General features: G+C 38.7%; 1 long non-coding RNA gene and 1 other non-coding gene across 2 annotated transcripts; one reads left to right on the forward strand and one right to left on the reverse strand.

The window, feature by feature from the left end:
• The first annotated feature begins 20,880 nt into the window (after positions 1 to 20,880).
• On the forward strand, positions 20,881 to 107,206 carry LOC132658469 (uncharacterized). The gene is made up of 3 exons (XR_009598149.1): positions 20,881 to 21,029; positions 21,805 to 21,890; positions 104,091 to 107,206. It is a non-coding gene; the product is annotated as an uncharacterized LOC132658469 (long non-coding RNA).
• On the reverse strand, positions 24,284 to 24,390 carry LOC114110500 (U6 spliceosomal RNA). Its single transcript, XR_003586752.1, has one exon. It is a non-coding gene; the product is annotated as a U6 spliceosomal RNA (small nuclear RNA).
• Positions 107,207 to 144,179: the final 36,973 nt, after the last annotated feature.

Genomic DNA, 144,179 nt, shown 5'->3' on the forward strand with positions numbered 1-144,179 from the left:
GAAAGGTAAAGCCAGAATCTTTATTTTTATGCATTCATGTTCTAGTAATCTATATCAAGGCAACATAAGATGAAAATTTTATAGACCAAACTGCTTCCAGTTATATTAACAAAATTGTGTCTGATTATCAGTTGTACAGATTTGTCTATTTTAGTAGAGTTTTGTTTATTGACTTTTTAATCAGCTATTAAAAACGCCTGGTTAAATATTATGAATTTTCTCATTATCACTAGCTATAAGTGATTTATGATGTGATTTCATGTGGTATTCTTTGTGTTTATCCTGCTTTAAGTTTGTTGAGATTCCTGGGTCTGTAGGTTTATATTTTCATTAGGTCTGAAAAAATTTTGTCAGATATGTCTTCAAATATTTTTCTGTGTCTTCCTTTTCCTGAAACTCCTTTTACACTTACAATATTTCTTAATTTTGTCCAAAAGGTTTCTGTGGCTGTTCCTTTTTTTCTGCCCTTTTTCTTTCTTTCAGTTTGGAAACATTCATTTGTCCTTTCTTCAAGCAGAGTCACTATATTTTCCTTTGTTGTTCTTATCTAATAATTTTATCATCTCAGTATTTCTAGGTCTGTTTCTCTTGGAAAACTGTTTCCATTTCTCCTCTGTGGGTTAATAATTTAGAAAGTGCTTTCAGGCAGAAAGCTGAGATGCTTGTCTGGCTTATCTATTTTTTTCCTCTCTAATCTAATTTCAAGGATTCTAGTTCTTTACTGCCTATTTCCCAATTCTGAAAACAGTGGTTTCAATATTTTGTCCCCTCTTCTAGCTATTTATGGTGGAGTAGTTAGTTCAGTCCTCTGTTACTGGATAGTGCAACTACTGGCAATTATCTTTTACTTTTGGTATTTTCAGAATATTTGCTTCTTTTTTGGGTTATGCAGAAAAGTAATGGAAGTAGAATATAAAGTTTAGTTGAGTTGAAGTTAAGCATTCACTTAAAGCAGACAAGCAGTTACATATGATCACCTAAAGATCTCCCTCTTTTGTTATCCATGTTTGAACTTTGCTAGAGTCCCACCATTTCCTTTGTACTTCTTTTTAGATTACCAGATTATCACAGTTCTTTCTCACTTGTCCTTCTCTGTACTGATTTTCTTGCCTAATTTCAGTAAAATAAAATTTCACATTCACTTCCCCAAATACCTGGCATTGTCTGTAATTGTCTTAGTGCTCAATCCCTTCTCTTCACTTTGATCATTGCTGCAGTAGTCACCTAAGAATATTGGATTTAGGATACACATTTCAGTCTTGTTAATCTAAGATCACCACAGCTCTCTGACTGTTTAGGAAACTCACTTAATGTCTCTGAACTCATTTGTTGAGTCAAAGTGAGAAAATACCCTCTTCTTATCCCACAGATTTGACAATGTTCATGCCCAAATATATTGTTCAAAGCATGTTGTTATCTTTGTACTTACACATATGACAAGGCCCTAGATAATTTTGTTTTTACCATCTGTTCTTTTTCATTAAAAATTATATTCTGATGTATCATATATGACTTAGGAATTGTCTCTTGCCCCTTAAAATTGGTTAAAAATTTTTTGGCTGGGAGACATTGAGAGAGATGTCAATCCTCTGTGACTCACTTGGAACTAAGGTGTGCTTTACTTTCTCTCCAGCAGATTCTCACACATGTCTTAGGCTTATTCAAATTGTGCACTTTTAGGAACCCAAAGGTTCTAAAATTCAGGGTCATTAATTTATATTGAGTCTGTATTATAAAGATTTTCTTTAAAATTAGTTGTTTGGGATTTAGAAATCATTTTCTGAGAAACATGTTATTCTAATAGATTGCAGCTAGACCAGCCTGCAAAATTTTCTTCTACATAATGTAGCTACACTATAGAGATTAACTGGAAGAAATCAACTACCATTCATGTAAGCAATGTTTGAGCTATGAAGAATAAAGGCAGTTTTAGCTTAAACACTTGTGACGATTGTTAGGTGTGATTTACTAGGTCTGATTTATTTGTAGGTAACTCACTTTTAGTGGTTCATGTTAGCTGATGAGTATTTTTCAGATCTTAGCTCCTGCACTCAGAGGAAATAAGTTTTCTGTTGAGTTCTTTCTGTGTGTATGCCAAAAGTTGAGGATCTTTTATTGGATAGTTAGTGAGGCCAAGGACTTGCCACTGGTATGATTTCATAGTGTATTCATTTCATTTCCTCATATGTAGAAATGTGTGACTATATATACTTCATATATGCTATGGACTGAATGAATGGTTGAATCCTCATTCATAAGTTAAAGCCATAAATTCCCAGTGCAATAGTATTTGGAGGTGGAGCCCTTGAGAAATGATTAGAGTTACATTAGGTCATGGAGGTGGGGCCCTCATGGTAGGATTAGTACCCTTATAAAAAGAGGAAGTGACATGAATTCTCTCTGTCACGTGAGGAAACAGCAAGAAGGTAGCCATCTGCAAACTAGGAAGAGGGGCCTCATCAGACACAAACTCTACTGGCATCTTGATCTTGGACTTTCCAGCCTCTAGAACCATTATGAATGTCTGTTGTTTAAGCCACACAGTCTATGGTGTTTTGTTATATCACCTGAGCTAAAATAATATAAATGTCATATTGCACATACTTTGCAATGTAAATATGCCACCTATTGGGGGCTTCCTGGATCACTCAGTGGGTAAAGAATCCACCTGCAATGCATGAACCAAGGAGACTTGGGTTCAATCCCTAGGTTAGGAAGACCCCCTGATGAGGGAAATGGCAACTCACTCCAGTATTCTTGCCTGAAAAACCCTGTGGATGGAGGAGCTACAGTCCATGGGGTCACAAAGAGTCAAACATGACTGAGGATGAGCACAAGACAAGACAAGGTGCCACCTGTTAAGTATGGGTTGAAGAATTTAGTGCAGTTGTGTAATACGCCCACCTCCCTCTACCACATCCCTTGTTTCTTTATATAACTTCATTCTTTCCTCCTCATTCATATCAATGTAAACCAAGAAAAGTGAAGCAAGACATATTTTGCTTTGTGCCACTGTTCTTTTTGAACTGTTCTTTATAGCAGGATATTTGCTTTTGAAAACTGGCACTTCACATCACTGCATTTTATTCTCAATAGCTACACTTTTGAAAAGGAAAAAAAAAATGCTTCCCTTGGCACACTGAGATTTTTCTTGGGTAGAGTAACATGGAGTGAGTCTATTTTGATGACGATGGGGAACTGGTTGGAAGGCTAACTGAAACACTGAGCTTAAGGTGTCACTCCATGGGACTTGATAGTGATGTAGGTCATCACCATAGTTTTAGCAGCATCAGCTAGGATGTTGCTGGTTATTGTGAATCACATTGATGCGTACAACAGTGCAAGAGTGTAGTAAAAAGAGCTTTACTGTAACACTGGTGGAGCGCCATAGCCTTTCTTTTGTAACATTTTGTATTCTTCCTCCTCCAGTAATGATTCCTCCTTAATTCCCAGAAAGTATAAAAGTCAATTTAAGTGGAATAGGCACAGTCATTTTACTAACGCCAAGCCATAAGTGAAGTAGAATTGTTTCAAGAGATATATTTTAAATCACTTCTTGAATGTCCCCTCCCATCTTATTTTTTGATGTTTTTGCTCTTCCTGGTATCCTTGCTTTGAGGAAGAAGGCTAGTGAGCAAATGACCTTCATAGTGTGGGGCTTCTCCTTTGGCATGTGAGATCATTCAAAATGGAAATAGCATGGAAACAAATGGGAGAAGGAATTTAAGAATGAGAATTTCAGATTAAAATGTGGAGATTCCTTGAGGTGTTCTTTTTCCCTTCGGTGGCCCACAAGGATGAGAATCAACCTGATAGCTCCTGAGAACAAAGTGCATCCATAAGCCAGAATAGCTGCTGCTGCTGCTGCTAAGTCACTTCAGTTGTGTCCGACTTTGCGCGACCCCATAGACGGCAGCCCACCAGGCTCCCCCAACCCTGGGATTCTCCAGGCAAGAACACTGGAGTGGGTTGCCATTTCCTTCTCCAATGCATGAAAGTGAAAAGTGAAAGTGAAGTCTCTCAGTCGTGTCTGACTCCTAGCCACCCCATGGACTGCAGCCCACCAGGCTCCTCTGTCCATGGGATTTTCCAGGCAAGAGTACTGGAGTGGGGTGCCATTACCTTCTCTGCCAGAATAGCTAGGTGTGTGTAACTCACTGTTTATTTTCTTTTTGTTAATATTCAATTCTTATTAAAAATTTATTTGACTAATTCTGCTTTATTACATTCATGATTAGGAAATTGAAAAAAAAAAAGCCCTAACATTCTTATATAATCATCTGGGCAGAACTTTGGAAAAAAAAATAACATCTTTCCTGGTGAAGCACTGCTGGCAAAGGGGATTGTTGGGAAATTTCCAGAGGAAGGTGAATCTGAGTACATGGAGATTCACAATGATTCTTCCTCCCATAGACATTCCTCCTCCGTTGCTACTTGGAGGGTTCATCTTAATTTTCTTAAGGGATATAACTTCTATTTATATGTATTCAACATGGAAAAAATAGTAACTTAAGAAATAAAGTGTGCTCTTCACCCCCTCCTAGTTTTTACAGTTTTATTTTTAAAAGTTTTTATTGGAATATAGTTGATTTATAATATTGCATTAATTTCTGCTATATAGCAAAGTGAATCAGTTATAGATATTATATATATGTGTGTGTGTGTATATATATATATATATATATATATCTACTTTTTAAAAGATTCTTTTCCCATATAGGCCATTACAGAGTATTGAGTAGAGTTCCCTGTGCTCTACAGTAGGTCCTTATTAGGGCACTAGTGTTTTTTAATACATTATAGAATTTGAGGAGTTTTCCCCCTAGTCAGTATCCTGACAAAACCCCTCAAGAATAGAACAAGAATAGAACAAAAATGAAAGATTAGAATCCTAGAGCCAGTAAAGATTGCTGTTGAGTTAAGGACTATTGAGTGTAAGAATAACTCAGTATCAAAATATGTAATACTATAAGTCACCAAATTAATAAATAAAAGGAGAAAACATGTGATCATCTCTTTATTGCTAAAGAAGCATTTGATATAATTCATCTTCCATTCTTGATAAGAAACTTTTTTTAAAAATATAAATTTATTTATTTTAATTGGAGGTTAATTACTTTACAATATTGTATTGGTTTTGCCATACATCAACATGAATCCACCACAGATATACACGTGTTCCCCATCCTAAATCCCCCTCCCTCCTCCCGCCCCATACTATCCCTCTGGCTCGTCTCAGTGCACCAGCATCCAGTATCATGCATTGAACCTGGACTGGCGATTCATTTCATTGATAATATGATGCAATATACTAACAAAATATTCTTAACATAATAAAAATATAATTTTGTTCCATATTTATAAAAGAACAGCATCTAGAACATCTAGAAACCATTCCTTTACATTCAGGAACAAAAGAAAATTTTCATTATGATATCATTCTTGACTGAAATATAGCTAATGCAATAAAATTAGAGAAAATAAATGAATGTAAAAGTTATAACAGAGAAGACAAAATATTGGCAGGTAATATGGTTGTATGGATTAAAAATCTAAGTGATTTACCTGAAAAACTTATTATAGCAATAAGAAATTTCAGTGACGTGGTTAGTATATTAAGAAAAAACTGTCTTCCTATATACAAACTAAAACATAATAGAAAAGTACAATTGAAGGGAAGCACCTATTAACCACATCCACAAAGAGACTGAATACCTAGCAATAAATTTAAGAAATGTAAAACATCAGAATACTATTGAGTTATCCAAGAACACTCAAATAAAAAAGTGTTGTCTCTTCTTAGATAAATATCATTATGATGCTTGTTATAATAAATATCATTATGATGTTTAGTCTCTCCAAATAAATGTGTTAAAATTCTCCTTAATAACTACACTAGGATTTTTATATGAACTATAAAAACTGTTCTAACTTTCTTATGTTAAAATAAACGTAAATTTTAGGGAATTTCTAAAGAAGCAAATAAAAATTATTGCTTTTTGAATGTACTCACAGGATAGTTAGTCCTGCAGGATATTGAATGTATTATAGCTATATAATAATTTAAGGCTGGTACTGGCACTTGTATAAATACTGTGTAGCTCAATAAAACAGTAAGATGTCCAGATACGGGCTCAATATATTTGTGAATTTGGTGTGTGTTAAAGGTGGTATTGAAAAATCAGGGGGAAAAGATGAATTATTCAACAAATGGTGCTGAGACAACAGCATGGCCATCTGGAAAAAAAAAAATTGGCTCCTATCCTAATTTCACATGGAGCAAAGATTTTAATGTAAAATATTTGTCATAAAAGTATTATGCTAAAACATAGCTAAAATTAAATATTTTTGAAATAATAAAGCATTTGTAAATGTCATATAAAACTAGAAGCCATTCATAAACTTTTCCATAAATTTGACTGAAAATAACACTTCCATGGGAAAAATAACTATAAGTACAATAAAAATTACAAATTTAGAAAAAATTAATTACATATCATAGGCAAAAAGTAATTTTCTTAATATGTAGAGACTTTTTATTCATTAATAAAGCAATAATAATCCAATAAAAATAAGAGCAAAAGTCATAAGAAGATAGTTCACAGAAAGAAATTACAGATGACTCAAACTTATGAAAGCATACTTAAGTACTTTACAAGATAGAAAATAAAGATAAATTAAAACCACAGTGATTTAGATGAAAATGCTATTAGATTAGCAAAGATGAAAAAAATTCTATAATGCAAACTTGTATGTGATAAGAGTTAATAATAGAACAATAATTGACTTCCCTAGTGGCTCAGATGGTAAAGAATCTGCCTGCAATATGGGAGACCCAGGTTCGATCCCTGGGTTGGGAAGATCTCCTGGAGAAGGAAATGGCAACCCACTCCAGTATTCCTGCTTGGAGAATCCCAGGGACGGAGGAGCCTGGTAGGCTACAGTCCATGGGGTTGCAAAGAGTCGGACACGACTGGAAGCATACTTAAGTACTTTACAAGATAAAAAATAAAGATAAATGAAAACCACAATGATTTAAATGAAAATGCTATTAGATTAGCAAAGATGAAGAAAATTCTATAATGCAAACTTATATGCGATGAGTTAATAATAGAACAATAATAAGAATTACCATTTTTTTGAGTACTTATCTTGTGTCAGGTACTGTGCTGAGTTTTATATATGTTAATTAACCAGTTCCTCACAATGATCCTGTAGAGCAGGTACAATTCTCATTTCTGTTTGCAGATGGTGAAACAGATCTAGAAAGAACTAGTTTGCTTAGTTGTGATGAAAGTAAGCGGCAGAAGTAGAAACTGAAACCAGAGATCTGGCTAAAAGATATGCAAGTATTAATAGCTATGCTCAGCTATTGGTTGCTCCAAATGATCTGTGACAAAAATTACAAGTATAGTCATTTTAACCCTGAAATTCTGTCCTACATATTTATTTACACAGTTATCAAATGATGAATCCACACAGATACCCACTGTAGCCTCGTCTACAGAGAGCTGTAGATTGGGAACAAAAGTTGGATAGGAGCTGGTTATTTAGGGCTTGCCTGCTGGCTCAGACAGTAAAGAATCTGGCTGTAATGCGGGAGACCCAGGTTCAATCCCTGAGTCAGGAATATCCCCTGGAGGAGGAAATGGCAACCCCCTCTAGCATTTTTGTCTGGGAAATCCCATGGACAGAGGAGCCAGGCAGGCTACAGTCCATCGGGTCACAAAGAGTCAGACGCTACTGAGTGACTAACACACTTAACTGATAAATACTATGGTAGAGCCACATGATCGAATCCTAGCCAGCTGAAAGCAAAATGAGAGATCTCTTCGATATATCTATACAAATGCTATTATTCGTTTAAAGAAAAGTATAGATCTATAATTTGTGATGTTATATTAGAATATCTCCAGATGGATGCTCATGAAATATGTAATTGCAGCAGTGCTGGGGAGGGAACTTGGGGATCGGCAATGGAGGAAGACTGACTTTTCATTGTATAGCCTTTGGTATTGTTTACTATCTGCACTATGTTGAATGTATTATTCACCCAAAGCTGAAATAGATACATTGAATAAATGTTTTACATGGTTTTTAGAAATGGCTGCTGCAATATTCTGCAAAATGTCTGTAAAGAGGGGCAGGAAACACACCCTCTTGGGAATGGATGCTTCTAATAACAGCAGGTGTAATGGGAATGAGTTGTGTTTGGGGACAGTGTTGAGGAGCATCAAAGGTTGGTATCCACTGGGCTTCTTCTCTGCCTGCAGAAACATTTCCCACATCCTTATAAGGGATGTTGAGATACTGCTGAGGATCACCCCTCTGTTTTTCCCTGTCCCGCTGCCCTTCCCTGTCCCCCTGCCCACATACATGGCAGATGCTGGAGGTGTCAGCATGTCTGGACTATTACATTTGAGCTTTCTGGAGACATGTTAAGTGCTGTCTCTCTGGCTGATTCTGCACTTGGTCATTCACTGGTTTAATAGCCTAGAATCTTTCCTTTCTTTTTTATACCATAGTCCCCAAGTTCTTAGAGATAACCTAAATCTGAGTGTTTATTCTAAAAGAATGGACATTCGAGATTTGCTTTCTCAAAGCTTCTTTCTCACCCAGTGATTGTGGCTTCCTGTCTATAAACCCACCTACTCCCAGACACTTTGTTCTCTTTCCTGTATGGCTTTGCTGCATTAGCTGGAATGGAGGGGCTCCCCATTATGCTAGGCAGAAACTTTATGGTCTAGAGATATGGTGAGTTGGTTTAGAATTAAGATATAGCTACTGATGATGTCAAGATATGTTTATGTTTTTCATTCACTCTAAATTTGGTTCCAGGCACTTTTCTGGTTCGTGTTCATGTTTGTTACTGCTAAATAATGAAGAGCAGAGGTATCCTGGAGAAACAGTTTCTCTCTGTCATTTTACCACAAATGTCTCCACTGGACTTATTTTCCTGTGTTCTTTACTGGGAGCACAGTCTTTTAGCTACTACACCACCAGGGAAGTCCCTATTTTCCCATGTTCTTGAACAAAAGATTCTGAGCCGTGAAAACATGGGATTGAACATCCGCATTGGTTAAATAATTTGCCAAGGTGTTCCTTTCCAGGTAAATGAGGAGACATTCTGAGTAGCATGTTTCTTCTTGGTATGTAGGGCAATAAAACTCACTTATTGCCCTTAAAAATTCACAGATGACTCATGAATCAATTAAAATTTTAAAGTAGCTCATTATCTTAAAAGTTAACTTTAGATGGTTGATCATGATTAATAGATTACAGAATTTTAAAAATTAATGAAAAATGACTGCATCTTGTTATTATAACACTGGGCTATGAATACTCTAGTGTAATTAATGATAGAAGTGATGCCTACAACATGAAAGCACATGGGCAAATTATTATAATCATTGGCTCTGACAAAATCTTATATCACCATTGAGGCCCGTTATGTGTAAGACACAGTAGAAACTGCTAAGTCTTCTTTGCTACACAGTCATAATCATAGCTGTCATATTTTATGACAGTCTAAAGTTAATTTCAGATGAATTAAAAGTGATATTTTAAAAAGTCAATGAAGAAGAAAATGTTTCTGAAAACAATATCTCCAAATGGGAAGCAAATTAAATTATGAAAATAAATACTCAGTAGTTTTAATCAAATTAAAAAACAAAGACTAAGCTCGAGAAAACAGTTGAAACAACTAGAAGATATTTCACCAGAAGTTTATATATAATAATAATTTTACTGCTATTATTAATAGTGCTACAATATATACTAACTTTTTCATATACAAAAGTTGTTTAATGCCATTTTACAAAACCACCACAATATTGTAAAGTAATTAGCCTCCAATTAAAATAAAAAAATCAAACTTGTACAATATATACTCTAAGAAAAAATTCCTGTTTAGTAGCAATTCCATTTTTAGAATCTAAGAAAGAAAAATCAGAGTAATTTTTAAAAATGGAATTATCTTCATGCATTTTTTGAAACATGAAACTCTTAAGTGAATTCAGGTTAAAGATCAAACTCCTTATTTTGGCTTATAAAGCCCTACAGATTCATATCTGTAAAAAAAACAGCCCTCTTAAAAAAAAACAACTTATTTAGTCTTATCTCTGGTCACTGCTACCTAGTACCTCTTCTCCAATAGTGTTAAGAAATCCAAATGTCTGTGTTCTTTCTTACCTCCTTCCTGTGTCTGAGAGGATGGGAGAGGTTGTGTTTGGTGCTTGTAGTGCTCATTTGGATTAAGATAACTCAGATTCCTCTTCCTGCCTTGGCCTGTTGTTGAAAGCCCCTGAATTCTTTAATATATCGCTTCTTTATTTCTGCCCATATATCCTTTAATATTCTCTTCCTTAAAGTTTCTTCAAATCCCAAGTTAGGTTGCCATGCTTCTTGCCAGGACCCTAAATGATACAGCACTCAAAATTCAGAATTAAGTATTGATATTTTTCATATTTTTCCTGGTGGCTCAGATGGTAAAGGATCCTCCTGCAATGCAGGAGTTGCAAGTTCGATCCCAGGGTTGGGAAGATCCCCTGGAGAAGGGAGTGGCAACCCCCTCCAGTATTCTGGCCTAGAGAATCCCATGGATAGAGGCTACAGTCCATGGGGTTGCAAAGAGTGGACATGGATGAATGACTTTCACTTTCAAATTAAAACACAACTTTATTGAGGTATGATTTATACATAATAAAATGCACCTACTCTGATCATCTAGTTTGATGAATTTTGGTAAAGGGATATATCTGTGTAACCACCACATAGTCGAGAAAAATTGCACGTCCATTACCTCCAAAACTTTCCTTTGCACTTTCTTGGTCAAATTCCCCACTCCAGTTTTCTAATCTGTTTATTTGTATTCTAGAATTTTAGCTAGATTAAATCATACATTATGACTTACTTGTATCTGACTTCCTTTCTTCAGCATGTTTTTGAGATTCATCCATATTGTTGCATTTATCAGTTAATCACATTTTTAAATTTTTAAAGTAGTGTTCAGTTGTATGGATATTTTAAAATTTATTTATCCATCCCTCTGTTCATGGGTATTTTTTTTTTTTCAGGTTTTGACTATTATCGGTAAGGCTATATGTGTATGGACATTCATTTACAAATATTTGTGTAGACATGTGTTTGTTTGTTTGTTTTGAGGGAGCCACATATTCCCTGGTGGCTCAGATGGTAAGGGAGAATTTCTGGGTTGTATGATAAGTCATCAACTTTAAAAGGAGCTGTCATGCATTTATACAAAGTGGTGGTACTCATTCACATTCTCACCAGCCATGTATTAGAGTTCCAGTTGCTCTATATGCTCATGTAGTACTTGCTATTTTCAACATTTTAAATTTTAGGTATTTCTCATGGTTGGAGCTGTTTTGTTGTGGCTTTAATTTCCATTTCCCTGATGATTAATGATGCTGAGCATTTTATCATGCAGTTTTTCATCATTCATTTGCCCATTAAAAACAGGATTGTTTGTCATAATTTTGAAGGCATACATTATGGATCCAAGTCTTTTGTTAGATACATGCATTGTAAATATTATTTTCCCCAATTTTCCTTTATCTTAGTAATGTTTTACAAACAGCAGATAGTTTAAACTTAGAAGTCCAATTTAACTCTTTATGGCCTGTAAGTTTTGTGTCCTGTCTGTGAAATTTTTGCCTATCTCAGCATCATGAAGATTTTATCCTATGTTTTTTTCTGGAAAGTTCTTTTACTTTTTAGGGGGAAAAAGAAATCTCTGTAGGTAAACTTAAATTGCCCCCTTACCCCTTCCTTCCTGTATGCCCCTCCTTTCATTTTAGTGCAAACCACGATCTTGAACTTCACATATACATCTTTATCTATGTTGTATAATTCTGCCATATAAGTTCTTTTATTTTCTTAATTTTAATTTTTACTTTATTTTACTTTACAATACTGTATTGGTTTTGCCATACATTGACATGAATCCACCACGGGTGCACATGTGTTCCCAAACATGAACCCTCCCTCCCACCTCCCTCCCATAACATCTCTCTGGGTCATCCCCATGCACCAGCCCCAAGTATGCTGTATCCTGCATCGGACATAGACTGGCGATTCAATTCTTACATGATAGTATACATGTTTCAGTGCCATTCTCCCAAATCATCCCACCCTCTCCCTCTCCCTCTGAGTCCAAAAGTCTGCTATACACATCTGTGTCTTTTTTGCTATCTTGCATACAGGGTCACCATTGCCCTCTTTCTAAATTCCATATATATGTGTTAGTATACTGTATTGGTGTTTTTCTTTCTGGCTTACTTCACTCTGTATAATTGGCTCCAGTTTCATCCATCTCATCAGAACTGATTCAAATGTATTCTTTTTAACAGCTGAGTAATACTCCATTGTGTATATGTACCACAGCTTTCTTATCCATTCATCTGCTGATGGACATCTAGGTTGTTTCCATGTCCTGGCTATTATAAACAGTGCTGCGATGAACATTGGAGTACATGTGTCTCTTTCAATTCTGGTTTCCTCGGTGTATATGCCCAGCGGTGGGATTGCTGGGTCATAAGGCAGTTCTATTTGCAATTTTTAAAGGAATCTCCACACTGTTCTCCATAGTGGCTGTACTAGTTTGCATTCCCACCAACAGTGTAGGAGGGTTTCCTTTTCTCCACACCCTCTCCAGCATTTATTGCTTGCAGATTTTGGATTGCAGCCATTCTGACTGGTGTGAAGTTTTCATGTGTTTGTTAGCCATCCGTATGTCTTCTTTGGAGAAATGTCTATTTAGTTCTTTGGCCCATTTTTGATTGGGTCGTTTATTTTCTGGAATTGAGCTGCATAAGTTGCTTGTATATTTTTGAGATTAGTTGTTTGTCAGTTGCTTCGTTTGCTATTATTTTCTCCCATTCCGAAGGCTGTCTTTTCACCTTGCTTATATTTTTCCTTTGTTGTGCAGAAGCTTTTAATTTTAATTAGATCCCATTTGTTTATTTTTGCTTTTATTTCCAGTATTCTGGGAGGTGGATCATAGAGGATCCTGCTGTGATTTATGTTGGAGAGTGTTTTGCCTATATTCTCCTCTAAGAGTTTTATAGTTTCTGGTCTTACATTTAGATCTTTAATCCATTTTGAGTTTATTTTTGTGTATGGTGTTAGAAAGTGTTCTAGTTTCATTCTTTTTACAAATGGTTGACCAGTTTTCCCAGCACCACTTGTTAAAGAGATTGTCTTTACTCCATTGTATATTCTTGCCTCCTTTGTCAAAGATAAGGTGTCCATAGGTGTGTGGATTTATCTCTGGGCTTTCTATGTTGTTCCATTGATCTATATGTCTGTCTTTGTGCCAGTACCATACTGTCTTGATGACTGTGGCTTTGTAGTAGAGCCTGAAGTCAGGCAAGTTGATTCCTCCAGTTCCATTCTTCTTTCTCAAGATTGCTTTGGCTATTCGAGGTTTTTGTATTTCCATATAAATCTTGAAATTATTTGTTCTAGTTCTGTGAAAATGTGGCTGGTAGCTTGATAGGGATTGCATTGAATCTGTAAATTGCTTTCGGTAGTATACTCATTTTCACTATATTGATTCTTCCGATCCATGAACATGGTATATTTCTCCATCTATTAGTGTCCTCTTTGATTTCTTTCATCAGTGTTTTATAGTTTTCTATATATAGGTCTTTAGTTTCTTTAGGTAGATATATTCCTAAGTATTTTATTCTTTTTGTTGTAATGGTGAATGGAATCATTTCCTTATTTCTTTTTCTACTTTCTCATTATTATATCCTGCAACTTTACTATATTCATTGATTAGCTCTAGTAATTTTCTGGTGAAGTCTTTAGGGTTTTCTATGTAGAGGATCATGTCATCATATAAGTTCTTATGCATCATAATATTTAGCATTATTTCATGATTTTGTAAAACTCACATAAAGATTTCATCTGTATGTGCATACAGATGAAAACAGCTCTCACTTAGTTTTTCCTGTATGTAGTAGCTTAAATTCATAACCAATTTTTTGCTATCTGCTCAGTTAACCTTTCAAACCAGAAATTTGATTTTTACTTATTCTTAATCCAAGACAGAGAAAGATTCCATCCGTCTATATAATCTATCTATCCATCCATCCATCTACAGAGAGACACACAGGGAGAGATAGGAGATAGATACATACACAGAGAATGTTTCATTTTATTTAAGAAGAATGAATGAAACCAAGTTTTAAGCAATTGTTTAATATGACAAGTAAAAATAAGTAAAGGAGTAAGTAAATTTGTGTTATCTCAACAAGTTCCTGTAAAGGTTCCCTTTGGCCATCAGAATCTATAACCTACCTCTGTGACTCTGGAATAAAGCCTTAAAAAAAAATCTCCAGTCCATGTCTATGCACATGTCCATAGCAGAGAACAATTAAACAATTGCTTAAATTGGTTATGAATTTAAGCTACTACATACAGGAAAAACTAAGTGAGAGCTGTTTTCATCTGTATGCACATACAGATGAAATCTTTATGTGAGTTTTACAAAATCATGAAATAATGCTAAATATTATGATGCATAAGAACTTATATGATGACATGATCCTCTACATAGAAAACCCTAAAGACTTCACCAGAAAATTACTAGAGCTAATCAATGAATATAGTAAAGTTGCAGGATATAAAATCAACACACAGAAATGCCTTGCATTCCTATACACTAATAATGAGAAAGTAGAAAAAGAAATAAGGAAATGATTCCATTCACCATTACAACAAAAAGAATAAAATACTTAGGAATATATCTACCTAAAGAAACTAAAGACCTATATATAGAAAACTATAAAACACTGATGAAAGAAATCAAAGAGGACACTAATAGATGGAGAAATATACCATGTTCATGGATCGGAAGAATCAATATAGTGAAAATGAGTATACTACCGAAAGCAATTTACAGATTCAATGCAATCCCTATCAAGCTACCAGCCACATTTTTCACAGAACTAGAACAAATAATTTCAAGATTTATATGGAAATACAAAAAACCTCGAATAGCCAAAGCAATCTTGAGAAAGAAGAATGGAACTGGAGGAATCAACTTGCCTGACTTCAGGCTCTACTACAAAGCCACAGTCATCAAGACAGTATGGTACTGGCACAAAGACAGACATATAGATCAATGGAACAACATAGAAAGCCCAGAGATAAATCCACACACCTATGGACACCTTATCTTTGACAAAGGAGGCAAGAATATACAATGGAGTAAAGACAATCTCTTTAACAAGTGGTGCTGGGAAAACTGGTCAACCATTTGTAAAAGAATGAAACTAGAACACTTTCTAACACCATACACAAAAATAAACTCAAAATGGATTAAAGATCTAAATGTAAGACCAGAAACTATAAAACTCTTAGAGGAGAATATAGGCAAAACACTCTCCAACATAAATCACAGCAGGATCCTCTATGATCCACCTCCCAGAATACTGGAAATAAAAGCAAAAATAAACAAATGGGATCTAATTAAAATTAAAAGCTTCTGCACAACAAAGGAAAATATAAGCAAGGTGAAAAGACAGCCTTCGGAATGGGAGAAAATAATAGCAAACGAAGCAACTGACAAACAACTAATCTCAAAAATATACAAGCAACTTATGCAGCTCAATTCCAGAAAAATAAACGACCCAATCAAAAAATGGGCCAAAGAACTAAATAGACATTTCTCCAAAGAAGACATACGGATGGCTAACAAACACATGAAAAGATGCTCAACATCACTCATTATCAGAGAAATGCAAATCAAAACCACAATGAGGTACCACTTCACACCAGTCAGAATGGCTGCAATCCAAAAATCTGCAAGCAATAAATGCTGGAGAGGGTGTGGAGAAAAGGAAACCCTCCTACACTGTTGGTGGGAATGCAAACTAGTACAGCCACTATGGAGAACAGTGTGGAGATTCCTTTAAAAATTGCAAATAGAACTGCCTTATGACCCAGCAATCCCACCGCTGGGCATATACACCGAGGAAACCAGAATTGAAAGAGACACATGTACCCCAATGTTCATCGCAGCACTGTTTATGATAGCCAGGACATGGAAACAACCTAGATGTCCATCAGCAGATGAATGGATAAGAAAGCTGTGGTACATATACACAATGGAGTATTACTCAGCCATTAAAAAGAATTCATTTGAATCAGTTCTGATGAGATGGATGAAACTGGAGCCAATTATACAGAGTGAAGTAAGCCAGAAAGAAAAACACCAATACAGTATACTAACACATATATATGGAATTTAGAAAGATGGCAATGACGACCCTGTATGCAAGACAGGAAAAAAGACACAGATGTGTATAATGGACTTTTTGACTCAGAGGGAGAGGGAGAGGGTGGGATGATTTGGGAGAATGGCATTCTAACATGTATACTATCATGTAAGAATTGAATCGCCAGTCTATGTCTGACGCAGGATACAGCATACTTGGGGCTGGTGCATGGGGATGACCCAGAGAGATGTTATGGGGAGGGAGGTGGGAGGGGGTTCATGTTTGGGAACAAATGTAAGAATTAAAGATTTTAAAATTTAAAAAATAAAAAACTTAAAAAAAAAGAAAAATTTTAAAGTAAGAACTGAAGTATTGTTTAACCACAAACTAAAGCTTTTAGAAGCACAATGCTTATATCATATTGCTAGACTGTGTAATGGGTGAAGTGGTGGCAGATAGCTAGCTTCAAACTCATCCACTTCTTTTTCCTTCTGAACACACATCTCGGCTACCTTCCCAATCTGAGTGCACATAGGTAGGACCATGCAACTAATTCTTTCAAACAGAATGTGTGTGGAAATGGTGATTGCCACTCGCAGGATTGTCTTTTCATCACATGTGATCCTTCACCTTCTCTCTCTTTGCCTCATTAGCTGACTGGAAGCAGAAGACTCAGCAGAGACTCTGAGGCCCCAGGGGAAATGCAGAGCCCCTAAACGAAAGGAACAGTTTGAAAACTACAGAGTTACATACATTGCAAAATCTTTGCAAATTTTTAATGCGGTTCACATATAAACACAAAAAGTCAGGGATACAGTATTAGTCAAGGAGTGTGAACTTCACTCCTCCACCCAAATTTCTGTCCACTTTTATCTCTTTCTGACCCTTGATGATGAATGATTATCTTGACTTTTAGATCTCTTTTGAGAAAGGCAAGCTCTTCTCTACTTCCTCATCTGGGGAAGGGTGCGTTAGGTAAAGTGTCTGGGCGTATGCCTGGAAACTGAAGCAAAAGACATGATGTTGTGAGGAAACTGAAGTGAATAGAAGACAGGTGAACAACCCTTGCTCAGAAAAGGCACAGAGCTAGGACAGCTGTTGTCAATTGCAGAAACTGTGGAATTTCTCTTTGGCTTCTAGCAATGAGTAATTTGGTGCCAATTGATTTTCTGCCCTTCAGAATCTCTGCTCTAGATTGATTTCAGGGAGGTAGAATCCAGTTAACTTATCATAGACCACTGGCCCTTACTAGGGTAAGGATGATGTGCTATGGTTAGCAGCCCTACCAAGAACGTATGAAAAAGAGCAAGGGAAATTTTCTGAAGTCAGTAGACATTTAACTGGTGTAAAAGGGAGAAGAGGTACATAGCAGACTTACAACAGAACACATCTGCTACAAAGACAGAACTTTTAAGTCATTGATATCTTGATGTAAATAAATTTATTAGACTTCATCTTATATGTATGTACATGGCAAAGCAAAGAGGAAAGTTATTGAGTGTTATAATCCAACCACATGCTAGGTATTCTTATGAAAATTATCCCATTTTATGGAAAATGATGGCCGGGGAGTCAGGAATAGAGGAGGTGACAAAGAAAACAAGAAAGGACCAAAGGCTACCTGAAACAAACTTTTCTATACCACCTTTGCCTACTTATAGAAATCATTTGACTATTGGCCTGTGAGTTTGCTATTCAATTGTTTCTCATCCCTACAATTCTTGCCTGTCTTTAGATGTTTTGTCTTACTTCTCAGTAGAAACCAATCAGAGATTTTAAAAATGACCAACTGTGGATAGAGTTCTCTTGGAATTCCATATGATTTATTTGGTGGTAGAAATAAACAAGAAGTACTAGTTGTGTGTCAAGGAAGGAGGGGAGAATCATAAATCAAAAGTTACACAACATTAAATTACCTTTCAGACTTTAACAAGTGGAATTTCAGGAGGGAAGAAAGTCGAGAAGCACAGATGAAGCACAAGTGCTTAGAAATTCATTTTTTAAGGGAATGGAGACTAAGATCTGTTTTGGTATGTTGGCATGACCCAACCTGGGAGGTCAGAAAACCATCACAGGCTTTTGCTTGTAGAGCAGGTGCACCTTGCTGTAAATAATATGTGTAGCTCTGACCCTGAAAGCTGATATCGGATGTGTTCAGCCAGGTGACTCCTGATTATAGTTCATTTTGTGTTCATTTCCTTCCCCTATACTCCTTAACAGGCATCCAGCTCATTTACTTGAAGATTCTGACTTTTGATAGCATTCCTAGAGTTGAATGATTTTGGCATTTTGGTATTTAAAGCGAGAATGGATGATGTATCATATGCTTGTACTCTTCCAAAATCTTGTGTCCCTAGATAACCCCTCTATATAAAGCTACATTTTGAGTAAAGAAATGTAGTTTTGTTTCTGTTATTAACAATACTTGAGAAAGATTCCATGTTGAAGTCCCTTAGGCTATGGGACATTTATTAACCAGGCCATTTTTCATAGGATTTTTTAAAAGTTCCAAAATAGAGTGCAATATCATCAATTCAGGTGTTTAAAAATTAAGAATTTGTGATCATTTGGGAGGGATTACTTACTTTTGTATCATGAAAAAGAACAATGTGAGTAATATTCTGGGGGCATGTTTAATCTGGATAAAGAAATTAAACCTTTCAGTCATATTCAAAGCACTTATCTGGTGGTTATGGGTTAATTACTCTTATCTGTTCAATGTGTTTCGTGGAATTTCAAGCATCTTCCCAACATAGTCATCACAGAGGTAGTGTTGGTCCTCTTTTCCCTTGTCAGTCAGTTCAGTCGCTGGTCATGTCCAGCTCTTTGTGACCCCATGGACTGCAGCATGCCAGGCTTCCCTGTCCATCACCAACTCCTGGAGCCTGCTCAAATTCATGTCCATTGAGTTGGTGATGCCATCTAGCCATCTCATCCTCTGTTGTCCCCTTCTTCTCTTGCCTTCAATCTTTCCCAGCATCAGGGTCTTTTAAAGTGAGTAGTTCTTATCAGCTAGCCAAAGTATTGGAGCTTCAGCTTCAGCATTAGTCCCTTCAGTTAATTTTCAGGACTGATTTTCTTTAGGTTTGACTGGTTTGATCTCCATGTAGTCCAAGGGACTCTCAAGAGTCTTCTCCAACACCACAGTTCACAAGCATAAATTTCCTTGTATCAGAGGGCAAATTATTTCTCAGAATAATTTTCAAGAAGCATGAGGCTTAAGTGCTTTGAAATCTTGCAATAAGAATGAAATGGTAACTGATGATGTTCCATTTTGAACATCCCCAGAGCTGTATTGAAGCCATGGGTATACCTTCGTTACTATTGTAAACAAATTACACCTATGGGATAAGAGTTGTTAGCTACATGACAGGGTTGACATGCTGAGTTAACAAAATAGTAGCTGCTTTCTTGGGTACAGAGGGACAGTGATAAACCTGAGTCTTTGTTGGGGATGTAAAGGAACAATAATTCCCCTATCGCTGTAGGTACAATTGATCAGAGGATGTAGTTTTCCCTCAGGAGAGAGAATAGCTAAGAAATTTCACAGGTAATAGAGACTAAAGTTATGCCTGATGAATCTGTAGAGTTCGTGTTTTTTCAGTTCAGTTCAGTTCAGTCATTCAGTTGTGTCTGACTCTTTGCGACCCCATGAATCGCAGCACGCCAGGCCTCCCTGTCCATCACCAACTCCCGGAGTTCACTCAGACTCACGTCCATCGAGTCCGTGATACCATCCAGCCATCTCATCCTCGGTCGTCCCCTTCTCCTCCTGCCCCCAGTCCCTCCCAGCATCACAGTCTTTTCCAGTGAGTCAACTCTTTGCATTAGGTGGCCAAAGTACTGGAGTTTCAGCTTTAGCATCATTCCTTCCAAAGAAATCCCAGGGCTGATCTCCTTCAGAATGGATTGGTTGGATCTCTTTGCAGTCCAAGGGACTCTCAAGAGTCTTCTCCAACACCACAGTTCAAAAGCATCAATTCTTCAGTGCTCAGCCTTCTTCACAGTCCAACCCTCACATCCATACATGACCACAGGAAAAACCATAGCCTTGACTAGACGGACCTTAGTCGGCAAAGTAATGTCTCTGCTTTTGAATATGCTATCTAGGTTGGTCATAACTTTTCTTCCAAGCAGTAAGTGTCTTTTAATTTCATGGCTGCAGTCACCATCTGCAGTGATTTTGGAGCCAAAAGAAATAAAGTCTGATACTGTTTCCACTGTTTCCCCATCTATTTCCCATGAAGTAATGGGACCAGATGCCATGATCTTTGTTTTCTGAATCTTGAGCTTTAAGCCAACTTTTTCTTTAGTTACAACTATATATTTAAGTGTGGTATCAGACCTAAAATTAATATTATGTGTTGCCTTGACATCTGGGGGAAGTTGGAAGAGACTTGTGTTGTCCAATCCAAGTTCCCTTCCCTACTTTGCTTCTGCAGATAAAACCTTCCAGCCAGCAACCCTCCGTATCAGAGAAACCAAGTGCAGTTCCTGCTTATCTCTGAGTAGTGGGTTTCATTTCCCTGGCAGCCCACAAGTTATTCAAACAAACAAATTACATCACTTTGTGGAAAACTTGGGATTTCCTTCCTTCTCCATATTACAAAATCTGCCTTCCACAGCCTGGGTTGTTCATTCTATCCTGTTCTTAAGTAAAACTGCCCTATGGCCCTGCATAGTGTCCTCCTCCTCTGGACTATGCCTTTACGTGACAAATAATTGTTGCTGATATCATCTGTCTAGAGTTGGATGTCTTATGGCCCTCTGTGTAACCCTAGGGTAAGTAACTTCCCTCACCAGTGATGCAAGGAGGAGGTGATTTAAACAGAAAATACCAACATAGAAAATTAAAAGATCTCAGTAGCTGTAATCTCAAGATTTTTTAAAATGATATCATTTATTTTGAGAGAAGAGAGGAGAGTGTGTCAAATATATAGTAAAAAGGAGGTATACTTGGAAATGTTCAGCAGTGAAATTCATGAATTGCTTGAATCGATAGAGCTGTTGTTATGACACAGCTTGTATTCTAATTATGTTTCAGCTCAGTGAGATTCAGTTTGAATTCAGAACCCAATCTTTAAGTTAGTATTTCTGCCACTGTACGCTATCTCTATTTTCCTACATATCAACTTTAATGAGAGTTTTTGTCACTAATGGATGTTGAAATTTGTCAAATGCCTTTTTTCGTGTCTATTGAGATGATTGTATGTTTATCCTTCTTTTATCACATTGTTTGGTTTGCAGATTTTGAACCATCCTTGCATCTCCTGAATAAATCCCACCTGATCACAGTGTATGATCCCTTCTACATGGTGTTGAATTTGGTTTGCCAATGTTGTGCTGAGAATGTTTGCATTTATATTCATCAGAAATATTAACTTGTTTCTTTCCCCCAGTTCAGTTAGCTTTCTTATTACCCTTGCTTTGAACTCTATCTGGTAAATTATTTATTTTGGTTTCATTAAGGCTTTTCTCAAGATTTTTTTTTCTTGTTCTTTGAAGTATACTCTCTTGTCTTCTCATTGTGTTTAACTTTCTCTCTCTTGTTATGAAGTTAGGTGAAACAGTTGCCTGTCCTGGCTTGAAGGTGTGGCCTTGTCAACTTTGCCTGTGTCCTGTGCCTTTGGAGTTGCATCGAAGGTAAGCATGAGCTGTGTCTTCCCCTGGTGTGTGCTGGTCATCGTTGCATCAGTGGAAAGTAGAGCTGGAGTTGGTGGGGCTAGAGCCAGAGTCTGGTGTAAATAGGGCTTCTCCTATGCTCAATGGTTGTCACTGCCTAGGGAGGGCAGGATTGGGGCTGGAGGGCCTGAGTAGGAGACCTCAGCTAGTTGGTTGTGTGATGGCATTCTCAGCCTTGGGTTGGGGTGTGAAAGCGAAAATCACTCAGTTGTGTCCATGGAATTCTCCAGGCCAGAATACTGGAGTGGGTAGCCTTTCCCTTCTCCAGGGGATCTTCCCAACCCAGGGATCAAACCCAGGCCTCCTACATTGCAGGCGGATTCTTTACCAGCTGAGCCTGCAGAGAAGCCATGGTTTGGGTGTGACTAGGGCATAAGGGTTTGGGGTTGCCCTTCCGTGCTGGTTTCACTTTCCCCTTGATGTGTGCACTGGTTAGAGGCTGCCTCGGGGATGGCGGGGTTGGTGTCACACTACAGCCACCTCTGCCTTAGTGATGAGCAGAGCTAGAGCAGGAGGGGCTGGAGTGGGAGTCTGGGACAGGCTGGGGGTTGCCCTAGGGTGTTCCTGGCAAGTCAGCAAGAACCCTGGGAGGTCTTCAGTCTGCTGTCTCTGTGACTGGGTGTAAACACGAATGTGTGTGTGCTGTGTAAGAGCAGAGTCTCGGGTTCTTCCTCTGGTAAGTCCCAGTGGTTTTCAAACCTGCTAAAGGGGCTTGTCTTTCCACTGATGTAATGTCTAACATGTGGCTTGAGCCCCTCGCTCTGCACGGGGAGAACCCTGAGCCTGTGCTATTCCCCTCCTCTTCTGTGTCGTGGTGTGGGTGTGGGGTGTGGGTCGTGACCACATCACTTCTCATCCCTTCCCACCAAACTCAATGGGTGCATCTTCCTTTATAGCCTTGGTTGTCCTGCTAGTCTCCAGGTGGGTTTTAGCGAGAGACATTCTATGTATAGTTCTTTTTTAAAAAAAAATAATTTATTTTTTAATTGAGGGATAATTGCTTTACATAATTTTGTTGTTTTCTGTCAAACCTCAACATGAATCAGCCATAGGTATACATATATCCCCTCCTTTTTGAACCTCCCTCCCATCTCCCACCCTATCCCACTCCTCGAGGTTGACATGGAGCCCCTATTTGAGTTTCCTGAGCCATACAGCAAATTCCCAATGGCTATCTATTTTACTTATGGTAATGTAAGTTTCCATGTTACTCTCTCCATATATTTCACCCTCTCCTCCTCTCTCCTCATGTCCATAAATCTGTTCTCTATGTCTATTTCTCCATTGCTGCCCTGCAAACAAATTCTTCAGTACCATTTTTCTAGATTCCATATATATGTGTTCAAATACGATATTTATCTTTCTCTTTCTGACTTACTTCACTCTGTATAATAGGCTCTAGTAGGTTCATCCACCTCATTAGAACTGACTCAAGTGTGTTCCTTTTTATGGCTGAGTAATATTCCGTTATGTATATGGACCACAACTTCTTTATCCATTCATCTGTCAATTGACATCCAGGTTGCTTCTATGTTCTAGCTATTGTAAACAGTGCTGCAATGGACAATGGGATACATGTGTCTTTTTCAATTTTGGTTTTCTCAGGGTATGTGCCTAGGAGTGGGATTGCTGGGTCATATGGTGATTTTATTCCTAGTTTTTCAAGGAATCTCCATACCATCTTCCGTAGTGGCTGTATCAGTTTACATTCCCACCAGCGCAGGAGCATTCCCTTTTCTCCACACCCACTCCAGCATTTATTGTTTGTAGGCTTTTTGATGACGGCCATTCTGACAGGTGTGAGGTGATATCTCATTGCAGTTTTGATTTGCATTTCTCTAATAATGAGTGATGTTGAGCATCTTTTCATGTGTTTGTTAGCCATCTGTATGTCTTCTTTGGAGAAATGTCTTTTTAGGTCTTTTTCCCACTTTTTGATTGGTTGTTTTTCTGGTACTGAGTTGTACGAGCTACTTGTACATTTTGGAAATTAATCATTTGTCAGTTGTTTCATTTGCTATTATCTTCTCCTATTCTGAGGGTTTTCTTTTGCCTTGCTTTTAGTTTCCTTTGCTGTGCAAAAGCTTTTAAGTTTAATCCGGTCCCACTTGTTTACTTTTGTTTTTATTTCTATTACTTTAGGAGGTGGGTCATAGAGGATCTTGCTTTGATTTATGTCATCAAGTGTTCTGCCTTTGTTTTCCTCAAAGAGTTTTCTAGTTTCTGGTCTTACATTTAGGTCTTTAATCCATTTTGCATTTATCTTTGTGTATGGTGTTAGGAAGTGTTCTAGTTTCATTCTCTTACGTGTAGCTGTCCAGTTTCCCCAGCATCATCTATTGAAGAGGCTGTCTAGAAAAATGGAATGCTTCAGGAATTTGCATGTCATCCTTGCACAGGGGCCATGCTAATCTTCTCTGTGTCATTCCAATTTTACTATATGTGCTGTTAAAGCAAGCACTGGTTGTAGTTTTGATGTGTTCATGAGCAGATGGGAGCCTAGCATCATTTTGATCCATCTCCCACTTGTAAACTGTTTCTGATGGCAGTTTCTGTGGGCTCATAGAGCATGCTGTCATCAGTCTTTTGTTGCTGTTCAGTTTCTCAGTCGTTTCTCCAATTCTTTGCAACCCCATGGACTGCAGACCACCAGCTTCCCTGTCCTTCATACGTCCCGGAGTTTGCTCAAACTCATGTCCATTGCATTGGTAATACCATCCAACCATATCATCCTCTGCTGTCTCCTGCTCCTGCCTTCAATCTTTCCCAACATCAGGGTCTTTTCCAGTGAATTGGCTCTTTGCATCAGTTGGCTAAAGTATTGGGGCTTCAGGGTTGATTTTCTTTAAGGATTGGCTGGTTTGATTTCCTGGCTATCCAAGGGACTCTCAAGAATCTTCTCCAGTACCACAGTTTGAAAGCATCAGTTCTTCAGTGCTCAGTTTAGTCATCAGTCTATTTACTTGCATTAAAAAAAAACGACCAATTAACTTCTATTGAGTCATTGAAAAGAATGGATGGGAACTCACATCATTTCCCTGGAGGTACCCCTCACTTTCATTTCTGTGTTCAGAATGTATATTTGGGTCCTATTGGGTTTTCTCTTTTTTTGTATTGGTTTTCAAAAACTCTCTGCTCGAAGCACTCAAGCTGGCAAATTTCTATGATAGATTTCTTTCTATGATCACATTATATTTGCTTTACATGGAAATCTCCACCTGGGGTTGGAGTGAAACACTTAGGAACTCTGTTTGTTGCAAGGAAAGACTTGAAGTCAGTGGTAGCATATGAGAGGGAGTGTGTTATGAGGACCAGGTGAATCCAAATTTGCTACACAACTGCTCATTTCAGAAAATGATTTCCAAGTTGCAGAGATCTATTTACAAATGATCCCTAGCAGCTACCAAGATTAATTCTTAATCCCTTGCACTTCAAAGCCTTTTCTTAGTCACTGAACCTCAATCCTATTCCTTTGTACAAAGTTTTGTGCAAAGAGCATATTACCATAGAATGGTAGATTGGCTCATGTGGGTGGGCACTGTGCTCCACCTATGGGGTTTGGTATGCAGAATCCAGCTGCACGAGGTGAGGACAGGACCGGTGCTCTTTGAAAAGATGGGAGGACAGCAACACCTGTTTATTACCTCTAGAGCCTCTGGGACTTTGACAAGCTAGGGTAGTAAACAGCAATACAGTTAAAAAAAGTTATCATTTAGCTCTCAGCTAGTGAATTTTCCCCTGTTTGAATTTTATTTGGTAAAGAAATTCACTTCAAAGACCACTGCTTTGTAAAATCTCCTGGGTTCTTGATTTTCTGTCTCTAATTTAGGGAAGGAAGATGCAGGCTTATACTTCATTTTCTTTTAAATCTTGACTCAAACAATGAAGTACATTGTCTCTCACAGTCTAATGTAGATGCAGTTTTTTTTTTTTAACTTTTTATTTTTAGTTTATTTTACTTTATAATACTGTATTGGTCTTGCCATGCATTGACATGAATCCACCACAGGTGTACATGCGTTCCCGAGCATGAACCCCCCTCCCACCTCCCTCCCCACAACATCCCTCTGGGTCATCCCCGTGCACCAGCCCGAAGCATGGGAACTTGGGATGCAGTTGTAGTGGGACACAGGAAAAGCAGCTTCTAGATCTGTGTTGGGGTTTATTTGCTGTTGTTCAGTTCCTAAGTTGTGTCCAACTCTTTGCAACTCCACAGACTGCAGCACGCCAGACTTCCCTGTCCTTCACTATCTCACAGAGTTTGCTCTGATTCATGTCCATCGAGTTGGTGATGCCATCCAACCATCTCATCCACTGTCATCCCCTTCTCCTCCTGCCTTCAGTCTTTCCCAGCCCCAGGGTCTTCTCCAATGAATCTGCTCTTCGTATCAGGAGGCCAAATTATCAGAGCTTCAGCTGCAGCACCAGTCCTTCCCATGAGTATTCAGGGTTGATTTCCTTTAGGATTGACTGGTTTGATATCCTTGTTTTCCATGGGACTCCCAAAAGTCTTCTCCAGCACCATAGTTGGGGTTTATAGAGAAGGTAATATTTCAAAAGATGCTTTAAGGAAGAGTAGAAATTTGTAAGCAAAGAGAGAGAATGTAGAAGGACATCCAGGCAGAGAGATGACATTTTAGGCAGGTAAAAATCCAGGTGAAAGGAGCAGTGTGTGTTTCAGTGATGTGAGAGGCCACATTGGATACATGGCTGGGGAGACACCAAGTCACAGTGGGAATCTTATGTCATTCAGAGATGCACTTATTTTCTCCAGTGGCCATGGAATCTGACTGAAGGGTTTTGAGGAAAAGTTTGGGTATTATCAGATTCATATTCAATAAAGAGCTCTGTAACAGTTGTGTAAAATTTGTTCTAGAAAGAAAAGTTAGACCAGAGGCAGGGAAGTTGTAATATTTTTGATGAAATATATAACAAGGCAAGGTAGTGGTCATGGAAATGAAGAGAGAAGAAAAATCAGCAAATTCAATGACAGAATCTATATATTTTGATACTGAATGTATGTGGTGGTGGATGTGTAAGCAACCATATTCAGCTCCTGAAGTGGGGCCATGAAGAGGGTTAGTGCCAAAGTTAGTGGAGGATTATTGGCCCCTCATCGCTTCTGCTTCTGTATTTTTGGCCTGGGCTTGCTATTAGTCTGCATGGCTGGTAGTCAGGAAAAGCTAGACTTGAACTGGAAAAGCAAGACAGACTGGAACTCACTGATACTCCTGTGTCCATCCTTTGCTGCTTCTAACTATACTCAGGGAATATTGTTCTTATGAGCTTTTGTAGAAGAGATTATGAGGGGATGAACTTCAGTTTTCTAAGTGATGAGAAAATTTTGGTAGAAGGGCTAACAGTGAGAATTGGGTTTATTGAAATATAACTTAAGGCAAAAAAGAAACACACTAAAAAAGGTACCAATACTACTAATGGACACAGTTTCTAGTAAATAGGTAATAGTTAACAAACTGTTGTTGTTGTAGTTTAGTCACTCAGTTGTGTCCAACTCTTTTGCGACCCCATGGACTGTAGCCCACCAGGCGCCTCTGTCCATGGAGTTCTCCAGGCGAGAATGCTGGGGTGGGTTGCCATTTCCTCCCCCTGGGGATCTTCCCAACCCAGGGATTAAACTTGCATCTCTTGCATTGGCAGGTGGATTCTTTACCATTGAGTGACATGGGAAGCCAGTTATGAATAATAGACACTAGATAATATAGACAGCATTCATAAAGGAAATGTTAGGGAAATGATAAGGAGAAATAGAAACACAGTAGTCATAAAAGATTTTAACTCACCTTTTTTCAGTTCATAACAAAGTCAAGGGGACAACAAATAAAGTAGGCAAAAATAACCAAGGATATGAAAAATATAAGGACAAGATATACTTGTTAGATTTATTTGATATATATTAAAATTTGTACCTTAAAAAAGACAATATGTCTTCTTTTTAACTACCAACGGGATAGTCACAAGAAATGACCATATCATACACCACACAGGAAGCTTCAATAATTATAGTAAAATAAAATCGCATAGACAAAATTGTGTGATATAGATCCTATAACATAAAACAGTAAAATTAGATAATTGAAGTCCCAGTATATAGAAATTTAGATATTTTCTCTTAAATAATTAATAAATATGAATTAGCAAAGTATATTGCTAATGAAAACACTCCATAATAGCACAGAGGGTTATGCTTTCACATGAGTGAAAGCAAGGTCAGAGGATAAATCATTATGTACTTATATTAATGCATAGGAAAGCACAATAATAAATGAATTGAACAGGTAACTAAAGGAGTTAGAAAAAGACAGAAAAGAAAATAGAAATACAAAATTAATAAGGTAAAGTAGAAACCAATAAACAATTAAAAAGTGGCAAAGCTGTATATATATTGAGAAGCTGGGTTTTGAACAAGAAATGATATGAAATAAATGTCAGTTAACTAGGCAAGAAAAAAGGAAGAAAGGACAAATATACTAAGTAAGAAATGAGAGAGAAAATACTCTCAGTGGCAGATGAAATGAATCATAGAAGGCTAATTTTCTAAACCCCATGGAAATACATTTGAAAAATCTTGAAATGGATAGTTTTCTAGGAGGATTAAATTTACCAAAAAAGATTCCCGAAAAGGGAGAAAATTCAAAAGGATGATTAACATAGGAGGAATAATTTGTCAAAGAGTTGATGCTCTATAAAGGACTCTGTCTAGACAATTACACACGGGAAAAATCTAATGCTATTTAAATTGCTCCAGAGCCAAATGACAAAGAAATGCTTCTAAATCCTCCTATGAAACACTAGGCATAATATCATTACAAAAGTCCAACAAGACTAGCACAAAAGACAATATACAACTCAATATTGGCATAAAAGTTCTAAACATATTACTAACAGAGAGAAACCAGTAGTCAGTACACAGAGGTCATTCCTAGAATGTGAGGATGGTTCTAATGAAAAAAACTATATCAGTATACTTCATCATAGTAAGAGACCTAAGATGAATCTTATAATCAGTCTCCAAGTGTTTTGAAAAAGCAATAGAAAAATTAAAACTAAGTCATTTACCAAAGACCAGGTATTGCATGATTCTGTTTATAGGAAATATCCAGAACAGGCAAATAAATGAAAGTAGATTATAGTGATTGCCTAGGATGGGGGAGTAGCCTGGGATAGAGAGTGATACCAAATGTGTCTGGAGGTTCTTTTTGGGGGTGATGAATGTTAGATTCTAAAATGAGATTGTAGTAATGGTGTACAGTTCTGTGAATATACTAAAAGCCGTTGAATTGAATGGTATATGAATTGTATCTTAATAAAACTGTTAAGGAAGTCAATGTACATGCTTAAAAGTCTAAATAAAATATTCTTAACTTAATAAAAATGTCTTTGGCTCACCCCCAAAGTTAACATGAATCTTGTTGGAGAAGTGAGAATTGTTTTTCCCATAGACTCTTGAAACAAGCAAAAATTTCCCTAACTAGCACTGCCCACTCTCTTCAGAGACACCAGCCAGTGCAATTTAAAAAAAGAGACAGAAATTGGAGTCATAACATTTGAAAACATTATCACTATTTACAGCTGCTATTATAGTACACATTGTAAATAGGAAACAAACCAAGAGAAAATGTAAACACAACAATAAAATTCAGGACAATGGCTTTCCTACTTGCAAATTGGAACCACTTAGAGTATTTAGTTGAGCAGTCACCAGTTCTGGGACTTAAGACAAATTCCTTAACCTCTGTGCACTTCATTTTGCTCTCAAATGCAAAAGAAATGATGTTTAGTTCAAAAGAGTTTTTCTGCTTTCTAAATGTCATAACCACTCAATGAGCACTGGTGCTGGGCCCTGCCCTTCCTCTAAGAATAGGATGTTTTGCAGTGTCTCTCTGAATTGATTCACATGTGGTGGCAGAGGGAGTACAAACCAATAAACCGAATTACCTGGGGATTTCTTCTCCATTTCTTCTCTAGAGTCAGTGATGACCACGTACCATCTCCTGCAATAGGAAACGAGCTTGGTTTTAGTGCCAACTTTAAGCTGGTAATGGTGAAGTTGAGGTGGTTGAGAATAATTGTGAAGTTATCTGTGGACTAGGTAGGAAAAAAATCTATGATCAGTTGTGAATGAATTTCGAAAATTTCTGGTAATCAACAAGTAAAGAAAAACAGACAAAATTACTTTTAATATATCCCTTAATCAACATATTGGAAATAATATAACTTCAACACAGAATTAATAAAAAATTACTCAGGTAAAAAGATTAGGTGTAAAAGCACATGTTTCAGAGGCAAAATTCAGGATAGTACTTGTTATACTGAAGATTAACTCTTGGCTCTCTTTCTTTCTCTTTTTCTCCACCTTCCCCCTATCATCTTTATAATTGTGCAGTCACTCAGTTGTGTCCAGCTCTTTCTGACCCTAAGCACTGCAGCTTGCCAGGATTCCCTGTCCTTCACTAACTCCTGGACCTTGCTCAAACTCATGTCCATCACGTCAGTGATGCTATCCAACCAGCTCATCCTCTGTCATCCCCTTCTCCCCCTGCTTTCAATCTTTCCCAGCATCAGGGTCTTTTCCAATGAGTCAGTTCTTCGAATCAGGTGGCCAAAGTATTGGAGTTTCAGCTTCAGCATCAGTCCTTCCAATGAATATTCGGGACTGATTTCCTTTACGATTGACTGGTTTAATCTCCAAGCAGTCCAAGAGACTCTCAAGAGTCTTCTCCAACACCACAGTTCAAAAGCATCAATTCCCTGGTGCTTTCTTTATGGTCCAGCTCTCACATCCATACATGACTACTGGAAAAACCATAGCTTTGACTAGACAGACTTTAGTAATGTCTCTGTTTTTTAATATGTTGTCTAGGTTGGCCGTAGCTTTTCTTCCAAGGAGCAAGCGTCTTTTAATTTCATGGCTGCAGTCACCATCTGCAGTGATTTTGGAGCCCAAGAAAATAAAGTCTGTCATTGTTTCCATTGTTTCCCCATCTCTTTGTCATGAAGTGATGGGACCAGATTCCATGATCTTAGTTTTTGAATGTTGAGTTTTAAACCAGCTTTTTCACTCTCCTTTTTCACTTTCATCAAGAGGTTTTTTAGTTCCTCTTGACTTTCTGCCATAAGGGTAGTGTCATCTGCATATCTGGAATTATTGATATTTCTCTCTTCAATCTTAATTCCAGCTTGTGCTTCATTCACCTGGCATTTCAAATGATGTACTCTGCATATGAATTAAATAAGCAGGGACAATATACAGCCTTGACATACTCCTTTCCCAATTGGAACCAGTCCGTTGTTCCATGTCTCATTCTAACCATTGCTTCTTGACCTGCATACAAATTTCTCAGGAGGCAGGTCAGGTGGTCTGGTATTCCCATCTCTTGAAGAATTTCCCACAGTTTGTTGTGATTCACGCAGTCAAAGGCTTTAGCATAGTCAATGAAGCAGAAGTAGATGTTCTTCTGGAATTCTCTTGCTTATTCTATGATCCAACGGATATCGGCAATTTTATCTCTGGTTCCTCTGTCTTTTCTAAACTCAGCTTGAACATCTGGAAGTTCTCAGTTCACATACTGTTGAAGCCTAGCTTGGAGAATTTGGGCATTACTTTGCTAGCATGTGAGATGAGTGCAGTTGTGCGGTAGTTTGAGCATTCTTTGGCATTGCCTTTCTTTGGGATTGGAATGAAAACTGACCTTTTCCAGTCCTGTGGCCACTGCTGAGTTTTTCAAATGTGCTGGAATATTGAGTGCAGCACTTTCACAGCATCATCTCTTAAGATCTGAAATAGCTCAACTGGAATTCCATCACCTCCACTAGCTTTGTTTGTAGTGATGCTTCCTAAGGGCCACTTGACTTCACACTCCAGGATGTCTGGCTCTACACCATGGTTATCTGGGTCATTAAGATCTTTTTTGTATGGTTCTGTGTATTCTTGCCACCTTTTCTTAGTATCTTCTGCTTCTGTTATGTCCATACCGTTTCTGTTCTTTATTGTGCCCATCTTTTCATGAAATGTTCCCTCATCAGATTTTGGAGATAGTGTTTTTAAAATGAATTTAACTTTCTACCAAAGTCATGAAATCACTAAAAAGTATTAATACTTGGCACAGTCTAAACATATTTTCTAAATGTTTGCTTCTAACATGCTTGCTATGCTTCTAACATTGATGCAGAAAACATATTTTAAAAAAGCAAGATATACCAGAACTTTTACCTCTAAATAAATATCTTCCTTTAAATCAGTCATCTTAGAATGCTAAGTTATTTCATTAATACTGTTATTGTTTGAGTTATTTTCTGAGCTCTTGTACTTACCAGGCCTGCACCTTTTTCTTTTGAGTATACTGAATATTGATGATTTTTTGTCCCCTCATTGTGGATTATGTATGTGGAAATAGCTATAAATAATTTAGAGAGAAGTATCAGGGAAAAATTGTATGTTCAGTTTGAATTATATTACTTTAAATTTATTTATATTGCATTTAAACAGGGGAAAATTAAGCTTGTGAAAGAGTAAAACTGGCTTTTCAGTGTGTGTCTTACTTACCATTTTGTTTGTATACAAAAGAAAAAAAAATCCAAAATGCTTTGAATGATTATACTTTTATCAGAATAGGGTTCCCTAGACAGAGTAGATTTATGATGAGTCATTTTGGTCTCTTAGTTTTCTTTCAAAACCTGAGTCAGCTTCATTTCAGCAGAAATAAATTCATCCAAGTTTCTCATGAAGAGTTTCTTCATATTCTGAGCACATTGGGGTGTAATGGACTGAAGTCTAACAAATGTGACTTTCAATCCTGCTACTGCTTCTGTGTAATATTTAATGTAATCTCAGTCAGCTTTGATGTTAGCATCTGTGTAATGGGAATTATAAAATATAGCAAGTTGTTAGGATATGACATACAATTGCTTACCCAGTGTTGATTCCTGGCTGCTTTTAAATCAGGTTTGGAGTGTAATGGGATATGATAACATAACAATGATGAATTTTCTAGTTCTTTTTGTATTCTACCATAGAATCTAGTAGAATACCCCCCAATATGTAGCATATATGGAAATATACTACCATTAAGTTGCTGGTAATAACATATTTAGGAAAAATGTATTCTACTGGTGATTATTTTGTGTCCTGTAAGTTCATTAAATTCTTCATCTAGACTTCAGGAAGATATATGTGCTGCATTAATGGCCGATTGCCTAGTATCAAGAGTTATTTTGAAGTGGAGGATGAAATGACCCAGAAGCAATCTGTATGAATGATGGGCAAAGTGAGATAATGAAAGCACAGTGTAGGGGGCCTTCTTGATACCATTTATCAGTTGAGGATGTGCAAATTAATTTAACTATTAAATATTTGGAACCCAAATCTTTCATAAAGTATTTCTTTTCCAGTTAACACTGGACAATAAAAGTATCCTAGTATTTTTAAAGAGACATTATGTTAGAATGATCATATTTTTGATGTAGATATGAGCTGCACAGATGGGAAATTCTTTAGAGACTCTAGAGGCGGCCTCCAGGCCAAATCTGGCCCACTACCTGTTTTTGTAACTATAATTTATTGAAGCACAGTCACTTTCTTCATTTATGTATCATCTTTGGCTAACTTTATTCTTTAAAAGCATTGTTGGATAGTTGCAACAGAGACTTTATTGTCCACAAAGCCAAAAATATTTACCATTTACCATGTGGCCTTTGGCCCTTGCTTAAGAAGAAAAAGTTTGCTGTGAAAAGAAAAAAATTGCAATATTAGGGGAGCACAGAGGAAGTCATTCTGTTCCTCCACTGCCCTTTAAGTTCTGGTTTTGGTTCTCTGTGTTCCTAGATAGGAAATTATACATATTCTTCTGTAGCATCCTTTCTACCCTTAGGCATTAGGAGCGGGCCAGTTGTTGGCAGATTAACTCCCTGACATCAGCTCCATTCCTACCACTTTTGCTTTGTACTCTGAGCCACATGGGCCTCCTCGATGTTCCCCAAGAACACCATGTATGTCTGAGAAAACCACAATTCAAAAAGTCACATGTACTCCAGTGTTCACAGCAGCACTGTTTACAATAGCCAGGACAAGGAAGCAACGTAGATGTCCATCAACAGATGAATGGATAAAGAAGTTGTGGTACGTATGCATACAATGCAATAGGACTCAGCCATAAAAAGAAATGAATCTGAATCGTTGTAGGGAGGTGGATGAACCTAGATCCTCTCATACGGAGCGAAATAAGTCAGACAGAGAAAAACAAATATTGCATATTAATACATCTATAAGGAATCTAGAAAAATAGTACCGATAAACCTATTTTCAGGGAAGTAATGGAGATGCAGATGTAGAGAAAATTTATGGACACAGTGATGGAAGGACAGAGTGGGACGAATTGAGAGAGTAGCATTGACATACATACACTACCCTGTGTGAAATAGATGGCTAGTGGGAAGCTGTTATACAACAGCCGGTACTCTGCGATGACATAGAGGGGTGGGTTGGTGGGGGGGTGGAAGGGAGGCTCACTGAGGAGGGGATATATATATATATATATATATAGTTATAACTGATTCGTGTTGCTGTACAGCAGAAACCAACACAACATTGTAAAGCAATTATCCTCCAATTAAAAAAAAAGGGAACACCGTATTTGTATTCACTTCAGGGCTTTTCAACAGCTTAGAAATACCCTTGATTATGTCTTCACCTGAATGATTCCTTCCCCTTCAGTTTACCCCTTAAGTGTCATGTTCGGAGAGGGCATTCCTGACCACCCTATTTATAGTATGGTCCTTATTCCCCATCACTCTTGAACTCATTATTCTCCTTGATTCTTTCATTGAATAAAATCACCATCTGGAATTTAGTCTTCCTTTTCACTTATTTATCATCTGTTCCTCCAGGCTGTCAGCTGCAACAGCCAGAGCAGTGTTTGGCACATAAAAGGCCACAGTATTTGTTGACAGTGGCTGGTGAAATGATCTGCTAGGAAGTAAAGCTGGCACTGCATTTCAGAGACAGCAAAAGAACCTAGATTTAGATTTAGGAATTTATTTATCCTCCTGCAAATTAATGTGTGAAAAGGTTCATGATTTCATAGACACTTGAGGCCTTATTTTACTTATAGAATACTCCAGGGAAGCTCAATAAGCCTCCAGCTGAAAAATAACTTGGCTTAGTATAGCTTTGTGAAAGTCTTAATATTCGATCTTAATAAGCAAAATACTCTATACCTTCCTTAGCTCCAAGTTCTTATCTGAAGCCTGGGTTATTTTAGTAGCCATCTTTAGATATGCCGGTTTTCAGCTATAACATTAACTTGGATGTAAGAGTGGAATTAAACAACAAGTAAACAGTCTCGATTATGACTAACTCTATATATTGGTCTCATTGTTTATGCACGTAAGAACACACATGCCGGAAGTGTTAGTGAAAACTAAACTATCTCCTTTTCAATCAGTGGTGTCCGAAGTGTGTTTCAGAGAAACCCTCTCAGGAAAGAGAGCTCAGTTATATTTGCTGCTTTTATTTTCAGATAAATTCCATCTACTGTGACATACTGTTCTCATTAACTAAGCAAATTAGGTCACAGACTTTACGTGGGCAACTCTTAGTGTTGAAGAAACAGCTATTTGACTTCAGTTAAAAGAGATAAGGCTTGCAAAGGTCTAGTGATCTCATAAATTTGATGAGATAGTTTTGGATATTGTTAGAGTTACTAGTATGGTTGAACAGTTAGGTTATACCACAGAATCAACAAAGGAAAAAGAGTTTCCAGCTAGCATCGCTTGCTGAAGATACTCAAAGTGAAGCACAGGTTATAAAGCATGTATTCTAGCAATTTGAACTTTGTCAATGTTCCACCTACCTAATTCAGGACAAGAACAGTGTTGTTTATGTGATATGTTGACTTATGAGACATCTAGGAGTTCTGTGAATGTAAATGCATGGCCTGAGTCACTCTTTAGTTAGTAAGATACTGGAGTGCTATTTAGTAAATTATTCTTACAGACCCTCTTATCTCCGAAGAAAAGGAAAAAGTAAAAATCTACATCCTTATGTACTTAATTTTGGACCTACTTTATAATCAGACTTCATTTTAGCAGTAAAAATAGAACATATTCTTTTGTTTAAAGCTGAAATTTTGATGTGTTTTGTTTAGACTGGCATCAACTAGGTTTACAATTCTGTCCATATAGTCCAGTCCTGAATATTCATTGGAAGGACAGATGCTGAAGGTGAAACTCCAATACTTTGGCCAACTGTTATGAAGAACTGACTCATTGGAAAGACCCTGATGCTGGGAAAGATTGAAGGCAGAAAGAGAAGGGGATGACAGGATGAGCTGGTTGGATGGCATTACCGACTGGATGGACATGACTTTGAGCAAGTTTTGGGAGTCGGTGATGGACAGGGAAGCCTGGTATGCTGCAGTCCACGGGGTTGCAAAAAGTTGGACATGATTGAGTGACTGAACTGAACTGAGTTCAGCTCAGTTTCCATGACCCCCACATTTGTGACACCATTTTTAGTTTATAGTTCAGCTGTGTTGGATTATTTGGGATTAACTAGACATTTCTGTTAAGACACCTCTCTTAATACTGCTAATATCTTTTTTTAAGGACTAAATTGTCCCCCCCCCTTCTAATTCATGTGTCAACATATGTGTACCCAGTGTAAGTAATTAAGTTTAAATGAGATAATATGAGTGGGGCCCCTAACTCACTAGGACTAGGGTTCTTATAAGAGGAAGAGAATCAGAGATTATATCTATCTGGAGGTGCACAGAGGATGGGCCACTGAGGATACAGAGAGAAGATACTGTTTGCAAAGCAGAAAGAGACAGTTATTGTTCAATTGCTAAGTTGTGTCCAACTCTTTGTGACCCCATGAACTGCAGCATGCCAGACATCCCTGTCCTTCACTATCACCTGGAGTCTGTTCAAATTCATGTCCATTGAGTTGGTGCTACAAGCTAACCATCTCATGCTCTGCTGCCCCCTCCTCCTTTTGCCTTCAACCTTTCCCAGCATCAGGGTCTTTTCCAGTGAGTCAGATCTCTGCATCAGGTGGCCAAAGTATTGGAGCTTTCAGTTCAGTTCAGTCGTTCAGTCACGTCTGATTCTTTGCGCCCCCATGAATTGCAGCACGCCAGGCCTCCTTGTCTATCACCAATTCCCGGAGTTCACACAAACTCATGTCCATAGAGTCAGTGATGCCATCCAGCCATCTCATCCTCTGTCATCCCCTTTTCCTCCTGCCCCCAAACCCTCCCAGCATCAGAGTCTTTTCCAATGAGTCAACTCTTCGCATGAGGTGGCCAAAGTACTGGAGTTTCAGCTTTAGCATCATTCCTTCCAAAGAAATCCCAGGGCTGATCTTCAGAATGGACTGGTTGGATCTCTTTGCAGTCCAAGGGACTCTCAAGAGTCTTCTCCAACACCACAGTTCAAAAGCATCAATTTTTCTGCCATAAGGGTGGTGTCATCTGCATATCTGAGGTTATTGTTATTTCTCCCAGCAATCTTGATTCCAGCTTGTGTTTCTTCCAGTCCAGCGTTTCTCATGATGTACTCTGCATAGATGTTAAATAAGCAGGGTGACAATATACAGCCTTGACGTACTCCTTTTCCTATTTGGAACCAATCTGTTGTTCCATGTTTAGTTCTAACTGTTGCTTCCTGACCTGCATGTAGGTTTCTCAAGAGGCAGGTCAGGTGGTCTTGTATTCCAACTCTTCAGAATTCTTCCAACTCTCTTTCAGAATTTTCCACAGTTTCTTGTGATCCACACAGTCAAAGGCTTTAGCATAGTCAATAAAGCAGAAATAGATGTTTTCTGGAACTCTCTTGCTTTTTCCATGATCCAGTGGATTTTGGCAATTTGATCTCTGATTCCTCTGCCTTTTCTAAAACCAGCTTGATCATCTGGAAGTTCACAGTTCACGTATTGCTGAAGCCTGGCTTGGAGAATTTTGAGCATTACTTTACTAGTGTGTGAGATGAGTGCAATCGTGTGGTAGTTTGAGCATTCTTTGGCATTGCCTTCCTTTGGGATTGGAATGAAAACTAACCTTTTCCAGTCCTGTGACCACTGCTGAGTTTTCTAAATTTGCTGATGTATTGAGTGCAGCACTTTCACAGCATCATCTTCCAAGATTTGAAATAGCTCAACTGGAATTCCATCACCTCCACTAGCTTTGTTCATAGTGATGCTTTCTAAGGCCCACTTGACTTCACATTCCAGGATGTCTGGCTCTATGTGAGTGATCACACTATCATGATTATCTTGGTCGTGAAGATCTTTTTTTTTTTTTTAATTAATTCTTTTTTTTTTTTTTTTTTAGTTTACAATACTGTATTGATTTTGCCATACATCGACATGAATCCACCATAGGTGTACATGAGTTCCTAATCCTGAACCCCCTTCTCACCTCCCTCCCCATATCATCTCTCTGGGTCATCCCAGTGCACCAGCCCCAACCATCCTGTATCCTGTATTGAACCTAGACTGGCAATTCATTTTTTACATGCTAGTATACATTTCAATGCCATTCTCCCAAATCATCCCACCTTCTCCCTCTCCCACAGAGTCCAAATGTCTGTTCTATACATCTTTGTCTCTTTTGCTGTCTCGCATACAGGGTTATCATTACCATCTTTCTAAATTCCATATATATGTATCAGTTTACTGTATTGGTGTTTTTCTTTCTGGCTTACTTCACTCTGTATAATCGGCTCCAGTTTCATCCACCTCATTAGAACTGATTCAAATGTATTATTTTTAATGGCTACATAATACTCCATTGTCTATATGTACCACAGCTTTCTTATCCATTTGTCTGCTGATGGACATCTCGGTTGCTTCCATGTCCTGGCTATTATAAACAGTGCTGCGATAAACATTGGGGTACACGTGTCTCTTCACTTCTGGTTTCCTCAGTGTGTATGCCCAGCAGTGGGATTGCTTTGTACAGTTCTTCTGTGTATTCTTGCCACCTCTTCTTAATATCGTCTGCTTCTCTTAGGTCTAGACCATATCTGTCTTTTATTGACCCCATCTTTACATGAAATGTTCCCTTGGTAGCTCTAATTTTCTTGAAGAGATCTCCAGTCTCTCTCATTCTGTTGTTTTCCTCTATTTCTTTGCTTTGATCGCTGAGGAAGGCTTTCTTGTCTCTCCTTGCCATTCTTTGGAACTCTGCATTCAGATGCTTATATCTTTCCTTTTCTCCTTTTCTTTTTGCTTCTCTTCTTTTCACAGCTATTTGTAAGGCCTCCCCAGACAGCCATTTTACTTTTTTGCATTTCTTTTCCATGGGGATGGTCTTGATCCCTGACAGCTTCAGCAAAAGTCCTTCCAACAAATACTCATAAAGAGATGCCATTCCAAAAAACAATCTGGCTAACACCTGGCCTCAGACTTCTAGCTTTCAGAACTGTGAGAAAAGAGATTTCTGTTGTTTAAGTCATGCAGTCTGTGGAATTTTGTTATAGAGCCCTGGTGGACTAATATATTCTTTAAGAATGATGGTTGCTGTGACTTATACTCTTGCAAGTTACTCATTAGTGATGTTTCAGATTACTTCAGAGGAGAGAGTATTGCAACCCTTGAGAAACTCACACCACCATTGAAACTTCTCAGAAGCAGCACTGTAACAGCTATGAATGAATGCACATCACAGCCATATTCTAAAATTTTCCACTATTGGTCTGGGTTTGGTTAAAAACTTGAATGTTTTAGGCTACATGCAGTATATAGTTCAGGCAATAAAGCATCTGAGAATTTGATTAAGAGCAGGAGGATTTACAGCTAATATTAGTAAGAGCTCCCTGGATGATGCCTTGGCAAACTTTCAGCAAAATACAAACTGATTTATGGTGGTGATGGGGACACTACAGAGAAATGAAATGCTAAGGCAGATCTTCTCACAAATTCTTTGTAGGAAGGCAGTTTTAGGATAAAGTGGTCACAAGTCAGAGGTAACATTCTGAAATGAAGGAAGGTGGGGGTTTATGCTGTTGGGTTGCAGGATAGTTCCAGGTAGATCCCCATCATGACCCTATGCTCAGAGCCAGAGAAGAATTACAATTCAGCTGCTTAGATTTTTTGCATTAAGTTAGAATTAATTTAAGAATTTCTTTCCTCTCAAGTTGATTGTACTATAAATGAAAAATCTCCTATCCTTATAAAAGTATCTGGGAATGAGTTACACACCGCCTTTCCCTCAGCACATTCCCTCTCACTGAAGGTCTGTAAACAGTTTTAAAAGCTAGGTTGGCTTCCCCACCACAGATCGTGCTGTCAGTCCCACCTGGTGGTCTCACTTCCTGAGAATTGGTCCAGGCTAGATTAGGTAAGGGTTTCTAGATGAGGGTGATGAGGTTTTTTTTTTTTTCCTGTTTGTAATGACAAAGAAGTGCAGTAATATTATTCAGTTTACTCTTTAAGTCAATGTTTGAAACAGTTTTTGGCAGGTCAAAAGTGAAAGTGGGGGACCAGTTATGCTGCTGCAGTGGAAGAGGCGAGTCATGATGGCTGGGTGCAGGTGGTGGTAATGGATGTGGGGAACAGTGGGTGGGCCAGAGTACTATTTGTAGATCCAGCCAGCAGAATTTGCTGATGAACTGAATGAGTGGACGATGATACAAGAGAGAAGGCCGAATGAGGCTGACATCTGTATCTGGGGTTTCAGTAAATTGGGTGCTGGTTTATGTACAGGAGGGGAAGGAAATGGCAACCCACTTCAGTATTCTTGTCTGGAGAATCCCATGGATGGAGGAGCCTGGCAGGCTACAGTCCATGGGTCACAAAGAGCACGACTGAATAACTTTACTTTTCACTTTATGTACAGGAATGGAAATTGCTGTGTGGAGCAGGTTTTCAGGGGGGGAAATCAAGGATTGTGTTTTGAACATGTTAGTTTTGAGAGTCCTAGTAAATATGCTGATCAGCCACTTAGACACACTAGCATGGAACTCAGCAAAGTGGGTAGCCTACATATGCAGATTTGGAAATAAAGCATTTAAATGTCAATATACAGCCCTTGGGGCTTCCCAGGTGGCTCAGTAGTAAAGAATCAGCCTTCTAAGCAGACGATGCAACAGATGTGGGTTCGATCCTTGGGTTGTGAATATCCCCTGGAGAAGAAAATGGCAACCAACTCCAGTATTCCTGCCTGGAAAATCCCATGGACAGAGGCACGTGGTGGGGTACAGTCCATGGGGTCACAAAGAGTTGGACATTAGTTAGCAACTAAAGCACAGTCACCATACATTCCTTGGCAGAATATACACTGGCATTTAAAATCATGGGAATGGATAAAATCGCCTGGGGGGAGGCATTAAAGCAGGTGCAAAAATGATTTATCTATGATTCTGTTCTCAAAGAATGTAGGTGAGAATTTATATCATCTATAGTTCAGTATTCATGTCCTGATTAGAACTCCAGAATTTTACCTGTCTCATTCACCCTCTGCTACCAGGCTCCATTTTTGGTCTTTCAACAGCAGATAACTCCTCCCCTGATAAAGCAGTTGAATCCATAGCCAAACTTTGGTTTCTTTTCTTGTGTGAATTGTATTAACCTTAAATTAGCAGAAATGGTTATTAAGTGGGAAGGAAGCATTCCCCCATGAAGCTGCTTTCTGCACATCTCTTGAATATGGTGCTCCAGAACCTGCTTGTAGTTAGTCATATTTTGTGATTGCAAAAAACATATTTTACACTCTAAAGGAAAGAAATCTAGAATCAGCACAATATATAGGTACTTCTTCCCACCAACCCAGTGATGCTTACCAGGCCTATGCTTAAATAATAAGCATTCTCATCTTGTCTGATTTCCGTTCAGTTCAGTTTAGTCACTCAGTCGTGTCCGACTCTGTGACCTCATGGCCTGCAGCATGCCAGGCTTCCCTGTCCATCACCAACTCCCAAAGCTTGCTCAAACTCATGTCCATTGAGTTGGTGGTGCCATCCAACCATTTCATCCTCTGTCACCCCCTTCTCCTCCTGCCTTCACTCTTTCCCAGTATCAAGCTCTTTTCAAATGAGTCAGTTCTTCGAATTAGGTGGCCGAAGTATTGGAGTTTCAGGTCCAGCATCAGTCCTTCCAATGAATATTCAGGACTGATTTCCTTTAGGATAGACTGTTTGAATCTCCTTGCTGTCCAAGGGACTCTCAAGAGTCTTCTCCAACACCACAGTTCAAAAGCATCAATTTTTCAGCACTCAGCTTTCTTTATAGTCCAGCTCTCACACCCATACATGACCACTGGAAAAACCATAGCTTTGCCTGATTTACAAGTTCACCTGACAATAAAAATGTAAGCAATAGGAGGAGAAATGGCATGGCGAATGGCATTCTATAACTCTCAAGAGGTGAGAAAAAAGCATCCCATTTAAAAAAAAATAAAATGTGCTGTTTCGAATAAGATTTCCGATTTCACCTCTAAGATTTTATGTCCCCATCTTTCTAAATTCCATATATATGTGTTAGTATACTGTATTGGTTGGTTTCTTTCTAACTTACTTCACTCTGTATAATAGGCTCCAGTTTCATCCACCTCATTAGAACTGTTTCAAATGCATTCTTTTTAATAGCTGAGTAATATTCCATTGTGTATATGTACCACAGCTTTCTTATTCATTCATCTGCTGATGGACATCTAGGTTGCTTCCATGTCCTGGCTATTGTAAACAGTGCTGTGAAGAACATTGGGGTACACGTGTCTCTTTCAATTCTGGTTTCCTCGGTGTGTATGCCCAGCAGTGGGATTGCTGGACCCTATATGTGAGACAGCAAAAGAGACACAGATGTAAAAAAACAGACTTTTGGACTCTGTGGGAGAAGGCAAGAGTGGGATGATTTGAGAGAATAGCATTGGGACATGTATATTATCACATGTGAAATAGACCGCCAGTCTAGGTTTGATGCATGAGACAGGGTGCTCAGGGCTGGTGTACTGGATGACCCTGAGGTATGGGATAGGGAGGGAGGTGGGAGGGGGGTTCAGGATGGGGAACAGAAGTAAACCCATGGCTGATTCATGTGAATGTATGGCAAAAACCACCACAATATTGTAAAGTAATTAGCCTCCAATTAAAATTAAAAAAAAGAAAGATTTGATGTCCCTTTACAAAGACTATCTTTCCCCATATATATATATATACATATATATATACATATATATATATATAGCTAAGTTTTATAGTCTGACTACCTAATGTTTGAACTTGAGCTAGATGTGGAAAAAGTAAATTTGAACAAAAGTAAGGCTCATTTATTTCAGGGAAAAGCAACAGAAAATATTGTGACTGTGAGACTTACTCATTCTGTCACTCCTTCTTGTCACCCTCTCTACCCCCAGGCATCAAGGAAGCACCAAGTATACACTTGAAGCCTAAAGGGCTATGGCAGGTCATAGTCTATCTAAAGAAGGTAAAGAAATAGCTTAAGGTAACAGCACCAGAGGGAACTCTTTTGGAGCAACATCCATCCTTTCCCATTCTGGTGGATAAAGAAGAAAAATACATCTTTCAAATAATAGAGAAGATTTACATCTGATATTGGCTTTTATTGTCACAGGAGGTATGACCCTCAGAAAAACAAGCCAGTTCTAGCTAACATATTCTTCTTAACATCTCACTTCTACCCCATCACCTAGTTTGTAAAACAGTGAAAACATTGCTGGTAAAAATAGGCTTGGCTAATAATAAAACATCCTCTTCTTGAAATTAAGGCTGGCTATTGAACCACATTGGTAAATATACTCTCATCCCAGTTTTGTTTTTGGAATTTACATAGGGACTTCCTGACGTAAAAACACTTTACCCCCTCTTTAAACTTTGATTTCTGCTAGTGAGGCCTCTTTGAGAAGATTGTCAGAGTGGCTTCAAGGCCATTTGAGAGCTGGACTCCACTTGAATGGACGACTAGAGCAATCCCATAGTCGTGATTTATGACCTCCAATGGCCTTGTCTAGACAAGAACACTGGACTCTTGATCCTACTGCTATCTTCTTGAAGTCATATGCTGTCTAAAAGTGAGTGAATTCAAAAGCGTAACTGAATGCCCTATTTCTCTTCGTTAGTTCAAGAAAACTAGTCAGAAAGGGCTCTAGAATGCAAATGTGTGCACCTTAGAAAAAACTGCCTGCCCTTTATTCTATATGGTATGTCAGGTATTGAAATTCTCTTTATCCATTAGAGAAAAACTAATTTGTCTTCCATGACTTAAGAAGTGTTTTATTTCCCATCTGCACAGAGTAACAGCAGAACCATTAGCAAAGGGACAAAATATTTAAGTTTCAAGCTCTATGATAGTCTATGAATTGATAGAGTAGAATATTAAAGGGAAACACTAGGGCCTACCCACTCCTCAACCAAATATCAGGACATCCAATTACATGTTGCAGTGACCCCGAAAGGCCTGCTTGAAATCTTAGTGTCTTAATGCTGTGCCCTTTATTACAGAGAAAACGATGAAAAAATTACCTTTAAAATATATGCCTCTCTAATTGTCTGCTGATAGTCTTCCATTGCCAGCTACCCTGTTCATATCAGTAAAACCTGATGATCAAAACAAAAACCAAAAAAAAAAAAACCCCAAACCTAGAAAAACAAAAACAACAAAATCCCTTGAAGTTCAATTTCCCTGGAACTCTATGAAATAGCTGGCAAAAGTTGCTTTGACATTCTTAAGTCTTGAAAGTTTATATCTTGTACCAAAAGATTTCTTGAGATTTACTGGACTCAAATAAGACTTTGTCAGAAGTCACAGAACTAAAATGGCATAACCGTGGTACGCCCTGGGAGCAGTAGCCGTTTTAGGTGAATTGACAGCTAGATAAAATCTTTTGGTAATGCACAGATATCAAGGTTAGGCCATTTTGGACTGTTATTAAGCCATGGTTTTCAAAGGTGGCCTTTTTGGCTAATGAGCAATGCTTTAAGTCACATTGATTTCATTTCCCAACATGAATTCCCTTCAGGACACATTTAATTGGTACTTTTATGCCAAGTGCTATCACATTTTTATTTTGTTTCTCTGGTTAATAAATATAATAAATGTGTGTAGAGCTCTTAGTTAAAAAGTTTCTTCAAATAGATTATTTTGTTTTGGAAACTCACATATATTATATTTAACAAATCTATACCCTTAATGGTTTATTTTAACACTTTTCTGCACAGGAAAATTTAGTAAGCTTCAGATGACTTTACTAATACAGTTAACAAGTTGGCTCCTGTGCTCAATAAAAAGGCAAGTCATGGTCTTTTCAAGAACATATGGAAAATTTATCAAATTTGGTCATGGATTAGGTAAAAAGGAAGTTTCAACAAATTCCCCCTAAACAGGTAACATATGGAGCAACATAGCTAGTTACGATAACTGAAATCTCTTTACATTCCCCAAAACATATGAACCTAGGAGAACAAATAAAATTGTATGTAACCTGTAAAATAATAGATAGCAAATTCTGTAACCTCAATTTTCATGAGAGTTTGGACTTGAATAAACAGCAAAGGATTAGTCTCAGAGCTTCTCTGGAGTGGGGTCTTGTGAAGTTGCATACAGGATGGAGAGAACTGTTCCCAGCACTGCAGAACTTTTAAACTGAGAGCTCTACACACATTTATTATATCAACCAGAGAAACAAAATGAAATATGTGACCACATTTGGCATAAAAGTACCAATTAAATGTATCCTGAAGGGAATTCACATTGGAAAATGAAGTAGGTGTGTTTCAGAGCATTACTTATTTCTGAGAAGAAGGAAAAATGCCCAGTACAGGAGTTCTGAAGCTTGTTCCCATTTTTTGAGCAACCTGTTGAGAAGTGCTATGTTTGACTGGGGCTGGTCCTGCTTCCGCTTATCACTGGAGAGTGAAGGCATCTTACTGAGGGAGTCTGTGATAAAAGCCAGTGTCTTCAGCACTGTGTGCAGTGTGATGACTAGAAGCAGGACTGGCCTCACCCCCAGAGAACAGCTGCAGACTAGGGCCAGAGCCTCAGGATAAAGGACAGCTGTGTGTGCTCGGTTGCTTCAGTTGCTTCTAACTCTTTGCAACCCCTTGGACTGTAGCCTGCCAAGCTCCTCTGTCCATGGGATTTTCCAGGCAAGAATATCGAAGTGAGTTACCATTTCCTCCTCCAGGGGATCTTCCCAACCCAGGGATCGAACCCCTGCATCTCCTGCATTGGGCAGATTCTTTGCCACTGTGACACCTGGGAAGCCCCCCTAGAGGATAGAATGACATGGACCAAAGCCCCTTCTTGGCTGACATCCTTTCCCTGCCCACAGAGGATGAGGAGATGAGGGTGAACTTTTCCCTGAGAGAAATTTTAACTTGGACTAGAACAAATTTAACTGAAAGGGACATGTTAACTTGGAGGAGACTGAATTACTTTTATGTGGCAATTTATAAATTCGTCTCCGTACTCCATCCCTTGCCTGCTGCTGTCATGGGCACAGGAGCACAAAAGCAAGATGAGCTACAGAAATATAAATTTACAGTTTTTACAAATGGATCTGTGACCTTAAAATGTGACTCCTTGTTATATGATAATTCTTTTAAAAAAACTGTTGTTTCAAGGGGAAAGACTATAAAAATATTCATTGTATTTACATCGCTAACTCTCTTCTAGGCAACAAGCTGCACTTGCTTCAAGCTGGTAATATTCATAGTATTTTCTTTAAAACCCATGCTGAGGGTATAGTCAATATAACCTAGTACATTTCTTTCCTCATATGATTTTTAGTCTATAATTTTGTGAACAGCATTTTCACATTCTTAAATGTGAAAATTCATCTGTGATATTTAAACCCATAAGTATCAGGATGCATTTCTAAATCATATAGTTTTCCTACTAATAAATTTGATGTTAATGTAATTTTTTCTATGAATAATAAGAAATCTTAGTTTTAAAAAATGTCTGATGTCTTATCTACATCATTGTGTTAGATGCATTCAAAGCATCTAACATGCTTTGAATGAAAATACTCATTTTTCATTCCAATGGTAACATATGGTAATATTACCACACTTTTCAAAGCTCTATGGAGTGTAGCAGAGGACCACAGTGCCCCTAATCTCTGGGTTCCAGTTACTGAGGAGCAATGTGATAGCATATGGTGAATGGTGCCATTGGATTCATGGTCTCTGAAGAAGAACATTTAACTTCAGAACCAAAGATGGGTCTCAGTCACTCAGAACTTTGTGTGCAAAATTTTAGTTAAAGTGACAGGACAGAGAAAACTTCTGACATAGACATCAGAATGGGGTAGAAAGTGTACCCACCTCACTAGTTTAAGCAGGACCTCGTATCTGTTTCAACTAGCTGCTGAGAATAGATAAAAAGAATACCTCATGGTTGTAAGAGTTCCAACGGACCCTTTCCCAAGACATACATCCTGAGATAAGTTTGGTACAAGATTAGCCAGGGAGAATAGGTTCTGGGTACTGTCTCTGGACGAGATATACTATTGCTGTATAATCAGTGGTACAAGTCTTGAGAAACAGGTTCCCAGGCAAAATTTGTTACAATTATAATAATTAACATAGACCCTAAGAAAAGCATTTCCATGAGTAAGATGTTATGCTGTGTGATCGTTAGTTCTAGACCTAAAGAAAGGCCAGTTCTTAGGCAAGATAAATTGTTGTACAAGGCTTAAGTAAAGCATGAGTGAGAGTGTTCACCTCCTCCTTAAAGGGCCTTGGACTGCCTGCCTAAGCTTTAACTGTTTCACTTCCCCCTTTTACTTTTAGGAGAATATGGTTGCCAGGGAAAGGGGTGGAAAAATCATTTCGTAACTTCTTCCTGCTGGTAAGGGGCACAGACCTTAAATTGTTGAAGCAACATATTCCCCTTATCCTCATATTGAGGGTCTCTGATCCAGGAGCCCTGAGTAATAGCTAGAGGAGGCAGTAGAAACTGTGGGAGCATGAACAATCATTGTAACTTAAATGCCTCAAGCCACTTAGATACAAAGTTCATTATACAGTTACACATATAAGGAGCAAACAGCAAGAATAAGATGATTACAATGATTACAGTCAAGATAGTTTTCCACCAAGGAGGGCTTGTAAGCTAAGATTATATCTGTGACCAAAACAGATATCTGCATCTAGAATATCAGGGGAGTCCATTTTGAAGAGTGATCAGAATCTCTGCATCCCTGCTACTTTGTCTGGGAAGCCATATACAGTGGCTTCCTTTAGAAAGAACAAGCTAGACAAGCAGATTAAAAGACAGAGACCAAAAATCAGTAAAAGAATTATTGCAATCAGCAATCAACCAAGAGTAAGAATCTGGTTACATTTGGTAGTAACTTTGATCCTGTTCTAGATAGAGTCAACACTTGGGTTGTCTTGTTTATAAGAATGGAGCCATTTGGAGTGTTCTTATGCATTTTGAATGTAGGTATAACAAACCCAATTAGAAGTAGTTGAAAGAGTGACAACCTGAGCCATAACAGAAAAAATAAATCTTACCATTTATTTTTAGAAGATTGAGTCTGAAACCCTATGTAGGCAGATGTTTTAGGGACACTTATAGCCAGATAGCCAGTTGTCTAAGTTAGTACAAGTAGGCTTTAGCCTCTTATTGTAATATTTACATATAAGCCAAAGTAGTTGTCACCATTGACAATTTAAGTATTTTTTCTAGGTATAAGAAGAAGCAAGAATTTTGGCTCAAGAAAATCTGTACCTGAAAATATCTATCTGGAGGCCTGTTTTGATCATTTTTCTAGAGCACAGAGTGAGTGCCTAATGTCTGATTTCCGCCCTGAATTCCATTCAGGGGATGTTGAAAATCAGCGACTGTAGTGTCCATGATTTAATCTTTGGAGAGGCAGACGGCAAGTGCCAGTTTCCAATCGCAGGGCTCCTTTATGGCCTTGAGGTTGACCATGGTTTGAGGGGGATTTTATGACCATCTTGTCCCATGTGCTGAGAAGGCTCATTCCCAGGTCTGTTGATTTCATTTCCACTCAATGTGCTGTTACTGGACTAGGCCCTGTGAGTAGCGAAAGTCTCTGGACTGCACCTGTCTCACTAGTCTCTTGGTCCAGGAAAACGTTCCCTCTTGTTACTTCTTCTCGTATACAGAGTCACACCATTATAATTATGGATTTCAAATGGAACTGTACACCATCATTATTGTGTGTCTCAGTCACACACTTGATAGTGTAAGGGACAACACTTTTTGAAGCAGGCAATAAAGGAAACAATATAGTTAGCAATAATAGTAAAATCATAACTTAAGTCAAGGACTTCCATTAGGTGTAGCCCAGTGACATCTCCAGATCATCTGACTTAGCTTGTTAAATGACTATAGCCTGCTGTTAGTCTCCTGGTTGTAGACTCTGGAGCATCTGATCTTTATTCAAAGACTGGTTACTGAGATAATCTTTAGAGACAAACCCAGAGTGTCCTTTTTAATAACTTAATTAAACCTCTTAGCAATGTAACATAACCACAAGAAACTATCTAAAAAGTGAGTCTTAATAAATACAGACCTTAATTAAGAAAACTAGAACTTAATATTCAGTGAAACATAATAGATGTCATAGGTGTGACATCAGTTGTGTGGGTTTTTCTTTTAGAGCTCCTCAGTATGCTTTGAGATTTCTGTATATGTCAGGAGACAATCTTTTTTACCTTGATAAAGCTGTTCAGAACCCAAGTATCTCCAATTTCTGGAGGGGCAAGGAAGAGAGAAAAGAAAAATGTTTTAATATTACCCACCGGTATAAACCACTAAATTGTTTTAAACCATCAGTAACTTGAGGAGAAGAGCCTCTTTATATCTGCAAACAAAGATTAGAAGCCAGTAATATGTCAGACAAAAAGTCATGAGAACTGTAAGCATATTTAGCAGTCTGTTCAATCCCATGCAACCGATCCCTTTGTTCTGTCTTCCCTGCCTGACGACCAAGGATGTCAGTGAAAGTGATAGTCTCCAAGAAGTTGCTGAAGTGTTTTGCCAATGTCTGTATGACCTGTCCAGCAAAATGGTTGCCCCAATCACTGGAGATTGTATAAAACACATTTTAACCATTTTTTTTTCCCCGTTGTGAGATATTAGCCCAGAAGCCAGAAAAAGCTTTATCTTATCAAGTAAAAGTGAGATTTATCAGGGATCCAGGAAAAGCCAAGTAGCTATCTTGGATTTCTCATAGCCCCAGCTATTTGGTTTATAGCCATTGTTTATCCATTTTAAATTCCCTGATGAGGGGTTAATTTTGTAGAGTCAGAATGAACTTTGTCTATGTGTGTGCCATAGTCTGTTATCAAAAGCCACATTTTAAGAAAACTTCATTCTTTTAACAGGGAGAGAAAACCAAATTCCAGTTTTGTACCAGCTTATATTCACTGTGAAACAATAGTTATTAAATTAGTCAAAGTAACAATAAGACTTCAAAGGCAGTTTAATGTCTTAAGAAACTTGTACCATGCACAAACCTCTTTTTTCACTTACCACAAACCTTTTTTATACTTTCTGTATTTATCACTTTATTTGCCCATTCAGAGAACAGCCACCTGTAAGTTCAAATTTACTTCCTTTTTCCTTAACAGAATGTAATTCCATTCTTTATACCTTTTTGTTGAAAACACACGTCTTACTTTCTTTCAGCAACCATGAACTGTACTTCATATCATTTCATAGACTGGTTTATATAAATCACCCAAAGCTATATCATTAGTAAAAGTATCTTCATAATGTCTATGTTAGGATTGGGAACACGTGTACACCCATGGTGGATTCATGTTGATGTATGGCAAAACCAATACAATATTGTAAAGTAACTAGCCTCCAATTAAAATAAATAAATTTAAATTTAAAAAAATCAATAAACAAATGTTCGATACCAGGGATCAATTCAATAGCGAATATTTCCCAATTCACACAAACCTGAAATTCATTTTAGTTTAATTTTCTTTAATTTAGAATTATTTGATTTTTAAGTGCTTACTTCTCTTTAGGACAATTAAATTGAGCTCCTTGACAATTAGCCTTTAGCAATGTTGTCCAAGGATGGAGACAGACATAAATCTGGACAGAGACCTCGCAGCTTTCTGCTTGAAATTTAAAATGTCTCTTTGCCCTTTTTTTCCCCCTTTGGCTTGAAGTTCTACCAATTTGCCCATGGCTGGAGTCCCAGACAGAGTGGCTGTGTATCTCAAGGACATGATAAGAGTTAACTTCAGGCTTTTCCTCAGGCATGCTTTTGTTTCTCAGGCAGGGTTGGACCTCCCCCCCCAAAAAAAAATGTTTTAATAAGCCAGCTTTTTCCTAATCGCATGTGCAAAAAGAACCTGTTTTGCAATTTCAAAAAGATTTAATTTTAACCAGTTTTCTCAGGAGTCTAAAGAATATCATGGCCATTCAGTGTCAAAAATGTCATCTCTCCTTTTTATAGTCATAGTTTCGTAGCTAAAATTTAAACTGAGAGTGTTCAAATTAGCTCTAATGACAAGGATAGACTTAATTGATAAGATGTTGTCCCAGTAGGGATTGTCTCTCTGGGCAGGTGAGGTTTTCTCTTAAAGCAAAGAAAACCTGCATATAAGGGACTTTTTAGACTCTGGGGATCAAACTTATAGCAGTTTTTCCATGATACAATTCAAAGGGGTGGTTCTGGAACTGTTAGCTACCATCTGTAAGAGAGAAAAAAGCGGCACCCAGTGCCATGGCTTTTTTCTACCAGAGGTGTCCCTCTCTGCTCTAGATGGGGATGGAGACAGGTCTTCCACTAAGCTTCCTTCCCTGGCTGGAGTTAACCTGTCCTTTACTGACACGGGTGTCTCACTATCGTCCCTCTGGGTTCTACCACCGAGGCAGGGTGGAGGTGCACCAAGGGTAGACCTGATGGCATCCCAAATTGATGTCCAATTTCTCACTATTAAAATCTTTGTCTGCTTTCTGCTCCTCTGATGCCACCCGGGCTGATATATGCTAGCAAAAGAGGTGGTAAAAGGCTGGCCAGCAAGGAAAAAGGGATTTTTGTCTTTGAGCTATTAGGGCCAATCCTTCCAGTTCATTTCCACAGATTCCACAGAAAGAATATCTAAGGAGTTGAGACAGAAGCCACCGGAGAGCCTCCTGTGGTTTGCTAAGAGCCAGCATCACCAAAAGAAGAAGCCCATTGCCTTTCCGATCTGACCAGATCCTAGGATTCCCAACCTGTGTCCTCAGAAATCTCACAGTCGTCAGCAGGGTCTCCATCCATATAGACCGGAGGTATGGCCACGACAAGGACTCACTTTCAGATCATTGCTGCCTGAGGCAGGCAGCTAAGAGAGGGACCTTCAGTCTGAGAGATGTTCCTGGAGCCAGAGTTCCATCCAGCTCCCAAATGTTCTCCTGTCTGCAGCGCATGTAAAGACAACCCACGTGTAAATTTTGGCTTTTAGCAAGACTAGGTACTTGATAACTGTCAATCCAAATTTGGGGTTAAGTAATAGTACACAGTAACAGCATCTATTGCAAGTTCCTTGAAAGTCTATGATTCCACAGATTAGGTTAGCAGTTTCAATTCTCCAGACAGTTATGAAATAGTCGAAGAGACTGGGAAAAGGTGACTGAGAAAGGAAAATTCGGTCCACACGCTTGGCCCATTTGTGGTTGCTCCCCTTGCAGGGACATTGGGTACCTCTCGGCACTGGCAGGTTTCTATAAACCCCTGAAAGTCTCCCCTTTTGGGGCATTATGAGGCGCCACGGAACTGCAAAAGCCAGGCTCTACTCTCGCTTTGCACTTGTTGTTTTGTGTGTCTCTATCTTCCAATCGGGCTTCCCTGGTGGCTCAGAGGTTAAAGCGTCTACCTGCAGTGCGGGAGACCTGGGTTTGATCCCTGGCTTGGGAAGATCCCCTGGAGAAGGAAATGGCAACCCACTCCAGTATTCTTGCCTGGAGAATCCCATGGACGGAGGAGCCTGGTGGGCTACAGTCCACGGGGTTGCAAAGAGTTAGACACGACTTCTAGAGTTAGTAAAGTGGAAAACGTTTTTACTAGGAGAACAAAAGAACTAGAGCTCTAAGTGTCCTTACCTTGTCTTGAAGATCACGGACAAGCCCCTAAGATGATAGCTTATGGTGAACAGTGCCGTTGGATTTGTGGTCTCCAAAGGAGAAGATTTAACTCTGGGACCAAAGACAGGTCTCAGTCACTCAGAGCTTTGTATGCAAAATTTTATTTAAAGTGACAGGACAGAGAAAGCTTCTGACATAGACATCAGAAAGGGGTTGAAAGTGTACCCACCTCACTAGTTTAAGTAGGACCTTATATACTTCTCAATTAGCTGCTGAGAACAGATGAAAAGAATATCTCAAGGTTGTAAGAGTTCCAACAGACCCTTTCCCAAGGCATACATCCTGAGACAAGTTTGGCACAAGATTAGCCAGGGAGAACTGGTTCTGGGCACCTTCTCTGGGCGAGATATACTGTTGCTGTGTAATCAGGGGTACAAGTCTTGAAGAACAGGTTCCTAGGCAAGGTTTGTCACAATTATAGTTATTAACATAGAGCCTAAGAAAAGCATTTCCATGAGTAAGATGTTGTGCTGTGTGATCCTTAGTTTGGGACCTAAAGAAAGGCCATTTCTCGGGCAAGATAACATTGTTGTATAAGGCTTAAGTAAAGCATGAGTGGGAATGTTCAGTTCAGTTCAGTTCAGTTGCTCAGTTGTGTATGACTCTTTGTGACTCCATGAATCGCAGCACGCCAGGCCTCCCTGTCCATCACCAACTCCCGGAGTTCACTCAGACCCACGTCCATCGAGTCAGTGATGCCATTCTCCTTAAAGGGCCTTGGACTGCCTGCCTAAGCTTTAACTCTTTCAAAGGTAGATACACATCCCACTCCCACTTAATGTCTGTTTCTAGAGGTCTATACACATGCTTTGTGACAACAGTGGTTGTGCTGGGACCATGCTTATTCAGACAAATATTGACATGCAATATTGACATTTAAATATATTAACATTTCCATTCTTGGCTGACTCATTTACTGGGAACAAGTTCACATGCCAATCCATAGTAGGTAGTTAATAAATATTTGTTGGATGAATAAATGAACATATGGGCTGATATGCATGAGATCTTAAAAAATGAAGTGTGGCATATTTTTTGCAATGAAACAGATCTCTGTTCTTTTGTGATGTTCATGGTATTTTTTCACTTATAACTGATATTCAATATGAAAGTAAAAGTGTCAGTTGCCCAGTCATGTCTGACTCTTTGTGACCCCATGGACTGCAGCTCGTCAGTCTCCTCTGTCCATGGGATTCTCCAGGCAAGGATACTGGAATGGGTTGCCATTTCCTTTCTCCAGGGGATCTTCTCAACCCAGGGAGCAAACCCTGGTCTCTTGCATTGCTTGAAGATTCTTTACTGTCTAAACCACCAGAAAGCCCCCCTTTTCACTTATAACTGATGTTTGGTATAACACATAGTAACACAAATAATAATAGATCTGCTACTACTACTACTACTAAGTCGCTTCAGTCGTGTCCAACTCTGTGCGACCCCATAGACAGCAGCCCACCAGGCTCCCCCATCTCTGGGATTCTCAAGGCAAGAATACTGGAGTGGGTTGCCACTTCCTTCTCCAATGCATGAAAGTGAAGAGTGACAGTGAAGTCGCTCAGTCGTGTCTGACTCTTAGTGACCCCATGGACTGCAGCCCACCAGGCTCCTGCATCCATGGGATTTTCCAGGCAAGAGTACTGGAGTGGGGGGCCATTGCCTTCTCCGAATAGATCTAATACATAATAGCAATTGATGGAAATCGTAGTAGAGAAGGAGAAAGAAAATAATGGAACTGAAAACAATGAATGGGAATAGTAGGAGTAGCACTCTGTGACTTACTTCATAGATGTATGACATGCTGAGGCCTCCCAGGTGGTGCAGTGGTAAAGAATCCACCAAGTCCCAATGCAGGAGACACAGAAGATGTAGGTTTGATCCCCGAGTTCTGAAGATTCTTTGGAGGAGGAAATGGCAATCCATTCAAGTATTGTTGGCTGGGAAATCCCATGAACAGAAGACACTAGTGGAATATAGTCCACGGGGTCACAAAAGAGTCAGACATGACTGAGCATGCACACATAACATGCTACTCATAAGATATCACTTTTATGCAGTTTAGAATAACTCAATGAACTTGGTGTTGACTAGTTTGAATTTCTTTAGAGGAGCAATTGCCCACCAGAGATGGAGGGACCTCTTGCTTTTTCAGATTTGTGATCTAGGAAAGGCAGCCCCCATGACATTTTGGAATCTGACCCAGTGCTGGGATCAGTAGGAAGTAGGATCCACCCGTAGGTCAGCGTTGAAGTAAAGTGAGGAAGAGCTGTGGGCAGAAGACTGTGACTTCAAGAACCTCATAGTCTTAATTGGCGTATGCTCCATTTTCCTTACTTCTATTATTAGATGGGGTAGCTTTTGTTGTGATCTTTTAAAGTTCTCACTGGTATCAGTGTGTGTCTGTGATGTGTGTGTGTGAGAGAGTATGTGTTCCTTCTTGCCTTATTTAGGACCAGACTTATCCTTCAACACTTGCAGGTGGAGAGTGCTTTTTTCTCCATCAGGATACTGGCCTTCTTCTCAGATAGACCCTACCCCGATGGGCAGGAGTCTGAGTGAACTCTGGGAGTTGGTGATGGACAGGGAGGCCTGGTGTGCTGCAATTCATGGGGTTGCAAAGAGTCGGACATGACTGAGTGACTGAATTGAACTGAACTGAACTTGCTACTAACTTTCTTCTTTCTTGGCTTCCAAAATTATTACTTACTGATCCACTGCTGATGCATAAGATTCTTTCTTCCAATCACTGTAGATTGGCTTTATTAAAACAGCCCTGCTACCAAAGGCTTTGTTTGCTACTAGGGCAATCAACTATAGTAACAAAATAATGATAGTATCTGTAATAAAGACTCTGATTCCATTTTTGATCTTAACTTCTGATAGCGTTCAAGCCCCACACCTCCTTCCTTCCCTCTTGTCCCATATCTAACCAAGAGAGGTTGTGCTTACTCACTTTTGTTGTGGGTGGGAAATTCAAACCCAAGGCCTTTACACCTATGAGAACGCTTATGGTTAGCCCCACCTTTAACTACTATAAAACCCAAAGTCACTTACCTGTCTTTGCTATCTCAATTCATTTTGAGACCTGCTTGCCCCAACTCTCCCTGGAAAGTCTCATTGTGTAAGTAATAAATATCTTAATACTTTCATGTTATGTGAATGATCTTATTAGTCTTGACATTGGAACCAAAGCTTGGCCACAACAATATCCTTATCTTTGCAGTATGGATGACACTGTAATTAGATATTAGGTAAATTCATGAAGAATTTACCATGAGTTCCCTTCAGAATATTTTTAGTTCAGAGGAAACAGTGGCAGAAGATACTAAAGGGTTTTCTTATCCTCAATAGGTGGCGATTCTAGACATCATGTTGGCAGCTCCACGAGGCCAAAGACTATGATTGTCTTATTCATTGCGTATCTTTAGCATTTAACTCAGTACCTGACACACAAAAGATGCCCAGCAAGCTTTGTTGAACGAATGAATGAGTTAAGTCCTTCTTATATAGAGCTCTGGTCTCAGGGGAGCAGAAGAAAACCCCTGGGCAGTGTTCTGGTTTTAATGCGTCCAGAGATGTTCTTCAGAGCTGTGGACAAGATTGATAATCAGCATGGAAAAGACAGATGCAAAACCCGTGAATGTTTAATACTTTTGATGGAAAGGCATTGTGAATTGCCTGACTGAGAAGACACACACTTCTGAGGCTGCATAAATCAGAGTTAAAAATGGTTAGGAACTGTTTAAAAAATAAAGCATGTAGGTCTGAAATGCCATCCTTAATAGGAAAAAGCAGGACTTAACCGGATGAGAGTGTGCATATTTACACAGTACTAAGTGACTGTGTGAAGAGATTGATTGGGTGTTTGAACATAGGGCTGTGTAATTAAGTAATGACTGACAGAAAAATGCCAGCTGGAAATCTCTGCTTTTTAGCTTTGGTTTCAGTCTTCCTCTGGCTTTGGATAATTTCCCTCTTCTTGAAAAATTATTCGTGTCTCTAATGTATTCCAGGAATAAGTGTGCATGCGTGCTCAGTTGTGTCTGCCTCTTTGCAACTGCATGGACTGTAGCCTGTCCGGCTCCTCTATCCATGGGATTTCCCAGGCAAATGGAGTGGGTTGCTCATGGAGTGGTTCTTCCTGAATCAGGGATCGAACCCAGGTCACCTATATTGCAGGCAGTTTCTTTACCATCAGAACCACCAGAAAACGGCAGAGTAAGGTACTTAATAATTGAGACTGCATAGTTTTCAAAGCCCTAAGTATTTAATATTTGTCCCCTAACAGAGACAAATTTGCCTACATTGCCCTAGAAAATGGTGCAAACATGTGATGGAAGGATCAGGATAAAGACCCATCCTAAAGAGCCTCTTGACTGAAAACAGATGTATTTTTTCATATCAAACTTGACTCAAACACCCCTTATATTGTGCTAAGCTGCTGATTATATATTTATCAATTTAGAGAAGGAAATGTTCATGATATCTTAGTTTGGTTGGTGTACTAGATTCCTATTTGATGGTGTAACAAAACTTTGTGGCCTAAAATAGCACAAATTTATGATCTCACAGTGCTGGAGGTCAGGAGTCTGACATGGGTCTCACTGGATAATATTAAGATATAAACAGGACTGTCTTTCCTTATGGAGGCTCTAGGGAGGGTATCCATTTCCTCTTCCAAGGCAGAGACATCTTGTAGAGATTGTTTATATTCTTTGACCTGGCACCTCCTTCCTCCATCTTCAAATTCAACAATGTCAGAAATAATCCTCACACCACTGACCAACTCTTGGGCTTCACTCCTCACTTTTAAGGATTCTTTTGATTATATTGAGTCCACTTGGACAATCCATGTTAATCCTTGTACTTTAAGATCAGCTGATTAGCAAATTTAATACCATCTTCAGCCTTAATTCCATATAAGGTAACATATTCCTAGGTTTCCATGCATTGAGACGTAGGCATCTTTGGGAGGTCAATATTGTAGCTGTCATTTTAAAATCATTTGGAAATAACTCAGAGGGCTCTATATACAGGCATGACCCAGAAAAGAAAATGCCAGTACTCTTTTGGTATGGATTAGACAGTTTTCTATTTGTGTCTGTCTGTTTCCTTTTTAGAATATTGTTTATTTTCTTAATAAAGGAAAGTGAAGTTTCCTATTCCTTTAGATTTGTTGAGTTTTGGCTGGTTGGTTTGAGCGAGACCTTTGGAGAGAACCTGATGTTGTAAGGTGGTAGATTCAGATTGTTCTAATCTCATAGTCAGTAGGCTTGAATACAAATCCATTTCTATTTGGAAAAAATAAAGCTTTATTGCATGGGGGTTATGTTCTTTCTGAAGTAGAAGAATATCATCACTGTAGCAGTAGAAAAATTAGCCAGAATAATGTATTGTTATTGTATAATCTATAATATATATTAGGTGGAGATTAATGCTCTTGTTAAATAGATAATAGAAACATTAATTTTATTCTCTCAACAGAGAGTAAGATAAAATTTGAGGAAGCCTTCAAGTTTTGTGTATGCATCTTCTGAAACACTTTGCAAAGTGTGTGAATCTTGTGCTGTATCAGATTACTCAGCTATGATTTAGCTCCTAGGCTAGGGGAAACTTTGGTAATTAAGTCGATAATTGCTCTAATCTGGGTCTAGCCTTAAATGCCTATTTCTGGCATCCACTGAAGACACTAGGTAATAATCATAGTACTTAGTAGATATTGTGTTGGGAAAAACAATTATTTTCTTTCTCTTTAGCAAAATGTTTTAAAGTCAATGTTTCTTTGGAAATTGTATTTCTTTTATGGTCTCCTTGGTGATGGAATGCTCACAGCATGAATTTCATTGGTGCTTTTTCACCTCATGCAGTCCATCCGTGTTGCTTTTGCCCAGCCTTCATTGCTTTATTTCATTATCATAACTTTAAAAAAATAGGGCTCACTTTTGTGTGCATGAAGGATGAGATTATTGCAGCCTGGAACATGGCTTGGATTCTTCAATTCCTGCACAACACGTCTGTGGGCAGGTGACTTAGGAATCCAAAGCATGAACAGAACCTGTGCTGAGACCTCCTGTGTAACCTCTCCAGATCTGAAGCAGCCCTTGCCAAATGTTGATTGCTTCCAAATGCAACTGCCTAGGTTACGTGCAAAATGAACATAATCAGTTTTTATTTCCCATGGTGATATACCAACAGCTACATTCGTTTCTGATAGTTTGCAATTCAGTAATAATAGCTTGGTTCAGTTTAGTTTATTGAAGACATAAAAATACTTGGCAGCCAAGGCTGAAATTCGTGGTTCAAGAGAACAAGATTCCAAGAGGACCTGTACATTGAACATGGGCATGTCCAGCACTTAGAAACCATGATTTATTCATTTAGTGAGAAGTAGCTTTCCATAAACACTATGTATGTAATTACTGAGGGGGGAATTCTGTCTCTAGTTACAGAGAATGTTACCTCAGAATTTAGTTGTGTATATCCCATCTTTTTAATAGCATTCCTTTTGTCTGAAAATATTTCGGCTTCTTGCTTTTTTTTCTTTTCTATTTTAAAAAATTTATTTATTTTAAATGGAGGCTAATTACAATATTGTAGTGGTTTTTGCCATACATTGACATGAATCAGCCATGGGTTTACTTCTCACTTTTCTTGGGAGAAAACTCTTCATTTTTATCCTTTGGGAAAAAAAGAAAGAGAAGAACACCAAGTTCCTCTACTCAGTAACTAGTTGAGATCTTTACAGATGTCTGCAGTGAAAATTTGGGCTCCCCAGGTGATGCTAGAGGTAAAGAATCCACCTACCAATGTAGGAGACGTAAGAGACACGGGGTTCCATCCCCTGGTTGGGAAGATTCCCTGGAGGAAGCAATGGCGACCTACTCCAATGTGGGAGATCCCATGGACACAGGAGCCTGGTGGGCTATCGTCCATGGGGCCACAAAGAGACACAACTGAAGCGACTTAGCACACATGCAGTGAGAATGAAGGATTTTCTGAATTCAGCTGAGCATCTTCAAACAAGAACTATTTGGGAGTAATATTTATCAAAAAATATTTGCTAGAAGTAAAAATTGAAAATTTCAGATTGGAAAATATTCGTTCAATGTGGGAGCTCATCATTAGTCCACAGAAATATTAGATAATGTTGGTAATAAAATCCACTCTGTTTTTGTTCATCTTCCATATCAATGAAGTAAAATAACTTAGGATTTGGGCCTAGAAAACCCAGGCACCACAAACACTATATCCCAGCTCAGCCACACCACTTTTTTTTTTCTTTTTTTTTTTAATTTTAAAATCTTTAATTCGTACAGGCGTTCCCAAACATGAACCCCTCTCCCACCTCCCTCCCCATAACATCTCTGTGGGTTATCCCCATGCACCAGCCCCAAGCATGCTATATCCTGCGTCAGACATAGACTGGCAATTCAATTCTTACATGATAGTATACATGTTAGAATGCCATTCTCCCAAATCATCCCACCCTCTCCCTCTCCCTCTGAGTCCAAAAGTCCGTTATACACATCTGTGTCTTTTTTCCTGTCTTGCATACAGGGTCGTCATTGCCATCTTCCTAAATTCCATATATATGTGTTAGTATACTGTATTGGTGTTTTTCTTTCTGGCTTACTTCACTCTGTATAATCGGCTCCAGTTTCATCCATCTCATCAGAACTGATTCAAATGAATTCTTTTTAATGGCTGAGTAATACTCCATTGTGTATATGTACCACAGCTTTCTTATCCATTCATCTGCTGATGGACATCTAGGTTGTTTCCATGTCCTGGCTATTATGCTGTTGGGGTATTTTCAATTGTGTATGCCCAGAAGTGGGATTGCTGGGTCATACGGTAGTTCTGTTGCAATTTTTAAGGAATCTACACTGTTCTCCATAGTGGCTGTACTAGTTTGCATGTGCATCAGACATAGACTGGCGATTCAATTCACATGATAGTATACATCTTGCATACAGGGTCGTCATTGCCATCTTCCTAAATTCCATATATATGTGTTAGTATACTGTATTGGTGTGTGTCTCTTTCAATTCTGGTTTCCTCGGTGTGTATGCCCAGAAGTGGGATTGCTGGGTCATAAGGTAGTTCTATTTGCAATTTTTTAAGGAATCTCCACACTGTTCTCCATAGTGGCTGTACTAGTTTGCATTCCCACCAACAGTGTAGGAGGGTTCCCTTTTCTCCACACCCTCTCCAGCATTTATTGCTTGCAGATTTTTGGATTGCAGCCATTCTGACTGGTGTGAAGTGGTACCTCATTGTGGTTTTGATTTGCATTTCTCTAATAATGAGTGATGTTGAGCATCTTTTCATGTGTTTGTTAGCCATCCGTATGTCTTCTTTGGAGAAATGTCTATTTAGTTCTTTGGCCAATTTATTGATTGGGTCATTTATTTTTCTGGAATTGAGCTGCAGGAGTTGCTTGTATATTTTTGAGATTAGTTGTTTGTCAGTTGCTTCATTTGCTATTATTTTCTCCCATTCCGAAGGCTGTCTTTTCACCTTGCTTATATTTTCCTTTGTTGTGCAGAAGCTTTTAATTTTAATTAGATCCCATTTGTTTATTTTTGCTTCTATTTCCAGAATTCTGGGAGGAGCCACACCACTTTTGAATTGATTGTTTGAGTTTTGGTTTCTTTGTCTACCAAATAAGCAGTCATGTTAACCTCTTTCTTACCTGCTACCTCACAGGTATGCTATAAAGACCAAATAGGATGACGTCTGTAAAAATGATAGGTCTCCTTTTGTGGGTCCTCTCTTTTTTCTGGACTTTTTATTTATTTTTATGTAAAAAGTGTCCATGATCACCATAAAATATGTTCTTCGAGATGTTCCTATTCCATACACTTTTCCTGCCAGCCTTCTTTATTGCTAATGAAACAGGTTGTAAGTAGCGGTGAACTGGGAATAAAGGTTTTCTGTCATCATAGCTATAAGAACTAGTGTGAAGGTGGTGAACAGAAATGTGATTTAAGATGGAGGTCTTTTATTGTGAAGTCCCGGATAACCAACTGGAAGTCATTAAACCTCAGCTATGTGTAAAATAGATGAATAAAACCTACCAACATTGTGTCACAAGACAGTCTTCATCAAAAGAAGCAAGTATATGGAAACTCTTTGAAAACTTAAACCTACAAATGGAAATTATCATTATTCTTTTATTTGGACATTGTAAACTTCAGCATTGATAAATGAAACTACATGAAACAAATTATTTCTTGAGAAAAACTTAATGCTATACTAGTAAAGGAGATAATAACTTCTGCTTCTGTGAGAAATAGCTCTCATATAATTGCAGCAAATAAAATCCATAATGTGTTTGTAAATCTTTATTTAGTCAGAATGATGACTATTTCATATACTGACCTTTTGTTTTAAAATTGGTGAGTCTTTTTTTGTGAATAAGGACTTTAGCAATTTGCAAGTCAACAATTGAATCACCACTTTTAAGAAAGCTGAAATAAAATCTGTTTACAACACAGGTGTTTATTTAAGAAACTCCATGTGTGAAAATCCTTAATTTCAAAATAGACTAGTTGGGGTAGGGGATGGTGGGATAATGACTTTATAAAGTTATTTATTGAGACCCTTAAAGGATGTTTAACAACAGTATTGGTATCAGAATCATATTCTGCTACCCAAGTTTCTTTTTTCAATAGCTACCTTCTCTGTTGTAAGAACTTTAACCCATTTACATATAATTATTTTCCCTTCTAAAATGGTTTAAAATGCCCATTTGATTTCTAAGACACAGTGCGTATTGGGGGCACAGACTAACTTTTTAAATGGGCTGGTTTCTTTCAAAACAGGAAGCAGTACCAGCCAAGTTCATTAAAAATCAGCATCGGAGAATACTTACTAAGTACTTAATTATGTAATCAGATTTTGGCTTGGGGGCTGGGTACAAAGTTAGAAAGAAAGAGAGAGAGAGAGAGAGACTGGTTGTACCTGGCTGGGTGAAAAGAGAGCAAGGGACTGAGACAACATCCTTCTCCAGGCATGCTGGCCTCTGGTGGCCCACGTCTCTGAGCCTGCAGGCCGAAGCCCCAGACCCGAGATGTCCTTCTTCTCCAAGTCCAGTGAGTAGGGACCCTTCTCCGTGGGGAGGATCCACCCCCTTATGGGAATGATTGTCATAGGTACATGGATATAATATGAAGTTAAAACTAAGGACTGCAGGAAAAACGAAGGGAAAAGAAATGACTTTTTAATTTTGGTTAAATAAAAAGTTTTACATGATGTGAACTCATTTAAATTTATTAGATATATTGAAATATTAAGTATAGAATCAATGCACATTATATATTTTTCTGTATTTTTATTGTGAAAAAATATGTATAACCTTGTCAGTAACAGAATAAATCAAAATCGGGTGCTATGTGAGGGTGCAATGAGAGGAACACCTCACTTCTATGATATTCTTGGCAAAGGTATATTTTTGGTATCAAATCATAAGGACAAACCAGGCAAATTCAAATTAAAGAACAGCAACAAAAAAATAAGCCTGGGCTCTTCTAAAATGTCATTGTCATAAAAATTAAAGAAAGATGGGGAAACTGTTTCAGATTGATAAACTCTGAAGAGACACTACAAATAGATCAAGTTTGAGATAGATGCTTTTGTTATAAGGGATACAACTGACACAGTTGGTGAAACTTGAATGGCTTATGAAGATTAGATGTTAGCATCAGATCAATCAAATCCTTGATTTTGGGTAGCTGTATGGTACCCTCGGGCTTCCCTGGTGGCTCAGTAGTAAAGAATCCACCAGCAGTGCAGGAGACAGAGATTCAATCCTTGGGTTGGACAAATCCCATGGAGAAGCAAAGGACTGCCCACTCCAGTGTTCTTGCCTGGGAAATCTCTCCTCTGGGAACAGAGGAGCCTGGCAAAAGGAATCCATCAAGTTGCAAGAGTTGGACATGATTTGATGACTGAACCATCACCACCATGGTAGTTCTCATTTTTAGCAAGTACATATACACCGTCTTGGGGCCAATGTAGAGTCAGGCTTGCACCTTCCACTCAATTACTCAAAGGAAATAGGTTCTTCGTACTGTACTGGAAAATACCCTGTTAATTTGAAATAGAAACAATAAAAATATTAGAATAAAATCTTATTTAGTGGTTATGAAAAAACATGTGATGTTTCGAATCAGTTGGCACAGTTCTTGGTATAAGGTTGTTGTTGTTCATTTGCTAAGTTGAATCTGACTCTTTGTGACCCCATGGACTACGGCACACCAGGCTTCCCTGTCCTTTATTATCTCCCAGTGCCTCAAATGCACTGTGTGTTTCTTCTAAAGGACATTTGCTAAGTTTTGGAGCTGTGCCAGAGGCTGAGGAGTGAGAAAGAAAGCCTATGAAAGCAAAGCATGTCTCCTACAGTCTCACATCATGGGCTTCCCTGGTAACTCAGCTGTAAGGAATCCTCCTACAATGCAGAAGACCCTGGCTAAATTCCTGGGTCAGGAAAATCCCCTGGAGAAGGTATAGGCTACCCACTGCAGTATTTGTGGGCTTCCCTGGTGGTTCAGGTGGTAAAGAATCTGCCCTCAATGTGGGAGACCTGGTTTGATCCCTGGGTTGGGAAGATCCCTTGGAGGAGGGCATGGCAACCCACTCAAGTATTCTTGCCTGGAGAATCCCCATGGACAGTGGAGCCTGGCAGGCTACAGTCCATAGGGTCGCAGAGAGTCTGACACGACTGAGTGGCTAAGCACTGGGTGATTGTAGGGCTTTCCAGGCGGTGCAAGTGGCAAAGAATCTGCCTGCCAGTGAAGGAGGTGCAAGAAGCGGTGTTTCGATCCCTTTTTCAGGAAGATCCCTTGGAGAAGGGAATGGCTACTCATTCCAGTACTCTTGCCTAGAGAATTCCATGGGCAGAGGAGCCTGGTGGGGTGACAGTCCATGGGGTCGCAAAGAGCCAGATTTGACTGAACTTGCACACACTGGGTGATTGTAAGCTAATTTAAGAAAATGTTCTATCTTCCCCAGAACTTCGGTTTATTCGATTTTTCTAGTTGTCCTTGTAGGGGCATTAGCATGCTCTGACCTAAGATGTGGAAATATGTAAACTCCAGCATTGGATTGTGGGACATATGGACCAAGATAAAACATATTCTTACTGAACAACAGTATTTTCTTTCTAGCTTCTGATTTTAGGAATTGTAGTCTCTGAGTCATGCTGGTAAGGGGTGCTGATGAGGCAAATAAATGATTCTCCTACTAAAATTCCATACAGTAGGGAGATGGTTGTTAAGCTTCATAATGGATACATATTTTGTGTTTATAAACAAGGCAATAGAAAATGCAGTATAAAGGAAAAATATTATTTTAAACTGACCAGAGTACATTGTTTCCAACTTCATAACATTGATTACCCATTCATTGTATTTTCAAGCAAATCTCATAGACCTAGAAGCTAAAAGGAATTAATACTACTACACTGGAAAAAATGTAGTCACTGGCAGTTTTTTTTTCAGGGGTGGGGCAGATGGGGTGGATTTTGCATTTAAGAGTGTGTCAAGATCTGCTAGCCAGGAGGAACAGGAACATCATGATTTTCTTGTTCTTTTTTCCACTGTATTTTCATTTTCTCGCACGGTTCTTGGTATAAGGTTGTTGTTCAGTTGTTAAGTTGTGTCCAGCTCTTTGTGACTCCATGGACTGCAACACACCAGGCTTCCCTATCCTTTATTATCTCAGAGTTTCCTCAAATTCATGTCCACTGAGTCAGCAATGCTATCTAACTATCTTATCCTCTGCTGCCCCCTCTCCCATTGCCTTCAATCTTTCCCAGCATCGGTATTTTCCAATGAGTTGGCTCTTCGCATCAGGTGGCCAAAATATTGGAGCTTCAGCAGCAGTCCTTGCAATGAATATTCAGGACTGATTTCCTTTAGGATTGACTGATTTGATCTCCTTGCAGCCCAAGGGACTTTCAAGAGTGTTCTCCAGCACTACAATTTGAAAGCATCAATTCTTAGGCACTCAGCCTTCTTAATAGTTCAGCTCTCACGTCCGTACATGACTACTGGTATCTCAGGCAGGAAAGTATCCGCCTGTAATACAGGAGACCTGGGTTTGATCCCTGGATAGGCAAAATCCCCTGGAGAAGGGCATGGCAACCCACTCCAATATTCTTGCCTGGAGAATCCCATGGACAGAGGAATCTGGAGGGATTCAATCCATGGGATCACAAAGAGTTGGGACACGACTGAGTGACTAAACGTGTACTGGAAAAACCATATTGGACCTTTGTTGGCAAAATGATGTCTGCCTTTTAATACACTAAGTATAAATTTAGGTGCTTAATAAATATTGATTGGATGAATAAATGGAATAACTTACAGTGTTAGTGATAGAAATAAGAAAAATTGAATGTAGTAAAAAAGTAGTTTCGGGGAATAGGATGAACCATTTTACTGGTTAGATGAGAACCAATACTTGCTGGTGTTTGGAGGTTATCACCTTTTCATTGAGTTTACATCTTTCAACTCCTTATCTTAAGGGATAAGAATAAGATTTTTTTTTCTCCTCTGTGTAAGTGGTAGGGGCTTTCCTGGTGGCTCAGACAATAAAGAATCTGCCTGCAATGCAGGAAACCTGGGTTCGATCCCTGGGTTGGGAAGATTCCCTGAAGGAGGGCATGGCAACCTACTCCAGTTTTCTTGCCTGGAAAATCCCCATGGACAGAGGAGCCTGGCAGGCTACAATTCATGGGGTGGCAAAGTCAGACACGACTCAACAACCAAGCACAATATTTGTTATTCCACATGGCTTTACCACATAATGCAAATTTTGATATTCTGTCTTCTGAGATTAGAGGTATCCTAATACGGTTTAGTTTAATGTCGACTCTTTGCTACCCCATAGACTGTAGCCTACCAGGGTCCTCAGTCCATGGAATTCTCCAGGCAACAATACTGGAGTGGGTTGTCATTTCCTTCTCCAGGGGATCTTCCCAACCCAGGGATCAAACCCGGGTCTCCAGCACTGCAGGCAGATGCTTTACCATCTGAGCCACCAGGGAAGCCAGTTTAATGTAAGTCATTGTTAAATTTGCAGTTGTTCTCCTGTATATCTTGATTCTACAACTCTTAAAATAATGGCAGAGATTGAATGCAGATATATGGGATTTATATTCTACTAAATATAGTTTCAGCTAGGAACATATATGTATCTTACAGATGAGTGGGTACTGTCATCTATTGAGAAAAAAGTTTCCCCAAGTGTATGAAGGTACAACAAGGAATGACCCATAGCTGTTTCCATGCTGGCTCTTTAAATGGGATATTTTTAAGGTAAAGACAGTAGCTGATAGTTGGTAAGAGATTTATTCTGCTCCTTTTGCCTCTTAGTTTTCCAAAGAGCATGGTTGTTTGGTTCTCACTGTTATTATTTTTCTCACTGCTTTCACTGGGGACTATCTATCTGACCCTGATGTGCATTCTGGGTTTTTTTATGGGAACACTTGCTAAATATTCTTGCTGACATTTTCTACTTGGGGTTATGGCACACAGCCTCATACTCGGCTCTAACGTGTTCTTGACCTACGTGTCCATTCCCTTCTGGTGTGCATTGTATATGACTGCAGCTTATTTGATTATATTCAGCAAAATACTTTGCATTTGTAGTGTGTTTTGAGAAATGTATGAACCTTCTCGTGCTGGAGTTACCATGAATTTGAAATGTTCATGATATGTTGGTACTAACATTAAACATTAGTATGAACTTCAAAATTATGCCTGTACAATTGTCTGCTACAAAAAGAGGTTTACAGGTATTATTACTCAAGTTCAACTTTAGTTTGGTAGAACTGTGAGGTAACCTTAAAAGCCAGGGTCTCCAAAAATGTATTTTTGATGAAGGCAAATCATCAGAAACGGGGTAGGAAGGGCATTTTAATCAGTTTCATCACTGAAATCCTTGAGGAGGGAAGTGTAGTTACTAATAGATAATAGCAGCTGACTTGCTGTTGCAATCAAGGTTTAGCACATAAAGTGTAGATCACTCCTATTTCACATAGAAAGAGATTCAGTAGTGGGATTTACGTGTGTAAAACAGCTTAGAAGAACAGGTCATCATACTGTGTGCAGTGTGCTCAGTTATGTTTGACTTTTTACGACCCCATGGACTGCAGCTCACCAGGCTACCCTGTCCATGGAATTTTCCAGGCAAGAATACTGGGGTGGGTTACCATTTCCTCCTGGGAATCTTCCTGACCCAGGGATCAAACTCACATCTCCTGCATTGGCAGGTGGATTTTTTTTTTTTTTAACCACTGAGCCACCTGGAAAACCCACGGATCTTCATAGTTGTGAGCAAGATACACAAAATTCTGTCAGCCACTGTTGCTTCCACAGTTATTACTCTCACAATGCCTTCACAATCAGCAAACTGGGCCCTTATTCCAGTCACCAGAACTCTCTTAAGCATCATGTCATTATTGCCAGTAAACAATAATTTTTATTTTTCAAATCTGAGTGTATCCAAGTAGTGAAACCTAGTTTGTGTCTAGAGTTTAGGCTGCAAGAAAGTCTGGGTATTGTAGTTTATAGGTTTCTAAGCTTTTCCTAAGAGAAGATATGAGGAACTAGTTTAAGAGAACAGTTCACAGTATTTACAAGACTATTATGTTTGAGTAATCTGAGTCTACAGATATTTAGATACTTAAATTGACTACAACCAGATACAACTTATAGCTCAGTTGGTAAAGAATCTGCCTTCAGTGCAGGAGACCCAGGTTCGATTCCTGGGTTGGGAAGATCCCCTGGAGAAGGAAATGGCAACCTACTCCAGTATTCATGCCTGGAGAATTCCACGGACAGAGGAGCCTGCTGGGCTACAGTCCATGGGTTTGCAAAGAGTCGGACATGACTTAAGGACTAAACCACCACCACAACCAGATTCAGCCTGAGAGATGACAGGTGTCTAATACCTAGGTTATTTTCAAGCACACAAAATATGCACTGTAACTCCTTGAAGCAAAATCCAAGCCCATGCTCCTTGCGTTCCTATTCTTTGTATATCACACACACCTCTCCTCCACCTCTCTGCAGCTGTCCTTCAGGGTACAGTGACATAGTCTAGGGGTCTGCAGTCTCTTTTTGCAAGGGAACAGAAAGTATTTTAGCCCTCATGGTCCACATGTGGGCTCTTCATCCTCTTCTTCTGTGCTTTGTTTTTAGAAACCTTTACAAATGTAACAGACATTTTTAGCCTGAGGTCTACACAAAAAGAGGCCATAGTTGGTAATTTGCTAACCCTTATCCAGACCATGTATTGCTGTCCTGTTAGTCTGTAGTTACTTCACTTGCTTAAGTCTTTTCTCATCATCAAATCCTTGTTATGAGGAGGTGGCACTGTTACCAGGACAACCAAGAATCTGGCCTGCATGGTTTACTGCAAGCTGAATTCTCTGTTCCATTGTCAATTTCCTGCTTCATTCCTTGCTTACCTCACAGAGTCACAGAGAAGTAAATATTTTTACAGACTTCCTGTCCTTAACCATTTGCTCCTCCAGAGTGACATGGAGAATTTTAAATATTCACTGGCTTAATAGATTCCATTTCTACAGACTAATCTGTCTCTTTTAATAGAATTGAAATACAGAAACATCTATCTTTTTAATACATTTTTTTTCTGATTGATATTACACAGCTACCTATCCCCAAAACCAGTGATAAAAGGCATCATGATTTGAAGTGAGATTATTACTATAGATTAAAAAAATCTGAATACTGTTACTTAATTTGAAGGTGGATATATTTACAAAAGAGAAAAAATACATTTATTTCTCCTGAAAATTTGCAAAGTAAAATATACTATAATGCAACAAACTACCTGAATTGTGACTTATCTCCTCTGTTGAAGCACTATTGTCCATGTTAAGACAGGGAACACAATATATAGTTATTGGAAAAAGAGAATGATGTCCATACAGTTTAGTCATAAATCTGTTTTTGAGGCATGAAAGACTAAAGGCATCATCCGAATTTTTACTCTTAAACTCTTGTTTCTTAGAAAACAACATGCTTGCATGTTTAAACTGACATTTTGAGGAGTTTTATAAAGATCAATTTAAACTCACCGTGTGATGAATAATCTTTAGGTTTAATGAGGCCTCAAGACACAGACCAGCACAAAGCATGTCATATTACCTGTTCTTTCTTCTTCTAACATAATCAGAAAAATTACAATATTTATTCTCAGGCAACCTACAAACTCTGCTCTCCCATCAGATTTGTCAAAATTGCAGGAAAATGGCAGGTATTCTATTTATGCCTATACATCCTATGAAAGGGAAGTTCATTGACTATAAACACTTCAGTAAGGCACATATCTCTACTCTGTACCTGAGGCATAATTTTTCCTCTTAAAAATAACACACTAACCCAATTAGCTTTCCTAAATTGAATTAACCTAATAGCATTCAAAAACTGACAAACATAATCTGCTTGTTTTAAGGCAGAAGTGGATTAGTCAACAGAATCATATATCTAGTCAGGTCCAAATCAAGTTATAAATTCTAACCAAATAGTGAGTGCTGGAATAAGCCATATTATTAGTATGCATAGTCATACTGATCTCAACTGTAAGCAACAAAGGCCTTTCCAGCAGGGAAATATAAACATTTATAGTTGAAGAATGTCTTTTTATATTGTGGTAAAGAGATTATTTCCCTTTAATGTCCATGGCTCCCTCAAGTCTTTGTGGCCCATTTTTTTACATTTCTAGTAGTCACAGGAAGAAATAGCTCTCTTCATTTTTCTGTGCAACTTTTAGTTATGTTATTGTTTAATACTATTTTTTTTTTTTTTGCCTGCCCACTACTGCTTGTTAGAACATGTACTGAAGCAAAAGAGGGAAAACTCAAATGTATCAGGTGCTTTTTTTTTTTTTTTTGTGACCAACCTTTTAACTGATTTATAAAATTATATTTTAAAGAAATAGTGACTGATAATACTGACATAAATGAAGATTTAAGAATTATCTATAGATTTTATTTATTTGAATTATAAATACAGAAACAGGCTTTCCACATGGCTCAGTAGTAAAGAATCCGCCTGCCAACCAGAAGACTCAGGATCGATCCCTGAGTCTGGAAGATCCCCTGGCGAAGGAAATGTTAACCCACTCCAGTATTCTTGCCTGGGAAAGCTGCTGGACAGAGGATCCTGGTGGGCTACAGTCCATGGGGGCACAAAAGAGTCAGACTAAACGACAACAACATGAATACAGAAAAGTAGCATCAAATACATGTTCATTTGTTACTACTCTCATTGTGAGACATTATCTTATATAATCCACTGAGTTACCTATTTTTTTGTATTCTTTGAGCAACACCAATTTGATACATATAATTTAAAATTCAGTGTTAAATATCGTTAGAGATTGACGTACCTGGTCTCCATAGGTGGCCCATCCTTGAGCCATGACTCCCAGTATGTATGTTCTTGATTGGTCCCCTCTCCTTGAATCTGGGATGGATCTGTGACTCCTTTTTAGCCAGTGGAATGTGGTGGAACTACCTCATCTCTGAGGCAATGTCTTTTTTTTTAATTTAAATTTATTTATTTTAATTGGAGGCTAATTACTTTACAATATTGTATTGGTTCTGCCACACATCAACATGAATGAGGCAAGGTCTTAAGATGCCTTGCAACTTTCCACCTAGGTCTCTTGGAAACAAGAGCTCTGGGAGAAGCCAGCTGCCACCATGCTGTGAGAAAATGCCCAAGACAGCCAAGCAGTGAGGTCACATGGAGAAATAGAGATGCGTGGATGTTTCTCAGCTATTCCAGTCAACCCAGCTAATGTAAAGATATGTGAGTGGAGTTGTTATCTTGAGAGGTCTTGAAGGTGTTATGTCTAAGCCAGTTAAGTCTTTAGATAGCTCCACCCCAGCTCCAGAATGAAGTTTAACTGAATTCAATGAGAGACTCCAAATGAGAACTACTCTGTGGAATCCAGAATACACAGAACTATGAGAAATTGTTGATTTAAGCCATTGAGTTTTGGGATGTTTTGTTACACAGCATTAGGTAACCAACAGAGATATAAGCTTATGCTTTGTGGTTTTAATTTTAGTCACAACATTCCATTGCCTAGATAAAACCTGCATTTAAAATTTTGGAATTTATTGATATTGCTATCTTCGTTTTGTACACATAATTCATAGCTCAGAAAATGTGTGTGAAGCTGTGTGTGTTTCATTCTCTAATAAAAATGTGTCTTGAAGAGCAATTAAATTGGCTTTCCAAGAGAGAGGAAACTGCTTCTGGATATTTTAAATAAACACTTTGATCTGCAACAACTCTGCTATGCATTTGGTAGTGCAGTTCAGTTCAGTCACTCAGTCGTGTCGGACTCTTTGCGACCCCATGAATTGCAGCACGCCAGGCCTCCCTGTTCATCACCATGTCCCGGAGTTGACTCAGGCTCATGTCCATCGAGTCCGTGATGCCATCCAGCCATCTCATCCTCTGTCGTCCCCTTCTCCAGCCCTCAATCCCTCCCAGCATCAGAGTTTTTTCAAATGAGTCAACTCTTCGGATGAGGAGGCCAAAGTACTGGAGTTTCAACTTGAGCATCATTCCTTCCAGAGAAATCCCAGGGTTGATCTCCTTCAGAATGGACTGGTTGGATCTCCTTGCAGTCCAAGGGACTCTCAAGAGTCTTCTCCAACACCACACTTCAAAAGCATCAATTCTTCAGCACTCAGCCTTCTTCACAGTCCAACTCTCACATCCATACATGACCACAGGAAAAACCATAGCCTTGATTAGACAGACCTTAGTTAGCAAAGTAATGTCTCTGCTTTTGAATATGCTATCTAGGTTGGTCATAACTTTTCTTCCAAGGAGTAAGTGTCTTTAAATTTCATGGCTGCAGTCACCATCTGCAGTGATTTTGGAGCCCCCCAAAATAAAGTCTGACACCATTTCCACTGTTTCCCATCTATTTCCCATGAAGTGATGGGACCAGATGCCATGATCTTCGTTTTCTGAATGTTGAGCTTTAAGACAACCTTTTCACTCTCCTCTTTCACTTTCATCAAGAGGCTTTTCAGCTCCTCTTCACTTTCTGCCATAAGGGTGGTGTCATCTGCATATCTGAGGTTATTGATATTTCTCCCAGCAATCTTGATTCCAGCTTGTGTTTCTTCCAGTCCAGCATTTCTCATGATGTATTCTGCATATAAGTTAAATAAGCAGGGTGACAATATACAGCCTTGATGTACTCCTTTTCCTATTTGGAACCAATCTGTTGTTCCATGTCCAGTTCTAACTGTTGCTTCCTGACCTGCATACAGGTTTCTCAAGAGGCAGGTCAGGTGGTCTGGTATTCCCATCTCTTTCAGAATTTTCCACAGTTTATTGTGATCCCCACAGTCAAAGGCCTTGGCATAGTTAATAAAGCAGAAATAGATGTTTTCTGGAACTCTCTTGCTTCTTCCATGATCCAGCAGATGTTGGCAATTTGATCTCTGGTTCCTCTGCCTTTTCTAAAACCAGCTTGAACGTCAGGGAGTTCACGGTTCACGTATTGCTGAAGCCTGGCTTGGAGAATTTTGAGCATTACTTTAGTAGCATGTGAGATGAGTGCAATTGTGCAGTAGTTTGAGCATTCTTTAGCATTGCCTTTCTTTGGGATTGGAATGAAAACTGATGTTTTCCAGTCCTGTGGCCACTGCCGAGTTTTCCAAATTTTCTGGCATGTTGAGTGTAGCACTTTCACAGCATCATCTTTCAGGATTTGAAAGAGCTCAACTGGAATTCTATCATCTCCACTAGCTTTGTTCGTAGTGATGCTTTCTAAGGCCCACTTGACTTCACATTCCAAGATGTCTGGTTCTAGATTAGTGATCACACCATTGTGATTATCCGGGTCATGAAGATCTTTTTTGTACAGTTCTTCTGTGTATTCTTGCCACCTCTTCTTAATATCTTCTGCTTCTGTTAGGTCCAAACCGTTTCTGTCCTTTATCGAGCCCATCTTTGCATGAAGTGTTCCCTTGGTATCTCTAATTTTCTTGAAGAGATCTCTAGTCTTTCCCATTCTGTTCTTTTCTTCTATTTCTTTGCATTGATCGCTGAAGAAGGCTTTCTTATCTCTTCTTGCTATTCTTTGGAACTCTGCATTCAGATGCTTATATCTTTCCTTTTCTCCTTTGCTTTTCACCTCTCTTCTCTTCACAGCTATTTGTAAGGCCTCCTCAGACAGCCATTTTGCTTTTTTGCATTTCTTTTCCATGGGGATGGTCTTGATCCCTGTCTCCTGCACAATGTCATGAACCTCCGTCCATAGTTCATCAGGCACTCTATCTATCAGATCTAGGTCCTTAAATTTATTTCTCACTTCCACTATATAATCATAAGGGATTTGGTTTAGGTCATACCTGAATGGTCTAGCAGTTTTCCCTACTTTCTTCATTTAAAGTCTGAATTTGGTAATAAGGAGTTCATGATCTGAGCCATAGTCAGCTCCTGGTCTTGTTTTTGTTGACTGTATAGAGTTCCTCCATCTTTGGCTGCATAGAATATAATCAATCTGATTTCGGTGTGGACCATCTGGTGATGTCCATGTGTAGAGTCTTCTCCTGTGTTGTTGGAAGAGGGTGTTTGCTATGACCAGTGCATTTTCTTGCCAAAACTTTATTAGTCTTTGCCCTGCTTCATTCCTCATTCCAAGGCCAGATTTGCCTATTACTCCAGGTGTTTCTTGACTTCCTACTTTTGCATTCCAGTCCCCTATAATGAAAAGGACATCTTTTTCAGGTGTTAGTTCTAAAAGGTCTTGTAAGTCTTCATAAAACCGTTCAACTTCAGCTCTTCAGCATTACTGGTTGGGGCATAGACTTGGATAACTGTGATATTGAATGGTTTGCCTTGGAGATGAACAGAGATCATTCTGTCATTTTGAGATTGCATCCAAGTACTGCATTTCGGACTCTTTTGTTGACCATGATGGCTACTCCATTTCTTCTGAGGGATTCCTGCCCGCAGTAGTAGATATAATGGTCATCTGAGTTAAATTCACCCATTCCAGTCCATTTTAGTTCTCTGATTCCTAGAATGTCGATGTTCACCCTTGCCATCTCTTGTTTGACCACTTCCAATTTGCCTTGATTCATGGACCTGACATTCCAGGTTCCTATGCAATATTGCTCTTTACAGCATCGGATCTTGCCTCTCTCACCAGTCACATCCACGACTGGGTATTGTTTTTGCTTTGGCTCCATCCCTTCGTTCTTTCTGGAGTTATTTCTCCACTGATCTCCAGTAGCATATTGGTCACCTAATGACCTGGGGAGTTCCTCTGTTGGTATCCTATCATTTTGCCTTTTCATACTGTTCATGGGTTTCTCAAGGCAAGAATACTGAAGTGGCTTGCTATTCCATTCTCCAGTGGACCATGTTCTGTCAGACCTCTCCACAATGACCCACCTGTCTTGGGTTGCCCCGCAGGCATGGCTTGGTTTCATTGAGTTAGACAAGGCTGTGGTCCTAGTGTTATTAGATTGACTTGTTTTCTGTGAGTATGGTTTCAGTGTGTCTGCCCTCTGATGCCCTCTTGCAACACCTACCATCTTACTTGGGTTTCTCTTACCTTGGACCTGGGGTATCTCTTCATGGCTGCTCCAGCAAAGTACAGCCGCTGCTCCTTACCTTGGATGAGGGGTATCTCCTTACTGCCATCATTCTTTAATATAATTTTGAGACTGCATGCACTGAAAGACCTAAAAACAAGAAGAGGAACAAATAAAAGAGAACTAGAAGCAGACTCCCTAAAAATACTTAGCAAAGAGAGCGTTGATGAGAGGGATGTTTCTCTAGGGCTAGACTCTTGAGAGTCCCTTGGACTGCAAGGAGATCCAACCAGTCCATTCTGAAGGAGATCAACCCTGGGATTTCTTTGGACGGAACGATGCTAAAGCTGAAACTCCAGTACTTTGGCCACCTCATGTGAAGAGTTGACTCATTGGAAAAGACTCTGATGCTGGGGAGGGATTGGGGGCAGGAGGAGAAGGGGACGACAGAGGATGAGATGGCTGAATGGCATCACTGACTCAATGGACGTGAATCTGAGTGAACTCCGGGAGATGCTGATGGACAGGGAGGCCTGGCGTGCTGCGATTCATGGGGTCGCAGAGTAGGACACGACTGAGCGACTGAACTGAACTGAACTGAATATTTCAGTAGGTGTTCTCAGTCGTTCAGTTGTGTGTGACTGTTTGCCACCCTATGGACTGTAGCCCACCAGACTCTTCTGTCCATGAGATATCCAGGCAAGGATACTGGTGTGGGTTGCCGTTTCCTCTTCCAGGGGATCTTCCTAACCCAGGGATTGAACCTGCATCTCCTGCATCTCCTGCATTGGCAGGCGGATTTCTTTATGATTGAGCTACCCGGGAAGCCCCATTTCTGTAGGCAACTGATGCTGAATGTCACTTCTCAATAAGCAGATATTTTAGGGCAGTTAATCTAATTTATGGGCTTCTCTGGTGGCTCAGAGGTTAAAATGTCTGACTGCAATATGGGAGACCTGGATTCAACCCCCAGGTTGGGAAGATCCCCTAGAGAAGGAAATGGGAATCCATTCCAGTATTCTTGCTTGGAAAATTCCATGGATGGAGGAGCCTGGTAGGCTACAGTCCATGGGATTGAGAATATGAATTTCCTGTGAGTCAGCAAGCCTGACAGATGTGTAGTATGATATCATTAAGAGGTTTCTGTCTTCAAAATTCACAGAACTGGAGAAAACCAAACATTTAGTGTTAAGCTTGGAAATACTGATGTTCATTTAGGATCTTACCAGGCAAGGCATTCTGGCCTCTGAATTGGGTGTACTAACTTCCTATAGAATGGTTTCCTAGTAAATTGGAAATAAGCTGTACTTGTGTCAGATTTAATTTATGTAGTTTAGACATTTTTGTAAAGAACTGAATTTAATGACTACTAAATGTCAGTGTCCTTATATGGTGAGTAGCCAAAATTTCTTGGTTCTTAAAGGAGAATGGCAGAGATCTTAGAAAAACTAAGTGATATAGTAAAGGATCAATATTCTCATTGCAAAGTCATTCCTTAAAAAAGTTCTGTATATACTAAGTATTTGTAAAGCATTAGGTAGATGTATGAGGCAGAGAACAACCTAATTTTCCTGCAGTGGCATCAGAGAAATTGAGAACTGACCTTAGTCCTCTAGAGTGAACAGATTACCAGGATGACAAAGGAGAATGTGTGTAAAGGGAGAGGTGGAGAATGCATTTCAGGCAAGGGGATGAGGGCTAAATATCTTTCTTATGTGTTGCCATATATTTTATCTGAGCATCTAATATAGTACTTATCATATAATGATGTAAAATCAGTATCTTATTCCTCCTTGCTTCACTGGATTGTGAGTTTGGAGGATAGATACAATACAGCATTTATGTTTGGGTCCCTATACCAGTCTCTGGCATATAGCAGGCTCTCAAACACTATAATAAATAAATGAAGAAATTAGCAAATGTGGAAATTCCTATTTTATAACACTTACTATAACTGTCTGAATTGGATATTTATATGTAGAGTTCCCCATTAAACTGCAAGATATTTTAGGGAAAGGACCTTGCCTTAATTTTCTTCCTTAAATGGTATTTGACATATAATTCAGAACCTTATAAATGTTGATTGAGTGAAAAGTAAATTCTGGTTCTTTACCTTTTTTAGTCAAACAGGGCCTAATGTAAGCCCCTAAGCTTAAGCAAAATACCGAAATATCACAATAAGTGATCTTGAAGCAGCATGATTCTGCATTACAAATACAAGGTTGTCATATTTCTGTCTTTCTGGTTGCCTAGAAACAAAGATGTGGAGTTATATGAGGCTATAAGAGCTTGTACCAATAGGATTATCTATGCAAAGTTCACCCTGATTCTCTGGATTTGGAAGGCATCAGTTCTAGAGAGCTTCAGATGGCAATGCGGTCTTGATAGTTTCAAGTCCGCAGAGTTTCACTATAGTGCCCACATAATCCTTAGCCTAAAGGATGTAATTCTAAAAGTAACCACACTGGATCAAAAATAAAACTGATCTGTATTTACTGATATGTCATAAATATTTTCAGACCTTAAACAATCACATTAAACATTGGAATACAGAGGGGAGGAAAAAGAATAGGAAAAAGTTGATTATTTGATAAACCAGTGTTGTCAAGATATGGATTAAGATAATTTTGACCTCTTGACCTGTGGCTGAGCAGAGGTGCTGTGGTAATTCTGGGTAAGAGGGTATTAAATTTCTACTTGAAAGTGCTTTTCTTTCCTGCTCTAATCTTTGAGAGTGGAAAGAGATGCAATATAACAACTTGAGAGTAATGGGCTGGGAGTCAGGAGTCCTCGGCCCTACTTCTGGACTTAGGCATTTACACATGTAAATGAAGACAATTCTGTCCCATGGAAACAAAGGCAATGCTGCTGATTTCACCTTGTGTTTTGTAACTGCAAGAGGAGAGGGGACTAGATGAAAGGAGAAAGAAGGTTAAAATCAGTTTCTGAAATAAGAACAGGAAAACTGGGGGATCCATTCTGGGGAAATCTATGAACATTTAGCAGTTGCCGTGGACACAGCTGGGAGCAGCTTTCCAGGCAGAGTCAGTTTTCTTCAAGAGTGATTTCTCATGTGTCAACTCATTTTATTTATTTATTTATTTAATATAAATTTATTTATTTTAATTGGAGGCTAATTACTTTACAATGTTGTATTGGTTTTGCCATACATCAACAGAATCTGCCATAGGTATACACGTGTTCCTCATCCTGAACCCCCTCCTACCTCCCTCCCCATACCATCCCTCTGGGTCATCCCAGTGCACCAGCCCCGAGCATCCTGTATCCTGCATCAAACCTGGACTGGTGATTCATTTCACATATGATAATATACATGTTTCAATGCCATTCTCCCAAATCATCCCACCCTCGCCCTTTCTCACAGAGTCCAAAAGACTGTTCTATACAACTGAGTCTCTTTTGCTATCTCACATACAGGGTTATCATTACCATCTTTCTAAATTCCATATATATGCGTTAGTATACTGTTTTGGTGTTTTTCTTTCTGGTTTACTTCACTCTGTATAACCGGCTCCAGTTTCATCCACCTCGTTAGAACTGATTCAAATGTATTCTTTTTAATGGCTGAGTAATACTCCATTGTGTATATGTACCACAGCTTTCTTATCCATTCATCTACTGATGGACATCTAGGTTGCTTTCATGTCCTGGCTATTATAAACAGTGCTGCAATGAACATTGGGGTACACATGTCTCTTTCAATTCTGGTTTCCTCGGTGTGTATGCCCAGCAACTCATTTTAACATTCACAATAGCACTCGTGGTAGTTGGGCTACATAGTATAATACTAGTGAACAACTGGAGTTTCAGAGAGATTATATGAATTAGGAACATAGTCATCCAAAGAGTTGACTTGTAAAACAGGCCTCTTGACATCAATCCTAGCACTGTTTCCACTGCAACATCCTGCTGCCTTTGTTAATAGTGGAGATCTTAATTATAATTCTCAAGGACAAATCTGAAGCTGAAGATTGTTATTTGAAACTTATCAGGAACTTTGTGGTATGCACCTTTTTGTGTGTATTCCATTGTGTTATAAGATCCTGGAGGATACTATTTTGTAGTACTCAGCATTTTAGTAGATGTTTGAAGAACAGCTTTCTTGATAGCTCAGTTGGTGAAGAATCTGCCTGCAATGCAGAAGACCCCAGTTCAATTCCTGGGTCAGGAAGATCCACTGGGGAAGGGATAGGCTACCTACTCCAGTATCCTTGGGCTTCTCTTGTGGCTCAGGTGGCAAAGAATCCACCTGGAATGAGGGAGACCTGGGTTCAATCCCTGGGTTGGGAAGATTCCCTGGAGAAGGGAAAGGCTACCCACTCCAATATTCTGGGCTGGAGAATTCCATGGACTGTATAGTCCACAGAGCTGCAAAGACTGAGTGATTTTCATTTTCACTTTGAAAGTGATAGTGTTAGTTGCTTCAGTTTTGTCGGACTCTTTCCGACTGCATGTACTATAGCCTTCCAGGTTCCTCTGTCCATGGCGTTCTCCAGGCAAGAATACTGGCCATTCCCTTCTCCAGGGCATCTTCCCAACCCAGGGATTGAACCCAAGTCTCCTGCATTGCAGGAAAATTCTTTACCATCTGAGCCATTAGGGAAGCCCTGGTGTTTAGTAAAAACTTATTAATTACTTTGTATTGGCACATAAGGGGCTTTCCAAGTGGCCCTAGTGGTAAAGAATCTACCTGCCAGTGCAGGAGACATAAGAGACGCAGGTTCAATACTTGGGTCAGAAAAATTCCCTGAAGGAGAGCATGGAAACCCACTCTGGTATACTTGCCTGGAAAATCCCATGGACAAAGGAGCCTGGTGGGCTTTGGTCCATAGGGTTGAAAAGAGTTGGACATGGCTGAAGTGATTTAGCATGCAGGATGAGTAGGCACATATGCTGTATATAATCATGGAGTTTTAAAAATAGTTATGGGGTTATTACAGAAACATACATTTAAATGACACCATTGGTACACAGGGGTTAATTGTTCATACTTTTTTTTTGATGAACCGCTCCTTGAATGATTGTCTTAGTTATTTTACAAATTTATATCAGGTTGGTCCACCTTTAGCTTGCCTTGGCTTTGTTTTACAAAGCCTAGATAATAAACAAAGTTTGAGACTTTTTTCATTGTCCTTTGAAATTCTGCTTTTGGGGCTAGTATATTGAGCAGACCTCAGGTTCTAGTTTTATATTATTAATACCAACTACATACCAAGGGAAGGGCCTTTATAAGGAAGCTATCATTAATTTATATTTCTGCTGTCAGAAACTATATTGAGCCTTTTAAATATTCAGTCTCATTTAATTCTCACAACAGTGCTATGTCACAGAGAGTATTACCGACCTTTCAGATCAGGATGTTCATAGAAGTGAAGATGTCCTAAGTCACACAGGTAGTTACTAATAATTCTGGGAGTTCTATGGGTTTGACTGAATCGTTTTGACTCCAAAACCTTTGTATATGTGTGTGTGTGTGTGTGTGTGTGTGTGTGTGCAACTCTAGAAGAATACAGAGGATAGTACATCTGTATATTTATCTTCAAGTTTAATAAATATTAACAGTTGGTCTTTTTCTTCTTTAGAGCTTTCATTTCATTTTTAAAGTTTTTTTTAAAAAATAAAGCTCTTCTGTTGATACCATCCTTATTGCTAAATAATATACTGCAGTCTTTTTTCTGATTATTTTTTAAAATTAAAGTATAATTGACTTACAATATTATATTATTTTTAGGTTTACAACATAGTAATTCAATATTATATAGATGACATTCCATAAAAGTTATTATAAAAATTGACTATACTCCCTCTCCTGTGCACATTATTATATTATTGCAAATTACTTATTTTATACCTAGCAGTTTGTACCTCTTAATCCCTTTCACTTATTCTGCCCCTCTTCCTCTCTGGAAGCCACTGATTTGTTCTGTTTTCTGTGAGTTTGTTTCTGCTTGTTATCCATGTTAGACATTATATGTTGACTTCTTTCTATGATAGAATGGAATCTAATTCTGTTGTATCAGGTCATTTTCTCCTATTATTATTTCTTCTTTTGCTTTCCCTAATACTACTTTGAAAAAGAATAGTGAAAGTGTTAGTCGCTCAGTCATGTTTGACTCTTTGTAACCCCACGGACTGTAGCCCACCAAGCTCCTCTGTCCATGGAATTCTCCAGGCAAGATTAGTGAAGTGGGTAGCCATTCTCTTTCCCAGGAGAACTTCTCCTTTAAATAATTTATTAATCCTTCACTAAATATTGTATTAATATTTAAGCCTCCCTTTGTTCCTTTATTTATAGCCCAAATTCTTGACTCTATACAGTGTTAGGATGATGGTATTAATACCCTCAACCTTCCTTCCACTTAAATCCCCCTTTGCCAACAAACTCCTAACTTTTTTCTTTTTCCTTTGATCTTGCCAAAATTTATAATACTTTTATTTCTTGCAGGTGTAATTAAATTTTTCATGCTTTGTGTGTAAGTTGATTCTAAATGTTGAAATTATAAACAATGTTCAAATTGTCATGATGGTCTATTATTTACCACAAAGCTATTTAATAGCTATTATTATAATTCCCATCTGCATTTCTGCTGCAGATGTCACTCACTACTTGTGGATGTACAAGGAGGGTATTCAGTATCATATTCAAAGAATGGATCTCTTTTCCTACTCAACTAGTCTCTTAAAATTATGATGTAATTTTTGGCAACTTCGTGTTTTAACTATGTATTTCTTTATCTTTTTATTTTCTTATAATTTGTGACTATTTGCTTTCTCATTTAAGCAGTTTTCCCTGAGTTTATGCTTGTTTATGGCCTGTACATTCCACGTGACTGCCACTGACTTGCAGTTCGATACTGGTGTTTTGCTTCATATACTGATTGATGTACTACCATTTCTTGCACTGATTTTGTTCCTTGAAATTCAAGTAGTTTTTTTTTTTCCCTTTTATTTTTTGGCTTTTCCCCCATTCTTGGTATTTCTTGTCTCTCACTCATAGTAACTGTAGTATGGGCCTCTCTTTAATTTCCAGAGGCTTTTCTCCTGGAGTTTTGCATCATTTTGCTCTAATATGGACTGGTTGCTTTCAAGATCTACTCTGAAGCTGCAGTCCTGGGCCTTTCACTCACTTTTTTCCTGGGTGTTGATTTACCATTTTCCAAGTCTCTTATATTCTTCTTTGTCATTTTCTCTTATATTAGGGATGAAATATTATGGATATCTGTGTGGTTCTAGCTAGAATTGTAATTTAATCTCTTTTATCTTTCCTGATACATGTCTATTTCTTGAGCCAGTTTCTCTCATAGTTGTGAAGGACAGAAATACAAAATAAACATCACCGAGCTGAAATGAAGGTGTCAACAGCATCATACTCCTTTCAGATGACCTAGGTGAGAATTCACTTCCTGGCCTCTCTGAACTGCTTTCCCTGACTTTTTTGGCTCACGCCCCCTCCCCCATCTTCAAAGACAGTGTCGTAATGCCATCTGCCTGTCTGTCCCTCTGCTCTGTTACGTGGCCTTTTTCTATTCTGTGTTAAGTCTCTGTCTGCTGCCCTCGATCCCATGGACAGTAGTCTACCATTCTCTGTCCATGGGATTTTCCAGGCAAGAGTACTGGAGTGGGTTGCCATTTCCTTCTCCAGGCGATCTTCCCAACCCAGGGATCAAACCCAGGTCTCCTGCGTTGCAGGCAGACGCTTTACCCTCTGAGCCACCAGGGAAGCCCCTTTTAGGATATATGTCATCACATTTAGGGCCCATCTGGATGATACAGAATAGTTTTCCTATCTCAAGATCCTTAACAAAGTCATATCTTCAAAGTATCATTATTTTTTTGCTGCGTAAGGTAACATTTATGCATTTCTGGAATTAGGACATAGATATCTTCTGTGGGACCGTTATTTAGTCTACCACATTTAACATTTTGAATCAAATATATATTGCCTTTTAAAAAGTGATCAAAAGAGCAAATGAGGGAGTATTAATATAGCAGTGGTAAGAGATCTCTCCAGTGCGCATTTACCACAACATATTAATATTTGAATTTTGAAAGTTGGGCTAGTCCTTTTAATGTTAAAAATGATTCTCTTTTGTACTTAGATCAGAAGTGATTTGTTCAAAATCATATAGTGAATGAATGGCAGACCCATATTTTAAATTGTCTAACAAAAAGTGTCAGAATTTACAGTGTTTCAATTATATATCACTGTTGTTGAGCTAAAAATGCTATGTAAAAATGCTAACAATCTCTCACAAAATTCTGCCTATTCATGGATATATTTTAATAATGTAACTCTAAACACAGCTCCCAGAAGCGAAATTTAGTACAATTTTTAAAAAATTTAATTAGTTTATTTTGGCTGCTCCATGCCACATGTGGGATCTTCATTTCCCTCAGTTCAGTTCAATTCAGTTGCTCAGTTGTGTCCAACTCTTTGCACCTCCATGAATTGCAGCATGCCAGTCCTCCCTGTCCATCACCAACTCCCGGAATTCACTCAAACTCACATCCATCGAGTCGGTGACACCATCCAGCCATCTCATCTTCTGTCGTCCCCTTCTCCTCCTGCCCCCAATCCCTCCCAGCATCAGGGTCTTTTCCAATGAGTCAACTGTTTGCATGAGGTGGCCCAAGTACTGGAGTTTCAGCTTTAGCATCATTCCTTCCAAAAGGCTGATCCTCCCAGGGCTGATCTACTTCAGAATGGACTGGTTGGATCTCTTTGAAGTCCGAGGGACTCTCAAGATCTTCTCCAACACCACAGTTCAGAAGCATCAATTCTTTGGTACTCAGCTTTCTTCAAAGTCCAACTCTCATATCCATACATGACTCCTGGAAAAACCATAGCCTTGACTAGACGGACCTTTGTTGGCAAAATAATGTCTCTGCTTTTGAATATGGTATCTAGGTTTCCCTATCAGGGATCAAACCTGTGCCCCCTGCAGTGTCTTAGCCACTGGACCACCTGGGAAGTCCCACAGCAGCAAAATTTAAAATATGAAACGTGAAAAAGCAAAAGGAAACTTGTGAACTCTTGGAAAGACAGCATCAGCAGCCCTTTCCATGTGTTCAGTAGTTTATAAAATGCCTGTTTGGCAAGATTTCATCGTTTCTTCTCTGTTTGCTGCATCTCTGTCTGTCATAAAGACTCTGTTGCTTTGGCAAAATAAGTTAGAGCAAAAATTTAAGAGTGTATCTAAAAACATCTTTTAGCAATTTGACAGTTGGGCATCCAGATTTGAAGAAGAAGAAAAAAAAGTAAGCATGCCAACATAGCACTTTGAAATAGAAAACACAATCCAAAATTAGGAAAAGGTGACAATCAGTTTGGAAAATCATTTAAAATGAGATGATATATAGCATGCTTTAAATTCCATTTTTAATGTGTAACATTTCACGGCATTTGAAGTAATGATCTGAAATAGATACAATGGTCAAAATGGTCTCCACCTCCTTGCCAAAAAATATTTTGAACTGCCATATATTTAGCAGATATTTACAGAGAAAATATTTCTGATACAACTGAGAAATTCATGTATTGGTGATCTGAATTGACAAAACTATCAAAGTTTTAAATACACTTTAACCTAAAATAGAAGCAAAAGCAAAGTATTTTTTTTTATCCCAATTAAAGTCTGATACCCCACCTCCTGTCTAGAGGAGCCAGTTCTCTATAAACCTCAACCAACTGTTGCTACTTCAGGCTATGTACCATCTTCAGCAAATCCTAAAAAGGATAATTATTATACATTAAAATGTTAGGTCAAGGTGTAACTTATCAGGTGGGAAGAAATGGGCTTCATTTTCTATTTCAAGAATTTAGTTTTCACCTCATGAAAGTTTTTATGAAAACCAAAAACCAAAGGAGGATTTAGTAGTTAAGAATAGAGTGTTCAACTGAATAAAGGCATGAAAAGCATAGAAACACTGTAGTTCACCCTCCTCAAGTATTGATATTAATTTCCTATAATCTATAGTAAATACTAATCATATGAGAAGAGACAGGTTGTAACAAGTTAAGCATACTAGAAAGTGTGCTTGGATAAATCAAAGCATAGTTTAAATGAAGCACCTAGTTTGCACCTAGGTGATTTCTTAATTTGTAGCTCAGCTGGTAAAGAATCAGCTTGCAATGTAGGAGACCTGTGTTTGATCCCTGGGTTGGAAAGATCTCCTGGAAAAGGGAAAGGCTACCCACTCCAGTATTCTGGCCTAGAGAATTCCATGCACTATACCCATGGGGTTGCAAAGAGTTGGACACAACTGAGCAACTTTCACTTTCTTCACTTTATGAACTAAATCTAGCTCAACACCTCTCTTCCCATTCTACTAGTTTAGACAAGCTACATAAAACAATCACCAAACATTTAAAGTATAGGGGGTAGAAATTTAAAATATCCTCTGGTGCAAGATGCTTACTCCTTGGAAGAAAAGTTATGACCAACCTAGATAGCATATTCAAAAGCAGAGACATTACTTTGCCAACAAAGGTCCATCTAGTCAAGGCTATGGTTTTTCCTGTGGTCATGTATGGATGTGAGGGTTGGACTGTGAAGAAGGCTGAGTGCTGAAGAATTGATGCTTTTAAACTGTAGTGCTGGAGAAGACTGTTGAGAGTCCCTTGGACTGCAAGGAGATCCAACCAGTCCATTCTAAAGGAGATCGGTCCTGGGATTTCTTTGGAAGGAATGATGCTAAAGCTGAAACTCCAGTACTTTGGCCACCTCATGCGAAGAGTTGATTCATTGGAAAAGACTGTGATGCTGGGAGGGATTGTGGGCAGGAGGAGAAGGGGACGACAGAGGATGAGATGGCTGGATGGCATCACGGACTCGATGGACACGAGTCTGAGTGAACTCCGGGAGTTGATGATGGACAGGGAGGCCTGGCGTGCTGCGATTCATGGAGTTGCAGAGTCGGACACGACTGAGCGACTGAACTGAACTGAACTGGTGCTTTAGATAAAGTACCCTGAGATAATGATGAAAGAAGCATTAAAAGTAACAAAAAGCAAAGTTTACCACTTATATCTTTTGCATAATGATTTGACTAGAAAACATTTAACGAAGAGAACCTAAGTTAAATATCCTGAAGTCAGACTAGCTACTTATAAACAGTTTATTAGAACAAACTCATCTATGTAGCAGAATAGCGAGAAGATTTATAAGAAGAGCTAGCAAGCCTAATGAGCCTGGTGACAGCTGGTTGCCAGGAAAAGAATTTCAGTTCAAATTTTAAAATTACCAAATTTTAATATATTTTTAAATGTTAACTTGATGTTGAATCAGGACACTCCAATGGTATAACTGCTATTAAGTCTATGTGATTTGACTTTAGACCGGAGTAATCCAGGTCGGTTTCTATCTATTATATATTTCTTCCAGTATGAAAGGACAAGAAAAATAAGGCTCAATTTAAAGATGCCTTAAAACTAATTAATGATAATTAATTAATTAAATTAATATGTACAAAAGATTTACCCATGATCAGGGTTTGTTAAGGTGGCAGAATCTGGTAATTGCATAAAAGCTAAACCTTTGGTGCTAGTGGTACAGAATCTGCCTGCCAATGCAGGAGACTTAAGAGAGGCAGGTTTTATCCCTGGGGTGGGAAGATCCCCTGGAGAAAGAAACGGGAACCCACTCCAGTATTCATGCCTGGAGGGTTCCCTGGACAGAGAAGCCTGGCAGACTACAGTCCATGGGGTCACAATGAGTTAGACACGACTTAGTGACTGCATGACAACCTATCAAGCCTAGCTGCACATTCCACTTTATGATCCAGGTAGCTTCCAACTCAAAATACGTGTTAATCAGAGCCCTATAAGCAGTAGCACAATTTCATATGGAGTAACATGAACAACGATTTTTTTTATCAGTCCTCTTAAGTGGCTCAGTGGATAAAGAATCCATCTGCAATGCAGGAGATCTAGGTTTGATCTCTGGGTTGGGAAGATCACCTGGGGAAGGGACTGGCAACCCACTTCAGTGTTCTTGCCTGGAGAATTCCATGGAAAGAGGAAACTGGCCAGCTACGGTACATGGGGTCCCAGAGAGTTGGAGACGACTAAGCGATTTTCACTATTCACTTTTTCACCTTGACCCTCATCACAACACAAGAATGTTAATGAATAATGTCCCATCATGACCCTTAGTTATAATAAAATTTATTTACACTCTAGCGAAAACTAACCAAGCCCCCTTTGACCTACAGAAGGAGAATCTGAGCTTGTATCAGGCTTCAACATAGAATATGCAGCATGCCCATTCACCATGTTTTTCTTAGCAGACTACGCCAACATTGTCATAATAAACATTTTCACAGCAATCCTATTTCTAGGCACATTCTATAGCTCCTACATACCAAAACTATACACAATCAGCCTTATCACAGCGCTACCACTAACAATATCTTTGGTATGAATTTGAGCACCCTACCTTCAATTTTCATGTGATCAACTAATACATTTACTCTGAAAAAGCTTCCTATCGTTAACGCTAGCCTTCTGCATTTGACCCATCTCACTACCAAATATAATATCAAGCATTCCTCTACAAACATAAGAAGTATGTCTGGTAAAAGTTACTTTGCTAGAGTAAATCTAAGTTACTCTAATAGAGGTTCAAATCCTCTTATTTCTAGAATTTTAGGAATTGAACCTACCCTTATGAATTTGAAATTCATTCTGCTACCATATTACACTTTATCCTATAGTAAGGCCAGTTAAATAAGCTATCTGGCCCATACCTTGAACTAATGAATACCATGATCTTTATCATTATCCTAACATCATCTTAACATTTTAGGAACCATAATTGTAATAACCAGCTTCCTCTGACCACTGATTTGAATCAGTTTTGAAGTAAATATACTAGCCATCACTCCTGTTACAATAAAAACGTTTAACCCATGAGCTATGAAAGTATCTGCTACAGATGAATGGATAAGAAAGCTGTGGTACATATTCACAATGGAGTATTACTCAGCCATAAAAAAGAATTCATTTGAATCAGTTCTGATGAGATGGATGAAACTGGAGCCAATTATACAGAGTGAAGTAAGCCAGAAAGAAAAACACCAATACAGTATACTAACACATATATATGGAATTTAGGAAGATGGCAATGACGACCCTGTATGCAAGACAGGGAAAGAGACACAGATGTGTATAACAGACTTTTGGACTCAGAGGGAGAGGGAGAGGGTGGGATGATTTGGGAGAATGACATTCTAACATGTATACTATCATGTAAGAATTGAATCGCCAGTCTATGTCTGACGCAGGATGCAGCATGCTTGGGGCTGGTGCATGGGGATGACCCAGAGAGATGTTATGGGGAGGGAGGTGGGAGGGGGGTTCATGTTTGGGAACGCATGTAAGAATTAAAGATTTTAAAATTAAAAAAAAAAAAGAAAAAAAAAGAAAGTATCTGCTACATAAGCTACCATAATCAACATACTTATAATAGCTGTTATCATTAACCTATTATACTCCTGCCAATGGACTGTTACAAAAATCATCTTTAATCTAACAGCATCAATATTAATAACAGTAGCCCTGATAATAAAACTAGAATAAAATATGTATCTCCAAATATCTGAAGGTCTTGTCTGTGGGAGAGGGGTTCAACTCTTATGTGTGAATTCAGGAAATAGTGAGTAGAACTAACGGGGAGTATATTCCAGTTGTCAAAAGATCTAAGGTGTTGTCTTGGGAACAAGGGATTTCCTACTTGGCAAGCGATGACAAGGATTCTTTTTTCTATCTCTTACATGAGACATTGTAAATATATTCAGCACTGTAGAGTGACTACACCTCTCAGTTTGCCCAGGCAGTTTTTATTCTTTAATTCAGGTGTAATTATTAATGGGGCTCCTTTTACCCTCTGGAGTGCTCCAGTAATCAATATGGTCTCTCATTTAGAGCAGTGATTTCTCACCCCTGCTTCAACATTAGAGGAACCCTGAATACTTAAAAAAAAATTGTTTGGACACATCGGTCTTAGCTGTGGCATGTGGATTCTTTGCTGTGTTATGTGGGATATTTTCTTGTAGTACATGAACTCTCTGGTTGTGGAGCCCAGACTCTGTAGTTGTGGGGCATGATGGGCTTTGTTGCTGTCTGGCATGTGGGATCTTAGGATCAAACCCACGCCCCCTGAATTGAATGGCGATTCTTCACCAGTGGACCACCAGGGAAGTCTCTGAATACTTAAAAAAAAAAAAAAAGTTTAGATGCCTAAACATTGAATGCATACCAACTAAAATCAGAATCCTGAGGTTGGAACAAGGCATTGGCAGTTTTCAAAGCCTCCCAGGTGCTTCTCTGTACAACAAGATTGACTATCCTTTACCTGGAGGATTCTTCCTTCATTCCTTATCTTAACTGGCCCTGTAGTTCTATTTTCTGAAAATGTATGTTGTATTTCACAAGGTAAACAAAGCTTGAAACTCTGCTACAACCATAAGTACATGTTAAGCCACTTTAGTCATGTCCATTTCTTTGCAACCTGTGGATTGCAGCCAGCCGTGCTCTTCTACCCAGAGAAGGCAATGGCAACCCACTCCAGTACTCTTGCCTGGAGAATCCCACGGATGGAGGAGTTCATAGGCTACAGTTCATGGGGTTGCCAAGAGTCAGACACGACTGAGCGACTTCACTTTCACTTTCATGCATTGGAGAAGGAAATGGCAACCCACCCCAGTATTCTTGCCTGGAGAATCCCAGGGACAGAGAAGCCTGTTGGGCTGCCGTCTATGGGGTTAAACAGAGTCGGACACGAGTGACGCAACTTAGCAGCAGCAGCATGCTCTTCTATCCAGGGGATTCCCAGGCAAGAATATTGGAGTGGATTTGCATTTCATACTCCAGGGTATTGAAAACTGCGACTCTAACATCTCCTGCATTGGCAGGCAAGTTCTTTACCTCTAGCTCCACCTGAGAAGCCCAGTTCAGTTCAGTTGCTTAGTCATGTCTCTTTGCAACCCCAAGGACTGCAGTGCGCCAATCTTCCCTGTCCATCACCAACTCCTGGATCTTGCTCAAACTCGTGTTCATCAAGTCAGTGATGCCATCCAGCCATCTCATCCTCTGTCATTTCCTTCTCCTCCTGCCTTCAATCTTTTCCAGCATCAGAGTCTTTCTCAGTGAGTCAGTTCTTTGCATCAGGCGGCCAAAATATTGGAGCTTCTGCTTCAGCATCAGTCCTTCCAATGAATATTCAGGACTGATTTCCTTTAGGATTGAGTGGTTTGATCTCCTTGTAGTCAAGAATAAAACAAATAAGAATATAAATTGTCGTATTTTTAAAAAAATTCTTTCCATACGCTTCTATTTTATTTTTTTTTAAGAGTTCATTTTCAGCTCTCCAAACAAAGCCTGGTGGCATTTTCACATTTACATTTTATCTTATGAAGAGAAGATGTATTACATAAAGCTTTTATTTTTTCTTGGGAAAACCCAAGTCCATGAAGATTTCTAACTGTACTTACACTCTTCCTTTAATGAGGTAATTATTTTATCAAGTGTTGGGCTAAGAGGTTTACCATGTGTGCAACATTGAATTAAATTGGTGCATAGTAGATATGGCATTCATTTAGCTTTCTTATTAGTTTATTAGATTTGATCCTCTGAAATATTTTACCACTTAGCTATGAGCCTTTGAATCCACTCTAATGAGTCTAGCCTTTTATCAGTTGCTTCTTGAAAATGGTTTAACTTCTTGCCCTGGCTGTCAAATGATTAGGAGCTACATGCTAATAAGGCATTTTTCTTTCGGTAGTTCCTGGGAGAAAAAAAATAAAACCCACTCCTGTCAGTTGTTTCCCTGTAACTTTCTTTTAAATGATGAAGATGTATAATTGAGGTTTGGAAAACATATAAATGGAAGTCCAAGATGACACTTTTAGAGAAAAAATTCACCCAAGATTTCTGAAATGTTAACATATGAGAATATATTTCATCAAGTTGGTACTATTTGATGCACATTTCTGAAGATGTGTAGGGCCTCTCTTTTGGGGCGGGGTGCTTCCCAGGTAGCACTAGTGGTAAAGAATCCATGTGCCAGTGCAGGAGACATAAGAGACCTGGGTTCAGTCCCTGGGTTGGGAAGATCCCCTGGAGGAGGGCATGGCAACCCACTCCAGTATTCTTGCCTGGAGAATCCCCATGGACAGAGGGGCCTGGTGGGCTACAGTCTATGGGGTCGCAAAGAGTCAAACACAACTAAAGTGACTGAGCATGCATGAATGCCTCTTTTTAGCTTTATTATGACACATTAGAAAGTGGGGGCTAAAATGATTGGATTTTAAAAGAAGCAAGTTAAAAAAAAAAGAGATTAACTATTGTGTCTAGTTCCCCATCCTGCTTGGGAATCAGCTTTCTCTAACAGAGTAATCTGGGTCTGAAATGCAGAAATTTCTTCATTTTAACATTTGGCTTGAAGAATGGGTAACAAGATAAAAAAAGCAGTTCTGTTTTCCAGTCCAGATATAAGTTGTTTGCGGCTGTCATCAGACGTGCAGGCAGCTGCCTCTTCCCACTTTTTTCCATGTGATCTAATATACCTCACTACCCTAAAACCTCAGAAAACACCCAATAAGACTGGACATCCTACAGTAAAATGATTTAATAAAACAAAAAAATTACTCATGAAAACAAGTGGTGCTAAAAACTTCACATAGGAAATGTGCTTCCTCCATATTTTTCTTTCAGATGTCTAATCCTTCTCGGGCTCCCTCAGGCTTGTCTGATGACAGAGTGAATCTCTTCTTATAAATAAGACAAAGAGGTTGGGTTAACTGTGTGAAAGAGTGAAATAAATCTTGTCCACACTAAATTTCTGTCTGGCCGTTTGGTCCAAATCAGTAGCTATACATTTTGTGCTTAACAGATTTGTCAGATATTGGAAGAAAAGAAAAATTAGCATGACCAGAAAGATCATGTATATAATGACTGTATTTGAGTTGGTTGAATAGTATTATATCAGTTCTTTGATTTTAAGATCCACTGGCTGATAATCCAATATGCTTTTGTTTAGGAATCTCTTAAAGGAGGAAACCCATTCCTTCTGAATTATCCTGGAATGAGTAACAAAATGCTCTTCCTGTTCCCTTCTGATACATTTTCTTTCTTTTTTTTTTTTTCCAGCTTATACTTTTTTTTTTTAGTTTTTATTTTTAAAATTTTAAAATCTTTAATTCTTACATGTGTTCCCAAACATGAACCCCCCTCCCACCTCCCTCCCCACAACATCTCTCTGGGTTATCCCCATGCACCAGCCCCAAGCATGCTGCACCCTGTGTCAGACATAGACTAGCGATTCAATTCTTACATGATAGTATACATGTTAGAATGCCATTCTCCCAAATCATCCCACCCTCTCCCTCTCCCTCTGAGTCCAAAAGTCCGTTATACACATCTGTGTCTTTTTTCCTGTCTTGCATACAGGGTCGTCATTGCCATTTTCCTAAATTCCATATATATGTGTTGGTATACTGTATTGGTGTTTTTCTTTCTGGCTTACTTCACTCTGTATAATTGGCTCCAGTTTCATCCATCTCATCAGAACTGATTCAAATGAATTCTTTTTAACGGCTGAGTAATACTCCATTGTATATATGTACCACAGCTTTCTTATCCATTCATCTGCTGGTGGACATCTAGGTTGTTTCCATGTCCTGGCTATTATAAACAGTGCTGTGATGAACATTGGGGTACATGTGTCTCTTTCAATTCTGGTTTCCTTGGTGTGTATGCCCAGCAGTGGGATTGCTGGGTCATAAGGTAGTTCTATTTGCAATTTTTAAGGAATCTCCATAGTGGCTGTACTAGTTTGCATTCCCACCAACAGTGTAGGAGGGTTCCCTTTTCTCCACACCCTCTCCAGCATTTATTGCTTGCAGATTTTTGGATCGCAGCCATTCTGACTGGTGTGAAGTGGTACCTCATTGTGGTTTTGATTTGCATTTCTCTGATAATGAGTGATGTTGAGCATCTTTTCATGTGTTTGTTAGCCATCCGTATGTCTTCTTTGGAGAAATGTCTATTTAGTTCTTTGGCCCATTTTTTGATTGGGTCGTTTATTTTTCTGGAATTGAGCTGCATAAGTTGCTTGTATATTTTTGAGATTAGTTGTTTGTCAGTTGCTTCATTTGCTATTATTTTCTCCCATTCAGAAGGCTGTCTTGAATTTGCTCTAACAAAGAAATACAGGAGAGCTATGTTTTAACCTTTAGCTGTCTTTCTTTTTGGTCTTCCAGTAAACCTTCTGTATTTATGTCTGTATGTTATATATGCATCCATTTACTTACTGGCTCAATTATTTACTTGTACCCCCACCTTATTTTAGAATGGACAAAAGTGGCTTGTGAAGTTGCAGAAGATTTTCCAAGGTTATAGAATTTAATAATGGTAGTGAAAGAAATAAAATTGAAAAAATATAGGACATAGATAGATTATAATGGGGCCATGATATGCATAACCTAATAATCTGTATGCTTGTTAATGAGTTAGCTATTAATTTGACCATAAGTAGCCTACATAAAAAATAAACCTGGCTAGTTACACAATTCACAGGAATCATAAGGTAAAAACAAATTTTTCAGGAGATACACAATTAATTTTCACTCTGAGACCAATGAGTCATTTCTTCTGGGAGGTTTGGTTGTTTTTTGTTTTTGTTTTTAAGTGGATGGCTTGCTTTGGTGGAGATTTGGAGCCCTTTTAAATAAAAGTGTAACCCGTTGGATTGACTACAAGACATGCAACAAAAAGTTTTAAGCAAAGGATTAAATATTCAAATTTGGGAAAGTGCAGCAGACCCGTGAGTCTGAAGATTTCAGGGATATATTTGTGTGTGTGTGCTCAGTGTTGTCTGACTCTTTACAGCCTTATGGACTGTAGCCCGCCAGGCTCTTGTGTCCATGGTTTTATACCAGTGTGGAATCTAGAGTAGGTTGCCATTTCCTCCTCCCAGGGATCTTCCCAAGCAAGGGATCAAACCCGAGTTTCCTGCATTGGCAGGTGAGTCTTTACCACTGAGCCACCTGGGAGGTCAAGGGCATGTATGACAGTGGCAATCATGCACTTAGCAGTGGAAGGACAGCTGGATGGTTACTCATGTGATGGGAGATGAAACAACCTTCAATCTGAATGACTTTCTGTAAGCCATCTAATTGGGTACTTATTTCAGTCTAACAGGATGAAGGAAAGAAGGAATATAAGACCCATCTTATTGACTTATCAATTGTATTAAGAGGGAATAGAGTATTCCCTTGTGGCTCAGACAGTAAAGAATCTGCCTACAATGTGAGAGGCCTGTGTTTGATCCCTGGGTTGGGAAGATCCCCTGGAGGAGGCCATCACAACCCACTCCAGTATTCTTGCCTGGGAAATCCCCAGGGACAGAGGAGCCTGGTGGCCTACAGTCCATGGGGTCACACAGAGTTGGACATGACTGAGAGACTAAGCATATACACACAGAGTATGCACAAGTCATTAAGAACCCACACCATTAGTTTCACTAATAATACAGTCAATTGACATTTTCAGATGTATTTTATGGGATGTCTTAGGCTTGAAAGTACAATTCAAACTGACGAATAAGCTATCGCTCTTCTCACATTAAAAAGAAAGTGGTTATGGCGCAGTCAAATATACAACATTTTGGGGACATTGCATCCATATATAAACCTATTTTCTTTACTTGCTGAATCAATAGTTTTTTGGGTATTAATTTATAATGAAGTTGTTAATATTGATAATGATACTTCAGCATATTTTGATAATACTGATAATGATTGTTATCCATATAAGTTAAATGACCAGTATATAAAGATCAAAGAAGGCTCAAATACCCTAAATTTATGGGAGCCTTTTGGTCCAGACAAGTTCCTTTCATTCTATTCATATACTGAAGAGCCCAGTGATATTTTTGCATACCGTCCTTATTGACATAGCTAAAAGGCCAGTATCCAAGTTTTTGCCATTTGTAGGAAAATTATATACAGGGATAAGTGAAAGTGAGTGAAGTCACTCAGTTGTGTTGGACTCTTTGTGACCCCATGGACTGTAGCCTACCAGGATTCTCCATCCATGGGATTTTCCAGGCGAGAATACTAGAGTGGGTTGTCATTTCCTTCTCCAGGGGATCTTCCTGACCCAGGGATTGAACCCAGGTCTCCTGCATTGTAGGCAGATGCTGTACCTTCTGAGCCACAAGGGAAGCCCACAGGGATAAGTAATCCTTACTTTATTTAACTTTGTATCTGAGTTTTAGTTTACATGATACTTATAACTTTAGGAAAAATCTCATCTCCTTCCCAAATTGGAGAAAGACAATGCCAGTGGAATTTCCTCACTAATTAGATGTGGGTTATGAGAGAATACTGAGGATGACTCAAATTTTTTGACCTGAGCAATGAGAAGGATGGAGTTACCATGAATGAAATGAGAAAGACAATGGGAAGTAGGAACGCATTTTGGAGGGAAGATTGAGGGTCAGTTTTGGATGAGTTTAGTATAAAGTGTGTGGCATCCGATTGGAAAATTGAGAAAATGGTTAGATACGAGTGTCTGGAATTCAGAAGGGTATCATGGTATGGAGTTGTAAATTTAAGTCTCAAAGTATAAATAGTGTGTAAAACCGTAGACTAATTAAGTGAGAATTAGATAGGCGAGAGAAGTGGTCCCAAGGCTAAACACTGTAGCCTTTTAGGAGGCTGGAAAAGTGAGGACAAATCAGCAAATGGGATTTAGAAGTAACAAGTGATGCGAAAGCAAAACCAGGAAAGGAAGGCGTGTTGGAAGCTGAATGGTGATGCTTGTTTTCAGGAAGAGCAAATGATCAGCTGCGTCAGGTGTCCTTGAAAGGTCAGGTAGGAGGTCACTGCTTGATTTGGCAAAGTGGAGGTCATTGGTGACATTGGTAACCAGAGTTTTGGTACATGGTAGGGGGAAGCTTGACTGGAATGAGGTTAAAAGAAAACAAGATAGAAATTTAAGGTGGCAAACATCAACAATCTTATAAAATAATGTAGAGGGAAGCAGAATGATTGAGTTATAGCTGGAGCAGGAACGGGGCCAAGAGAAAAACAAATTCAAGATGGGAGAAATCAGAGCTGATAAAATTAAAAGCTTCTGCACGACAAAGGAAACTAGAAGCAAGGTGAAAAGACAGCCTTCGGAATGGGAGAAAATAATAGCAAATGAAGCAACTGACAAACAACTAATCTCAAAAATATACAAGCAACTCCTGCAGCTCAATTCCAGAAAAACAAATGACCCAATCAAAAAATGGGCCAAAGAACTAAATAGACATTTCTCCAAAGAAGTCATATAGATGGCTAACAAACACATGAAAAGATGCTCAACATCACTCATTATCAGAAAAATGCAAATCAAAACCACAGTGAGGTACCATTTCACACCAGTCAGAATGGCTGCGATCCAAAAGTCTACAAGCAATAAATGCTGGAGAGGGTATGGAGAAAAGGGAACCCTCTTACACTGTTGGTGGGAATGCAAACTAGTACAGCCACTATGGAGAACAGTGTGGAGATTCCTTCAAAAACTGGAAATAGAAGTGCCTTATGACCCAGCAATCCCACTGCTGGGCATATACACCGAGGAAACCAGAACTGAAAGAGACACATGTACCCTAATGTTCATCGCAGCACTGTTTATAATAGCCAGGACATGGGAGCAACCTAGGTGTCCATCAGCAGATGAATGGATAAGAAAGCTTTGGTACATATACACAAATTACTCAGCCATTAAAAAGAATACATTTGAATCAGTTCTAATGAGGTGAATGAAACTGGAGCCAATTATACAGAGTGAAGTAAGCCAGAAAGCAAAACACCAATACAGTATACTAACACATATATATGGAATTTAGAAAGATAGTCATGATAACCCTGTATGTGAGACAGCAAAAGAGACCCAGATGTATAGAACAGTCTTTTGGACTCTGTGGGAGAGGGAGAGGGCGAGGGTGGGATGATTTGGGAGAATGGCATTGAAACATGTATAATATCGTATAAGAAACAAATCATCAGTCTAGGTTCGATGCAGGATACAGGATGCTTGGGGCTGGTGCACTGACCCAGAGGGATGGTATGGGGAGGGAGGTAGGAGGGGGTTCAGGATTGGGAACACATGTACACCCGTGGCGGATTCATGTTGATGTATGGCAAAACCAATACAATATTGTAAAGTAAAAAATAAATAAATAAATTAAATAAAATCTGAAGAAAAAAAAAAAGAATGTTTTGGTAGAGAGGGACAATTGACAGCAAGGAATTTCTGGAAGATGTCTTTGAGCAAGTGGGAAGAGATGACGTCTATTGGAAGCATAGCCCTGGTGGGTATTATCTATGGTGGGAAGAGGGAGAGCAGAGAAAGGACTGATGCTTGTGGATGAGAGTTGTGGTGAAATAGGAAACAGTCATCAGTTAAGGGTGAGGATACAGGAAACATTGCTTGTTCAAGGACAGGAGAAGGCATACTATAGTTGTCTAGGGAAATATAGTACGGCTGTCAGAGTTCCTTAAGAACTCATTTCAATTTAATACTCAAATTTCAGTGAGGCTGGTTAGCATACTTGTATGGTTTCCTTCAGCCATGTCAACTGTCTGGGTAGGGGACTGTGGCGTTGAAATTATTTATGACCAGAACTGAGAGTTTGCATGTATATATTGTTTTACATTTAAGATTTATCATCTAAAGAAAGTGATGTGAGCATTTCAGAAGTGACGTGAGCATTTCACAGTATGCTTTATGCCGCTTCAGATTACTCACTATTCATTAAATTCTAGTGTGAGGCTCCATGGTTAGTAGAGTAGACACGATTCTTATTCTTAGAGTTTACACTTACCGTAAACTAAGTAGATGTTCCTGGAAGGAAGGATAACAGGCCCAGATGACACAGGCTTGGCATATGGAGGGCCATGACATGTGGAGGACCATCTACTTAAACTGGAAAATGAATGACTGTTTTGAAAATGTTAAACACAGGTGCAGAGAACTTATATGGCTCTCAATTGTTTCCAATATTTTAAATTAGGAGTTCTCAAACTTTGATCTCAGGACATTTAAAAATAATTTTTATTTATGTATTAATTTTTGGCTGTGCTGTGACGGCTTTTTCTCTAGTTGTGAGAAGTGGGGGCTGCTCTCTGGCAGTGTATGGACTTCTCATGCCATGGCTTCTCTTGTTGTGGAGTATGGGCTCTAGGCGTGCAGGCTTCAGTAGCTGTGCCACGTGGGCTCAGTAGTTGCGGCTCCAGGGCTCCAGAGCACAGGCTCAGTAGCTGTGGCACACAGGCTTAGTTGCTTCAAGGCATGTGGGATTTTCCTGGACCAGGGATCAAACCCTTGTTTCCTGCACTGGCAGGTGGATTCTTTACCAGTGAGCCACCAGGGACGGTGGCTTAAAAAATCTTGAGGACGCCACAGAAATTTTGTATATGTGGTTAAATTTATTGATATTTACACATAAAAATTAAAACCAAGACACTTAAAATAATTTTTTCATTTTAAATAAAAATAAACCCAATTTAATTGGAGTAAAAGATCATTGATCAATAATTTGTTTTGTTTTCCTTGGGTGGTTTACTTTGCTTTTTCTTTGATGAGTATGGCTTTTTGAAACATCGAATCAGTGAAGTTTAAGGAAATCTGGAATTTAATCGTTCCAATTTTTCTAGTGCAAACCTGGAAACCGAGGTCCAAAGAAGTGACAATTCATGGTCTCAGTGATGGTTAGGGATGACTTAGCTGTTTTAAAATAAAAAATGTGAATCTACCAGTTTGAGTTGTCAAAACTATTATGTAAAATTAGTATGAAAATGGAGTACTTCAAATACACTAACTTATCATCTAGATTTGATCAACCATCCATCCTAAAATAAATCTAATTTTTGTTGTTGTGTCTCCTATTCACACAAGACTAATTATCCAGAGGCAGCTACTTAAAGATGAGGCAGAAGGTCGGGAAAGGATTAAGAAGTTGCTCTTGGGTTTTCTTTGTAATTTCAAATCCTTTTAAGTCTTGGAGACATTGTAGTGTATTATTCACTTGCTTCAGGAACATCAAAGGCAAAAAGGAATGAAAAGAAAAGAATAGAAAGCCATTACAGAGTGTAGAGTTTTCTAAAATCTATTTGCTTTGCTATCCATGGCAATAAATACCCCTTTGACAACGAATGCATATAATGGGCAGCACTTGGAGCTGCTGAAAATCTTCTTTAGCTGTTGCACACTTTTAATTATGAACTAAGAAACAGCATAAATCCCAACTGCATCTTTAGGAGAAGTGCAAATTCAATATCAGTGCTATTCCTTGATACTAGAAGCAGCTGATGTACATCTATTGTGAATATCTGTCCATCATGTATCTAGCATACATCAATTTATTCCCCCCACACCCACCCCCCCCCCCACCCGCCTCCAGCCTACACACATTTCAGAGGTATTTCTGGAAGGAGGAGAAATTATTATCTGCTGTGTTAAGCAGAAAGGTCTTTCATTAATCAGAATATTTTCATGATGGAGGTAATGTATACTCAGCAAGCTAGCTAGAAATTTGAAATGCATAAATAAGAATTTTGGCAAAAACCAAGACAAACATGTCTTCAGTATTATTTCCCCCCCTGACTTTTTAAGACAGATAACTTAACCTCATTTTGAAGACAGTAGTACTTACTTACACAAGAGAGAAAAGGAACAATCAGCTGTGTTCGACCTCACTCAGCCTTGAGCTCCGTGTCTACTACCATTTGCTTCTTCCAAGATACAAGAGTAACATGTCTTATCAAATAGCTACCTGCAGTGAGGTAACAGGCTTTCACTAAAGTTAAAGAAGATGAAGGCTTAAGCTTAGTCGGTAAGTCATGTCTGATTCTTGTGACCCCATGGGCTGTAGCCCACCAGGCTCCTCTGTCCATGGGATTTTCCAGGCAAGAACACTGGAGTGGGTTGCCATTTCCTTCTCCAAAACAAGGTGAATGTTGTATATAAATGAAACATTTAGCTGAGTCTTAGAAATGCATTGTAGGACAAACAGCATTCATTCAACAAATATTTGAGCACCCAGTATGGTGGCTGTCAGCCCTGATGGCATATTAACCCCACTGGGGAAGACTTTGAAAAACACCATCAGTGCCCTGGTGAAATCCCAGGTCAGTTAAATCAGTGTCTTTAGGGTAAGCTTCAATGATCATTTGTTTTAAACTCCCCAAGTAATTCTAATATGCTAGACACCACACATTGAAGGTGAATAAAGCCAGGTTCTTCAAGAAACTCACAGGTTGATATGGAAGGCAGATATATATGTAGAAAATTGCACTGAAATGTCATATGAGATATGTAATATGCATTTTTCAAACTTTTATCTGTTCTGGAACTATACACATGTATATTCCTTCTAATCCATAAAACCCTGCAATTTGTCATTATTATCATCATTTTACAGATGTTGAAATTAAATTTCAAAAAGCTTAGTAAGTTGACCAAGGTCATATGCTAGTAATGGAACAACGAATGTTCAGTCTGTGTTTCTCTGAGTCCAGAGTTTACTCTCTTTCCACTATGGCAAAACTGTCCTGGGATCAGACAAAATCATTTGAGTTGACTCCAGGATGAGTAGACTTGGGTACTTGTGTCACTGAATCTAAGCTTGTACTGCTCCCAAGACAAGACAGTAAATTGAGAGACAAGTTGTTGGGTCAAGGAATAGCAACTTCATTCAGAAAGCCAGCAGACAGAAAAAATGGTGGACTACTGTTCCAGAGAACTGTCTTAACTGGATTAGAATTCGGGCTTGTATTTATACTAAAAGGGGAGGGGGTGTGGCTAATTGCTACAAACTGCTTGCTGCAGGAATTCTTAGTTCTTACAGCTGACAATTTAGGTCTAGCCACAATGATCTTATAAACCTCCAATAAGACAATTGTTATTTTTTGTTCTGCAACTTTTTATCTCTGTATGAAGGTTAAAGTGTTATAAACTTAGAGGTAAGAGTCTTGAGAATGGGCTTCCCATATATTTCAGCTTGTAGGCAGCATTCTTTCACAAAAGGTACAGAGCCAGCATGAGTAAGTGCATCTAAAGGAATAAATCCAATACGGAGTCAGGTCCTTCTCTGTTGTGGGTGTTAGTCACTCAGTAGTGTGTGACTCTGCAACTCCATGGACTGTAGCCCACCAGGCTGTTTTGTCCATGGACTTCTCGAGGCAAGAGTACTGGAGTGGGTTGCCCTTCCCTTTTCCAGGGGATCTTCCCAACCCAGGGAAAAACCCATGTCTCCTGCATTGCAGGCAGATTCTTTACTGTTTGAACTATGAGGGAAGCCAAAATCAAAGCACTTAGGTTGCCAAATTTCTGGGCTCCTCTGTCCATGGGATTCTCCAGGCAAGAATACTGGAGTTGGTAGCCATTTGCTTCTTCAGGGGATATTCCTGAACCAAGGATTGAACCTGGGTCTCCTGCATTACAGGTGGATTCTTTACCATCTGAGTCACTAGGGAAGCCCTTCTTTTTTGTTACACCTGGGCAAGAGGATAAGGGTTCAAGGGTGTGTCAAAGACACTGAGGCATGAAAATGTATGACTTGTTTGGAAATTATGCAGAGATCCATGAAGCTATCTAGTGTGGTGAATGATGGAAGGTGAAACTATAGAAGTAAGCAAAGACTATATCATGGGTGTTTAACTGTCTTAATTAAACATCAAAACGTTAAGGACATATAAAGTAAATCTACAGAGACTCAGAGTGGTTGCCTATTATCTGTCTTCCTGGTAACTTCTTTTGTCCTGGGAATATCCCTCGGACATTTTACAGATATGCTCTACTCTCTTTCCCAGCCACATCATTACAGAATTCTTACAGGGTCATTTGCCCTTTCTTGACTCTGACAAATTGATCTCTCTCTGTTGGCTCAGGAGTGTGACTCCCCCAAGCTTTTCTGATCTAGAAATGAGGAATAAAGTTAGTTCCTTTCAGCTGATGGATACTGTGGGACGTGAAGCCCAGGAGCTACTGGCAACCATTTTGCTGCTAAATGTAGGGAAAGAGAAAAACACCCACATTCATTGGGTTCCTGTCAGAGACAGGAGCTGAGACAGAGCATCTCTGATTCTGACTGCCCTTTAGGTTCATCGGTATTCCTAAACAAGTTAGGATGATCTATGCTCTTTTGCTATAACTGACAGCTCCCAAATCTCAGTGGCTTAAACAACACTGACTTGTTTTTGACCATGCTGATGTCTATCACAGATAAGTGGAGGGCTCTGTTCATCATGAGCTTCCCTGGTGGCTCAGATGGTAAAGAAGCTGCCTGCAATGTAGAAGACATGGATTCAGTCCCTGGGTCAAGAATATCCCCTGGAGAAGGGCATGCTTACCCACCCCAGTACTCTTGCCTGGAAAATTTCATGGAAGAGGAGGCTGGTGGGCTATAGTCCATGAGGTCGCTAAGAGTTGGACACGACTGAGCGACTTCACTTTCACTTTTTCACTTTCATGCATTGGAGAAGGAAATGGCAACCCACTCCAGTGTTCTTGCCTGGAGAATCCAAGGGATGGGGGAGCCTGGTGGGCTGCCATCTATGGGGTCACACAGAGTCGGACACGACTGAAGTGACTTAGCAGCAGCAGCAGCAGAGCGACTAACACTTTCACTTCCTGTTCATCATAGGCATGTAAGGGTCCAGGTTTATGGAGCAGACCCACCTCAAATGTTACTGCTCACCATACCAAAGAGAAATAAGCTAGGTCTGAAGGGTCTCTCACCAATAATTAAAGCCCATAAATGACGTATGTCACTTCTGTTCCTAAAATCATTGACCAAGAGGAGTTTTGTTGTAGCACTTAAGCACAAGAATCATAAAGGACGTGCCATAAGGGCAGACTTGGGGAGAACCAGAAAACAGTTGTGTAACAGCATTAGTGACTATCATAATAACCTTCCTATAGTTTTTTGTCTTTCTTATTTTTTAAAATTGAAATATAGCTGATTTACATTATTGTTTTAGCTTTACATATACAAAGTACAGTCCTCACATGAGATGTGCTATTATCCTTCCTATAAATTCCCTTTTAATTTTTAACTTAGTACATTAAGTTTTACGTTCATAAAGTAATTAATGCCCATAAAGTAAATGATGCTAAAGGCTTTTAAGAAAAGCAAGAGTCCTCCTATCATGTCTAGTCCTGATCCCAAGAGACAATCACTTTCAAGTTTTTAAGGTGCCACTTCCCTTTGCTGTGCCAATTACTTCTCTCCTAGCTGCTTTTATCTGTCCCAAATGTGTTGCTATCTATTATGTAAAATGCTCTTGAGTTAGGATTTTTATTTTAGTATGAATATTTCTGGTAACAAATGTGAAATATTTGCTATTGTCTTCTTTCCCACCTATGTTATCTTTGCAGATGACACCTCCCTTATGGCAGAAAGTGAAGAGGAACTAAAAAGCCTCTTGATGAAAGTGAAAGAGGAGAGTGAAAAAGTTGGCTTAAAGCTCAACATTCAGAAAACGAAGATCATGGCATCTGGTCCCATCACTTCATGGGAAATAGATGGGGAAACAGTGGAAACAGTGTCAGACTTTATTTTGTGGGGCTCCAAAATCACTGCAGATGGTGACTGCAGCCATGAAATTAAAAGACGCTTACTCCTTGGAAGGAAAGTTATGATCAACCTAGATAGCATATTAAAAAGGAGAGACATTACTTTGCCAACAAAGGTCCATCTAGTCAAGGCTATGGTTTTTCCTGTGGTCATGTATGGATGTGAGAGTTGGACTGTGAAGAAAGCTGAGCGCAGAAGAATTGATGCTTTTGGACTGTGGTGTTGGAGAAGACTCTTGAGAGTCCCTTGGACTGCAAGGAGATCCAACAAGTCCATCCTAAAGGATATCAGTCCTGGGTGTTCTTTGGAAGGACTGATGCCGAAGCTGAAACTCTAATACTTTGGCCACCTCATGTGAAGAGTTGACTCATTGGAAAAGACTTTGATGCTGGGAGGGATTAGGGGCAGGAGGAGAAGGTGATGACAGAGGATGAGATGGCTGGCTGGCATCACCGACTCAATGGACATGAGTTTGAGTAAACTTCGGGAGATGGTGATGGACAGGGAGGCCTGGCGTGCTGTGATTCATGGGGTTGCAAAGAGTTGGACATAACTGAGCAACTGAATTGAACTGAAAAAATCTTTACTATTGTCTCATTAAAAAAAAAAAAACTTTATTGATACTTTATGGGGTTTCAGAAAAAGACAGAAATATGTTATGTATGTTTACATTTCCCAGTCCTTGATTTTCTGTATGCTCTGGTTGGGTTTCACTCAACTGAGATTAAAGGAGGTGGCTCAGAGTTAAAGAATCCGCCCGCTAATTCAGTAGACATGGGTTCTGTCCCTGTGTCAGGACGATCCCCCGGAAAAGTAAATGGAAGCCCACTCCAGTAAAATCTGGAAAATCTTAGGACAGTGAAGTCTGGTGGGCTACAGTCTGTGGGGTCACAAGAGAGTCAGACAGGACTTAACGACTACACAGCAACAAGTATGGAACTCTTTAAGTCCGTGGGTCTTCAAATTGTGGAGTCACAACATGGCTCTGTGGCATGACATTTGTTTGAAAGTGAATATTGCAAAAAGTGTTCCTAGGAACTATAGTGTATTTTCTTGCCACACTGGAAAGCCAAACATGACAACTGGCTTTGGAGAATCTATGAAGTATTCTCAAGTTACACTAAGTTGTGCTACATTGTTTTCCAAATCCTTTCCACCTAGATGCAGAATTAAAATACAAAAGCTGACCTAGCATTGGGACTCAACAGAGAGAAAAAAATTTTTAGTCTTGTCAGGTCATTGATTTTATGACACTGATTTATTTTTCCCTGCTGCTGCTACTGCTAAGTCGCTTCAGTCGTGTCCGACTCTGTGTGACCCCATAGACGGCAGCGCACCAGGCTCCCCTGTCCCTGGGATTCTCCAGACAAGAACACTGGAGTGGGTTGCCATTTCCTTCTCCAATGCATGAAAGTGAAATGTGAAAGTGAAGTTGCTCAGTCATGTCTGACTCTTTGCAACCCCATGGACTGCAGCCTACCAGGCTCCTCCATCCATGGGATTTTCCAGGCAAGAGTACTGGAGTGGGGTGGACCTAGCATTGGGACTCAACAGAGAGAAATAAAATTTTTAGTCTTGTCAGGTCATTTATTTTATGACACTGATTTATTTTTCCCTAGACTTCAAAAATCTTTCCAACTTTTATCCCTCTTTTCCTCTATTTTGTTTTGAAAATCCTTCTGGGGATCTCGTATAGATTTATTTTTTGGTAAGTGTTAGAGGCCTCTTGAGAATCTTTCAAGAGCATGTAAGATTGACAGAGCAGAGGACAGAGTCTGTTCTCAGAACAGTATACACTCTCTATTGTATACACAGAAACTATCATTTTGAATTTTATAGCTATTTGTAGATATTCTGAAGATGAGAATTAGGAGAAATGTTATCCTTTGTGATAGCCACAGTGACTCAGAGAAAAAAGCCCTTTGTGATTGACTGTTTTCCCAATTCTCAGAGAATTTTATAGGCCCAGGATTATATTTTTGTCTAGGAACTTTGTTATATTGATATGTCAAATCCATTAGAAGTATTATAGTAATGGTAGACTCGAGGCACCTTAGATATAAATACTATTGCACTGGAATACTTCTAGCTTCATCAAAATCTACAACATCCTACATTAAACTGTATATGTACCTCCAGTTGCACATACAATTTTATTGAATTATTGAGACAGTAGTCTCTTTACAAATTAAAATAAAATGAATTTAGATGACAAGAATTTCTTGAAATTCTTAGAGTTTCAAGAATTTGTTAGGCTAAGCTTCCCACTCCTTCTTCCTTTAGTTAGCTTTTATTAGGTCAACCTAATACTTTATATTAAGAAAGTTAAGGAGCTTTCTTAAGAATATTGGAACTACTTTTCTTTATTTTTTTGTTGAGTGAATAAGGCTGAAACATTACAGTGGTGTTATAAGTTTCAGAGCAAGGAAATTATATTTTAAGAATGGTAAATATGATATTGCCCAATATGTGTTTCTTATCTTACAAAATCCCCACTCATCTGCATGAGTAGAGAATATTTTTATGGCTGCTTCTTTGGGTCCTTCTGTGATCATCTCCAATGAAATAGGTGTTGTACTGCAGCAAACTAAATTGTTTTATTTTTAAGTAGAAACTTTTTGTTTGGCTTTTTTTTTAAAATTTAAATTTATTTCTTTTAATTGGAGGCTAATTACTTTACAATGTTGTATTGGTTTTGCCATACATCAACATGAATCCACCACGGGTGTACATGTGTTCCCCATTCTGAACCACCCTCCCACCTCCCTCCCCATATGTCTGGATCATCCCAGTGCACCAGCCCCGAGCATCCTGTATCCTGCATTGAACCTGGACTGGCTATTCGTTTCTTGTATGATATTATACATGTTTCAATGCCATTCTCCCATATAATGAAAATGATCTGTTTTTTTCTCTACTCTTACTGCTTTTTTTACTCTGGCATGTAAAAAAAAATACTCTAATGGCTAGGGGCGTGGTGTTGAGTGTGACTTGCCTTCATTTGGACCTTGACTTGACCTCTGTTGTATCTCTTCTGCTACTTACCACATGTTTTCAGTAGTTTATTTGCTGATAAACGATGGAGGTTCAAGCTGGATTTCAGAATATTAGATGAGTAACCAGATGGGTACCAAAGCAACCCACCCTTTTCAGAAACACAGACATAGCTGGAAACATTTAGGTGTCCATCAACAGGAAAATGCACAGGAAAACTGTGGTATAGTCATACAGTGGAATACGACTCAGAATTAAACAGAACAAACTGCTAATACAAGTAAAGCATGAAAGAATTTAAAAAATATTAAGTGAAAGAAATCCAATATAAAGGAATATATATATTACAACAGATTTTTAATTTTTAAAATTTATTTATTGATTTTTGGCCACCCAGGATGAGGGATCTTAGTTTCCTCAGAGTCTTAATCACTAGAGCAGCAGGGAAGTCCTGGGAGCAATAATTTCTTTCTTTCTTTTTTTTTGTTTTAAACTATTCCTTGGAAAAGCCCAAGCTGTGTACATTTTGCATTTATCTTCAATATTCTTCTCTTCACTAAGACTAGGCATTACAGCAATACATTATTCAATAGTCTCTGGGGGAAAAGTTTTTCTAGCATCTTAATTTTAAGTTTATGAAGCATATATTTTTATTTTTTTAAATTTTAAAATCTTAGTGCCTTTATTTAAAGATTTATGAATCAGGCAGCATCCAATTTAGCAGTTAGAAACTCTGAGGAATTGCACAAAATAAAAGACTTTTAAAGGCATAAGGGATCAGGAATAAGGAAGTTGTATTGGGCAAAGAATCCAAGTGCTTACTGCGAGGTTACTTTCCATTAGAGGCTGGAAAGCTTTCTTAGGCAGACGATTTAACTAGTGATAATCAGAAGATTCCTGGCTGACTGGTTCAAGATTTCGTTTCTGGAAGAGCCAAAACTGCATTTACTTCTATTTTGCTAGCATGGTTTCTAACTAAACAATTCCTTTAATACTGAGTTATGTTTTAGAATATATTGAAGGAGCTTGTGATTGATATTTTATGCATCATCAGAATTTTTTTTTTTCCTTTTTTGCCAGTAGACTCATTTGCAAGAGGAGTTTTCTGTACAAAGGCAGTTATGGTGCTTTTCTTATTTGTCTTTCCTTATCTTGACAGTAGAGTATAGATTTTACATCCAGCTTCTTTATCTGGGATGTTAGTTTTAGTTAATTCCATTAAGAAGTTCACAGTCATAGTGGTAAACAAGATCAATTCCTGCTCTACTTCAAAAGCATGAAAAGCATGTAATTAGATGACACCCCTGTAGCCTATCATAGGGTGTTCTAACCAACTCATGTCAATAGCAATGATGGAAGATGTACACTGGCTCTTACCATAATTACAGTGTTGACTGTCTTCATATTTCAGAGTAAATGACTTTAGACCTATTCAACATGAACCAATAAAATAATATAAACACTGTACCAGAAAATGAGTGTGTTAGGAGAGAGACTAAGTCTCGAATGCTAAATATTCAGGACTCCAGGCAGTTTGAGCTAACTAGAGTATTAAACCTAACTCAAGCAGGTGGTCAGGAATGTTGGTGGCCTGGCTATACTGTCTCTCGGTGCAGGCTCATCCATGAGTGTGCTTTCTTGCTTGTATCTTCCTGTGGCCCTCGTCACCTCCTTTTCCTTCTCACTAGACCTTGTTTCTTATGTCATTACCTTGGTCAGATTCTTGCTCTATTAAAGTGTTAAGAGTCTGATGGGCCTGGGTGACCATGGGCAGAAGTACTGGCGTTCTCAGACCAGTTTCCTCTTCTGTAATCATGGAAAAATAATACTTTGTAAGTTCGTGGTTAGGAATAAACTGGGTAATACTCAAGTTGAACTCAACTCTAGCTAAGAGAAAATTGCCCATCTTGACAACTCTGACCACTTTTATGCCTGGGAGTGGGGATGGGGAAGTAGGTGAGAAATTTATTTGAAAGTAATCTCTTTCTTACATTTTCTCCCAGGATAATTAGGTAATTTTTAAAAATTAAAACTACTAAAGGGTAGGACTTGAAATTTGTTCTCTAAAACGTCTTCTGATGACTGATTTTTAAAAAATTAATTTATTTTAATTGGAGGCTAATTACTTTACAATATTGTAGTGGTTTTTGCCATACATTGATATGAATCAGCTGATGACTGATTTGATAATTTAGACAAATTGTGGGATTTTAATTCCAACCTTTGGGGAGGGAGAATGCTGCTGCTGCTGCTGCTGCTGAGTTGCTTCAGTCGTGTCTGACTCTTTGCGACCCCATAGATGGCAGCCCACCAGGCTCCGCCGCCCCTGGGATTCTCCAGGCAAGAACACTGGAGTGGGTTGCCATTTCCTTCTCCAATGCATGAAAGTGAAACATGAAAGTGAAGTCGCTCAGTCATGTCCGACTCTTCGCGACCCCGTGGACGGCAGCCCACCAGGCTCCTCCGTCCATGGGATTTGCCAGGCAAGAGTATTGGAGTGGGGTGCCATTGCCTTCTCCACAGGGAGGGAGAATAATTCCCTTAAAATTCTATTCACTGTTGAGGCTCTGAGGCATGAGGTTGTCCTGCTTTACAAAATTCAGAAGAATTCCATTTCCAAACTTTGGCTAGATTTGGGGTTATTTGACTGTTTGCAATGTCTCCATGGTGATTTTCCAACATATTTCACACTTAATCTTAAAATGAGTATTTTCTGCCACATCTTCCACCCACTCTTTTCTCTTGCAGAAACTGTTTTGGGTGATACATAATAGTTAAATATATTCATATATATATTCTGGCAGTTATGTTTACAAATGGATATAATTGTCTAACAAGATGGTTCATTATTTCTGAGATTAAATCTTACTAATTAATTGCTGTTTTTAAAAACATAAAAATTTAAACAAATTTTTTTTCACACATCACCTTCCTTGTATTAACGATGATAAATAAGTATCACTAATCCAATATGTGATATTTATGCCAGTAAATATTGGAAAAAACATAAAACATATTCTTTAACACTAAGTTGTAGTAACAATAGCAAGCATATAATTAGTGCTTATGATGAGTTAAATGCTAGACATTATTTGACTTAAGCCTGCCTTACAATAACACTCTGAAGGAAGCAGTTTTTTCATTTTGAATTTACAGATGAGGAGATTAAATTCTAGAGAAGTAAGTACATTTCCCAAAGAAACACAGTCAATATGTGGTAGGTATGAAAGTGGGATCAGTTTCTGAATCATTTTGCCCCCAAAGTCAGCATTTTTAAGCTCTCTGTGTTTTGTCGCTTAGTATTCTGTATATAGACAGCTTTCTTTGATCTTTAAGTTGTCTGGAAGCTGTGTTGAAAAAAAATCAATTGTGGGTGAGAATAGATTTTGGTAATCAAATTCTTTTACTGAATGTTTTTGTTATAAGTATACTGACAATATTTCTGCCCATTGCCCTTGCTGGTGCAGTCAGAGATGGCATTCTGAGAGAGTCCTTTTTTCACTTGGGACATATCTTTCTTATTCAAGAGGCAATTCATCTTGTATTTCCTTTTTTTGTAGAATAAGGTATTTTCCTTCACTGTACTGTGCAAAAGCCCAGAAATGCACTAAGAGCGTTAACCAAACAATTCAAGATGATCTAAAACACTGCTACTATCTATAGACAAGGCATCCAGACAGGCCGTGAAGATGTGCATCGTGACCAGGAGGGGAAATTCTGGGGAGGACTCTGTCTACTGACATTCCTGCTTTTAGTCTCGAAAGAGATAGAATGCTGGTCTGGGAATGAAGAAATGTGAATTTTAGTACCAAATCTATCAATGAATCCTCATGGGGCTACAGACAAATTGTTTAATCGCCGATTTCCTCATTCATGAAACAGAGAAAACAATGACTGCCTAACCAGAGAATTATCTCTGGTTGGTAGCAGGAGAGGAAGTCAGAAAGATTCCAGGTATGAGATGGATTAAACATGGCCTAGCTACCTTAGAAGAGGGAGGGGCTATGCGGCAAGAAATTGGGTAGCCTCTGGGAGCTGAGAGTAGCCCCAGATGATAGCTAGTAAGAAAACATACACTTCAGTCTTACAATGGCAAGGAACTAAATTCTGCCAGCAACCTGAATAAGCTTAGAAGTGAATTCTTCCCTAGAGTTGCCTGGCTGACAACTTAATGTCAGTCCAGTAAGACCTGACTAATCAAATCTGCCTAGACTGATATACAGAACTATGAGCGGATAAATGGTTGTTATAGTTTTTATTGCTATGTAATAATAGACAATTCACTTTTGCTTTTGTATAAGTTTCTAGATTCATTTTTCCCCCTATTTTGACTCCACTGATTTCCTTTGCCGTTGAAAACTGTCTTCTGTCTTTCTTACAGCTATGATTGTGCTTAGTTGCTCAGTCATGTCTGACTCTTTGTGACCTCATGGACTGCAGCCCTCCAGGTTCCTTTGTCCTTGGGGATTCTCCAGGCAAGAATACTGGAGAGGGCTGCCATGCCCTCCTCCAGAGTATCTTCCCAACCCAGGGATCGAACCCAGGTCTCCTGCATTACAGATGGATTTTTCACTTTCTGAGCCATCAGGGAAACTATGATTAGTCGTTCTCTTTCTGCTGACTTCATCTGTCATGAATACATCTGATTTTTAATATGGATGAGAAGACCCATGCATTCTTTCATCCAACACATAGTCATTGTTTGTTATGTGCCTTGAGCTCTAGCTATTAGGGACAAAATAAGTAAAAACTACATCATCCTTGTTCATGTGGAATTTATGTTCTAGTAGATAAAGTAAGTATTGGTTTGTCCAAAAATTTCATTTGGGTTTTTTATATAATTTGCATAATATCTTCTAGAAAAACCTGAATAAACTTTTTGGCCAAACCAGTGATAGATAAATACAAACTATAACATTGGATATTGTGAAGTTTAAGAAAGTGTGGTTACAGAGGTAGTCAGTAGTCAGGCTGTGGTAAGGAATTTGGATTTTATTGTGAGGTTATTGGATGGTTTTGAGGAAGGGAATGACCAGATCAGATTTTTTTTTTCTGGTAAAAGGATCACTTTGGGTGCTCAGTGGTTAATAGCCAAATTAGGAAGCGGATTTGGAAAGGTGGGAAGGCAATAAAAGACATGGTGGGAGTCACCTCCCGGGGCTAGGTGGGAGTGGTGGAGGTGATGAGAAATGATTGAATCTGGAATATACGTGAAGGTACAAGAGGCTTACAAACAGAATACAAATCTTCAGTTCTCAAAGAGATGAGAGATGGTTCTTGAGTGATCTGCTCATCTCCTTAACTCCCCGTGGATGAAGTACTCGCTCCTGCATTCCGGAGGGCATTCAAGAGATTCCAGTTTTGTTTTCTGTGTTTTGAATGTTTATCTATTTATTTGACTGTGATGGTTCTTTGTTGCAGCACTAGAACTCTTAGTTGTGGCATCTAGTTCCCTGACTAGGGATTGAACCCTGGACCCCTGCATTGACAGGACTGGACCACAAGGGAAGTCCCAAGAGATTCCAGTTTTGATTCAGCATTTCACATATATGATCCCAGTTATTCCTTAAAATAGCCATGGAAAGTAGGTATCTTTATACGAAATTATTATATATTATGGCTCTTCAGAGTTGTTTGAGAATAGAATAAATTGTGTGTGTGTGTAGTAGCATTTAATGATGAGTTGCATCTGTAAGTGCTATTCTACTTGGAAAACATACCACATACTCTTGCTTTCAAGTTCTGATTTTTTATTTTGTTTTGACGTATAGTTCCTGATCCTGATATCAGAGACCAGAACCCATTAAGAGTGGATAACCTAGTTGAGTCCATGGATTCAGGAAAGGGATTTTACTTTTGGCATTTTCTTCTGCATTTAAAATATTAGATTATGGCCCAGAGCAGGGACTGTCACTAGCTCTAGTTCTGTTTCCTTAAGCACTGTGCCACCAGAGCAACGAAGAGCATCTTAAGAGATTATGCTGAATAATGCTGGAGCCAGAGACGGTCTTTGTAGAACCCCTACTTGAAAGCAGAATGCTATTTTGGGTTTCTGTTTCTGACATTTGATTTTGAAAGCTCTGTAACATGCAAGCAATGGAGTGCCTAAACATCTAAAATGATCAATTATCAATTCTACACAATTCTTTTAAAGCTTAGTTTTTTATGTTGAAACCATAATGGAAAAGAATGCATAAGAAAAGAATGTATATATATGTATAACTGAGTCACTTTGCTGTACTGCAGAGACTGGCACAACATTATAAATCAACTATACTTCAATTAAAAAAAAAAACCTAGTTATTTAATGAAGAAAATGAAACCCAAATATATCATGTCAATCCCTTGACATGTTTTTAGGATATGAAGAGGGGAACTTTTGTTTTTCAAACAATTATTGTGAAAGCCTACCATACACTAGTCAATGTGCTAAAAACTAAGACTACGCAAGTAAGTCAGAGATCCAATCCTTGCCTTTAGTAGAATGAAGCATCTTCAATCAAGTGCTCACAGAAATAAGTGTATAGTTGTAAACTGAGATACACTGTGAAGGAACAAACAGTAGAAAGGTTACTTTCATGACTATGAGTAAAATCTTGCTGTATGTATATTTACGTCCTGAGAAGATTTGAAAAAAAAAGAAATAAGGGCTATTAATTTGGAAGCTTCATTTTAAACCAAACAAACAATAATTATTTCCTCATTAACAAAGCACAACCTCAGCATTTGGCCTCCTTTGTAATCTATAATGTTGCTGCCGTATCACTGAACAAGCATGGCACACAGCCTGCATTTCCTTATTAACCTTGGCATTTTTATGTCTTCATTCATTTATTCATTCATCCATTATTCTTTCCAAAGAAATTCTCTCATCTTTTCTGCAAAATTGCTAGCCTTTGGGTAAATCTCAAAATTACATTATGACAATAAAAATGACAGTTGTCATTAATTACATTCCTATCCTGTGCCAGACAAATATATATAAATATATAACATTAATTATTAATGATTACAGATAATTAACATTTATAAATAATTAATAATATATTCTATAATAATAAAATGTACCATATCATATATATGTAATCTCCTTTAATTCTTTTAGCAACCTTGATATGTAAATATCAGCCTTATTTAATATGAAGAAACGAGGCCCAGAGAAGTTAGTAAGTTGCTTGAGGCCAATCACATGGTAATTATTATACCTACATTTCAAATCAGGTTGATCCATTTATAAAATCTGTATCTTTTTATTACACTGTTTTAGCAAGAACAATGATATCCTATGGTGGTTTAGTTATTAAGTCATGTCTGACTCTTGCTACCCTATGGACTGCAGCCCACCAGGCTCCTCTGCCCATGGAATTTCTCAGGCAAGAATACTGGAGTGGGTTGCCATTTCCTTCACCAGAAGAATCTTCCCAACCCAAGGATCAAACCAAGTCTCCTGCATTGCAGGCAGATTCTTTACTAACTGAACCACCAGGGAAGCCCACTTTACATATAATAGTTATATTACAAGGTGGTATATGATGAGTATCATGCTCCAACATAAGGATTATAAATGGCAGGGCTGCATTTTTAGCTGAAGTAACCATGTTGCACCTACTTATCTCCACTTGCCAGTTTTCTGAATCTGCCATGTTGTCTTTAGGCCTCTCTACCCAGGACAAATATTTTTGCTTTATGCAAAAATGAGAGTGATTACGAATCAAGTGGGAATAAAGTACTGCTGTCCCTTGAAGTGTTCTGTTAAAAAGTTTTTTCCTTCTTTTTAAAAATTAATGTGTTTATTTTAATTGGAGGCTAATTACTTTACAATATTGTAGTGATTTTTGCCATACATTGACATGAATCATCCCCCCTCCCAACTCCCTTCTTAAAAAGTTTTATCATGACTGTACCAGACAGATTTTCAGTCTTTTTTAATGTTTCATTTAAGATTTTTAAACAGAGAGGTGGCTTAGGGGTAAAGAATCTACCTGCAATGCAGGAGATGCAGGAGACATGGGTTTGATCCCTTGGTTGGGAATATATCAGGAGAAGGAGATGGCAACCCACTCCAGTATTCTTGCTGGGAGAATCCCATGGACAGAGGAACCTGTTGGACTACAGTCTGTGGGGTTGCATAGAGTTGGACACCACTGAGAAGCAAAGCTGGAAAAGGCAATGGCACCCCACTCCAGTACTCTTGCCTGGAAAATCCCATGGACGGAGGAGCCTGGTGGGCTGCAGTCCATGGGGTCACTAAGAGTCGGACACAACTGAAGCGACTTAGCAGCAGCAGCAGCAGCAGCAGCAGCAGCAGCAGCAGCAGCAGCAGAGCAATGAAGCACGCCCAAGCACTATTTGTGAATCAAGGCTGTTTTAGTGTGTCAAATAAGTATGCTATGTCATTTTCTTGTTTTTAGAGTAAAGACACCCTTGATGACTCCACTCCCAATTTTACTGTTCATTTAGGAGTCTCATGAAGATGCATCTGCATCCTGTCAGCCAGTGCCAGCTGGTGAGGCAAATGCCTGTTGCTGCTGCTGCTAAGTCACGTCATTCATGTCTTAACTCTGTGCGACCCCATAGACGACAGCCCACCAGGCTCCTCTGTCCCTTGGATTCTCCAGGCAAGAATACTGGAGTGGGTTGCCATTTCCTTCTCCAATGCATGAAAGTGAAAAGTGAAAGCGAAGTCGCTCAGTCATGTCCGACTCTTAGCGACCCCAAGGACTGCAGCCTACCAGGCTCCTCTGTCCATGGGATTTTCCAGGCAAGAGTACTGGAGTGCTCAAGCCTTTCATCAAATTAGGATCACTTTTTGGTGTATGCCATGTAAATAGGCACTCTCAGTGGTCATGTATGGATGTGAGAGTTGGACTGTGAAGAAAGCTGAGCACCGAGAAATTGATGCTTTTGAACTGTGGTGTTGGAGAAGACTCTTGAGAGTCCCTTGAACTGCAAGGAGATCCAACCAGTCCATTCTAGAGGAGATCAGCCCTGGGTGTTCTTTGGAAGGAATGATGCTAAAGCTGAAACTCCAGTACTTTGGCCACCTCATGTGAAGAGTTGACTCATTGGAAAAGACTTTGATGCTGGGAGGGATTGTGGGCAGGAGGAGAAGGGGACGACAGAGGATGAGATGGCTGGATGGCATCACCAACCTGATGGATGTGAGTTTGAGTGAACTCCGGGAGTTGGTGATGGACGGGAAGGCCTGGCGTGCTGCAATTCATGGGGTTGCAAAGAGCTGGGCATGACTAAGCGATTGAACTGACTGACTGACTGAAGTAGCCTGCATTTGTAGACATATTAACCCAAGCACTATGACTAGATGGAGAAAAAAAGAATGGTCAAGTCAATTAATACACTGCCATTTTGCAGAACAACTAAAAACTTCTTAAATTCAACAAATATTTAGACCAGAGTTGACAGTTAAAGCTTTGTTAACAATGTCCCCACTTCCTTGCGATTGTCCCTGAATTTCTTACCTTTCCCCAGAGGCCCGTGGTTTCCTGAATAATTAATAACTGCTCCAAGGCATGAAATGAGCATCAGATGTTTCAATCAGTGGGTTTCAAATTGAATTAGAATCTGTCACCCACATTTGATCCTTGAGCAACTGAAGTAGGGCTGGTTCATTTTAAAATATTCAATCTGCAACACATAATCAATGATTTGATTAATAATTAATAGTGACTAATAATTGTAGATATACTTTTTTGTTCATTTCAATGAGGAATAATTTTTCAAGTCTTTATTCTGTTAGTGAGCTCACAGTTTCACATTGGTGTTAGATATTTTAAGAATAAGTTATTGATAACTACTAAAAAGGAAATATAGAACCAGATAAATCTGAAGTCCTCAAGAAATTGATGCTATGTATTTATTTCACTTTTTATTTTTAAATAAAATTTGTATATATTTAAGGTGTATAGAATAATGATTTGATCTAAATACACTCTTCACTTGGTCCAACCTGCTTCTCTCACTCTTGTAGGCATTGCTCCAGAGGATAAACCATTAAACCTTTTGCACGTGCATGCGAGATGAGTTGCTTTAGTCATGTCTGACTCTTTGTGACCTCCTCAGACTATAGCCTATCAGGCTCCTCTGTTCATGGGATTCTCCAGGCAAAAGTACTGGAGTGGGCTGCCATTTCCTCCTCCAGGGGATCTTCCCCACCCGGGGACTGAACCCACATCTCTTGTGTCTCCTGCATTGGCAGGTGAGTTCTTTACCACTAGTGCTCCCTGGGAAGCCCAAACCTTCTGCATACAAAATCTTCATTTGAGTTTATGTTCTAGAAAATCTGACTTGAGACAGTAGATATGTAGATTTTACCAAGGTTTCGTTTGGCTGATGGAACTTTGGATAATTTTAATTTTCTACTTTATATTGTTTTACTTTTGCAAATTTTTCTACCTTGGTCATATTTTGTTGCTATAATCAGAATAAAGCAACCATCAGGTATATAGTACAAAAAGTAAGAAAAACTGCTCTATTTGAAACCAGAAAATTGAGGTTCTGTGGTTGAAATACTGGCTTATGTGGCTTCTGTCAAGTCACTTAGAAATTCTTCTGTAATGCAGTTCTGTCTTCTATAAGAAGTGGGTTGTCATTATATTGCCTGAATTTGTCTTGAGGTGGGTACATAATGACTATGAAACACATTAAAAAAAACTGCAATGTTCTACAGAGATATCATTTGTTTCTTATAGTATCTCTTGGAACTGTTTTCTACTGTTTTTATTTGTATATGTTCATATCAAGTGAGAGTGGTACCAGCTTAAATGACCAAGATGATCACTACATAGATTTTATTTCCTTTTAAGTAAAGATTAAAACTGAGTCAGTTCCCTTGGTCAGACTGTACCCTGCTAAGAACTTTGGCACTCTTTATAGGCTAAAGGAAATCAACATTTTGAGTTCTGAGACAACTCTGTATATCAGGTCTGCGATTATCTCTGAGAGTTAAAGCCATCATTCAGTGCGTCCCAAAGAAATCATTCCCAAGTCATTTCTTAATGGGTGTTGGGATATAATAAATGAAAGCTATATGAAGAATCCTGCTTTTACTTTTTAACTTCCTGGAAGAATTCTACTTGCTATCAGATCTATTAACGTTGGGACACTATGGATCTTGTCTAAAGGACTCTTTAAAATCTCCCTAGGCAGTAGAACAGGCACATGCAGTTATTAAAATACTATCTGCTTCTAAAGTGGAAAGCAGTTGTTTACCACTGCAGAAGAAATCCTTCTCAAATGAAATTTGTGATAATTACCTGTAGAGTCAACACTCTTCTGTAGCTAAATTAGTCTGATTTTGGTCAAAACTAATTTGAAAAGATAGCATTCATTTCTACATCTAGTACTTGATTAAATAGTTTTCTGTGGTAAGTAATAAAAGGAGACAGAGCATATCTAATAAAAGGCTTAATTGTGACTAAAGCTGATGAGGCTCTATTTTTATACTAGTTATTCATTACATGCAGTGGGAATTTGTGATCACAGAGAACTTTAGCAAATTTGGAAGAAGCATGACCCTGTATATGTGCTGAGCAAGTGCGCAGGTCCAAAATTTTAGGTCTTGGGAATTACTACTTGGGAATATATCATAGGAAATACTAAGTAAGACCTCTTAAACACAAAAAAATGATTGCTTTGTTGGTGGAAGTTTCTTCTTGGGGAAACTTTTAGAATGCAAAAAATAGATATTCTTTTTCAGATTGGCAAACTTTCAAGGCCGAGAAGATAAGAGATGATCTCTGAAGACCTCAATTCTAGAAGGAAAGGAAATAATTCACTGTCAAAGGTCTGCTATTCATCCTAATAGTATTAATAGGAATACTCACCTTCATAATTTCTGTGGCATCTGGTTTACAGTTCTCTCTGTAATTCAGGAGGAGGCTAAGAGAAGAGAAAAATAATTTATGATTATCAATATAGGGCAGATGAGAAAATCAGATGAAAAATATGAATGTTACCTTGATAAACTATAAGTCCCCAAGTCCAGAAAAGGGAGGGTTTTTAATGCTCTGCAACCTTACTGGAGAAGGCAATGGCACCCCACTCCAGGACTCTTGCCTGGAAAATCCCATGGATGGGGGAGCCTGGTAGGCTGCAGTCCATGGGGTCTCAAAGAGTTGGACATGACTGAGCGACTTCACTTTCACTTTTCACTTTCATGCATTGGAGAAGGAAATGGCAACCCACTCCAGTATTCTTGCCTGGAGAATCCCAGGGAAGGGGGAGCCTGGGGGGCGGCTGTCTATGGGGTCACACAGAGTTGGACACGACCGAAGTGACTTAGCAGCTTAGCAGCAACCTTATTGGAAGCTTTCTTTTTAAAATAATTTAATAACATTTAATTTATTTTTGTACATAGTTTTATTGGCATATTATTGACATAATAAACTGCATACAAAGTGTACATTTGATAATTTTTGATACAATGTGCACCATGAAACATAATGAAGATCTATGTCACCCCCCAAATTTCCCTCTGACTCTTTTTAATTCCTCCTCTTTCCTGTCCTCTGTGCCATCTCCAGATAATCACTATTTGTTTTTTTATCACTTTCAGTGAATTTGCATTAACTAAATATTTATATAAGTGGAATCCTAGTATATGTGCAGTTTTGTTTGTCTGCTTCCTTCATATAACATATGATCATGATAAAGTGAGACAACATGTGCAAACACTTGGCGTACATGCAGTGGTATATAAAGTCATTAAAATAATTAATTTGCTTCTGTTGCTTTGCTCAATACTTTATTTGAATTTCTTATGTCTCAGTAGTAATGAATGTCAGAGAGTGCCAGGAACTATGTTTAAATGATTTCTTTTTAAAGAAACTGTGGTTTTCATATATTTTGCTGTTGAATAAAATATAAATTAGACATTCTGAGGACATTGTTAAAGGTCTCTGGGCTTATTACATCCTGCAGATTTGCACCTACAATGAACTTGGTTACCACACAGGTCTAAGGAAATGCATGGTTGTGTCAGTCCTCGGAGGCCAGATGGCACACAGGTATGTGCCTGTGTGCTAATGGCTAATTGCATTAGCCATTGAGCTTGTCAGCATGTTTCAGACCTTGATCTAACTGACCTATGAGAAAGAATATATTTTGTTCTGTCTCTCTACTAGTTTTTCAGCTGGCTATAAATCACTTCTACTCTGTGAGGAAAAAAATAGACTTTCTTGATTCGCTCTGCCTGTGTCACTTTCCATGGGTATATTTATGTTCAAAGGATGTATAGAATTTTATTAGGGTAAAGGCAGGAACTGGGCTTCCCAAGTGGGCAGTAGTGAAGAATCTGCCTGCTGATGCAAGAGACCAGGGTTTGATCCCTGGGTCGAGAAGATCCGTTGGAGAAGGGAATGGCAATGCACTCCAGTATTCTTGCCTGTGAAATCCCAGGGACAGGGGAGCCTGGTGGACTATAGTCCATGGGGTCTCAGAGTTGGACACAGCTGAGCTATTGAGCACACACGCACATAAGGACAGGATCTACAGACAGATGGGTTGTCAGGCTTGGCATATGAAATTGTATACAGAAGCATGACTGGCAATATTTTCTAGCCCAAGCCATGCTCTTGAGTAAATTATTTAGAATTTACATATGAAAGATGTCTTTGAAATCAGCTTTCCATCTGTGACCTAATAGCTTGTAGATGAACATTTAGTGTGTTTTTAAAAGGCCACCCTTTTATGTATGAGAGGTGTATGTGTCAAATGAAAGCATGAAAGTGAAAGTGAAAGTCACTCAGTTCAGTTCGGTCCCTCAGTCATGTCCGACTCTTTGCGACCCCATGAATCGCAGCACGCCAGGCCTCCCTGTCCATCACCAACTGCCGGAGTTCACTCAAACTCACATCCATCAGGTCGGTGATGCCATCCAGCCATCTCACCCTCTGTCGTCCCCTTCTCCTCCTGCCCCCAATCCCTCCCAGCATCACCGTCTTTTCCAATGAGTCAACTCTTTGCATGAGGTGGCCAAAGTACTGGAGTTTCAGCTTTAGCATCATTCCTTCCAAAAGAACACCCAGGGCTGATCTCCTCTAGAATGGACTGGTTGGATCTCCTTGCAGTCCAAGGGACTCTCAACAGTCTTCTCCAACACCACAGTTCAAAAGCATCAATTCTTCATGCTCAGCCTTCTTCACAGTCCAACTCTCACATCCATACATGACCACTGGAAAAACCATAGCCTTGACTAGACGGACCTTAGTTGGCAAAGTAATGTCTCTGCTTTTGAATATGCTATCTAGGTTGGTCATAACTTTTCTTCCAAAGAGTAAGCGTCTTTTAATTTCATGGCTACAGTCACCATCTGCAGTGATTTTGGAGCCCAAAAAAATAAAGTCTGACACTTTCCACTGTTTCCCCATCTATTTCCCATGAAGTGATGGGACCAGATGCCATGATCTTCATTTTCTGAATGTTGAGTCAGGCCCAACTGTTTGTGACACCATGCACTGTAGCCCTCCAGGCTCCTCTGTCCATGGAATTCTCCAGGCCAGAATACTGGAGTGGGTAGCCGTTCCCTTCTCCAGGGGATCTTTCCAAACCACAGATCAAACCCAGGGCTCTCGCATTGCAGGCAGATTCTTTATCGTATGAGCCACCAGAGAAGCCCAATAGACTTCTCTATTATTTATTCTCCTCTAAATTCTCCTCAGATGGATACTTATAGGACTTCTGTGTGGCATCTGCATTGTAAGAGGGATATAGTGCCTTTTACTGAAGGTCACTCAAAAGGAATTTACCGTTTGCTGATGGTTATTTGCTTACAACTGTTGTATGCATTCTGTCTGCATATTTCGGTGTTTGTACCTTGTTACCTTTCTATCTCATCTTCAAGCATTTGTATCATAATCCTTATCTGAAAGGTATATGATATATACTTTTACTACAATACAAATGATAATTTTTGAATTGTAGAGACAAGATGATTCCTTTAATTTTTTATTCTTTTAGGTATGTCAGTTCACATTGTGAACTTTTTTTGATTTGGAATAATAATCAGTTTTGAATTCTTTTGGAAATGGTAAAAATGTGAGATACTAGTTTAACATTCTCCAAGATAATATACTTGGTAGACTTATTTCATTATGTTTTAATTGATAACATTTGACTGAAGCAATCATAAAGGAAACAAACCCTTTAAAAGCTTGATTATTTTTAGGGTTTGAGATTTTTACATTCGTTTAGTCACTGAGCTATTATTTTCTTCGTTATTATTACAAAGCCATTAGTTCACATTACAGTCTATTTTTCAAAGAAATAATAGCTCACAGTTTCAAGAACTGAACACAACTATTTACAAAATATTCTTTTTTAGTCCTTGTTTTCTGAATATACTTACATGGTTTTTTTATTTCTTTTCTTTAAGATTCCATTATTAAGTATTTTTAATTTTCTACAAATATAATCAATAACTACATAGTATTCTGTTAGATGTTGCACTGTGGTTTACTTACTATTCCCTGTCATCCTATATTTTACTGATTTTGTTTTTTACCATTTTTGATAGTACTGTAATGAATATCTTTGCCTGGGTAGCTGTTCTTTCTCTGCTGAATTAATTACTTATGAATATTTTATGACTTTCCAAACTTATTATCATTTTACAGCCAGGAACATCAGGGACATAATTTTGTCATTTTATAGTTGTATATAAATGCATTAATTTTACCATATCATCAGAATTTCATGCCACTATTTTCATTTTTCATTTTAATAGACATAAAATTTTATCTTAATGGTCCTTTAATTTTCATTTCTTTGACTATATCAAACCAAGACAAAATATTTTCAAAATCTCTGTAACTTTTTACATCTAGTATGAATTGTGTCTGGTGTCTTGAGTGTTTTGGGGAGCATTTACATAAGCTCTTTATTTTATATAGGTGCTGATACTTTGTTTTTCATACATAATCAAATGTTTTCTCGAACTGTTTATTTAGCATTTATTTCTATTTTTCTTACATAAAAATTTTATAAATATTTTGGTAGTCAAATATGTTGCTTTCCCTTTGTGATTTTATTATTGCAAAACAGCTTTCTATTTTAGAAATGCCACACCTATTCATCAGTTTACAACCTCTGCCCTGGCTATTTTTTGACATTAAAAAACCTAGGTTATGATGCCATCAGTATGATATACTTGCTCTATGGTATTGCTTAGCCATTGCTGCACAGCCCACCCAGATATAGTAGCATAAAACACAGGAGATGTAAGAGACCTGGGTTTGATCCCTGGGTTGGGAAGATCCTCTGGAGAAGGGAGTGCTAACGCACTCCAGTATTCTTGCCTGGAGAATCCCATGGACAGAGGAGCTTGGCAGGCTACAGTCCACAGGGTCTCAAAGAGTTGGTCACAGCTGAAGTGACTGAGCAGGCACGCACACAGCAGAGTTCTAGTCATTGACCAGCCTCAGCCAAGCGGTTCTCACTTGGCTCTTTTATGTGGTGCCTGTCACAATGACTGGGATTGAAGTCACCTTTGAGATTTCCTCACCCATGACCTGTGGTTAATGCTGATCAGTAGGCAGGACCTCAGCTGAGGCTGTTGACCAGAATATCTTCATGTGGCCTGTCCATGTGGTTTGGGCTTCCATAAGGCATGGAGCCTGAGTTCCAAAAGTAAGCATCCAGAGAGAGAGAGACAGGGAGAGAGAGAGAGCTGGGTAGAACCTATCTCACTGTTTAAGACCCAGCATTAGATGTTGGTAGTGTCACCTCCACTGCACTCTTTTGGTTAAGGCAATCAGAAAAGAATATCATGTAATAATAAGGGTATATGGAGATATTGTTACAAGCCACCTTTGAAAATTACAGCTGCCATACCTATTTAAGTTTTTATACTGTATTCTTGAGTATCTATGCTACATGATGAAAGTAGTTTATAGAGATTAATTGGTAGCCATACAAATGGAAGATAGATGTGGCAATGAGGGAGGAAAGAATAGAAAGCAATTTAGGACTAAGTGAATGATAAAGGGGAGTGGGAAACTCGCCTCTAAGAAATCTTTTGTTGAAAAAATAAGCAGAACTTAATTACTATTGGACGTGAAGCACAAATTAGAAGATTTAGAATGATTCTAAGAGATGAATCCTGGGATAGTGGAATAATAGTTGTGACAATAGCAGAAGTGGGTCTGTTGAAAAGTAGGTCTAATTTTATGGGATGCACAGAAGTATTAATTTTAACAGTTGAAGTTTTACATATTGTTTGAGCTTTCAAATATAGATGCCACATATAAAATTGAAGTACCATGGTGAACATAGCATAACATTAAATTACTGTGGATGAGACATACAGAGGATGGCAGTAAGTATTTTGACATTATCAGTATAGGAAGGAGAATTTAACTCATAAAATAGAAGGCTTTGTCTGAAGGAGTAATAAAAAAAAACGATGAGTCTCCATACATGGACTGATTTAAGGAATAACACACAGATGCATGGAAAATGTGTTTCATTGAAAAACTATTCATTATCTGTAGTACACTCTCTCAGGTCATCAGATTCTAGTCCTGGTGACTGTTTGGTTTTGAGCTATTTTACAGCTCTTCCTTTGTATATTGTAGATAACTGAGAGATGTGTAAATCTGTTATGTGATTTTCATGAGACTGCCCCATCTAAGGAAAAACCAGTTTGTCTCCATTTCCAGCGTGTCTCAACATTCCCTTATATAAATTTGTACTATTTTAACTTTCCCTTTGATCTTGTTATTTCATCTGCCTTGGGCCCTCATATCATATGAAATAAGAAAATCCCTTAATACATATTGAGGCTTCCCAGGTGGTGCTAGTGGTAAAGAACTTGCCTTCCAGTGCGTGAGATGCAGGTTTGATCCCTGGGTTGGGAAGATGGCAACCCACTCCAGTATTCTTGCCTGGATAATCCCCATGGACAGAGGAGCCTGGTGGGCTGCAGTCCATGGGATCACATGGAGTCGGATATGACTGAACAACTAAGCACAGCACAGCAAGGACAATTTTATTCAGGACTATTGTAATAGGTGTCATGACCATTGTAATAGGGGAGAGAGATCAGATTTAACTCTGAAAACAAGGCCAAGTGGGAGTTACGGCCAAGGAGCAGTTTGAGAGGGGTCAGAGGATAGAAAATTACTGAGAAGAGATACTGAAGGTGGGGTAATTCTTATTAAACTGACTGAATAGGATTCTTACTAATGGCAGGGGTCATGGCGATCAGCTATCACTTGGAGGATGGAGAAAGATGAGGAATTTGAGCAGATATCGAGGATGTTCAGATAGTAAGGGTGGAAAAGTTCTCTCTAAACTGGCTTGGCAGGGTTCTTCCTACAACTGGGCTAGGCAGATGTGAGGGCAAAGTCCTTGTTGAGATAAGGACTCAGAGATCCTCAGCCCAAGTTTGGTCAAGGTGGGAGGCTATGTCAATGTGAATTATGATTTTACTTTGTTCTGAAAGTTAGCTGAGCAAACAGTAGAAGGATAATCTGAGTGGCAGAAGATGAACCTAAAGTTGCGGCAGAATGGTGAACAAACTGGGTCTAGAATGAAAGTAAGAAGAAGCAAAAACAAAACCCATTCATGCTTGTCTTAACTCTTGACAAGTTATGGTAATTCTTGGGCCTTCTGGTTCTTATTGGTAGAGTTGGGAGATAATAATCATGTCTATTTTACAAGGTCATATATAGATAAATGTGATGATGGGGAAGATATTGTCTCCTAAATCAGCAAGTGCTATGTTAGCAAAGCATTATGACTGCAATTTAGGAGTCAAACGAGGGGAGTGTTTCAAGAAGAGTTGTGTGAAGACACATGGCAGACATTGCTAGCTCTCACCTGATAACCATTCTCTCCTTTGTCATAGAACTTGGGCTGGTAGTGAGTGAATTACTGCCGACTGATATAGTCTGCATCTCCCAACCTCTTTAATCACCTAGTATGACTGTGAGGTTGAGTTATGGTCGTGAAATGTGAGCTGAAGTATAGAGTTTGATTTTAGAAGTCTCCTTAAAATCCTAATCTTTAACCATTAGAACCTGAGCTTGTTTCATAATTCACTTACTTCTGTTAAAAATGTTGTATATTCACATAGACTATCCTTTTCAGTTTTTTTTTCCCAGTACAAAACTCCATAACTATCTTTTCTTGGTTTGTACTTACTCTGATTTTTGTTTGACACTTTTATTACCAACTGACTTACTTCCTCTCACCAGAGGCATTTAAAAGAATACACAAAGTCAAGGGAACAAAGAGAATAGGGAATATTTGAGTCACATTTTGCTCTGAAATTCTCAAATCTGTTCTTAAATCTTTAAATTTTGATATAACATGGCAAAACTGCACAAAAATTAATTTTAAACTCTGTTACTTCTTTAATACATTTCTTTAAAAGGTCTAAAATTTTATTTTTACTCAGCTTGTACACATCAGAATGAGTACAAGTAATATAAATCATTTAGTTCAATGTCCACTTGGAGGCCAGAATTACCTACAGTCTTCATAAAGGCCCAGAAAATTGTGCAGTAATTCACTTGCTCACACTGGAGATATATTTTAAAATCTTAAGGAAACAAGTTTCAGATAGCTCTCCTCCTCCTACCCACTGCTCCCAAAAGTAAAATGAAATCCAACAAATAATTATACCTAATCCTCTGTTTCATTTTATTCTATTAGTAATGCTTGAGAAAACTTTGCTCTATCTTTCTACCCTTATAAAAGCAAACTCCCCCACCCTGAAGATAGCTCCATTTTGTAAATCCATGTAGGATATATTATTTTTATTTTCGTCCAAAAATTTTACCCTGTTGGTATTTATGTTGTTGCTTGTACATTGAAGTTAAGAAATAAGCTCCTGAGATTACATGTTGCCATGTCAAGGCCAAAATAAAAATAACATGATAGAGGAATTTGGTTTGTATTGACTATTTTCTGATTAGCCTAAATATGATTATATTGATTGCTTCACCAGCACTTGTATTTAATGTATCAGTTCACTGAGCTTCAGTTCAAAAAAATAATATCTTCTTTCCTTACAGTCTCTTTTCCTGCAAGAGAATGTAAATGTCTGAGCCAGACACCAGCCCTGAAAATGCTTCTGAAAATTTACTTTTAATGCTCATTAGTACATAAACTCATTTCAACTCAGGAAATATATTAGAGCAAAGCAATATGGACTCATTTATAATGATTCCCTTGCTTTAGGAAATCATTAACTTTGGAAACTATGTGATTAGGGTGACTAAATTTCTCCTGAAAATAGCCAACATCTAGGGAGAATTATGGGCTGGATAAAAGGTACTAGTTCTAAGTGCAGAGGACATGAGTGGAGGTTTAATATATTTATAATTAGATCATGGAACCAAGAAGGAACTAAAATCCAGTCATTCAAGGCCAGTGATACACTGTACAATGTTCTACTTGCATAAACAAGTCCCTATCTTCCAGAGTTTGCTCAGACTCATGTCCATTGAGTCAATGACGCCATCCAACTGTCTCATCCTCTGTCACCTGCTTTACCTCCTGTCCTCAATCTTTCCCAGCATCAGGGTCTTTTCCAGTGAGTCAGCTCTTCGTATCAGGTGGCCAAAGTATTGGAGCTTCAGCTTCAGCATCAGTCCTTCCAATGAATATTCAGGGTTGATTGCTTTTAGGATTGACTGGTTTGATCTTCTTGCTGTCCAAGGGACTCTCAAGAGTCTTCTCCAGCAGTGATAATAATTTGGCTGTAGGTTGGCTCCCGTTTTCATTGTCTACTCAAAGCAGGGATTTGGAAAATTTGGCTTTTAAAAACTCTTAAATGCTTAAAGCATGTTCGAGAGGACATGTATATCTGATGAACATCATTGATTTGGCTTCCTCTGTTAGTTCTGGAGTTTGTACTGACCTTGTTCTGGCTCCAGAGGAAATCACTCAGGGGGGTTTCAGACCAAGAGAGGATGTGCTTGTGTCCTGAGAGATGCTTTTTCCAAAATGTATAAAGGAGTGAGACAGTTCCAATGAATGAGAAGCACACGCATGGGCCATGATACAGTTGTCTGCTTTGGATATACTGTTAAAGTGTTGTACACATTTGCTGACTTTAAAGTGCTGAGATAACATCTGAAGATGGACTATCTGGTTGTAGTATCTGAAGCAGGTTCCTTAACTGGGGGTCTATCATCTTTCACCCTGCTGATTCTCTTGCATCTGTGGTAAGAATAGCAACCCTCAAGTTCTCCAGAGGCTAGGCCATAAAGGATGGAAAGGGCTTCTTGGGTGTCATCATAATTGGAACTCTGACTAAGCTACAGTGTTTTTTTCCCCCAGAGATCTAGAAGATCTCCCTCAGCTTTCTTATCTTCTACAACCTGAGATTACATCTTTGAGGGAGCAATATGCTTTCCCTTAGGAAATAAATCAAGACAAATATGGACTGAATCGTTTGCTGGCCAGTGTTGACAGAAGCACAAAAATAACACATACATTTTACAGTGTAAGGAACATGCTATTACTGGTCTTATCCTTGTCTGAGGCAAGGGTTTCAAATTAACTTGGTGAAGTAAATCAGCCATTAATGACTTATCTGTGATGTGGTAATTATTTAAAGCTTATTATGCAAAGATCATATATTGAATCTGAAAATACTTAGAACTAAGTTTTCTACATAAGGTCTGTTGAAGAGACGATGCGATGGAAGAGAATCACTTTTAAAGTTGAAAATTCTGATTCCTACTCGATTTGTTTGATATGTGTTATTTAACACAGCTCCTAATTTTTTATACATTTTTAAAAACTGAAAAAACTTATTGGTAAGTGAACTTTTTAGAGCTTTAGATCTAAAGGTTTTTGTTTTTGTTTTTGAGGAAAACTAAAGAGTGAAAAAGTTGGCTTAAAGCTCAACATTCAGAAAATGAAGATCATGGCATCCAGTCCCATCGCCTCATGGGAAATAGATGGGAAACAGTGGAAACAGTGTCAGACTTTATATTTTTGGGCTCCAAAATCACTGCAGATGATGACTGCAGCCATGAAATTAAAAGACACTTACTCCTTGGAAGAAAAGTTATGACCAACCTAGATAGCATATTCAAAAGCAGAGACATTACTTTGCTGACTAAGGTCCATCTAGTCAAGGCTATGGTTTTTCCAGTAGTCATGTATGGATGTGAGAGTTGGACTGTGAAGAAGGCTGAGCACCAAAGAGTTGATGCTTTTGAACTGTGGTGTTGGAGAAGACTCTTGAGAGTCCCTTGGACTGCAAGGAGATCCAACCAGTCCATTCTAAAGGAGATCAACCCTGGGTGTTCTTTGGAAAGAATGATGCTAAAGCTGAAACTCCAGTACTTTGGCCACCTCATGTGAAGAGTTGACTCATTGGAAAAGACTTTGATGCTAGGAGGGATTGGGGGCAGGAGGAGAAGGGGACGACCCAGGATGAGATGGCTGGATGGCATCACTGACTCAATGGACATGGAGTTGGTGATGGACAGGGAGGCCTGGCGTGCTGCAATTCATGGGGTCGCAAAGAGTTGGGCACAACTGAGCGACTGAACTGAACTGAACTGAACTGAAAATATAAATAAGCAAAATTTTAAGTTTTGATATAAGGTTTTTTTTTTTTTCTGGGAAAACTAAAATATAAATAAACTTGGGCCTTGTTAGAACAAACTGTAGTTTAAGTTGAGTATTTTACAGAGCTTTGATAAATTAGTAGGTATCGGCTGATATGTACTAGTAAGTGGAGTGAACTAAAGCATTTCAAATGAGCGATTAGGGGGACTAAACATAAAACTTAGTGGGAGAGTTCTGCGATCACTGCCAAGGACAGACCCTCTAGTCATCTGTTGCAATCCAAGGAGGCCTGTCCACATGGCAGACAATACTGAGTTTCTGCTGAGTCAGAGATCTCTGTTGTGTTCTTGTGCACTGGCTTTTGGAACTCAAGTAAAGGCCTTTCATTTTGGGTGAAATTCCTCTTGGTAGATTGGACGTAGGCTGGTCTTTGGAGAGGAATCAAGCCCTGAGCCTTTGGAATGGGAACACTGACTCCAAGACCATAGACAACCAGAGAACTAATGCTAGGGAGTATCAAATAGTGAGAACTCACATGAAGGAAATCACTGGAATACAAGACCTGCCATCACCCAGCCACCAGTAGCACCCTGAGCACAATGCCTCATCTAAACAACAAACAAAGCAAAAATACAAACCCAATCATCAACAGACAGGATTACCACCTCACTCAGCCTTGCCCATCAGAGGAAAAACAAACAAACAAACAGAAACTCAGCACAAATCTCACCCTATAGGAAGCTTACACAAACCACTGGACCAGCCTTAGGAGGGCAGAAACCAAAAGGATGAAAGAATTCAACCTTGAAGCCTGGGAAGAGGAGACCTAAAACACAATGTTAAAAAAATTAATGAAAAGGCAGAGACATACTACACAAATGAAGGAACAAACTAGAAATACAGAAGTCCAAATAAATGAAGAGGAAATAGGCAAACTACCTGGAAAAGAATTCAGAATAATGATAGCAAAGATGATCAAAAACCTTGAAAACAAAGTGGAAAAATTGCAAGAATCAATTAACAAAGACCTAGAAGAATTAAAGAATAAACATACAGAGACAAACAACACAATTACTGAAATTAAAAATATTCTAGAAAGAATCAATAGCAGAATATCTGAAGCAGAAGACTGAATCAGTGAGCTGGAAGATAAAATGGTGGAAATAACTTCTGAAGAGCAGAATAAAGTAAAAAGAATGAAAAGATAGAGGATAGCGGAAAAGACTGAGGATAGTCTCAGAGACCTCTGGGACAATATCAAATGCATCAACATTCTAATTATAGAGGTCCCAGAAGAAGAAGAGAAAAAGAAAGGGTATGAGAAAATTTTTGAAGAGATTATAGTTGAAAATTTCCCAAACATGGAAAGGAAATAGTCAATCAAGTCCAAGAGGAACAAAGAGTCCCATACAGGATAAACCCAAGGAGAAACATGCCAAGACACATCCTAATCAAATTAACAAAGACTAAGCACAAAGAAAAAGTATTAAAAGCAGCAAAGGAGAAGCAACAAGTAACATACAAGGGAAACACCATATGTTTAACAGCCTATCTTTCAGCAGAAACTCTGCAGGCCAAAAGGGAATGGCAGGATATATTTAAAGTACTGAAAATGAAAAATCTACAACCTAGATTATTGTACCCTGTATGAGATTATTAAGGATCTCATTCAAAATTGATGGAGAAATAAAAAGCTTTTCAGATAAGTAAAAGTTGGAATTCAGTACCACCAAACCAGCTTTACAACAAATGTTAGGGACTTATATAGTAAAGAAATACAAGAGAAAAGATCCACAAAATCAACCCCAAACAATTAAGAAAGCGCAATAGGAATATATATATATTAATAATTACTTTAAATGTAAATAGATTAAATTCTCCAACCAAAAGACACAGACTGGCTACAAATGGATACAAAAACAAGACCCATATATGTGCTGCCTACAAGAAACCCACTTCAGACCTCAAGACACATATAGACTGAAAACGAGAGGATGGAAAAATATATTCCATGTAAATGGGAAGCAAAAGAAAGCTGGAGTAGCAATCCTCATATCAGACAAAATAGACCTTAATATAAAGATTACAAGAGATAAGGAAGGACACTACATAATGATCAAGGGATCAATCCAAGAGAAAGACATAACAATTGTAAATATCTATGCACCCAATATAGGAGCACCTCAATACATATGACAAACACTAACAGACATTAAAGGGGAAATTGACGGTAACACAATAATAGTAGGAGACTTTAACACTCCACTCACACCAATGGACAGATCATCAAAACAGAAAAATAATAAGGAAACACAAGGCTTAAATGATACATTAGATGAGATGGATCTCATTAATATCTTCACGACATTATATCCAAATGCAGAAGAATACACCTTCTTCTCAAGTGCACATGGAACATTCTCCACGATAGACCACATCTTGGGTCACAAATCAAACCTCAGTAAATTTAAGAAAATTAAAATCATATCAAGCATCTTCTCTGACCACAATGCTATGAGACTAGATATCAATGACAAGAAAAAAACTGTAAAAAACACAAACACATGGAGATTAAATAACACGTTTCTAAAATAACTAACAGGTTACAGAAGAAATCAAAAGAGAAAAAATTTCTAGGAAACAAATGATAATGAAAACACGACAACTCAAAACCTATGGGATGCAGTGAAAGCAGTTCTAAGAGGAAAGTTTATATCAATACAATCCTACCTCAAGAAACAAGAAAAACATCAAATAGACAATCTAACTTTACACCTAAAGCAACTGGAAAAAGAAGAACAAAATCCCCAAAATTAGTGGAAGGAAAGAAATCATAAAGATCTGAGCAGAAATAACTGAAAAAGAAATGAGAGAAACAATAGTACAGGTTAATAAAACTAAAAGCTGGTTCTTTGAGAAGATAAACAAAATTGACAAACCCTTAGCCAGGCTCATCAAGAGAAAAAGAGAGAAGAATCAAATTCACAAAATTAGAAATGAAAAAATGAGAGGTTACAACAGACAATGCAGAAATACAAAGGATTATAAGAGACTATTATGAACAACTACATGGCAATAAAATGGATAACCTGGAAGAAATGGACAGATTCTTAGAAAAGTTAAATCTACCAAGAGTGAACTAGGAGGAAATAGAAATTATGACCAACCCAATTAGAAGCACTGAAATTGAAGCTGTGATCAAAAATCTCCCCCAAAACAAAAGCCCAGGACCAGATGGCTTCACGGGAGAATTCTATCAAACATTTAGGGAAGAGCTAATGCCTATCCTTCTAAAATGCTTTCAAAAATTGCGGAGGAATGAGCCCTTCCAAACTCATTCTACAAGGCCACCATCACCCTGATACCAAAACCAGACAAAGACAACACACAAAAAGAAAACTACAGGCCAATATCACTGATGAACATAGATGCTAAAATAGTCAACAAAATTTTAGCAAACAGAATTCAGCAACATATCAAAAAGCTCATATACCATGATCAAGTTGGGTTTATTCCAGAAATGCAAGTATTCTTTAATATATGCAAATCAATCCATGTGATACACTATATTAACAAATTGAAAGATAAAAATAATATGATCATCTCAACAGATGTAGAAAAAGCCTTCAACAAAATTCAGCGCCCATTTATGATTAAAACGCTTCAAAAAATGGGCATAGAAGGAAACTACCTCAACATAGTTAAGGCCGTATATGATAAGCTTATAGCAAACATTATTCTCATTGGTGAAAAACTGAAAGCATTCTCCCTAAGATCAGGAACAAGACAAAGGTGTTCACTTTCACTGATATTATTCAACATAGTTCTGGAAGCCCTAGCTACAGCAATCAGAGAAGAAAAATAAATGAATAAATAAAAAGAATCCAGATCAGAAAAGAAATAAAGCTCTCACTGTTTGCAGTTGACATGATACTGTACATAGAAAACCCTAAAGATAGTATCAGAAAATTACTGAAGCTAATCAGTGAATTTAGCAAGGTTGCAGGATACAAAATCAACACACAGAAATCACATGCATATCTATATACTAACAATGAAAAATCAGAAAGAGAAATTAAGGACTCAACCCCATTCATTACTGCAACAAAAAGAATTAAATTCTTTTGACTTCTTGACTAAGGAGACAGAAGAACTGTACACAGAAAATTATAAGACACTAATGAAAGAAATCAAAGACAACAAAAAACAGATGGAGAGATGCTCCATGTTCTTGGGTAGAAAAAATCAATGTTGTGAAAATGACTGTACAACCAAATGCAATCTACAGATTCAATGCAACCCCTATCAAATTATCAATGACATTTTTCACAGAACTAGAAAGAAAAATTTCACAATTCATATGGAAACACAGAAGACCCCAAATAGCCAAAGCAATCTTGAGAAAGAAGAATGGAGCTGGAGGAATCAACCTTCCTGACTTCAGATTAGACTACAAAGCTATGGTCATCAAGACAGTATGGTACTGGCACAAAAACAGAAATATAGACCAATGGAACAAGATAGAAAGCCCAGAAATAAACCCAAGCACCTATGGGTACCTTACTTTTGACAAAGGAGGCAAGAATATACAATGGGGCAAAGGCAGCCTGTTTAAAAAATGGTGTGGGAAAACTGGACAGCTACATGTAAAAGAATGAAATTAGAGCACTTCCTAACACCACACAGAAAGATAAACTCAAAATGAATTCAAGACCTAAATGTAAGACAAGAAACGGTAAAACTTTTAAAGGAAAACATAGGCAGAACACTTGATAACATAAATAAAAGCAAGATTCCCTATGACCTACCTCCTAGAGTAATAGAAATGAAAACAAAAGTAAACAAGTGGGACTTGATTAAACTTAAAAGCTTTTGCACAGCAAAGGAAACTATAAGCAAGGTGAAAAGACAATCCTCAGAATGGGAGAAAATAATAGCAAATGAAACAACTGACAAAGGATTAATTTCTAAAATATACAAGTAGCTCATACAACTCAATGCCAGAAAAACAACCAACCAATCAAAAAGTGGGAAAAAGACTTAAACAGACATTTCTTCAAATAAGACATATAGATGGCTAACAAACACATGAAAAGATGCTTAACATCACTCATTATTAGAGAAATGCAAATTAAAACTACAATGAGATATCACCTCACACCTGTCAGAATGCTGCTACTGCTGCTAAGTTGCTTCAGTTGTGTCCGACTCTGTGTGACCCCATAGATGGCAGTCCACCAGGCTTCCTAGTCCCTGGGATTCTCTAGGCAAGAACACTGGAGTGTGTTGCCATTTCCTTCTCCAATGCATGACAGTGAAAAGTGAAAGTGAAGTCGCTCGGTCATGTCCAACTCTTAGCGACCCCATGGACTGCAGCCTACCAGGCTCCTCTGTCCATGGGATTTTCCAGGCAAGAGTACTGGAGTGGGGTGCCATTGCCTTCTCACACCTGTCAGAATGGCCATGATCAAAAAGTCTACAAGCAATAAATGCTGGAAAGGGTGTGGAGAAAAGGGAATGCTCTTGCACTGTTGGTGGGAATATAAATTGATACAGCCACTATGGAAGATGGTATGGAGATTCCTTAAAAACTAGGAATAAAACCACCATATGGACAAAGGTCTGTCTATTCAAGGCTATGGTTTTTCCAGTGGTCATGTATGGATGTGAGAGTTGGACTATAAAGAAAGCTGAGCATCGAAGAATTGATGCTTTTGAACTATGGTGTCAGAGAAGACTCTTGAGAGTCCCTTGGTCTGAAAGGAAATCCAACCAGTCCATCCCAAAGGAGATCAGTCCTGGGTGTTCATTGGAGGGACTGATGCTGAAGCTGAAACTCCAGTACTCTGGCCACCTCATGCAAAGAGTTGACTCATTGGAAAAGATGGTGATGCTGGGAGGGATTGGGGGCAGGAGGAGAAGGGGGGGACAGAGGATGAGATAGCTGGATGGCATCACTGACTCAGTGGACATGAGTTTGAGTGAACTCTAGGAGTTGGTGATGGACAGGGAGGCCTGGCGTGCTGCAATTCATGGGGTCGCAAAGAGTCAGACACGATTGAGTGTCTGAACTGAACTGAACTGATGACCCAGCAATTCCCCTCCTAGGCATATACCCTGAGGAAACCAAAATTGAAAAAGACACATGTATCCCAATGTTCATTGCAGCGCTATTTACAATAGCTAGAACATGGAAGCAACCTAGATGTCTATTAACAGATGAATGGATAAAGAAGTTGTGGTCCATATACACAATGGAATATTCCTCAGCCATAAAAAGAAATGCATTTGAGTCAGTTCTGATGGGGTGGATGAACCTAGAACGTATTACACAGAGTGAAGTAAGTCAGAAACAGAAAGATAAATATCATATTCTAACGCATATATACAAAATCTAGAAAAATGGTACTGAAGAATTTTATTTGCAGGGCAGAATGGAGAAACAGGCATAGAGAATAGACTTATGTACATGGGGAGAGGGGAGGAGAGAATGAGATGTATGGAAAGAGTAACATGGAAACTTACACTACCATATGTAAAATAGATAGCCATTGGGAATTTGCTGTATGGCTCAGGAAACTCAAACAGGGACTTTGTATCAACCTAGAGGGGTGGGATAGGGTGGGAGATGGGAGGGAGTTTCAAAAGGGAGAGGATATATGTATACCTGTGGCTGATTCATGTTGAGGTTTGACAGAAAACAACAAAATAAAGCAATTATCCTTCAATAAAAAAAATAAAATAAACTTAATGGGAACCAAGTGCAAACCTGACAATAGAATCCAGCCCTAATCAATGTTTTTCTGTATGTATGTGAAAGGGCATTTCTAGTATTATGAGACTAAATGATAAAAGAGTTCATCAGTGAGGGACCAGAAGAAAATTCAGAATATTTCTAAATCGATGTCACAAGCAGGATAAAAATATTATTTGGAGGATACAGGTAATTGAAGTGGTACAAAGTCAAAAGATTTATTTTCAGATAGTTGGTAGAGAATTAATTTCACCTACATTAGTTAAAAACGTCTAGTTTAGAGACAATAATTAGCAGATAATACATAGGTAATAAGAAAATCAGGGTAAAGATAATTGCACTAATTTCTTCTTCAGAGGAAGTCATGAGTGAGAGCTTTTATATCAACCTCTAAAATAAAATATCAGTAGCTTTAATCTGATATAGAAAGTAGTGCTGGTTAAAATAAATCCTCAAGAATTATAGGAGGAAAATGTGGAATGGTGGTTCTGAGAGAATCGAGTTTCATCATACTACAGCAACTTACTACATCCTCTCAGATTAATTTTGCTTAGCATTTTTGAGCCCCATTTTATCATCTTTAAAATGTTATCTTTAAGATGGTAACAATAAGAGTATCTTATCTGGTTGTGTTTTAGGAGGGTTACATGAGATGATATATCTAAAATTATGTGCACAATACATGCTAGCAAATAGTCAAAATTATTAAAGATGGTGTACAAGAATTTGAAAATAAGATAATTTAAGGCTAGCATTTCTATACAATAAAGCAAATCTTCTCATTCTGATGTTTTGACAAATGTATACACTCATTAACCACTAACTCCATCCAGATAAACATTTCATCTCCCCCAGTTCCCCACAAGCTTTCTTGGAGTTAGTCTACCAGCTTGCCCTTGCCACTGGCACTTGCTGATTTGCTTTCTGACACTGTGGTTTCACAGAGATTTTTCAGAATCTCATGTAAATGGAATCATACACTATGGATTCTTATAAATCTCATACACTATGGATTCTTATAAATCTCATACACTATGGATTCTTCTGTGTCTGACATCTTTCACTCAACATAGTTTTTGTAATCCATCCTCACTGTGTGTCAGTTGCTTAATGCCCTTTATTGTCAAGTAATATTCTCTTTTATGAATATACTACGCCTTCCCCCCTCGCCCCAATTAAGTGTTGATGGACATTTTAGTTTTTTTTTTTTTTTGTAAAATACATTTTCCCTTCTCTTTGAAAAAAATCAAAGAGGAATGGAATGGAATTGCTGGCTTTCACTTGCTAAAAATGTTTTACTTTATATGAAAAGGCTAAGCTGTGTTTCCTACAATGTTTATACCATCAGCATAAAAGACCCCCAACTGCTTTATATCTTTGTAAGTCCTTGGTATGGTCAGTCATTTTGATTCTGGTTATTCAACTAGGTTTGGAGTTGAATCTCACTGGGATCTTAATTTTATTTCCCTGATGAATAATGATATTGAGGTTTTTTTCCCTATATGCTGATTAGCCATTCACTTATCTTCTTTTGTGAAGTGTCTACTCAAATGTTTTCTGCAAGACTCTAACCTGAATATGTAGCTTGATTTGATCTTTTTAAATGGTGCCATTTCTATTCTCCCAAGATGGGGGAAATTTCTATAGAGTGATACAGAGCAACGATAAATTTAAAGTTCTGTTTTATCAATTTTTACTGATGCTGATAATGATGTTCAAGGGCTTTAACTTGTAATAGTGTCTGGGGGAGATTAGACACTGATTCTTTTATGATGTTATGCTTGTTTCAGACTCTGTGACCCCATGGACTGTAGCCTTCCAGGCTCCTCTGTCCATGGAATTCTCTAGGCAAGAATACTGGAGTACGTAGCCATTCCCTTCTCCAGGGCATCTTTCCAACCCACAGATTGAACCCAGGTCTCCTTCATTACAGGCCTATGTTTACCGTCTGAGCCACCAGGGAATCCTTGACTACTGTGACTGCTAAGTTGCTTCAGTCGTGTCCGACTCTGTGCGACCCCATAGATGCCAGCCCACCAGGCTCCCCCGTCCCTGGGATCCTCCAGGCAAGAACACTGGAGTGGGTTGCCATTTCCTTCTCCAATAATCAACGTTAAATATATGCTTGATGTTTCCTTCATAAACACATTCTGTTGTAAAGTCTTGTGCAAATTTTACATGAGGGCCATGTGAAATCTAGGCGAAATAATTAACCATAGGTATTATCAGGATAAAATCAAAGTAAGATGGTGGGGGAAAAAGAAAAGACATAGTTGACATTCTCTTCCCACTTCCTTTCTTCCATCTGCCCTGCAGTTCATCATCCCCCACCTCTTCTATTCTCTCCCCCTCCATCCCCAGGTGTGCTTAGGGAAAATTTTTTGGAATAATTGCAGTTAACTTCCTACATTTCTCAACTGTAATTAACACGGTTTTTTGGGTTAGTTTTACATCCAAAGAGAACATTTTTTAGTAGACAATACTGTTTCTTGTGTGTTGTAAGACTGACGAATGACACCTGTGCAAAGCGATATATTGGTTGTACTATTTCTGTGGAGGTATGAAAGCAAGTTCATGTATATTCCTGGGAATGTTAAAATGTCAGCTCTGAGTGCTTTCTGCAGTATTTATGCTCACCAGGTGAATCTGTGCCACTAAAAACATATGTATGAGAAAGATGCATGCATTGTTTTCAGTTTGATCATTTTAAATTTTGGCGGGGGCGGGGATCTGAGGGAAATTGTGTTCTTTGAGAAGAAACTGTTCTTTAGATTGTGGTGAACTCAGCTGTGATGAAGAGCAATGTTAAGCTAAAGGAATGAATTGTCATTTTGCTATAGCTGTGTAACCAAATCAGCAGCTGCTGATGAAATTATCTCACGTGGGTAGCTTATCACTGCTACTGGGGCTGGGGGAGTTTGAGAACCACTGGCATATTTGGAAACTTTAATTATGCAGCAGTTAACTGGTCTAAAATTACACAGACTAATTCTATCTCAAGAGAAATATTTTCTGTGTTAAACCACTTTTAACAGAGTCAGGCTCCATTCTCATCCTCTAACAAATTATAGTGGCTCATTCCTGTGTTTGTTTTACTTCATATAAAAAATTCTTGTATGGGTAAATGAGTTAATGTATATGGCTCTTATGAAAGTTGCTCAGCCGTTTCTGACTCTTTGTGACCCCATGGACTATGTAATCCATGGAATTCTCTAGGCCAGAATACTGGAGTGGTAGCCTTTCCCTTCTCCAGGGGATCTTCCCAACTTAGAGATTGAATCCAAGTCTCCTGCACTGCAGGGGCATCCTTTACCAGCTGAACCACCAGGGAGGCCCTTAAGCCCTTTGGCTCTTGGCTCTAAGCAATAAGGTGTTAGCTGAGGACCCTATGTATAGGCTGATTTACAACATTCACATTAAAGGATATGAAGAGGATATAATGAAAATACAAAACCTATCATGGCATTTCCATTTTCATTTCTTTTTTCAGAAAAATAGACTCTTAGCTGAAATTAGCTACACAAAAAACTGATACTTAAAAATGACTTTGGAAGCAAATTGGCTGTAGCATAGGGAAAAAAAGAAAAATCTGAATGGGGGAACTTCAATATCTCATGAATATAGAGCCACTACATATTCTAGGTTGAGGATGACTTTATCAGTCATGTCCAACTCTTTGCAACCCCATGGACTGTAGCCTACCAGTCTCCTCAGTCTATGGAATTTTCCAGGCAAGAATACTGGAGTGCGTTGCCATTTCCTTCTCCAGGGGATCTTCCTGATCCAGGGATCGAACCTGGGTCTCCCACATTGCAGGCAGACACTTTACCATCTGAGCCACCAGGGTTATCACCATTCAAATGTCTCAGACCTTCCATTACCTGTGAAACCAATCAATTATGTTTAAAGTCCTTGGGTTTGAAAAAAGCTGAAGCAGTTTTTACTTCCTGGTTAGACCTTACTAACATCCACAAATAGAAAAAAACAGGTGGGAGGAGCATCCGGTTCTGATATAGGATGGTGTTACCTGAGTCTGACCAGATTCACCTGCTGATAACACTTAAAAACTCAGAACAAATGAATGAACACTGTCAGCATGAAAATTCTGAAAAGTAAACCAAAGCACAGGATTGTGGAGGTGTGTTGCAACTTGGAGAAGTCAAGTGCTGGGAGAGAGACTTACTATTTTCACCCTCCTTATAATTTTACCCTCAGGGCAGGGCCAATCCATGGAGTTGTGCACTGGTCCAAGCAGCTAAGACTGAGATAAATTCTTTCTCTTCAGATAGAAGAATCAGAAAAGGGAGTGTGAGCTGGTCAGAGAGGTTGGGAGAAATCCTGGGAGGAAGAGTGCCTGAAACAGTTCTCCTAATTCTGTGTGCTAACCTGAAATAGTCTCAGGTTAACCACTTAGTTATGCATGATATACAACCAAAGAACTCTAGCAAGGTTTCGGGAGCTTAACAGAAACTTGAGTCATCTGAACAATTCTCCTGCCTAACACATATATGAGACAGACTCAAAGTCAATGCAGCAAAGGTTTAAATAACTAAATAGAAATGTGAACTACCCCCACAGAGGCAGAGAGACTTCAAGATATGAACCTAAGCATGTTAAATGCCTTCCAAAATAGTGACATCAGCATTCTCCAGAGGATTTATAACAGAACCTAGGACTTGCGCAACATGCAATTTGTCTAGAATATAATCCAAAATCACAATGCAAAAGATTCAGGGAAATGTGACCAATTCCCAGGGGAAAAACAGAACACATACACCAACCATGAGATGACTCAGTGTTGCAAGGCGATTTTAAAGCAGCAGCTGCTGCCAAGTCACTTCAGTCATGTCCGACTCTGTGTGACCCCACAGACGGCAGCCCATTGGGCTCAGCTGTCCCTGAGATTCTCCAGGCAAGAACACTGGAGTGTGTTGCCATTTCCTTCCCCAGTGCATGAAAGTGAAAAGTGAAAGTGAATTTGCTCAGTCAAGTCCAACTCTTAGCGATCCCTTGGACTGCAGCCCACCAGGCTCCTCCGTCCATGGGAGTTTCCAGGCAAGAGTACTGGAGTGGGGTGCCATTGCCTTCTTCGTTTAAAGCAGCTATTGTAACAATATTCAATGAGATAAACGAAAGCATACTGAATATCACGTGGTTATATATACCTGTTATGGGGGCGTTGATAATTATAAGGATTATAGTTTTGGATTGCTTCCTTTTTTAGGTTGGTAACATATATATAAAGCAAAATTTACCATCTGAGCTAAGCTAAAGTGTACCTTTGGTGTCATTAAGTAGCTTCCCATTGTGGTGCAGCATCACCACTGTCCACGTCCATAAAGCTTTTATCACCTCAAATGAAACTCTGCACTGTAACCCCCCATTTCCCATTTAAAGGCCAGGTTATAGAAGACCTTGCCAGCCAGGTTAAGGAATGTGAATTTTTATTCTGCATGTTTCATGGGTCATCTGCCTTAGAATCACTTGAAGTGCTTGTTGAGAAATACATTTAATGAGTTTTCTCAGAACTTTACCTAGGTATATCAAATCATGATCTCTTGAGAGTGGGTCTGGGAATCCATGCCTTGATTGAAACCGTCAAGGTGTTTCCTAGCTTGTACACTGAAAGTTAGGAATGCCCAGTGGAGTGGAACCTTGCAAAGTTTATATTAATATAATTTCATAGTTAGATTCTGTTTAGATCATTCTAAGGGGAGGCTAGGTCTGAAGAGGGGGATTTATTCAACAAATATTTGAACACCTCTTATGCAGAAGTGAGGGAAACAGGGGCTTCTCTGGTGGCTCAGTGGTAGAAGAATCCACCTGCCAATTCAGGAGACATGGGTTCAATCCCTGATCTGGGAAGACCCCACATGCCTCAGAGCAACTAAACCCATGCACCACAACAATTGAGCCTGTGCAGTAGAGCCTGGGAACTGAAACTACTGAGCCCACGAACTGCAACCACTGAAACCCACAGGCCTAAAGGCTGTGCTCTGCAATAAGAGAAGCCACTGCAGTGAAAAGCCTGCACATCACAACTAGAGAGTAGTCTGCACAGCAACAAAGACCCAGTGGAGCCAAACAAACAAACAAAAATGAACAAGGAAGCAAAAAGTGAGACAGACAACAAACAAGTAAAGAATATGCAAAAAGTCCTTCCAGATGTGATAACTGCTATAAGGAAAATTAGCATAGTATTGTGATAGATGTATGAGTACCTCTGCGTGAGTGGCCTGGGGAAAGAACTGGTCCTCCAAGCAGACTGAACAGCCAATTAAAGGCTCCAAAATGGAAATAAGATCAGTTATTCAAGAGACAGAAAAGAGGGCCTGTGCCTTGGGGGTAAGGAGAGAATAAAATAATAGACAGGGTAAAGTAAAGGTAGAAGAGTAAGATGAGGCCACAGGGGTTCTTAGGCCATAATAAGATGTATTAGGTAACATACCTAATACATAATAAGATGTATTAGGTAACATGTATTTTCTTAGGTAACATGTATTTTAAGTGCTCTTTATTAGCAGAGGACAGTACTGCAGTGCAGAGGCAGTTAATATGCAAAGAAAGGTAAAGATATAGTCAAGAAGTATTTAGGGGATTGGGTAAAGTGTAAAAGCCTTGGATATTACTTGGATTTGGGATATAAAGATAGAGAATCATTCTAGGATGATTCTTGGGTTTCTGCCTTGGTTAATTCTGCTTACATCATAATAATGTCTGGAGAAGAAAAATAATAGGAGTAAGAGCAGGTTTGAAAGGGACAGAATGATGAACAAGATTTGAACATGCTATATTTGAAGGGACTATACTGTTGTGGTCGTATACTATACTATACTAAACTATACTAAACTGTGCAGGTTTGAAAAGAATTTTCAGACATGGAAATGGATTAAAAGTAGAGTTTATTAGAGTGGGGGTCACTGTAAGAATAGTGGTCTGGCTTCCCAACAGTCAGGGAGAGCCCATAATGAGCATAGGTCATTTGTCTGCTTTTATAGATAAAGAAAAAAGAAACAGAGTAAGGTATGTATACTGATTGGGTGAGGTATGTATACTTTCCTTAGAAGGGAAGGGAGAAGGACAGGATGAATTCCTTTCCTTATATGGGATGGCGGGGACAGGCCATGCTGCTTAGGAGGGCTCAAGAATTCTGCAAGGGTTGCAACATGACAGGAAGGCAAAGATAAGGGTCTGGTGCTTTCTGTCCCAGTATTCTGAGTCGGTGTGGGTTCATCCTGTTCTTTTGTCCTCAGGACACCACACATATACCAGTGATATTTGTTTGTGTTAGAATAAGCATAAATATGTAAATACTTGAAAATAACAGTGATTTGAACAGACATCATATGTCAATAAAGTTCAGAGACGAAAGAGTTCAGGACTAATTAGTGTCTGGGTCTTAATTTACAAAGGTGATTGAATGACAATAGGAATGATTAATAGCTCACCTTGAGAGGGGCAGCGTCCTCAGTCAGCAAGTCTACCCATCCACCCCTGCTGCCCTGAGACACCAAAACACCATAAAATAAAGATGATTAATACAAGGGCTGGTTGAGCAATTATATTACTATTGTTGATTCCTTGTATCTTA

The sequence above is a fragment of the Ovis aries genome, chromosome 23 (genome assembly GCF_016772045.2).
Source record: "Ovis aries strain OAR_USU_Benz2616 breed Rambouillet chromosome 23, ARS-UI_Ramb_v3.0, whole genome shotgun sequence".
Classification (NCBI taxonomy): Eukaryota; Metazoa; Chordata; class Mammalia; order Artiodactyla; family Bovidae; genus Ovis; species Ovis aries.